The 144,179-nt window shown below is 43.7% G+C and overlaps 2 protein-coding genes across 2 annotated transcripts; both read left to right on the forward strand.

The window, feature by feature from the left end:
* Positions 1 to 13,040: 13,040 nt before the first annotated feature.
* Positions 13,041 to 75,875, forward strand: LOC311136776 (splicing factor 3B subunit 3-like). Its single transcript, XM_084171048.1, has 27 exons — positions 13,041 to 13,141; positions 13,713 to 13,839; positions 16,887 to 17,042; positions 17,233 to 17,403; positions 17,568 to 17,740; positions 18,064 to 18,205; positions 20,320 to 20,432; positions 20,591 to 20,728; positions 20,933 to 21,036; positions 21,161 to 21,326; positions 43,702 to 43,797; positions 44,131 to 44,203; positions 56,745 to 56,896; positions 57,181 to 57,336; positions 57,541 to 57,696; positions 58,019 to 58,162; positions 58,430 to 58,552; positions 59,563 to 59,717; positions 61,713 to 61,887; positions 62,715 to 62,920; positions 63,286 to 63,442; positions 71,698 to 71,823; positions 72,383 to 72,595; positions 72,745 to 72,843; positions 73,287 to 73,430; positions 74,425 to 74,529; positions 74,901 to 75,875. The coding sequence occupies exons 2-27, from the start codon at positions 13,770 to 13,772 to the stop codon at positions 75,039 to 75,041; spliced, it is 3,654 nt and encodes a 1,217-aa protein (XP_084027174.1). The 5' UTR covers positions 13,041 to 13,141; positions 13,713 to 13,769; the 3' UTR covers positions 75,042 to 75,875.
* Positions 75,876 to 82,633: 6,758 nt separating this feature from the next.
* LOC311136765 (interleukin-34-like) lies at positions 82,634 to 97,006 on the forward strand. Its single transcript, XM_084171037.1, has 7 exons — positions 82,634 to 82,691; positions 84,137 to 84,261; positions 94,138 to 94,241; positions 94,442 to 94,519; positions 94,756 to 94,938; positions 95,041 to 95,203; positions 95,922 to 97,006. The coding sequence occupies exons 2-7, from the start codon at positions 84,222 to 84,224 to the stop codon at positions 95,975 to 95,977; spliced, it is 624 nt and encodes a 207-aa protein (XP_084027163.1). The 5' UTR covers positions 82,634 to 82,691; positions 84,137 to 84,221; the 3' UTR covers positions 95,978 to 97,006.
* The last annotated feature ends 47,173 nt before the right edge of the window (positions 97,007 to 144,179 follow it).

Genomic DNA, 144,179 nt, shown 5'->3' on the forward strand with positions numbered 1-144,179 from the left:
GGAAATTATAAATTAAGCACCTGCAGCACCTGCAGCAAAGTAACCGAGCTGGAGTCTCCATGCTTGACTTGAAACATTGTAGCCTAGCAGTGAATCAGGAACCTGTTATACAATCCTTCATCTGAGCACTTGCCCTCCATACATGGCACTGCTGTATCATAGCAACACAGGCAAATCAATAGGGGTTGGGTTCAGAATGAAACAAGACCCTGTTTAAAACAGAGCTCCCAGCTGGAAAATTGTGGGAACGTATGTTTTTGGTTTCACATTGGTTGTGGGAATGAAGCCATACGTTTCCTGACAGGTAAAACAGAACGTTTTTTTATAAACATTCTGAGCACAGCAGTGAATGTTTAGCCTGTTCTGGGAATGTTTATTTGTAGGTTGTAGGGAGGTTCTGAGAACGTTTTACTCTGGTTCTGAGAACTTTTTCCCTAGGAGGTTATCGTAAAGCTCTGAGAATGGAATTAAAGGTTATTTCGAGGTTTTTTAATAACTTCCTAACAACATTCAGTTAATATTTTTGGGTTAACTCCAAGCACAGATAGGACACATAGAAATTAATTTACTTAGGCATTAATCATGCAAACACATTTTTTTTTTTTATTGTGACATGGCATCAGTGAGATTCGAACCTACAGTGCATTCGGAAAGTATTCACACCCCTTGACTTTTTCCACATTCTGTTACGTTACAGCCTTATTCTAAAATTGATTCAATTGCTTTTTTCCCTCATCAATCCCCACAATACCCCATAATGACAAAGCAAAAACAGGATTTTAGATTTTTTTGCAAATGTATTAAAAATAAAAAAAACATACCTTATTTACATAAGTATTCAGACCCTTTGCTATGAGACTCGAAATTGAGCTCAGGTGAATCCTGTTTCCATTGATCATCCTTGAGATGTTTCTACAACTTGATTGGAGTCCACCTGTGGTAAATTCAATTGATTGGACATGATTTGGAAAGGCAAACACACCTGTCTATATAAGGTCCCACAGTTGACAGTGTACACTACCGTTCAAAAGTTTGGAGTCACTTAGAAATGTCCTTGTTTTCGAAAGAAAAGCAATTTCTTTGTCCATTAAAATAACATCAAATTGATCAGAAATACAGTGTAGACATTGTTAATGTTGTAAATGGCTATTGTAGCTGGAAACGGCTGATTTTTAATGGAATATCTACATAGGCGTACAGAGGCCCATTATCAGCAACCATCAGTCCTGTGTTCCAATGGCACGATGTGTTTGCTAATCCAAGTTTATCATTTTAAAAGGCTAATTGATCATTAGAAAACCTGTTTGCAATTATGTTAGCACAGCTGAAAACTGTTGTGCTGATTAAAGAAGCAATAAAACTGGCCTTCTTGAGACTAGTTGAGTATCTGGAGCATCAGCAATTGTGGGTTCGATTACAGGCTCAAAATGGCCAGAAACAAAGAACTTTCTTCTGAAACTCGTCAGTCTATTCTTGTTCTGAGAAATGATGGCTATTCCATGCGAGAAATTGCCAAGAAACTGAAGATCTCGTACAACGCTGTGTACTCCTCCCTTCACAGAACAGCACAAACTGGCTCTAACCAGAATAGAAAGAGGAGTGGGAGGCCACAGTGCACAACTGAGCAAGAGGACAAATACATTAGAGTGTCTAGTTTGAGAAACAGATGCCTCACAGGTCCTCAAATGGCAGCTTCATTAAATAGTACCCGCAAAACACCAGTCTCAATGTCAACAGTGAAGAGGCACTCCGGGATGCTGACCTTCTAGGCAGAGTTGCAAAGAAAAAGTCATTTCTCAGACTGGCCAATAAAAAGAAAAGATTAAGATGGGCAAAAGAACACAGACACTGGACAGAGGAAGATTGGAAAAAAGTGTTATGGACAGACGAATCGTAGTTTGAGGTGTTCGGATCACAAAGAAGAACATTTGTGAGACGCAGACCAAATGAAAAGATGCTGGAGGAGTGCTTGATGCCATCTGTCAACCATGGTGGAGGCAATGTGATGGTCTGGGGGTGCTTTGGTGGTGGTAAAGTGGGAGATTTGTACAAGGTAAAAGGGATCTTGAAGAAGGAAGGTTATCACTCCATTTTGCAACGCCATGCCATACCCTGTGGACGGCCCTTGATTGGAGCCAAATTCCCCCTACAACAGGACAATGACCCAAAACACAGCTCCAAATTATGCAAGAACTATTTAGGGAAGAAGCAGTCACCTGGTATTCTGTCTATAATGGAGTGGCCAGCACAGTCACCGGATCTCAACCCTATTGAGCTGTTGTGGGAGCAGCTTGACTGTATGGTACGTAAGAAGTGCCCATCAAGCCAATCCAACTTGTGGGAGGTGCTTCAGGAAGCATGGGGTGAAATCTCTTCAGATTACCTCAACAAATTGACAACTAGAATGCCAAAGGTCTGCAAGGCTGTAACTGCTGCAAATGGAGGATTCTTTGATGAAAGCAAAGTTTGACGAACACAATTATTATTTCAATTAAAAATCATTATTTCTAACCTTCTCAATGACTACATTTCCTATTCATTTTGCTATATGTCCTATTCAAACTCATTTCATGTATGTTTTCATGGAAAACAAGGACATTTCTAAGTGACCCCAAACTTTTGAACGGTAGTGTACATCTAGTACTACATCCATGTCATATACAAACTCCTTTTTTTTTTGTTCACCTTTATTTAACCAGGTAGGCCAGTTGAGAACAAGTTCTCATTTACAACTGTGACCTGGCCAAGATAAAGCAAAGCAAAGCAGTGCGATAAAAACAACAACACAGAGTTACATATGGGGTAAACAAAACATAAAGTCAAAAATATAACAGAAAATCTATATACAGTGTGTGCGAATGTAGTAAATTATTTTAGTAAATTTGTCGACGAATATGTAGTGAGGGCCAGCCAACAAGAGCGTACAGGTCACAATGGTGGGTAGTATATGGGGCTTTGGTGACAAAACAGATGGCACTGTGATAGACTACATCCAATTTGCTGAGTAGAGTGTTGGAGGCTATTTTGTAAATGACATCGCCGAAGTCAAGGATTGGTAGGATAGTCAGTTTTACGAGGGCATGTTTGGCAGCATGAGTGAAGGAGGCTTTGTTTGCGAAATAGGAAGCCGATTCTAGATCTAACTTTTGATTGGAGATGCTTAATGTGAGTCTGGAAGGAGAGTTTACAGTCTAACCAGGCACCTAGGTATTTGTAGTTGTCCACGTACTCTAGGTCAGACCCGCCGAGAGTAGTGATTCTAGTCGGGTGGGCGGGTGCAAGCAGCGTTTGGTTGAAGAGCATGCATTTAGTTTTACTAGTGTTTAAGAGCAGTTGGAGGCTATGGAAGGAGTTGATTGTATGGCGTTGAAGCTCGTTTGGAGGTTTGTTAACACAGTGTCCAATGAAGGGCCAGATGTATACAAAATGGTGTCGTCCGCATAGAGGTGGATCCGAGCATCACCAGCAGCAAGAGCAACATCATTGATATACACAGAGAATAGTCGGCCCGAGAATTGAACCCTGTGGCACCCCCATAGAGACTGCCAGAGGTCCAGACAACAGGCTCTCCGAATTGACACATTGAACTCTATCTGAGAAGTAGTTGGTGAACCAGGCAAGGCAGTCATTTGAGAAACCAAGGCTATTTAGTCTGCCAATAAGAATGCGGTGGTTGACAGAGTCGAAAGCCTTGGCCAGGTCCATGAAGACGGCTGCGCAGTACTGTCTTTTATCGATCGCGGTTATAATATCGTTTAGGACCTTGAGCGTGGCTGAGGTGCACCCATGACCAGCTCGGAAACCGGATTGCATAGCGGAGAAGGTACGGTGGGATTCGAAATGGTCGGTGATCTGTTTGTTAACTTGGCTTTCAAAAACTTTCGAAAGGCAGGGCAGGATGGATATAGGTCTGTAACAGTTTGGATCTAGAGTGTCACCCCCTTTGAAGAGGGGGATGACCGCGGCAGCTTTCCAATCTCTGGGGATCTCAGACGTTACGAAAGAGAGGTTGAACAGGCTAGTAATAGGGGTTGCAACAATTTCGGCGGCTAATTTTAGAAAGAAAGGGTCCAGATTGTCAAGCCCAGCTGATTTGTAGGGGTCCAAATTGTTCAGCTCTTTCAGAACATCAGCTGTCTGAATTTGTGTAAAGGAGAAGCGGGGGGGCATGGGCAAGTTGCAGCGGAGGGTGCAGAGCTGGTGGCCGGGGTAGTGGTAGCCAGGTGGAAAGCATGGCCAGCCGTAGCAAAATGCTTGTTGAAATTCTCGATTATTGTAGATTTATCGGTGGTGATAGTGTTTCCTAGCCTCAGTGCAGTGGGCAGCTGGGAGGAGGTGCTCTTATTCTCCATGGACTTTACAGTGTCCCAAAACTTTTTGGAGTTAGTGCTACAGGATGCAAATTTCTGTTTGAAAAAGCTAGCCTTTGCTTTCCTAACCGATTGTGTGTATTGGTTCCTGACTTCCCTGAAAAGTTGCATATCGCGGGGGCTGTTCGATGCTAATACAGTACGCCACAGGATGTTTTAGTGCTGGTCAAGGGCAGTCAAGTCTGAGGAGAACCAGGGGCTATATCTGTTCTTAGTTCTGAATTTTTTGAATGGGGCATACTTATTTAAGATGGAGAGGAAAGCACTTTTAAAGAACAACCAGGCATCCTCTACTGACGGAATGAGGTCAATATCCATCCAGGATACCCGGGCCAGGTCAATTAGAAAGGCCTGCTCGCTAAAGTGTTTTAGGGAGCATTTGACAGTGATGAGGGGTGGTCGTTTGACCGCGGACCCATTACGGACACAGGCAATAAGGCAGTGATCGCTGAGATCCTGGTTGAAGACAGCGGAGGTGTATTTAGAGGGTACATTTGTCAGGATGATATCTATGAGGGTGCCCATGTTTACAGATTTTGGGTTGTACCTGGTAGGTTCGTTGATAATTTGTGTGAGATTGAGGGCATCTAGTTTAGATTGTAGGACGGCCGGGGTGATAATCATATCCCAGTTTAGGTAACCAAGCAGTACGAACTCTGAGGATAGATGGGGGGCGATTAGTTCACATATGGTGGCCAGGGCACAGCTCGGGGCTGAGGGGGGTCTGTAGCAAGCGGCAACAGTGAGAGACTTATTTTTTAGAAGTAGAAGCTCAAACTGTTTGGGCACAGACCTGGAAAGTATGATAGAGCTCTGCAGGCTCTCTCTACAGTAGATTGCAACTCCACCCCCTTTGGCAGTTCTATCTAGACGGAAAATGTTGTCGTTGGGGATGGAAATTTCTGAATTTTTGGTGGCCTTCCTAAGCCAGAATTCAGACACTGCTAGAACATCAGGGTTGGCGGAGTGTGCTAACGCAGTGAATAACTCAAATTTAGGGAGGCTTCGGATGTTAACGTGCAAGATACCAAGGCTTTTACGGTTACAGAAGTCAACAAATGATAACGCCTGGGGAGTAGGAGTGATACTAGGGGCTACAGGGCTTGGGTTAACCTCTACATCACCAGAGGAACAGAGGAGGAGTAGAATAAGGATACGGCTAAAGGCTTTAAGAACTGGTCTTCTAGTGCGTTGGGTACAGAGAAAACTCCTGCCTGTTAGCTATTAAGCTTCTAGCATTCCATTGAAGGACCTAAATAGGTTGTTCCAACCCATCACCTCTTGGCTGATTCAACATCTCATGCATCATTACTCCAGTTGATTCTGTAATTCCCAGGAAATCTTTGGCCACGCATACCACTTCTATGCGTGCAGACTTTTTCTTAACCTGATCACTCATATTCATCACACTACACATGAACGGCAAGAAGTCAACCCTGTTCACAACCAATGATTATTTTTTGCTTCTGTGCTATACATCCACAGAACGCAGCACTATGTTCCCCCCGCAGCTACAGCATCTTGCCTTGGCCTCCACCCCACACCTGCCATAATCATGTGGTCCCCCACACTTCGCACAACGTCTCTGCCCCTTACAGACACTAGCTACATGTCCCATGTGCTGACACTTAAAGCACCGAAGCGGCGCTGGCACAAACTCCCTAACATAAAAGCTGATGAATCCTAGATGTACTCGTCTCGGAAGATTCCTTTCAAACTCTAACAGCGCCATAGTGCTTTCTACTCCACCATCCCTTTTCTTACTGCTCATTCGCCTCGCCTCAACCACTTTCCTCCCGGTCACCTCCCTTAAACTCCTCCATTGACACCTCCATCAGTACTCCCGCAATCACCCCTCTCACTTTCGCCCTACTGCCAGGGATATGGCATTTCACCCTACCTCCATTTAGTGCCTCCATTTTCAATATCTTGTCCCTCTGAACTATATTAACCACAAATATAATTCCCTTTCCTTTCCCTACGCACCTTGTATCTTTTACATGTCCTATATCTGATTTGATGGCCTTTGACAACGTTATCGGATGTAATATTTTACTTGTTGTTCTCCTGTACCTAATCTCCCTGCCTGTTTGCTCTCCTAGATTCCCCCTTCCATCTATGTCCCCATCTGTGGTAAATCCACCCTCATCCCCTTTTCTGAACCTTTTCCTATTTATTTTTTTCCGTACCATCATGTAGGTAGACTCATCACTGATCCTACTAACTTCATCCATCTCAGACTTACTCCCATCTAAGTTGTGGTCCTCTGTAGCTCAATTGGTAGAGCATGACGCTTGTAACGCCAGGGTAGTGGGTTCGATCCCCGGGACCACCCATACGTAAAAAAATGTATGCACACATGACTGTAAGTCGCTTTGGATAAAAGCGTCTGCTAAATGGCATATTATTATTATTACCTGCCATGCCTACCTCAGTCTCAGTACAGTCCCAAACGCACCACTGCCTTCACTTCTGAAACCGATTGTTATGATTGAACACAACAACAACAAAAACAATCAGTTTCCAAAGTCAAATTCCGCGCTTATTTGGTATGTCATGATTCAAACCGTGGTCCTGCTGATCCGCACACAATGCTTCCCTGACCACCTCCTGAAGTGGTCAGACAGATCATTCTGAACACAATCAGACCTCAAAGCGACTTCTGTGCGTCTAGACCCGTCTTTTCAATGCAAGCTTCGAATTCTGACAGCAGAAGTCGCATGTAAGTGTCAAGTGTAGACACAACAGTACATAGTACCTCAACCAAGTGCGCACCGATTTTACATGTGGAATCTCGTGAAAAATGTCGGCAGTTAGATGTCTACAGCGGGTGGTCCCTAAAACACAGCACGTTAGATTGTGTGCCAGCCTTAAGAAACATGGTTCTCAGAACCTTATGTGCTAGCTGTGCTGAGAAAAGATACAAAGAGGCGATATCCCCTCCTGCATGGGGGACCAGAGACGGTGAGGGGACCACCAAACAGGAGCAGGGGTATACAACAGATGCATTCAATAGAAATAGACTAGCCTATATCCCCAACATCTCGTCATTATTTCACAAATGTAGGCGATTCATCCCCAACACAGCCTAGTGAATAGTCTAATGAAATTTTAATTTAAGCAATATTCTTGAGTCTTACCTTGTAAATCTTCTGATTTCGCCAGTTTATAAAAGTCGAAAGCGATCCCTTTATGTGTGCTGCGTCTCCCCAACAAAAAAAATATTATGATTGAAATGATCTTATGCATCTACCGGTAACGTTAGCCTATGTGTCTGCCTCTGTGCACTTAGGTTGTCGGAATCTAACTGCATTTCCACTTTACGCAACAATGTGTCTGAGTGAGACATCATATGCGGTGATCAGCCTGTGCGGTGACGAATCCAGATGTGAGGCTATATTGTGATATGTAGCCTAGGCAAAATAAAACAGATTTGGAGGCGGTTTCCAGGCCTTAAATTAGACAGGTCGGGCAGTTTCAGCGAGGAATGACCCTGTAGCTCAGCTCAAACCGGTCATGGCTAGAAACCCCGATGGCTGTGGTAGCCCCAGAAAAATAGAGCCTACCCCGCATTCCTCAAACGCGCTAAAGGGGCGTTGGGATTTGTAGTCCTCCTGGTCATATAAATTCATTTCAACACCACAGCCACAGCTGTGTGAATTCGGCAAATCCATGGTAAGTGGTGTGCTTCAAGGGAACTGTAGTTTCATCATGATCATCAAGACGCGGGCACCGTTTCGGGAAAATACAGGCACGTTTATATGCCAGATGAATGATGATGATGATGAAATACATGCGCACGGTCTATATACCACCCTATGCATAATTATCTCTACCACAATGTGCGTTATTGTATACAGTACCCACTGGGCACAGATGTCAGTTCAATGTCTATTCCACGTTGGTTCAACGTAATTTCATTGAAATGAGTGGAAACAAAGTTGATGAACGAGTGTGAGCCTAGTGGGTAGGTCATAGTGCAGGGGGGGGGGGGGGGGGCAGGACCGAGTTTGAGAAACCCTGCTTATAGGGGGCTCTTTATTATGCACATGAACTTTTTCCCAAAAACATTATATGCTGCTATACATATTCCATTTCAGAATCTTTACATCATTTCGTTTTTGTGAGCTACAGTGATTTTATCTAACACAATGTGGAGTTTTATGGGTGGGAAATCCAGTGGCGGCTGGCCGATAGAGGGCGCTAGGGCGCCGCCCCCTTAAATAAAATTATTTAAAAAAATAAAATAAAAAATAAATAAAAATAATAATAATAATAATAAAAACATCAGTATGTCAATATTTGTGTGTTTGAAATATGGAATGCACACAGTAATATGTGTAAGATATGATAGAAAATCATATTCGCAACCTTTCCTCTGCCTGTCAAACGCCTCGTCAGCTCTGGGCGATACAGAAAGTGCCCCGAGGAGGCGGGTCTACGTAGCAGTTAAGCCAATTGCTAATTTAAGATATGAATGTATGACATAAAATGTAGCCAATCAGCGATCTTAAATCGAATCCAAGGAGGGCGATTATTTTATCGCCCCAAGCTCGCCCCTGATAAAATAAGGACCGGGCTCCAGTGGCGCCATTTTTACTAGACGACAATGGCGAGCGCAAACGTTACTCCTCCAAGACCCAACCCTAACTCGGTGAAATCTCTCCTCCAAGATCCGTTTGAGAGGAGAACTTTGTCAGAGAAAGTTCGGGTGAAAGAGCTGGGCCCAGATCAACCTGACCTCTCAATCAGACAGCAGGCTAGCGAGAAAGGGAAGCAGTATATGCGCGGCTTCTCCCGTAGCTGGTACACCAGGAAGGCTTGGCTAGCTGGGTGCACTGATGCTAATGCTTTATTTTGCTTTCCGTGCTTGCTTTTTATAACGACGGGGTCAGATTCAGCATGGACAGGTACCGGAGTGAGGGATATGAAGCACCTGTCAGAGAAGGTAAAGAAACATGAGAACACCAGGGCACACATGGACAACTCTGTAAAGCTAGCTGTATTAGGAAGGGTGAACATTGCTACGCAGCTGGATGACGGCCACAGGATTGCGGTGAGGAAACACAATGAGGAGGTGGATAAAAACAGGCACATTCTATCCAAAATTATCGATTGTGTGAAGTTCTGTGGGGCTTTTGAGTTGGCCTTGCGTGGGCACGAGGAGACTGACTCCTCGGACAACCCCGGCATTTTCCGGGGCTTAGTGGATTTTGTTGCCTCCCTCGACAGTGTGCTGGAGGAGCACCTGAAGACAGCTACCGTTTTTAAGGGCACGTCAAAGACGATACAGAACGAGCTGTTGGACTGTATGCTGTCAGTGCTTAAGGATTACATCCTGGAGGAAGTAAAGAGTGCTGATTTTATCGCCATTCAAGCTGACGAGACGACTGACGTTTCCACCCACTGCCAGTTGGTGCTTGTGATACGCTACATCGATGCTAAAAGTAACGTCCAAGAGCGTTTTTTCGAGTTCATTTTGATCGAGAACGCAACCGCCGACACCATCGCTACAGCGCTGCTGGAGAGGCTCAGCACCATACTCTCACATGGACAAAAGGCCAAACTTATTGCCCAGGCTTACGACGGAGCAAGTGTGATGAGGGGAGCCACCGGCGGAGTGCAGCGTAAAATAGTGGATGTGTACGAAAATGCGCACTACGTCCACTGCTATGCACATCAGCTGAACCTCATCATGCAGCAGGCTACTTCACGCATCCCCAGGATCGGCACTTTCTTTTCCGACCTTGCAGGATTTTCTGCTTTCTTCTCCAGGTCTCCCAAGCGAACCACCGTGCTTGACGAAGTGGTTGCGCATAGACTCCCCAGAGCCTCTACAACACGGTGGAACTTCCACAGTCGCGCTGTAAACACTGTGTACGAGTACAGGGATGACCTCCTAACGTGTTTCCAGACCATCAGAGACTCTGGGAACTTTGATGCCCCGACTGTCAGAGAGGCGGGGGGCTTTGTGAGGATGCTCGAAGACGAGGCTTTCTGTTTTTTCCTGGCACTGTTCCACAAGATCATGCCAAATGTGGACATGCTTTTCAGCCAGCTGCAGAAGAGGAACATCGACCCTGTCTTCATTAAAGCACTTGTCCAGAGGTTCACAGACAGCATGCTAACAATCAGGTAAATAACTATATTTACTATTGGCTGATAAAGATGTTGTTAGAAAGATGAATAGTTCACTTACAACAGTTTAAAAGCCTAAATGTGTCTGGTCATCAAAGTGAGTGATTATCATAGAGCCGTCACAATTATATTTGTTTTAGTATTTTAAAAGGAAAGAGAAGACACAATCAGACGTTGATAATAATGCAGGAAAGTACTACACAGTTTGTAATAATTATTCAGGTGTCCACCAGGTCAATTTCTAGAAGAGGCCTAGTTGTTATTGAAGATTAACTTTATTGCTAAGTGCACAGCAGAACAAAATGATGTTGCATCCCTCTCACAAATGTAATAGAAAAAGGCTTTAAAACGTAATAACATCAGTTAATTATGTACATCACAGGTTAAAAGCAGTTACTAGACATAGTTTGTGTGTATATACACACTATCTGTCTGTCTGTCTGTCTGTCTATATATATATATATATATATATATATATAAAAGTCACTGGTTGTGTGTTGAGGGGGAATTACAGTGAGTTAAGAAGTCTGATTGCAAGTTATCAAATTAAACTTAATTTTTTGGACCCAGGGCCTCAATTCCCTCTTTGTGTGGGGACAGCGCATCTGACGAGCAGCAACAGCCCATCAAGCGACGGAGGATGCTGGGACCAGGAGAACAACAGAGGTTGGCTATAGAGGTAAGTTGTGATGTAATTGTCAGTGTTTCCCCCTAGAACTTTTTTCAGGCCTGGTAGTATGTAGCCAAAACCCTGAACAATCAGCACCTTGGTAATCATATACTTGAGTTGGACATAGGCATGTGTCAGTCAGGATCACTTGCATCAAAATAGCTTAATTGCAAATTAAAGCTGATGATGTATCTTTTACAGGTATGTGATACCATCCTGAGTCATGCCAAAGAGAGGTTCTCCTTCACCCAGCACCTCATCAGCGCAACACTATTGCACGGAGAGTTGTTCCCACAACACAGTGTGAAGTTCCCCAATACAGCGCTTGAAACAACCGTGGAGGCGTACCCCATGTTGAACAAGGCCAAGCTCAAAACCGAACTGTCCCTCATCTATGAGAACAGTGAGTTCAAGGCTTGTAGTGGTACAGTGCCCCTGTACCAGTTCTTCATGGAGAACAACCTTCAGAGCACTTTCACAGAGACTGCCAGCCTCCTCAAGATCCTCATCACCACACCCATGACAACTGCTGAGTCAGAAAGGTGCTTCTCTACACTGAAAAGGATCAAGACCTTCCTGAGAAACAGCATGACACAGGATCGCCTGAACGCTCTGGCCATGCTCTCCATGGAGAAGAAACTTGTCAGGGACATTCCTGACTTTAATCAAAGGGTCATTGAGAGGTTTGCCACTCAGAAGGACAGACGGGCAAAATTCCTGTACAAATAAGATGACAGACACACACACACAGAGCAGCTCTGGCCGCATGTTTCTTTGTATATAGTTGACCGTAGCATAAAAAATCCAGTTATATATGGTACTCTAGAAAGTCTTAATAGTGTCTTTGCTAATATTACTGTATATATGTTGTTTTGTATCAATTAATTGTTGCAGTTCTGGAGCACATTAACAATTAGTCACATTTAGTATGATCATAAAATACTGTATGCTATTCTTCCAGTCAAAGGTTTGAGTTCATCCACTTGATATCCATTTCTATATTATACATCCTTTTATACAGTGTAAGATTTCCTATAAACTTTATAATAATTTCATGTTATTGTCCACTTTCCACTCTGTTCTGACAGCATGCCTGTTGCGTTGCCTGTTTACTACCAATGGTGAAAAGTTCACTTTAAATGCAAATGAAAGGCTTGGGTTTGTGTAATATGTTTTTGTGTAAGAATGCCTCAACTTTTTAATATTGGCATTAAATAATTACTGAATGTTTCACTGAGCACTGCTGTCCTGCAGTTTGTGTTAAAATATATCGCGATGGTTACAGGAAAAAAAAAGTATGGCACAGCCCCACCGAGAATATTTTTCACCAGCCGCCACTGGGGAAATCTCTTTCTGAGTCAGCACAGACTACCTGCATCACAGAGTTTCTGAACCTGTATTTGCTTAGCGGTTAAGAGCGTTGTGCCAGTAAACGAAAGGTCGCTGGTTCTAATCCCCGAGCCGACTAGGTGAAAAATCTGTCGATGTGCCCTTGAGCAAGGCACTTAACCCTAATTGCTCCTGTAAATCGCTCTGGATAAGAGCGTCTGCTAAAAGAAATATATATATATTTCATCCCACTGAGAAACCTCAGCTTCTAATCAAAGCATATGCATTGTCGCCCCCTAGTGGAATAGCTCGTCAACTGTAATTCAATGCGTTGGCGCATTTTCATTATATGTTTTTGATAATTTAAACACAATTGATAGTATATTTTCCATTTTAGATAGATACATCAAATAAAACTTATATGGCGTAACATATTTGAGCTTCATGTTAGGTCCTTATAATTGTGTAGTAGGTCACAGGCACATTGTGGACAGATTTTTTTTTTATGACGTTGCAGATCACGAAGGACCCACGATCGACAGAAAGCGTTTACCCGCAAAAGTATCAATACATTCACGGTGTGAATGAAATTCGTCATCCAGTTAATATCAGCTTCATCCGAGCTGCTACACCGGTAAAACGTTTGCATACAGTTTTCGCACAATACAATATTGAAAACAAAATATATATCAATAGAAAAATGGTTACGTGTTTGGGTAGACTACTGAATTAACGAAAGCCTAGCACCACAGCTGTTGTCTTAGGCTAGCAAGCAAGCCAAGTATTGGAAAGTTGCGTTGTCTTTCATGAAATATTTTTGTAATGGTAGGCTCCTGTTATGCTTGTTGTTTTTGTGTACAATCAACTTTACAAAGTTGGCTAGCTAACATTAGCTAGCTAGGCTCTGTATTGTAACGTTAGCTAACTACAGTAGTTAACTTAGTTACGGTTTTATTTGTAATCAATGTTGACAAGCCAACTATGGTCAACAGATGACAAAATGCTTTTGCTTGCGAATTTGTGTGCAGTTTCCACGACGATCATTACTTTATTTTGCATTATAGTAGCCGAGGTCTCTAGCTAATAGATACCGGTTCATATAAAAGGTACTGTAGCTAGCTACATTACTAATTATGTTACAAACACTTGCAACAATGCAAACCATTTTTTTGTATGCAACAATTTACTAATCCTTTCTTCCACAGCACCTGGTGTTGCTGTGGCCTCTTTGACCTGCACCTGAAGGTTGAGAAACAGCCACTATGTTTCTGTATAACCTGACCCTGCAGCGTGCCACTGGCATCACCCACGCCATCCATGGCAACTTCTCAGGTACATACACTATATATACAAAAGTATGTGGACACCCTTTTGGCTATTTTAGCCACACCCGTTGCTGACAGGTTAATAAAATCGAGCACACAGCCATGCAATCTCTATAGACAAACATTGTCAGTAGAATGGTCTTACTTACATTTACATTTTAGTCATTTAGCAGACACTCTTATCCAGAGCGACTTACAGGAGCAATTAGGGTTAAGTGCCTTGCTCAAGGGCACATTTACGTCATTTAGCAGACGCTCTTATCCAGAGCGACTACAAATTGGTGCATTCACCCTATAGCCAGTGGGATAACCACTTTACAATTATACTTTTTTTTTTTTTTGGGGGGGGGTAGAAGGATTACTTTATCCTATCCCAGGTGTTCCTAAAAGAGGTGGGGTTTCAAATGTCTCCGGAAGGTGGTGAGTGACTCCGCTGTCCTGGCGTCGTGAGGGAGCTTGTTCCACCATTGGGGTGCCAGAGCAGCGAACAGCTTTGACTGGGCTGAGCGGGAACTATGCTTCCGCAGAGGAAGGGGAGCCAGCAGGCCAGAGGTGGATGAACGCAATGCCCTCGCCTGGGTGTAGGGACTGATCAGAGCCTGAAGGTACGAAGGTGCCGTTCCCCTCACTGCTCCATAGGCAAGCACCATGGTCTTGTAACGGATGCGAGCTTCAACTGGAAGCCAGTGGAGTGTGCGGAGGAGGGGGGTGACGTGAGAGAACTTGGGAAGGTTGAACACCAGACGGGCTGCGGCATTCTGGATGAGTTGTAGGGGTTTAATGGCACAGGCAGGGAGCCCAGCCAACAGCGAGTTGCAGTAATCCAGACGGGAGATGACAAGTGCCTGGATTAGGACCTGTGCCGCTTCCTGTGTAAGGCAGGGTCGTACTCTCCGAATGTTGTAGAGCATGAACCTGCAGGATCGGGTCACCGCCTTGATGTTGGCGGAGAACGACAGGGTGTTGTCCAGGGTCACGCCAAGGCTCTTCGCACTCTGGGAGGAGGACACAACGGAGTTGTCAACCGTGATGGCGAGATCATGGAACGGGCAGTCCTTCCCCGGGAGGAAGAGCAGCTCCGTCTTGCCAGGGTTCAGCTTGAGGTGGTGATCCGTCATCCATACTGATATGTCGGCCAGACATGCAGAGATGCGATTCGCCACCTGGTTATCAGAAGGGGGAAAGGAGAAGATTAGTTGTGTATCGTCAGCGTAGCAATGATAGGAGAGGCCATGTGAGGATATGACAGAGCCAAGTGACTTGGTGTATAGGGAGAAAAGGAGAGGGCCTAGAACTGAGCCCTGGGGGACACCAGTGGTGAGAGCACGTGGTGCGGAGACAGCTTCTCGCCACGCCACTTGGTAGGAGCGACCGGTCAGGTAGGACGCAATCCAGGAGTGAGCCGCGCCGGAGATGCCCAGCTCGGAGAGGGTGGAGAGGAGGATCTGATGGTTCACTGTAGGTTGGTTACTGAAGCGCTCAGTGACTTTCAACGTGGCACCGTCATAGGATGCCACCTTTCCAGTGCTGTTATTGTGAAGTGGAAACGTCTATGAGCAACAACGGCTCAGCCGCAAAGTGGTAGGTCCCGTGTAGCTCAGTTGGTAGAGTATGGCGCTTGCAACGCCAGGGTTGTGGGTTCGATTCCCACGGGGGGGCTAGTATGAAAAATGTATGCACTCACTAACTGTAAGTCGCTCTGGATAAGAGTGTCTGCTAAATGACTAAAATGTCAAATGTAGGCCACAGAAGCTCACAGAATGGGACTGCCGAGTGCTGAAGCGCATAGCGCGTAAAAATTATCTGTCCTCAGTTGCAACACTCACTACCAAGTTCTAAACTGCCTCTGGAAGCAACATCAGCACAATAACTGTTCGTCGGGAGCTTCATGAAATGGGTTTCCATGGCCGAGCAGCCGCAACACAAGCCCAAGATCACCATGCGCAGTTTGGGGAAGGCCCTTTCCTATTTCAGCATGACAATGCCCCCGTGCACAAAGCAAGGTCCATACAGAAATGGTTTGTCGAGATCGGTGTGGAAGAACTTGACTGGCCTGCACAGAGCCCTGACCTCAACCCCATCGAACTCTTGGGATGAATTGGAACGCCGACTGCGAGCCAGGCCTAATCACCCAACATCAGTGCCTGACCTCACTAATGCTCTTGTGGCTGAATGGAAGCAAGTCCCCGCAGCAATGTTCCAACATCTTATGGAACGCTTTCCCAGATGAGTTGCTGTTATAGCAGCAAAGGGAGGGACCAACTCAATATTAATGCCCATGATTTTGGAATGTTCGACGGTCAGGTGTCCACATACTTTTGGTAATGTAGTGTAATATCCCCTCTCTTGGGCTCGCTCATCCCTGAGTGTATATAAGGGGTGAAAGTAAGCCGATACAGAGTAATGGCTAAATAAATAGTGGAGCTACACCATACCGGTTGAACAATAATTAAATCAAAGATGCCAAGAAAACTGTAGGCTATTACACTATTTGTCATTACTGCATGTCAGTCGCATGGAAAATGAGCGAATGGACTTGAATGTGGACTGCGTTCCGGACAGCAGTTGATGAATCAATTCAGGTTTCAAGTGTATGCCTAATGAATGACACTGAATGTCATTCATGAAACTTTTTGTTGTTTTGTAAGAGATGTCTTTACATTTCTCAAATGTGGGGTGCACTGTATGGATGCTGGAATTATTTTAGTGTACAAACGTGGGAAGGTAGCCAGGCTTACAGGAGACTTTTGAAATGATTTTTTGACAATCAGATGAGAACATAACTGGTTTGTTTAATGCCACATTAAAAGATAATACATGTTTTAATTAAATGACTAATCTTTTACTATTATGCCCACAGTGATCCTATTTAATTAATAGGGATTCTATATGTAATTCTGTGTTAAGAATTAAACATAGAAAAGCGCAAGCGTCTGCACACTGAAGATGTCCCGTACCAGGAAGAAATCTACTTTCACCCCTGAGTATATACTGTATAACATGGATGATGTCACCTATCATCAGTTTGGGAATAATTATTGACTTGCCTTGCAGGAACCAAGATGCAGGAGATAGTTGTTTCCAGGGGGAAGATCATTGAGCTGCTGCGTCCAGATGCCAACACAGGGAAGGTTCACACCCTGCTCACCATGGAGGTGTTTGGCATAATCCGCTCCCTTATGGCCTTCAGGCTGACTGGAGGAACTAAAGGTGTGTGTTATGTTTGTGTGCATTTGTCTGCCTGTACACCTGAGATTGCATTTTGTATATAGATATGAATCAATCTTGGAGCCAAAAGAGTAGTTGCTGTGTGTAATGTAGATGCATATTTTCTATGTATGTGGTTGAAAAGCTCTCATTTTGAAATCTGTTTGGAGACATTTGTGCTTTTCATCCCCAGACTACATCGTGGTGGGCAGTGACTCAGGCCGCATCGTAATCCTGGAGTACCACCCCTCCAAGAACATGTTTGAGAAGATCCACCAGGAGACCTTTGGCAAGAGTGGTTGTCGTCGCATCGTCCCTGGACAGTTCCTTGCCGTCGACCCCAAGGGCAGGGCAGTCATGATAGGTAAAGAAGCTCAGGGAACAGATAACTGCGAGAGAGATTGTTTTGGAAATAGTTGTTAACAGTATTTTTGGGGGGACAAATCTATGACTTTATTGGATAATCCCCTATTGCAATGGACTGTTCATCTCCGAGTTGTAGTTTACTGATTACCTCTGTGTTTCCAGGTGCCATTGAGAAGCAGAAGCTGGTGTACATCCTGAACAGAGATGCAGCAGCACGTCTCACCATCTCCTCTCCCCTGGAGGCTCACAAGGCCAACACGCTGGTGTACCACGTGGTAGGAGTGGACGTGGGCTTTGAGAACCCAATGTTCGCCTGTCTAGAGATGGACTATGAGGTGAGAGCCCAGCACTGACCCCTATGATATGTGAATTGGCTCATGCACTCTTGTTACGTTCTACATAACTGGACCTCTTTACACAGGCTCAGATGTGCTGCTACTTTATTCTCTCTCTACACACCCAAGTGTTGTTGAAATGATGAGTCTTCATGTCTCTTCTCTGACAAACCACTGGAGAGAGCTTAAACACCTCTGATCCCAACACACAATCCCACTGTTGCAGCTGCTCTGCTACTACAGATGTCCTGTAAATCCTCATCCCGTCCTCTTTGTTTCCACTGACTCACAGTATGTGACCTATGACCTCTCCCTCCTTCCAGGAAGCTGATAATGACCCCACTGGAGAGGCTGCATCCAACACCCAGCAGACCCTGACCTTCTATGAGCTGGACCTCGGTCTGAACCACGTGGTGCGCAAGTACAGCGAGGCCCTGGAGGAGCATGGCAACTTCCTCATCACAGGTAGCTACATTATTATTTCCAGTAGAGGGCGGTCAGAGCCAGGTTATGAGTTGTTTGCAGCCTTCCCTCTTGTGTTGGGTGGTTTCCAGATTTTCATATCTTCATATTGTCCTTCTCTCAATATGGGATTTACGGGATTACCAGTTTAGCACAAGTAATAGCGAATTCCATGGAGGCTGCTAGCTAAATATGCTAATGAGCGCAAACGAAAATAAACAAATTGCAAAGACAGGCAATCCATCTTATCAAGTTATACAGTGCATTCGGAAAGTATTCAGAGCCCTTGACTTTTTCCACATTTTGTTACGTTACAGCCTTGTTTTTCTTCATCAATCTACACACAATATCCCATAATTTTTGTTGCACATTTGATTAAAAATAAAAAAGAGCAATACCTTATTTACATAAGTATTCAGAACCTTTGCTATGAGACTCAAAATTGAGCTCAGGTGCACCCTGTTTCCATTGATCATCCTTGAGATGTTTCTACAACTTCCTAGAGCTGGCCGCCCGGCCAAACTGAGCAATTGGGGGAGAAGGGCCTTGGTCAGGGAGGTGACCAAGAACCCAATGGTCACTTTGACAGAGCTCCAGAGTTCCTCTGTGGAGATGGGAGAACTTTCCAGAAGGACATCCATCTCTGCAGCACTCTACCAATCAGGCCTTTATGGTAGAGTGGCCAGACGGAAGCCACTCCTCAGTAAAAGGCACATGACAGCCCACTTGGAGTTTGCCAAAAGGCATCTAAAGGACTCAGACCATGAGAAACAATATTCTCTGGGCTGATAAAACCAAGATTGAACTCTGGCCTGAATACCAAGCGTCATGTCTGGAGGAAACCTGGCACCATCCCGACGTTGAAGCGTGGTGGCAGCATGCTGTGGGGATGTTTTACAGCAGCAGGGACTGGGAGACTAGTCAGGATAGAGCGAAACATGAACAGAGCAAACTACAGAGAGATCCTTGATGAAAACTGCTCCAGAGTGCTCAGGACCTCAGACTGGGGCCAAGACAACGCAGGAGTGGCTTCGGGACAAGTCTCTGAATGTCCTTGAATGGCCCAGCCAGAGCCCGGACTTGAACCTGATCAAACATCTCTGGAGAGACCTGAAAATAGCTGTGTAGCAACGCTCCCCATCCAACCTGACAGAGCTTAAGAGGATCTGCAGAATGAAACTCCCCAAATACAGGTGTGCCAAGCTTGTAGCATCATACCCAAGAAGACTCGGCTGTAATCGCTGCCAAAGGTGCTTAAACAAAGTACTGAGTAAAGGGTCTGAATACTTATGTAAATGTAATATTTCAGTTTTTGTATTTTTATGAATTTGCAAAAGAATTTACAAACCGGCTTTTGCTTTGTCATTATGGGGTGTTGTGTGTAGATTAGGGGGGGGGGGGAAACTAATCAATTTTAGAATAAGGCTGTAACGTAACAAAATGTGGAAAAAGTCAAGGGGTCTGAATACTTTCCAACTGCACTGTTTACCGCCCAAGCCTAGTAGCAACCCATCCTAGTTGTTACTCTTAGATTCCCCTCTTTCTAAATTTCTAACTGAGATTTTCATATGTCACATATGGAACCGCTCGCATTAGGTGCGCTGTTTAGAACTCTGTTTTCCAACTAATTGCATTTTGGCAAATGTTTCTGAAAATGACATTTTAGTAGCTCCTTCATTACAGGAGTTGCATGTTCAATAATAGGCTATAGCCTTTTGACTGTAAGACTATAGGCTTGCTATTGTTGCATGTTTCCATTACGCGCTTAATGAAAAATGTCCGGTCCTTGTATGTGTGCATGCATAGTATCAGAGAGGAAGAGGCGAAGCGAGAGGTTTCACTCGCAACATAATCTGTCCAAAATAATCCCAATGCGTTTCTGTGGTCTTATTTTGGGCCTAAACTTGTCTCCTTCCTTCCCTCCTTGGGATAACTCCCATTGTTAGGGTGGAGACATAAGCATCTCATCATTATGTACAGGTCTCTGATAGTATTTTACTGTTTGAAAAGATATATACGTTTGTTGACTGGTTAATGAGGGTCAGTTAGTTGGCAACAAAATTGACTTACATTTGCGTCCCTAGTGTAAACCTATTATGTGATCATCTTTTGTCCAGTTCCTGGAGGCTCTGATGGTCCCAGTGGAGTTCTCATCTGTTCAGAGAACTACATCACCTACAAAAACTTTGGAGATCAGCCTGACATTCGCTGTCCCATCCCACGCAGAAGGGTGAGTTTCTGTAACGTTTTGTAAAACATTGACTAACGAAGGACTTGGCTAACCAGACTAGTCATGTTGAATTTGTGACTGTTTGAATGGATCAGTTTTAAGTGATTGGTACTATCTACACACTGCCCTCATTCTTTGTTATTATGCCCTGAACACAGAATGACCTGGATGATCCTGAGAGAGGCATGATCTTCGTCTGCTCAGCCACCCACAGGACCAAGTCCATGTTCTTCTTCCTGGCCCAGACGGAGCAGGGGGACATCTTCAAGGTCACTCTGGAGACGGATGAGGAGATGGTGAGGGCAGCAGGGTGCAGTCTGAGACGGAAACTGGGGGAGGGCAGGAAAGAGTGCTGTTGAAGTGATGAGTCTTCATGTCTCTTCTCTGACAAAAACATGGAGAGCATAAACACCTGATCTCAGCACACACACAGGTCAGTGTTCACATGATGGGATATTCTGGGATTCCTTCTCATTCAAATAAACGTTTGTATTCCCCAGGTTACAGAGATCAGGATGAAGTACTTTGACACCATCCCTGTAGCCACAGCCATGTGTGTGCTGAAGACTGGCTTCTTATTTGTCTCTTCAGAGTTCGGCAACCAGTAAGTTATTCATTTCACTGGAATCCCCGGGAATACCACACATTACTGAGACATCCATCTTCATCATCTTGCTCTCCTGTGTGTATTGGTGTGTTCATCGTGTCCTCTCTTCTCTCTCTGCTAGTTACCTTTACCAGATAGCCCATCTTGGAGATGACGATGAAGAGCCAGAGTTCTCCTCTGCCATGCCCCTGGAGGAGGGAGATACCTTCTTCTTCCAGCCACGCCCCCTCAAGAACCTGGTGCTGGTGGACGAGCAGGAGAACCTCTCCCCCATTATGTCCTGCCAGGTGTGTGTATTTGTATTTATTTATTAGCTACTCTTCCTGGGGTCCAGCAAAATTAAGGCAGTTATATATCTTTTTTAAACATTACAGTACATTCACAACAGAATGCCCTCAGGCCCCTACTCTACTACCACATATCTATAACACAAAATCCATGTGTACGTGTGTGTATAGTGCGTATGTTATCGTGTATGCATGTTTCTGTGCGTATGTTTGTGTTCCTTCACAGTCCCCACTGTTCCATAAGGTGTGTTTTTATCAGTTTAAAAAATATATAATTCGCATAAGTTACTTGATGTGGAATAGTTGTGTGCCAGTAGTTCAAACAGACAGCTCAGCGCATTCAACATGTCAATACCTCTCACAAATACAAGTAGTGATGAAGTCAATCTCTCCTCCACTTTGAGCCAGGAGAGATTTCCATGCATATTATTAATGTTATTTCTCTGTGTACATCCAAGGGCCAGCTGTGCTGCCCTGTTCTGAACCAATTGCAATTTTCCTAAGTCCCTCTTTGTGGCACCTGACCACACGACTGAACAGTAGTCCAGGTGCGACAAAACTAGGGCCTGTAGGACCTGCCTTGTTGATAGCGCTGTTAAGAAAACAGAGCAGCGCTTTATTATGGACAGATTTCTCCCCATTTTAGCTACTGTTTTGACCATGACAGTTTACAATCCAAGGTTAATCCAAGCAGTTTAGTCACCTCAACTTGCTCAATTTCCACATTATTTATTACAAGATTTAGTTAAGGTTTAGGGTTTAGTGAATGATTTGTCCCAAATAATGCTTTTAGTTTTAGAAATATTTAGGACTAACTTATTCCTTGCCACCCATTCTGAAACTAACTGTAGCTCTTTAAGTGTTACAGTCAGTTCAGTCACTGTAGTAGCTGACGTGTATAGTGTTGAGTCATCCGCATACATAGACACACTGGCTTTACGCAAAGCTAGTGGCATGTCGTTAATAAAGATTGAAAAAAAGTAAGGGTCTAGACAGCTGCCCTGGGGAATTCCTGATTCTACCTGGATTATGTTGGAGAGGCTTCCATTAAAGAACACCCTCTGTGTTCTGTTAGACAGGTAACAGGCAGAAGAGTGGAAACTGGAGCAGCAGCACGACATCGAGTCATCAGGCCAGGTAGTCCTAAGGCATGGTCCTAGGGCTCAGGTCCTCCGGGATGGGAGGGTGAGAGAGAGAATTAGAGGGAGCATACTTAAATTCACACAGGACACCGGATAAGACAGAAGAATAACACTAGATATAACAGACTGACCCTAGCCCCCCGGCACATAGACTATTGCAGCATAGATGCTGGAGGCTGAGACAGGGGGGGTCGGGAGACACTGTGGCCCCGTCCGACGATACCCCCGGACAGGGCCAACCAGGCAGGATATAACCCCACCCACTTTGCCAAAGTGCAGCCCCCACACCACCAGAGGGATATCAACAGACCACCAACCTACTAACCTGAGACAAGGCTGAATATAGCCCACGAAGATCTCCTCCACTGCACGAGCCCGAGGACGCGACAAACCGGATAGGAGGATCACGTTAGTGACTCAACCCACTCAAGTGATGCACCCCTCCTAGGGACGGCATGGAAAGCACCAGTAAGCCAGTGACTCAGCCCCCGTAATAGGGTCAGAGGCAGAGAATCCCAATGGAGAGACAGGAACCGGCCAGGCAGAGATAGCAAGGGCGGTTTGTCGCTCCAGTGCCTTTCCGTTCACCTTCGCACTGCTGGGCCAGACTACACTCAATCATAGGACCTACTTCATGTCTCTTCTATGACTAAATTGTTTTCAATAAAACGTCACAAGGTGTACAGTTGTGGTCAAGTATTGGTCTTCACAAAGTTTGCGGCTTCAGTGTTTTTAGATATTTTTGTCAGATGTTACTATGGTATACTGAAGTATAATTACAAGCATTCCATAAGTGTCTAAGGCTTTTATTGACAATTACAATTACATTTATGCAAAGAGTCAATATTTGCAGTGTTGACCCTTCTTTTTCAAGACCTCTGCAATCCACCCTGGCATGCTGTCAATTAACTTCTGGGCCACATCCTGACTGATGGCAGCCCATTCTTGCATAATCAATGCTCGGAATTTGTCAGAATTTGTGGGTTTTTGTTTGTCCACCCGCCTCTTGAGGATTGACCACAAGTTCTCAATGGGATTAAGGTCTGGGGAGTTTCCTGGCCATGGACCCACAATGTCGATGTTTTGTTCCCTGAGCCACTTAGTTATCACTTTTGCATTATGGCAAGGTGCTCCATCATGCTGGAAAAGGCATTGTTCGTCACCAAACTGTTCTTGGATGGTTGGGAGAAGTTGCTCTCGGAGGATATGTTGGTACTATTCTTTATTCATGGCTGTGTTCTTAGGCATAATTGTGAGTGCGCCCGCTCCCTTGGCTGAGAAGCAACCCCACACATGAATGGTCTCAGGATGCTTTACTGTTGGCATGACACAGGACTGATGGTAGCGCTCACCTTGTCTTCTCCGTATAAGGTGTTTTCCGGATGCCCCAAACAATCGGAAAGGGGATTCATCAGAGAAAATAACTTTACCCCAGTCCTCAGCAGTCCAATCCCTGTACCTTTTGCAGAATATCAGTCTGTCCCTGATGTTTTTCCTGGAGAGAAGTGGCTTCCTCGCTGCCCTTCTTGACACCAGGCCATCCTCCAAAAGTCTTCGCCTCACTGTGCGTACAGATGCACTCACACCTGCCTGCTGCCATTCCTGAGCAAGCTCTGCCCTGGTGGTGCCCCGATCCCGCAGCTGAATCAACTTTAGGAGACGGTCCTGGCGCTTGCTGGACTTTCTTGGGCGCCCTGAAGCCTTCTTCACAACAATTGAACCTCTCTCCTTGAAGTTCTTGATCATCCGATAAATTGTTGATTTTAGGTGCAATCTTACTAGCAGCAATATCCTTGCCTGTGAAGCCCTTTTTGTGCAAAGCAATGATGACGGCACGTGTTTCCTTGCAGGTAACCATGGCTAACAGAGGAAGAACAATGATTTCAAGCACCACCCTCCTTTTAAAGCTCCAGTCTGTTATTCTAACTCAATCAGCATGACAGAGTGATCTCCAGCCTTGTCCTCGTCAACACTCTCACCTGTGTTAACGAGAGAATCACTGACATGGTCAGCTTGTCCTTTTGTGGCAGGGCTGAAATGCAGTGGAAATGTTTTTTGGGGATTAAGTTAATTTTCATGGCAAAGAGGGACTTTGAAATTAATTGCAATTAATCTGATCACTCTAAAAAAACATTCTGGAGTATATGCAAATTGCCATCATAAAAACTGAGGCAGCAGACTTTGTGAAAAATAAATAAGATTTGTGTCATTCTCAACTTTTGACCACGACTGTTCGATTTGCCTGCTGGGGGGCAAGGAGACCAACAGCTCTGCTAAAACCATTGACAACTGCGTGCTGTTTAAGGGATTGTTAATTATTTGGTCTTGAAGAGCATAGTCAGACCTACATATTTCAGATTATTCCATGCAAAACAATTGTGCACATTTAGCTCTATCAGTTATACAGCAAGTAACTGCATGCTTTTCATGATCAGTAAACATCAATTGATCATGTAATTTCAGATACGTAGGGTAGCCTCACGATATCTCTCAATATTGGGAGCCATTTTATATTTGAGTGATATAAAATAAAAGTGAACAATGCCTGACAAGGATGAGTGGTTTAGATTAATTTCCCATCTTTTGTGGGCTCTGCCTGTCACGCAGCAGAAGGGCGCATTTGCTGTGGTACTGTTGGCTGATGTTTACTTTGCAAGCTACCGGTATAAACGTTGTACAGTTGGCTGAACATATAGTGAGTGGGAAGTAGATCTAATGTACTTTTTTCTCCAACCAATGTAGGCCTACCTAGCGAAGTCAGCTAACATGATCCCCTTTTTTAAATGTATGCACGCATGACTGGAAGTCGCTTTGGATAAAAGTGTCTGCTAAATGGCATATATATATATATATATATACTGCTCAAAAAAATAAAGGGAACACTTAAACAACACAATGTAACTCCAAGTCAATCACACTTCTGTGAAATCAAACTGTCCACTTAGGAAGCAACACTGATTGACAATACATTTCACATGCTGTTGTGCAAATGGAATAGACAACAGGTGGAAATTATAGGCAATTAGCAAGACATCCCCAATAAAGGACTGGTTTTGCAGGTGGTGACCACAGACCACTTCTCAGTTCCTATGCTTCCTGGCTGATGTTTTGGTCACTTTTGAATGCTGGCGGTGCTTTCACTCTAGTGGTAGCATGAGACGGAGTCTACAACCCACACATGTGGCTCAGGTAGTGCAGCTCATCCAGGATGGCACATCAATGCGAGCTGTGGCAAGAAGGTTTGCTGTGTCTGTCAGCGTAGTGTCCAGAGCATGGAGGCGCTACCAGGAGACAGGCCAGTACATCAGGAGACGTGGAGGAGGCCGTAGGAGGGCAACAACCCAGCAGCAGGACCGCTACCTCCGCCTTTGTGCAAGGAGGAGCAGGAGGAGCACTGCCAGAGCCCTGCAAAATGACCTCCAGCAGGCCACAAATGTGCATGTGTCTGCTGAAACGGTCAGAAACAGACTCCATGAGGGTGGTATGAGGGCCCGACGTCCACAGGTGGGGGTTGTGCTTACAGCCCAACACCGTGCAGGACGTTTGGCATTTGCCAGAGAACACCAAGATTGGCAAATTCGCCACTGTGCTCTTCACAGATGAAAGCAGGTTCACACTGAGCACATGTGACAGAGTCTGGAGACGCCGTGGAGAACGTTCTGCTCCCTGCAACATCCTCCAGCATGACCGGTTTGGCGGTGGGTCAGTCATGGTGTGGGGTGGCATTTATTTGGGGGGCCGCACAGCTCTCCATGTGCTCGCCAGAGGTAGCCTGACTGCCTTTAGGTACCGAGATGAGATCCTCAGACCCCTTGTGAGACCATATGCTGGTGCGGTTGGCCCTGGGTTCCTCCTAATGCAAGACAATGCTAGACCTCATGTGGCTGGAGTGTGTCAGCAGTTCCTGCAAGAGGAAGGCATTGATGCTATGGACTGGCCCGCCCGTTCCCCAGACCTGAATCCAATTGAGCACATCTGGGACATCATGTCTCGCTCCATCCACCAACGCCACGTTGCACCACAGACTGTCCAGGAGTTGGCGGATGCTTTAGTCCAGGTCTGGGAGGAGATCCCTCAGGAGACCATCCGCCACCTCATCAGGAGCATGCCCAGGCATTGTAGGGAGGTCATACAGGCACGTGGAGGCCACACACACTACTGAGCCTCATTTTGACTTGTTTTAAGGACATTACATCAAAGTTGGATCAGCCTGTAGTGTGGTTTTCCACTTTAATTTTGAGGGTGACTCCAAATCCAGACCTCCATGGGTTGATAAATTTGATTTCCATTGATCATTTTTGTGTGATTTTGTTGTCAGCACATTCAACTATGTAAAGACAAAAGTATTTAATAAGATTATTTCATTCATTCAGATCTAGGATGTGTTATTTTAGTGTTCCCTTTATCTTTTTGAGCAGTATATATATATATATACATACAGTGGGGAAAAAAAGTATTTAGTCAGCCACCAATTGTGCAAGTTCTCCCACTTAAAAAGATGAGAGAGGCCTGTAATTTTCATCATAGGTACACGTCAACTATGACAGACAAAATGAGAAAAAAAATCCAGAAAATCACATTTGTAGGATTTTTAATGAATTTATTTGCAAATTATGGTGGAAAATAAGTATTTGGTCAATAACAAAAGTTTCTCAATACTTTGTTATATACCCTTTGTTGGCAATGACACAGGTCAAACGTTTTCTGTAAGTCTTCACAAGGTTTTCACACACTGTTGCTGGTATTTTGGCCTATTCCTCCATGCAGATCTCCTCTAGAGCAGTGATGTTTTGGGGCTGTCGCTGGGCAACACAGACTTTCAACTCCCTCCAAAGATTTTCTATGGGGTTGAGATCTGGAGACTGGCTAGGCCACTCCAGGACCTTGAAATGCTTCTTACGAAGCCACTCCTTCGTTGCCCGGGCGGTGTGTTTGGGATCTTTGTCATGCTGAAAGACCCAGCCACGTTTCATCTTCAATGCCCTTGCTGATGGAAGGAGGTTTTCACTCAAAATCTCACGATACATGGCCCCATTCATTCTTTCCTTTACACGGATCAGTCGTCCTGGTCCCTTTGCAGAAAAACAGCCCCAAAGCATGATGTTTCCACCCCCATGCTTCACAGTAGGTATGGTGTTCTTTGGATGCAACTCAGCATTCTTTGTCCTCCAAACACAACGAGTTGAGTTTTTACCAAAAAGTAATATTTTGGTTTCATCTGACCATATGACATTCTCCCAATCCTCTTCTGGATCATCCAAATGCACTCTAGCAAACTTCAGACGGGCCTGGACATGTACTGGGGGACACGTCTGGCACTGAAGGATTTCAGTCCCTGGCGGTGTAGTGTGTTACTGATGGTAGCCTTTGTTACTTTGGTCCCAGCTCTCTGCAGGTCATTCACTAGGTCCCCCCGTGTGGTTCTGGGATTTTTGCTCACCGTTCTTGTGATAATTTTGACCCCACAGGGTGAGATCTTGCGTGGAGCCCCAGATCGAGGGAGATTATCAGTGGTCTTGTATGTCTTCCATTTCCTAATAATTGCTCCCACAGTTGATTTCTTCAAACCAAGCTGCTTACCTATTGCAGATTCAGTCTTCCCAGCCTGGTGCAGGTCTACAATTTTGTTTCTGGTGTCCTTTGACAGCTCTTTGGTCTTGGACATAGTGGAGTTTGGAGTGTGACTGTTTGAGGTTGTGGACAGGTGTCTTTTATACTGATAACAAGTTCAAACAGGTGCCATTAATACAGGTAACGAGTGGAGGACAGAGGAGCCTCTTAAAGAAGAAGTTACAGGTCTGTGAGAGCCAGAAATCTTGCTTGCTTGTAGGTGACCAAATACTTATTTTCCACCATAATTTGCAAATAAATTCATAAAAAATCCTACAATGTGACTTACTGGATTTTTTTTCCTAAATTTGTCTGTCATAGTTGACGTGTACCTATGATGAAAATTACAGGCCTCTCTCATCTTTTTAAGTGGGAGAACATGCACAATTGGTGGCTGACTAAATACTTTTTTTCCCCACTGTATACATATTATTTTTTTTTCAACATTGTTTTTAATTACCATTGCTGTTGACAGACATGATATTGGCTACATTGATTTATGGACCACGTCAAATTGGCTAGCTTGCTAATAACAGATCTCGTCAATATGGCTAGTTAACAAGTGAACTTTCGGGGATAAACTAGATGATTTGCTTGCCATCTATAGTGGTGATGACAGTAGTCCAACTGACAACTTTACCAGGACGAGGTCTTGCCGATGTCAAGCTCTTTCCAAAAGCCTAATCTCTGATGAAGCAAGCCAAATTATGCTTTTTGCTTAGCTAGCTAAATGCCAAATGGATAGGTACCTTCACGTATCTGAAATTACATAATCGTTGATGTTTACTGATCATGAAAAGCATACAGTTACTTGCTGTATAACTCTGATGGAGCTCAATGTGTGCAATTGTTTTGCATGGAATAATCAGAAATGTGTAGTTCTGACTATGCTCAATAAGTGATGATATTAAAGCCAAATAGTTGACTTCCGGCAATGGCGAAGCTCTAACAAGTTGCGTCTGCGTAGCGTCCTCTAACTTTATATATTTTTAATGGCATTTTGACACTTTACCTGTTCGTTAATAGTTAGTTGGAAGTTAAAACATCTATTTTATCGCCAAAACAAAAGATGCCTAATCTTGCAAAGCCTCAGACGAGGCATGGAAAAGTGCCCCCCTCTGACAGCCCTTCTTCGGCCTCGGCAGATGCTAGCTCGGAAGAAGCACCAGCATGGTTCAGAATGGAGATGGACAAGGGTATAACAAAAATTCAAGAGGCACTTTCTGAACGCCTCATCAAAATTGATATGCTGGTCGATAAACTCCACGAAGACCAGAATGTCACAAAGGGACGAGTGACAAAGTTAGAAAAAGACCATGCTGACCACCAGGCTGCCATCCTGGACGTCCCCGAGGACGTGGATCAAAAGTACAAGAAGTTGGAAGACACCATCTCTAAACTCGAGGAGAAATTTGATTGTTATGAACATTTCCAGAAGCGCTCGAATTTGAGATTAAGGTTTCCCGGAGGAAGAGACGCCATCTCCTGTCTAAAGGAATGGATTCCCAAAATTCTGGATCTACCCCCCTTTCCGCGCACCCATTGGAAATCAAGAGGGCCCATCACACGCTACGGAGGCGGCTGCCTGGCCAGGTTGCACCCAGGGCATTTGTCATTACATTCTTACAGTATTGTGTCCGCATCCTCTCTGCTGCCTGAGCAAAAGGAGAGCTCAAGTACGAAGATGCCAGAATCCGGATCTTCCTCCCATACTACACGAGGAGGATGGCTTTCTCCCCACTGAAGAGGCTTCTGCGGCAGGCTGGCTTGGCATACGGCCTGCGCTACCTGTCGACTTTGTGGATCGAAACCAAGAATGGTGAGCGCACATTTGACTCTGTGAAGACAGCTGAAACATACATGAGGAAAGAACTCCCTAACTTGTTCGCCTACTACATCATGAGGAACTGTATTTTGAACTTAGATACTGTGGATAGTGAACTGTTAGAACATGAGGATACAACGAAATGACTCGTAAAATCGACTGGCTGGCACGGCTGGCTGGCTAGATGGCCATAGCTATTGTTGGCTGCGCTATTTAGCCAGCTCGCTAAGTTTACAAGGGTGTGACTATAGCTATAGCCACACTATGCCAGGTAGTTACATTTATTTTCGGAGTATATATTTATTTTACGCATAGAGATCCAGTCGGGTTTGGTTAAATAGTTATGTGGCTTTAGACTGGATTTCAAGCCTAACTGTTGTTTATATTACTTCAGGGAATTTATTTGCTATTACTTTTTCTGGCTTGTTTATTGTTAGATGTATGCTAGCGTTAGTGATACCGAGGCAGGGATAAGCTACACACTGGCTGGCCGCCTAATTGCCAGCTAGCTGATAGCTTTACAGTTGTGTGTGTGTATATATACAGTTGAAGTCGGAAGTTTACATACACTTAGGTTGGAGTCATTAAAACTAGTTTTTCAACCACTCCACAAATTTCTTGTTAACAAACTATAGTTTGGTAAGTCGGTTAGGACTTCTACTTTGTGCAGGACACAAGTAATTTTTCCAACAATTGTTTACAGACAGATTATTTTACTTATAATTCACTGTATCACAATTCCAGTGGGTCAGAAGTTTACATACACTAAGTTGACTGTGCCTTTAAACAGCTTGGAAAATTCCAGAAAATTATGTGATGGCTTTAGAAGCTTCTGATTGGCTAATTGACACCATTTGAGTCAATTGGAGGTGTACCTGTGGGTGTATTTCAAGGCCTACCTTCAAACTCAGTGCCTCTTTGCTTGACATCATGGGAAAATCAAAAGAAATCGTCCAAATTGTAGACCTCCACAAGTCTGGTTCATCCTTGGGAGCAATTTCCAAACGCCTGAAGGTACCACGTTCATCTGTACAAACAATAGTACGCAAGTATGTACACCATGGGACCACGCAGCCGTCATACTGCTCAGGAAGGAGACGCGTTCTGTCTGCTAGAGATTAACGTACTTGGGTGCGAAAAGTGCAAATCAATCCCAGAACAACAGCAAAGGACCTTGTGAAGATGCTGGAGGAAACGGGTACAAAAGTAACTATGTCCACAGTAAAACGAGTCCTATATCGACATAACCTGAAAGGCCGCTCAGCAAGAAAGCCACTGCTCTAAAACGGCCATAAAAAAGGCAGACTACGGTTTGCAACTGCACATGGGGACAAAGATCGTACTTTTTGGAGAAATGTCCTCTGGTCTGAAGAAACAAAAATAGAACTGTTTGGCCATAATGACCATCGTTATATTTGGAGGAAAAAGGGGAATGCTTGCAAGCCGAAGAACACCATCCCAACCGTGAAGCACGGGGTGGCAGCATCATGCTGTGGGGGTGCTTTGCTGCAGGAGGGGCTGGTGCACTTCACAAAATAGATGGCATCAGTCAAGACATCAGTCAGGAAGTTAAAGCTTGGTCGCAAATGGGTCTTCCAAATGGACAATGACCCCAAGCATACTTCCAAAGTTGTGGCAAAATGGCTTAAGGACAACAAAGTCAAGGTATTGGAGTGGCCATCACAAAGCCCTGACCTCAATCCTATAGAAAATGTGTGGGCAGAACTGAAAAAGCGTGTGCGAGCAAGGAGGCCTACAAACCTGACTCAGCTACACCAGCTCTGTCAGGAGGAATGGGCCAACATTCACCCAACTTATTGTGGGAAGCTTGTGGAAGGCTACCCGAAATGCTACCAAATACTAATTGAGTGTATGTAAACTTCTGACTCACTGGGAATGTGATGACGAAATAAAAGCAGAAATAAATCATTCTCTCTACTATTTATTCTGACATTTCACATTCTTAAACTAAAGTGGTGATCCTAACTGACCTAAAACAGGGCATTTCTACTAGGACTAAATGTCAGGAATTGTGAAAAACTTAGTGTAAATGTATTTGGCTAAGGTGTATGTGAATTTCTGACTTCAACTGTGTGTGTGTGTATATATGTATGTGTACATATTGTGTGTGTGTACTGTACCAGTAAAAAGTTTGGACACCTACTAATTCAAGGGTTTTTATTTATTTGTACTATATTCTACATTGTAGAATAATAGTGAAGACATCAAAACTATGAAATAACACATGGACTCATGTAGTAACCAAAGAAGTGTTAAACAAATCAAAATATATTTGAGATTCTTCAAATAGCCACCCTTTGCCTTGACGACAGCTTTGCACACTCTTGGCATAACTATACATTTGTGACACTTAACGTTAGGGGTACTAAATGCCCAGTCAAGCGCAAACGCATTCTGAATTATCTAAAGCAGCATAAGGTTGATATAGCTCTTCTTCAGGAGACACACCTGACTGACTCTGAGCATTATAAACTGAAGAGCGAGTAGGTGGGTCAAGTGTACTTATTCATCTTTCACCTCTCGGGCAAGAGGGGTGGCCATTCTCATTAATAAGCATTGCCCCTTTCCGCTACAATCTCAGATTTAAAGACAAAGGGGATAGGTTTGTGATCATTTAAGGTTTCATTAACACTGAGCCCATTACCATTGTGAATGTGTATGGGCCTAACCATGATGATCCTACATTTTACCAAGACATCATTTTGAAGTTAATGTGCATCAGATATAATAATGGCAGGGGATTTTAACTTGTTACTGGACCCTTCCAGTGATAGACCTTCCTCATTGTACTGGCGCCGACGAAGATGGCGGCCTCGCGACTAGCTCTTTTCAGTATTTTGTTTTTTTATGTATAATTTTTTACATTATTAGCTCAGAAAGTGTTTTGTATCATTACATACAGCCGGGGAAAACTATTGGATATCAGAGCGGGATAACTCACCAGCATTACGACCAGGAATACGACTTTCCCGAAGCAGATCCGTTGTTTGCTCTCCCCAGGGCAATTTAACTGAATCCAGCGGCTGACCCAAAACATCGCCGGCGGAGGAGAGGCACTCGGAGCAGCCTGCTGGTTCGACTTAGGAGGCGCACACACCACCCACCGCTTCCAAGTATACTACTTGCTAATGTTCAGTCTTTGGTTAACAAGATCGACTAACTCCGGGCAAGGATTTCTTTCCAGAGAGACATCAAGGCCTGTAACATACTTTGTTTCACGGAAACATAGCTCTCTTGGGATATTCTGTCGAAATCGGTCCAGCCAGAGGGGTTCTCAGTTCATCGCGCAGACAGGAATAAATATATCCGGGAAGCAGAAGGGCGGAGGTGTGTGTTTCATGATTAACGACTCATGGTGTAATTGTAGTAACATACAGGAACTCAAGTCATTTTGTTCACCCGACCTAGAATATCTCACAATCAAATGCCGACCGTATTATCTCCCAAGATAATTTTCTTCGGTTATAGTCACGGCCGTGTATATCCCCCCCCTGAAGCCGATACCATGACGGCCCTCAAAGAACTTCACTGGACTTTATGCAAACTGGAAACCACATATCCTGAGGCTGCATTTATTGTAGCCGGGGATTTTAACAAAGCAAATTTGAGGACTAGGCTGCCGAAGTTCTATCAACATATCGACTGTTGTACTCGTGCTGCCAAAACCCTCGACCATTGCTATTCGAACTTCCGGGATGGTTATTTGGCCCTCCGCCGCCCTCCTTTCTGCAAATCTGACCACGACTCCATTTTGCTCCTCCCTTCCTATAGGCAGAAACTCAAACAGGAAATACCAATCGGAGTCCACGCTTCAAGATTGTTTTGATCACGCGGACTGGGATATGTTCCGGGTAGCTTCCGAAAATAATTTCGACGAATACACTGAAACAGTGACTGAGTTTATCAGGAAGTGTATTGGTGATGTTGTGCCCACTGTGACTATTAAAACCTATCCTAACCAGAAACCGTGGATAGATGGCAGCATTCGTGCCAATCTGAAAGCGTGAACCACTGCATTCAACCATTGCAAGGTGACTGGGAATATGGCAGAATACAAACAGTGTAGCTACTCACTCCGCAAGGCAATTAAACTGGCAAAACATCAGTATAGAGACAAAGTGGAGTCGCAATTCAACGGCTCAGACACGAGACGTATGTGGCAGGGTCTACAGATAATCACGGACTACAAAAGGAAAACCAGCCACGTCGCCGACACGACGTCTCGCTTCCAGACAAGCTAAACACCTTCTTCGCCCGCTTTGAGGATAACACAGTGCCACTGACGAGGCCCACTATCAAGGACTGTGGCCTCTCCTTCTCCGTGGCCGACGTGATTAAGACATTTAAGCATGTTAACCCCCGCAAGGCTGCCGGCCCAGACGGCATCCCTAGCCACATCCTCAGAGCATGCGCAGACCAGCTGGCTGGTGTGTTTATGGACATATTCAATCTCTCCCTTTCCCAGTCTGCTGTTCCCACATGCTTCAAGATGGCCACTATTGTTCCTGTACCCAAGAAAGCAAAGGTAACTGAGCTAAATGACTATCGCCCTATAGCACTCACCTCTGTCATCATGAAGTGCTTTGAGAGTCAAGGATCATATCACCTCTACCTTACCTGTCGCCCTAGACCAACTTCAATTTGCTTACCTCCCCAATAGATCCACAGATGAAGCAATTGCCATCACACTGCACACTGCCCTATCCCATCTGGACAAGAGGAATACCTACAGTGAGGGAAAAAAGTATTTGATCCCCTGCTGATTTTGTACGTTTGCCCACTGACAAAGACATGATCAGTCTATAATTTTAATGGTAGGTTTATTTGAACAGTGAGAGACAGAATAACATCAAAAAAATCCAGAAAAACGCATGTCAAAAATGTTATAAATTGATTTGCATTTTAATGAGGGAAATAAGTATTTGACCCCTCTGCAAAACATGACTTAGTACTTGGTGGCAAAACCCTTGTTGGCAATCACAGAAGTCAGACGTTTCTTGTAGTTGGCCACCAGGTTTGCATACATCTCAGGAGGGATTATGTCCCACTCCTCTTTGCAGATCTTCTCCAAGTCATTAAGGTTTCGAGGCTGACGTTTGGCAACTCGAACCTTCAGCTCCCTCCACAGATTTTCTATGGGATTAAGGTCTGGAGACTGGCTAGGTCACTCCAGGACCTTAATGTGCTTCTTCTTGAGCCACTCCTCTGTAGCCTTGGCCGTGTGTTTTGGGTCATTGTCATGCTGGAATATCTTTCCACGACCCATTTTCAATGCCCTGACTGAGGGAAGGAGGTTCTCACCCTAAATGTGATGGTACATGGCCCCATCCATTGTCCCTTTGATGCGGTGAAGTTGTCCTGTCCCCTTAGCAGAAAAACACCCCCAAAGCATAATGTTTCCACCTCCATGTTTGACGGTGGGGATGGTGTTCTTGGGGTCATAGGCAGCATTCCTCCTCCTCCAAACACAGCGAGTTGAGTTGATGCCAAAGAGCTCCATTTTGGTCTCATCTGACGACAACACTTTCACCCAGTTCTCCTCTGAATCATTCAGATGTTCATTGGCAAACTTCAGACGGGCATGTATATGTGCTTTCTTGAGCAGGGGGACCTTGCGGGTGCTGCAGGATTTCAGTCCTTCACAGCGTAGTGTGTCACCAATTGTTTTTTTGGTGACTATGGTCCCAGCTGCCTTGAGATCATTGACAAGATCCTCCTGTGTAGTTCTGGGCTGATTCCTCACCGTTCTCATGATCATTGCAACTCCAGGCCGAGGGAGATTGACAGTTCTTTTGTGTTTCTTCCATTTGCGAATAATCGCACCAACTGTTGTCACCTTCTCACCAAGCTGCTTGGCGATGGTCTTGTAGCCCATTCCAGCCTTGTGTAGGTCTACAATCTTGTCCCTGACATCCTTGGAGAGCTCTTTGGTCTTGGCCATGGTGGAAAGTTTGGAATCTGATTGATTGCTTCTGTGGACAGGTGTCTTTTATACAGGTAACAAGCTGAGATTAGGAGCACTCCCTTTAAGAGTGTGCTCCTAATCTCAGCTCGTTACCTGTATAAAAGACACCTGGGAGCCAGAAATCTTTCTGATTGAGAGGGGGTCAAATACTTATTTCCCTCATTAAAATGCAAATCAATTTATAATATTTTTGACATGCGTTTTTCTGGATTTTTTTGTTGTTATTCTGTCTCTCACTGTTCAAATAAACCTACCATTAAAATGATAGACTGATCATTTCTTTGTCAGTGGGCAAACGTACAAAATCAGCAGGGGATCAAATACTTTTTTCCCTCACTGTATGTAAGAATGCTGTTCATTGACTATAGCTCAGCATTCAACACCAGTGTACCCTCCAAGCTCATCATCAAGCTTAAGGCCCTGGGTCTGAACCCCGCCCTGTGCAACTGGGTCCTGGGCTTCCTGACGGGCCGCCCCCAGGTGGTGAAGGTAGGAAACAACATCTCCACTTCCCTGATCCTCAACACTGGGGCCCCACAAGGGTGCGTGCTCAGCCCCCTCCTGTACTCCCTGTTCACCCATGACCGCGTGGCCAAGCACGCCTCCAACTCAATCATCAAGTTTGCAGACGACAACAGTAGTAGGCTTGATTACTAACAATGACGAGACCGCCTACAGGTAGGAGGTAAGGGCTCTGGGAGTGAGGTGCCAGGAAAATAACCTCTCATTCAACGTCACCAAAACAAAGGAGATGATCGTGGACTTCAGGAAACAGCAGAGGGTGCACCCCCCTATCCACATCGACGGGACCGCAGTGGAGGTGGAAAGCTTCAAGTTCCTTGGCGTACACATCACCGACAAACTGAAATGGTCCACCCACGCAGACAGTATGGTGAAGAAGGCACAACAGAGCCTCTTCAACCTCAGGAGGCTGAAGAAATTCGGCTTGGCACCTAATACCCTCACAAACTTTTACAGCTGCACAATTGAGAGCATCCTGTCGGGCTGTATCACCACCTGGTACGGCAACTGCACCGCCCGCAACCGCAGGGCTCTCCAGAGGGTGGTGCGGTCTGCCGAACGCATTATCGGGGGAAAACTACCCGCCCTCCAAGACACATACAGCACCCGATGTCACAGGAAGGCCAAAAAGATCATCAAGGACAACCACCCGTGCCACTGCCTGTTCACCCCACTATCATCCAGAAGGCGAGGTCAGTACATGTGCATCAAAGCTGGGACCGAGAGAATGAAAAGCAGCTTCTATCTCAAGGCCATCAGACTGTTAAATAGCCATCACTAGCACATTAGACGCTGCTGCTGCCTATTGAAATCACTGGCCACTTTAAGAAATGGAACACTAGTCGCTTTAATTATGTTTACAGTCACTTTAATAATGTTTACATATCTTGCACTACTCATCTCATATGCATATGTCTCCTGAGTGGCGCAGTGGTCTAAGGCTGAGCTATAGCTAGCTGTGCCACTAGAGATCCTGGTTCGAATCCAGGCTCTGTCGCAGCCGGCCGCGACCGGGAGACTCATGGGCAGCGCACAATTGGCCTAGCGTTGTCCAGGGTAGGGGAGGGAATGGCCGGCAGGGATGTAGCTCAGTTGATAGAGCATGGCGTTTGCAACGCCAGGGTTGTGGGTTCAATTCCCACGGGGGACCAGTATGAAAAAAATATATATATGTATTCACTAACTGTAAGTCGCTCTGGATAAGAGCGTCTGCTAAATGACTAAAATGTAAATGTAATGTATATACTGCATTCTATTCTATAATATTCTACTGTATCTTAGTCCGTGCCGCTCTGTCATTGCTTGTCCATATATGAATATTTTCTTAAATTCCATTCCTTACTAGTTTTTTGTGTATTAGGTATATGTTGTGAAATTGTTAGATATTACTTGTTAGATATTACTGCACTGTCGGAGCTGATTGATAATAGGATCAACCTCACACAGGCAGCTAAAATGTTAAAAGCAGAAATGAAAGATTTTGGATTTTGGACAAAAGGTTAAAGAATACTCATTTTACTCCACTGTCCATAACAGTTACTCTAGAATCGACTCTTATTCCTGCAGGCAAGGGAAGTTTAACTACTGTGTGTAAGTATATACCAAGATGTATATCAGATCATTCTGCTCTGCTGGCTTCATTACCAGTCAGTAAAACACAACCACCCTCAAGAAGGTGGAGGTTTGGCACATACTTACTAAATAATCCTACATTTGTAAAATTTCTGAAAACTCATATCGACATATTTCTTAGCACCAATAACAACTCTGCCTCCCCCCTAATTTTATGGGAAGCTCTCCTTGCATATCTGAGGGGGCAAATCATTTTGTTTAGTTCAGGTGCTCGTAAAATGTATAAGGCTCCAAGTAGATTCTTTGGAGAAAGACATTTGAGATCAGGAAAATTAACATAGTATAACATTTGACTACTCAACTACAAAAATTTGACTAAAAGCGATTGGAATATAACACCCTGACGACCCACAAAGCAGAAAACGCACTTAGGAGAACAAAACTACTATGAAGATGGAGATGAAGCAGGAAAGTTGCTTGCTTGGCAGATAAGGAGAGAGAAAGCTAGTAGAGTTATTAGCTCTATAAAGCTGCCCATTAACAGTTGTTCAGGGTCCTGAGGAAATTAATCTGGTCTTTAGGAAGTTTTATGAAACATTGTACAAGTCTGAAGGGGATGCCCCTGCCACAATGCATAAGTTTTTGAACAAACTCAATTTACAAGCTTTAACTGATGAGGATAGAGAGTACTTGGAGAAAGAGATTACATCTGAGGAAATTAGGGAATCCATTTTCAACACTGCTTGGGGAAAATCACCAGGGTTAGATGGATTCCCTATTGAATTCTATAGTTCCTTTTTACCCAAACTGATTGAGCCTCTATGCAATACAGTGGGGGAAAAAAGTATTTAGTCAGCCACCAATTGTGCAAGTTCTCCCACTTAAAAAGATGAGAGAGGCCTGTAATTTTCATAATAGGTACACGTCAACTATGACAGACAAAATGATAATTTTTTTTCCAGAAAATCACATTGTATTTTTAATGAATTTATTTGCAAATTATGGTGGAAAATAAGTATTTGGTCAATAACAAAAGTTTCTCAATACTTTGTTATATACCCTTTGTTGGCAATGACACAGGTCAAACGTTTTCTGTAAGTCTTCACAAGGTTTTCACACACTTGCTGGTATTTTGGCCCATTCCTCCATGCAGATCTCCTCTAGAGCAGTGATGTTTTGGGGCTGTCGCTGGGCAACACGGACTTTCAACTCCCTCCAAAGATTTTCTATGGGATTGAGATCTGGAGACTGGCTAGGCCACTCCAGGACCTTGAAATGCTTCTTACGAAGCCACTCCTTCGTTGCCCGGGCGGTGTGTTTGGGATCATTGTCATGCTGAAAGACCCAGCCACGTTTCATCTTCAATGCCCTTGCCGATGGAAGGAGGTTTTCACTCAAAATCTCACGATACATGGCCCCATTCATTCTTTCCTTTACACGGATCAGTCGTCCTGGTCCCTTTGCAGAAAAACAGCCCCAAAGCATGATGTTTCCACCCCCATGCTTCACAGTAGGTATGGTGTTCTTTGGATGCAACTCAGCATTCTTTGTCCTCCAAACACGACGAGTTGAGTTTTTACCAAAAAGTTATATTTTGGTTTCATCTGACCATATGACATATGACAACTATGACAGAAAATTGAGAGAGAAACAAATCCAGAAAATCACATTGTAGGATTTTTAATGAATTTATTTGCAAATTATGGTGGAAAATAAGTATTTGGTCACCTACAAACAAGCAAGATTTCTGGCTCTCACAGACCTGTAACTTCTTCTTTAAGAGGCTCCTCTGTCCTCCACTCGTTACCTGTATTAATGGCACCTGTTTGAACTTGTTATCAGTATAAAAGACACCTGTCCACAACCTCAAACAGTCACACTCCAAACTCCACTATGGCCAAGACCAAAGAGCTGTCAAAGAACACCAGAAACAAAATTGTAGACCTGCACCAGGCTGGGAAGACTGAATCTGCAATAGGTAAGCAGCTTGGTTTGAAGAAATCAACTGTGGGAGCAATTATTAGGAAATGGAAGACATACAAGACCACTGATAATCTCCCTCGATCTGGGGCTCCACACAAGATCTCACCCTGTGGGGTCAAAATTATCACAAGAACGGTGAGCAAAAATCCCAGAACCACACGGGGGGACCTAGTGAATGACCTGCAGAGAGCTGGGACCAAAGTAACAAAGCCTACCATCAGTAACACACTACGCCGCAAGGGACTCAAATCCTGCAGTGCCAGACGTGTCCCCCTGCTTAAGCCAGTACATGTCCAGGCCCGTCTGAAGTTTGCTAGAGTGCATTTGGATAATCCAGAAGAGGATTGGGAGAATGTCATATGGTCAGATGAAACCAAAATAGAACTTTTTGGTAAAAACTCAACGCGTCGTGTTTGGAGGACAAAGACTGCTGAGTTGCATCCAAAGAACACCATACCTACTGTGAAGCATGGGGGTGGAAACATCATGCTTTGGGGCTGTTTTTCTGCAAAGGGACCAGGACGACTGATCCGTGTAAAGGAAAGAATGAATGGGGCCATGTATCGTGAGATTTTGAGTGAAAACCTCCTTCCATCAGCAAGGGCATTGAAGATGAAACGTGGCTGGGTCTTTCAGCATGACAATGATCCCAAACACACCGCCCGGGCAACGAAGGAGTGGCTTCGTAAGAAGCATTTCATGGTCCTGGAGTGGCCTAGCCAGTCTCCAGATCTCAACCCCATAGAAAATCTTTGGAGGGAGTTGAAAGTCTGTGTTGCCCAGCGACAGCCCCAAAACATCACTGCTCTAGAGGAGATCTGCATGGAGGAATGGGCCAAAATACCAGCAACAGTGTGTGAAGACTTACAGAAAACGTTTGACCTGTGTCATTGCCAACAAAGGCTATATAACAATGTATTGAGAAACTTTTGTTATTAACCAAATACTTATTTTCCACCATAATTTGCAAATAAATTCATTAAAAGTCCTACAATGTGATTTTCTGGATTTTTTTTCTTCTCATTTTGTCTGTCATAGTTGACGTGTACCTATGATGAAAATTACAGGCCTCTGTCATCTTTTTAAGTGGGAGAACTTGCACAATTGGTGGCTGACTAAATACTTTTTTTCCCCACTGTATGTTTAATTATGCTATAGAGACAGAAAAGCTCCCAGACACACTTGAACAAGCACTGATCACAGTTTTGTTGAAACCTGGGAAAGATCCTCTGCTTTGTGGGTCGTATAGACCAATATCTTTATTGAACACTTCATATACGATTCTTGCAAAACTCATTGCTCTTAGACTAGATAAGGTTCTCCCTGACTTGGTTGATATGGACCAAACAGGCTTAGTAAGAAACCGCTCATCTCCTGATAATATCAGAAGTTTATTTAATATTATGCATTATGTAGAGAATGACCAAGAACCTGTAGTGGCGGCTTCATTAGATGCGGAAAAAGCTTTTGACCGCATAGAATGGAACTACCTGTTTTGAAGTTTTACAGAGGATGAATATGGGTTGCCCCGCTAGTCCTCTCCTTTTTTCTTTGGCTATAGAGCCACTGGCAGGAGCTTTTAGATCTTAACCATCCATCTATGGTGTTCGTATAGGTGGGCGCGAACATTTGGTCTCGTTATATGCTGATGAAATGTTGCTTTACCTCACTAAATCAGAAATTTCACTCCGAGCATTAGTTGACCTCCTGAAAGAATATGGGACCTTTTCAGGATTTAAAATAAACCTATCGAAGAGTATAATCATGACTTTTAACAGGGCAGCTATGCAGAATCCAGTCTTAGACCAGCCGTTTTCTTGGAGACCTCAGAAAATGACATATCTAGGATTGCAAATTCCTTCTGAAATTATTAAGACCTATCAACTGAACTATACTCCACTTCTCAAAAAGGTTGGGGAAGAATTGGATAGATGGCGGGATTGACCCATTTCTCTTATTGGGCAGGTCAATTGTGTAAAGATGAATATATTACTGAAATTCTTGTACCATTTTTCTAACCTTGCCCTTTCCTATTCCCAATGTTTTTTTCAAACAACTTAATAGGAAGGTCTCTTAATTTCTGTGGAAAGGGAAACCCCCCAGAGTGAAACTCACAACTTAATGCAAACCATACTCAGGAGGGCTTACTTTACCTGACTTCCAGTTGTATTACTAGGCATCTCAGTTAAAGGCTGTGTGAGTATGGCAAAATACAACAAGTTCACCCTCACCTTTTCTATAATAACCCCATCTTACCCAAAGCCCTGAGAGATGGTATTACATTTTCTTGGTTCAACAAAGGAATTAAAACATTTGGTCATCTGTATAGAGAAGGTGAACAACTGTCCTTTCAACAACTGGCATCTCATTTTCAGTTACCTCAAACTCATTTCTTCAAGTACCTACAGGTTAGGCATTGTATTGCCACTCAGCAGGGAGGTAGGATTCAGCCCATGAGTAAACCTATAACTGATAAACTGGGGCTGGAGAGGAAAGGGATAAAAGGTTTCATTTCTTACAGGTACTCTAGTCTTCAAGCTCTGTTGGGGAACGATGAAGCTCTGAAGGCTTGCATGAAGTGGCATGATGACCTTGGCCTCATTTTTGAGGATGAGAAATGGGGAAAGCTCTTTTTAGATGCTCAGCGTCTTTCATTTAACACAAGTTGATCCAATTCAATATTTTACATAGGGTCTACTTTACACCAAAGAGACTGTATAAGATCAATTCTAAATATTTAAAATGTTGCCCACGGTGTAAAACGGGGGTGGGCACACTTATGCATATGTTTTTGTCCTGCCCTGAACTAGGCAATTATTGGGAAGACCTTATTAAGATCTTATCACAGGTCACTAATATGACTGTACCACTAGATCCTTCTGTTATTCTTCTTGGAGATTACTCTATTCTACCAGTTAATATTGGTAGCAAAACCAGATTCATTAAATTGGCATTCATTACAGCCAATAAATGCACAGCTATTATATGGAAGAGTGACACTCGGCCAAGCAAGCAGATGTTGCTAAAATAACTAACTTCCTATATTCCATCTGAAAAAATTACGTACAATTTACATAATAGACTCTTTGAATTTACTACTGTCTGGGGGGACTTTCAGCAGTGTCTAGAGTTGTCACCTTAGCTGCCTCATTATTATTTTCTTCATTAATGTATTATTATTTGTTTTTGCGTTTTAATTATTATTTTCTAGCATTGGATGTGAAGGGCAGTCTGTTTAGTTTTTTTGTTAATCATTGAAGCTATTACTGGGAGGGGGGTGTTCATGTGTTGGGGAGGGAAGGGTTTTACACGGTGCTCCCATGTAGCCTGCTGTTATGTGTAGGTCGAAGGAATAACGGGGCATTATCTGTGTCATATTTTGCTGATTTTTAAATTGTAAGAAACGCCAATAAATATATTGTAAAAAAACAAACAACAAAAAAAACACGTATTTAATAAGCCCTTAAACAGCACGTGGTTGTCAATGGTTTTAGCGGAGCTGGGGGTCTCCTTGCCCCCCAGCAGCCAAATCGAATGTATTGTGACGTTTTATTGAAAACGACCTATAATAATGGAGAGAGTTTAAGAACCTCTGATCTCCACATTATACACAGACCCCATATGTGAGACTGTGCCTGTTTACTTGATATTCTAACTCCGTTAGAATACTGATCTCGTCACTGGCTCTTTCTCCTACTCACCTCTATTTCTATTTTACTCTTTGTCCCTCTCTAGATTGCTGACCTGGCTAATGAGGACACTCCCCAGCTGTATGTGGCCTGTGGCAGGGGACCCAAATCCACGCTCAGAGTCCTCAGACATGGACTGGAGGTATGTGTACTGCTATTTCACTTCCCATCACACATTCACATCCCAGAAAGTGACATGGCAAAGTAGTATTTGGGCAATGACTACATTTGAACACACTCCTGCAGATACTCACTCACATGCACACCAGAAACCAGAGTTTGGCTGAGTTTGGTTTCTAGGTTTTCATTAGTAGCTGTAAATGTCATGATATTCATGTCTCTTCTCTGACAAAGCACTGGAGAGAATGTGTATACCTCCGATCCCAGCAGATCTTAAAATGTTAATGCACAGGCTGGTAAATGCTTAGGTTAGAAGACAATGAGGATCTATCTGATCAGTGCTTGTTCCCTCCAGGTGTCAGAGATGGCTGTATCTGAGCTGCCCGGTAACCCCAATGCTGTGTGGACTGTGCGCCGACACATTGAAGGTACTTGTTTAAGGTCCAATGCAGCCGTTTTGGTCTCAATATCAAATCATTTCTGGGTAACAAAATACCTTACTGTGATTGTTTTAAATTAAAATGGTCAAAAAGAAAGAAGGAAAAATGCACTACATGACCAAAAGTATGTGAACATCTCATTCCAAATCATGGGCATTTAATATGGAGTTGGTCCCCTCTTTGCTGCTATAACAGCCCCCACTCTTCTTGGAAGGCTTTCCACTAGATGTTGGAACATTGCTGCGGGAACTTGCTTCCATTCAGCCACGAGCATTAGTGAGGTCGGGCACTGATGTCGGGCGATTAGGCCTGGCTCGCGTCTGCTTTCCAATTCATCCCAAAGGTGTTCGATGGGGTTGAGGTCAGGGCTCTGTGCATGCCAGTCAAGTTCTTTCACACCGATCTCAACAAACCATTTCTGTATGGACCTCGCTTTGTGCACGGGGGCATTGTCATGCTGAAACAGGAAAAGGCCTTCCCCAAACTGTTGCCACAAAGTTGGAAGCACAGAATCGTCTAGAATGTCATTGTGTGCTGAAGCGTTAAGATTACCCTTCACTGGAACTAAGGGGCCTAGCCCGAACCATAAAAAACAGCCCCAGGCCGTTATTCCTCCTCCACTAAACTTTACAGTTGGCACTGCATTGGGGCAGGAGGCGTTCTCCTGGCATTCGCCAAACCCAGATTTGACCGTCGGACTGCCAGATGGTGAAGCGCGATTCATCACTCCAGAGAACGCGTTTCCACTGCTCCAGAGTCCAATGGCGGCATGGTGATCTTAGGCTTGTGTGCGGCTGCTTGGCCATGGAAACCATTTCATGAAGCTCCCGACAAACAGTTATTGTGCTGATGTTGCTTCCAGAAGCAGTTTAGAACTATGTAGTGAGTGTTGCAACAGAGGACAGACGATTTTTACGAGCTTCAGAACTCGGCGGTCCCATTCTGTGAGCTTGTGTAGCCTACCACTTCGCGGCTGAGCTGTTGCTGCTCCTAGACGTTTCCACTTCACAATAACAGCACTTATAGTTGACCGGGGCAGCTCTAGCAGGGCAGAAATTTGACGAACTGACTTGTTGGAAAGGTGGTATCCTATGAAGGTGCCACGTTGAAAGTCACTTAGCTCTTCAGTAAGGCTATTCTGCTGCCAATGTTTGTCTATGGAGATTGCATGGCTGTGTGCTCGATTTTTATACACCTGTCAGCAACGGGTATGGCTGAAATAGCCGAATCCACTAATTTGAAGGGGTGTCCACATACTTATACAGTGCATTCGGAAAGTATTCAGACCCCTTGACTTTTTCCACATTTTGTTACGTTACAGCCGTATTCTAAAATTGAATAAATTATTTTTCTCCTCAATCTACACACAATACCCCATAATGACAAAGCAAAAACATTTTTTTAATTTATTTCTTCCAAATATATAAAAAATAAACTGATACCATTTGGAAAACTCCATGTGCCTTTTACTGAGGAGTGGCTTCCGTCTGGCCACACTACCATAAAGGCCTGAGTGCCGCAGAGATGGTTGTCCTTCTGGAAGGTTCTCCCATCTCCACAGAGGAAATCTGGAGCTCTGAAAGAGTGACCATCGGTTTCTTGGTCACCTCCTTGACCAAGGCTCTTCTCCCCCGATTGCTGAGTTTGGCCAGGCGGCCAGCTCTAGGAAGAGTCTTGGAGGCCACTGTGTTGTTGTTGGACCTTCAATGATGCAGAAATGTTTTGGTACCCTTCCCCAGATCTGTGCTTTGACACAATCCTGTCTCGGAGCTCTATGGATAATTCATTCGATCTCATGGCTTGGTTTTTGCTCTGACATACACTGTCAACTGTGGGACCTTTATATAGACATGTGTGCCTTTCCAAATCATGTCCAATCAATTGAATTTATCAAGTTGTGGAAACATATCAATGGAAACAGGATGCACCTGAGCTAATTTTCGAGTCTCATAGCAAAAGGTCTGAATACTTATGTAAATAAGGTATTTCTGTTTTTTATTTTTAATAAATTAGCAACATTTCTAAACCTGTTTTCGCTTTGCCATTATGGGGTATTGTGTGTAGATTGAGGATTTTTATTTATTTAATCAATTTTAGAATAAGGTTGTAACGTAACAAAATGTGGAAAAAGTCAGGGGGTCTGAATACTTTCCGAATGCAGTGTATATAGTGTAGCTTAGCAGAGAAGTTTCTCAAGCAAGCATTTTGCTAGGACTGTCTGGGAGTGGTTACATTTTTTATTTTTTATACTGGCCCCCCGTGGGAATTGAACCCACAACCATACTTCATTGTTTGAATCCTGAATGTTTTACTTCATGAGGCATGTCTTACCTTGCTTCAAAGTAGCCTATAGGCAAATAACAACCATGGTAACGTGGAGGCATTTCTTCTATAAAGACTTCATAGGCGGCGAGTACGTTTGAGGTTTAGGGAGGCTTACAATTCATCCTGACATTTCTACCGATCTGCGTGCCAGTTATGATTTTTTTTGGAACAGTTTCATTTCAATAGTGTTTTAGTTTCTCAAAATCATTAGTCTAAGGCGGCGGGTGGGGGGGGGGTGTTCTACTAAGCTATATGGAATTGTTTTAAGAAGGTCATAACAAGGATAATTTTGCTATTTGATTTGGAAATGTAAGATCCCTTGAAGTATAAAAAAATTATAAAAATCCTAACATTATTTGTTAACATTTTTATTTGGCCTTACTGCTATTAGCCCATACAAACGCATTGAATAACAAATTCACTACATGGAACAACAGATATTCCCTCAAATAAATCTAAAGGAAGTTTGTTCTGAAGTGTATATCTGAGAGGTATAAGAAAGATCAGGAAACCTTTTAATTTTATTTGTTACCCCTTATTTTTGGCACTAAAGTGCCTTCGGAAAGTATTCAGACCCCTTGACTTTTTCCACATTTTGTTACGCTACAGCCTTATTCTAAAATGGATTAAATAAATAAAAATCACACACAATACCACATAATGACAAAGCAAAAACAGGTTTAGAAATTTTTGCAAATTTATTAAAAATAAAAACACAACTTATTTACATAAGTATTCAGACCCTTTGCTATGAGACTCGAAATGGAGCTCAGGTGCATCCTGTTTCCATTGATCTCTTCCTAGAGGGCAATCGGGGGAGAAGGGCCTTGGTCAGGGAGGTGACCAGGAACCCGATGGTCACTCTGACAGAGCTCTAGAGTTTCTCTGTGGAGATAGGAGAACCTTCCAGAAGGACAACCATCTCTGCAGCACTCTACCAATCAGGCCTTTATGGTAGAGTGGCCATTAAAAGGCACATGACAGCCCGCTTGGAGTTTACCAAGACTCTGTACCGGTACCCCCTGTATATAGCCTCCCTACTGTTATTTTATTTTACTGCTGCTCTTTAATTCTTTATTTTTTACTTTCAATTTTTTATTTAACACTTACTTTTCTTAACTGCATTGTTGGTTAAGGGCTTGTAAGTAAGCATTTCACTGTAAGGTCTACACCTGTTGTATTTGGCGCATGTGGCAAATAAAATTTGATTTGAAAAGGCACATAAAGACTCTCAGACCATGAGAAACAAGATTCTCTGTTCTGATAAAACCGAGATCGAACTCTTAGGCCTGAATGCCAAGCGTCACGTCTGGAGGAAACATGGCTATTTGAAGAATCTCAAATATAAAATATATTTTGATTTGTTTAACACTTTTTTTGGTTACTACATGATTCCATATGTGTTATTTCATAGTTTTGATGTCTTCACTATTATTCTACAAGAAAAACCCTTGAATGAGTAGGTGTCCAAACTTTTGACTGGTACTGTATGTAAATGTATGTATGTAAATATTTTTATTTTTTATAAATTAGCAAACATTTGTAAACCAGTTTTTGCTTTGTCATTATGGGGTATTGTGTGCAGATTGAAACGGGAAAAAACGATTTAATTAATTTAAGAATAATGCTGTAACGTGAAAAAGTCAAGGGGTCTGAATACTTTCCGAATGCACTGTATACTTCCTTACATTTTTTCAACTGGTACCAGGTGGCTTCAGACTTCTCTTGTGAGGCCTGTGGGTGTGTAGGCCAAACCGTTGGTACGCTACAGACAGAAGTTGGCAGATAGACTGTACAGACTTCAGATCAGTCCCAAGATGCTTGTGGGGGTCGTAGAGCAAAACTGAACACCATCGTATTCGTGAGTCTCATCGTTCCATAGATGGGTCATAATAGTTTGTAGGCCGACCCATTCGGCTGCTACAGATGATTTTGTGTGATGTCCGATTTTCGGGTTGTCTCATGCTCTGACAAACACTGCTCTAGCTCTGTCACCTTTCACCGCAGATGCGGAAGTGTGACATCGGCGGCTGCGGTGGAATGAGACGCATCCAATGCAAAAAAAAAAAAAAAAAACGGTATCTCTAGCTTAAACTGATGTATTCTTATGGGGATTTTTTAGTTATGCTAATTAGATTTCCACGTGGGCGCAGACATCGACTCTAGGGGGTTAATCATAAAAATCTCTATTAAAATCTAAAAGTTAAAATTGAACTAATGCGAGAGCACCGGCCTCTGCCATATGGACACATTGATACACCGAGATCCATTGGTGGCTAAACAAATGAGCGCATGGAACTCATAGCCTATAGGCCAATGCAGCAGTAGGCCTATAACTTCCATTGTCAACTAAGTTAAAAAGACATAATGACAAATATAAACAGTAGAAAATATAAATTCAGGTTATTTCAGTCGCATTTATCTCGCTACTCTCCTGTCTGCCTCCCGTTCTATGTCTTGACTTGAGTTACTCTTTGTATCAATTCCCCATTACAAATGTTTACTACTGGTGACATATGTAATGGGGAATTGATAAAAATAAACAATCAAATGGGGAAACAATTCACACAATGAAACAATGAATGCGTAAGAATTGGTGGGAGACAGCTGAGCCATTCTGGAGAGATCTTCACCACACAACCCTCCCCTTGTCTAAATGTCTTAAATTATACTCAAGACACATTATCTTCACACATATTTTAGATACTTTTCACTGACAGCCGCAACTCAATAATCAGCTAGGCCTATTGGCACGCGCTCTGCCCAAATTGCGGGCTTCCCAAATAGATATAGGCCTAAAATCTTATGATTTGAAAGAACCCACAGCCTACAGTGCCTTCAACAAGTATTCATACCCCACATTTTGTTGTATTACAGCCTGAATTAAAAATGGCTAAAAAAAAAAAAATGCTCACCCATCTACACACAATACCCCAAATGACAAAGGGAAAACATGTTTTTAGACATTTTTGCAGATTTATTAAAAATGAAATACATTATCTCATTTACATAAGTATTCACACCCCTGAGTCAATACTTTGTGGAAGCACCTTTGGCAGTGATTACAGCTTGTAAGCCTTTAAGAGCTTTATACACCTGGATTCTGCAACATCTGCCCATTTTGACTATTTTCAAAATTCTTCAAGCTCTGTCAAATTGGTTGTTGATCATTAAACTGTAACTTGGCCACATTCACTGTCTTCTTGGTAACCAACTCCAGTGTAGATTTGGCCTTGTTTTTTAGGTTAATGTCCTGCTGAAAGGTGAATTCATCTCCCAGTGTCTGGTGGAAAGCAGATTGAACCAGGTTTTCATATAGGATTTTGCCTTATTTCTAATCCTGAAAAACTCCCCGGTCCTTAACAATTACAAGCATACCCATAACATGATACAGCCACCACTATGCTTGAAAATATGGAGTGCACTACTCAGTAATGTTGTATTGGATTTGCCCCAAACATAACACTTTGTTTTCAGGACAAAAAGTTAATTGCTTTGCCAGAATTTTTGCAGTATTACTTTAGTGCCTTGTTGCAAACAGGATGCATGTTTTAAAATATTTTTTATTCTGTACAGACTTCCTCCTTTTCACTCTGTCATTTAGGTTAGTATTGTGGAGTAACTACAATGTTGATCCATCCTCAGTTTTCTCCTATCATTGCTATTAAACAGCAGTGCATTCGGGAAGGATTCAGACCCCTTGACTTTTTCCACATTTTGTTATGTTACAGCATTATTCTAAAATGGATTAAATAGTTTTTTTCCCCTCGTCAATCTACACACAATACCCCATAATGATAAACCAAAAACAGGGTTTTAGACATTTTTCCAAATATGTGTATATATTAAAAATCAAAATAAACATTTACATAAGTATTCAGACCCAGCCTTGAGTCTTCTTGGGTATGACAATACAAGCTTAACACACCTGTATTTGGGGAGTTTCTCCCATTCTTCTCTGCAGATCCTCTCAAGCTCTGTCAGGTTGCATGGGGAGCGTTGCTGCACAGCTATTTTCAGGTCTCTCCAGAGCTCAAGTCCGGGCTCTGGCTGGGCCACTCAAGGACATTCAGAGACTTGTCCCGAAGCCACTCCTGTGATGTATTGGCTGTGTGCTTAGGGTCGTTGTCCTGTTGGAAGATGAACCTTCACCCCAGTCTGAGGTCCTGAGCACTCTGGAGCAGGATTTCATCAAGGATCTCTCTGTACTTTGCTCTGTTCATCTTACCCTTGATTCTGGCTAGTCTCCCAGTCCCTGCCACTGAAAAACATCTCCACAGCATGATGCTGCCACCACCATGCTTCACCGTAGGTTTGGTGCCAGGTTTCCTCTAGATGTGACGGTTGGCATTCAGGCCAAAGAGTTCCATCTTGATTTCATCAGACCAGAGAATCTTGTTTCTCATGTTCAGAGTCCTTTTAGGTGTCTTTTGGCAAACTCCAAGTGGGCTGTCGTGCCTTTTACTGAGTGGCTTCCGTCTGGCCACTCTACCATAAAGGCCTTATTGGTGGAGTGCTGCAGAGATGGTTGTCCTTCTGGAAGGTTCTACCATCTCCACAGAGGAACTCTGGAGCTCTGTCAGAGTGATCATCGGGTTCTTGGTCACCTCCCTGACCAAGGCCTTTCTCCCCCGATTGCTCAGTTTGGCCGGGCGGCCAGCTGTAGAAAGTCACATTTTATGTTACAGCCTTATTCTAAAATTGATTTATTTGTTTCCCTCATCAATCTAAACACAATACCCCATAATGACAAAGCAAAAACTGTTTTTTTAGAATGTTTGCAAATTCATAAAAAATAAAAAGTTAACTTATTTACAGAAGTATTCGGACCCTTTGCTATGAGACTTGAAATTGAGCTCAGGTGCATCCTGTTTCCATTGATCATCCTGGAGATGTTTCTACAACTTGATTGGTGTCCACCTGTGGTAAATCCAATTGATTGGCCATGATTTGGAAAGGCACACAAATAAAATCAAATTGTATTGGTCACATGCGCCAAATACAACAGGTGCAGACATTACAGTGAAATGCTTACTTACAGCCCTTAACCAACAGTGCATTTATTTTTAACAAAAAAAGTAAAAATAAAACAACAACAAAAAAAGTGTTGAGAAAAAAAAGAGCAGAAGTAAAATAAAGTGACAGTAGGGAGGCTATATATACAGGGGGGTACCGTTGCAGAGTCAATGTGCGGGGGCACCGGCTAGTTGAGGTAGTTGAGGTAATATGTACATGTGGGTAGAGTTAAAGTGACTATGCATAAATAATTAACAGAGTAGCAGCAGCGTAAAAAGGATGGGGTGGGGGGGCAGTGCAAATAGTCCGGGTAGCCATGATTAGCTGTTCAGGAGTCTTATGGCTTGGGGGTAGAAGCTGTTGAGAAGTCTTTTGGACCTAGACTTGGCACTCCGGTACCGCTTGCCGTGCGGTAGCAGAGAGAACAGTCTATGACTAGGGTGGCTGGAGTCTTTGACAATTTTGAGGGCCTTCCTCTGACACCGCCTGGTATAGAGGTCCTGGATGGCAGGAAGCTTGTCCCCAGTGATGTACTGGGCCGTACGCACTACCCTCTGTAGTGCCTTGCGGTCGGAGGCCAAGCAGTTGCCATACCAGGCGGTGATGCAACCAGTCAGGATGCTCTCGATGGTGCAGCTGTATAATTTTTTGAGGATCTGAGGACCCATGCCATATCTTTTCAGTCTCCTGAGGGGGAATATTTTTTTTCCTGTAGTCCACAATCATCTCCTTTGTCTTGGTCACGTTGAGGGAGAGGTTGTTGTCCTGGCACCACACGGCCAGGTCTCTGACCTCCTCCCTATAGGCTGTCTCATCGTTGTCGGTGATCAGGCCTACCACTGTTGTGTCGTCGGCAAACTTAATGATGGTGTTGGAGTCGTGCCTGGCCATGCAGTAATGGGTGAACAGAGAGTACAGGAGGGGACTGAGCACGCACCCCTGAGGGGCCCCCGTGTTGAGGATCAGTGTGGCAGATGTGTTGTTACCTACCCTTACCACCTGGGGGCGGCCCGTCAGGAAGTCCAGGATCCAGTTGCAGAGGGAGGTGTTTAGTCCCAGGATCCTTAGCTTAGTGATGAGCTTAGAGGGCACTATGGTGTTGAATGCTGAGCTGTAGTCAATGAATAGCATTCTCACGTAGGTGTTCCTCTTGTCCAGGTGGGAAAGGGCAGTGTGGAGTGCAATAGAGATTGCATCATCTGTGGATCTGTTGGGGCGGTATGCAAATTGGAGTGGGTCTAGGGTTTCTGGGATAATGCTGTTGATGTGAGCCATGACCAGCCTTTCAAAGCACTTCATGGCTACAGACGTCAGTGCTACGGGTCGGTAGTCATTTAGGCAGGTTATCTTAGAGTCCTTGGGCACGGGGACTATGGTGGTCTGCTTGAAACATGTTGGTATTACAGACTCAGTCAGGGACATGTTGAAAATGTCAGTGAAGACACTTGCCAGTTGGTCAGCACATGCTCGGAGTACACGTCCTGGTAATCTGTCTGGCCCTGCGGCCTTGTGAATGTTGACCTGCTTAAATGTCTTACTCACATCGGCTACGGAGAGCGTGATCACATAGTCATCCGGAACAGCTGGTGCTCTCATGCATGCTTCAGTGTTGCTTGCCTCGAAGCGAGCATAGAAGTGGTTTAGCTCATCTGGTAGGCTTGTGTCACTGGGCAGCTCGCGGCTGTGCTTCCCTTTGTAGTCTGTAATAGTTTTCAAGCCCTGCCACATCCGACGAGCGTCAGAGCAATCTCATTCAGTGCAATCTTAATGCCAGCATTGGTTTGTGGTGGTAAATAGACAGCTATGAAAAATATAGATGAAAACTCTCTTGGTAAATAGTGTGGTCTACAGCTTATCATAAGATACTCTACCTCAGGCGAGCAAAACCTCGAGACTTCCTTAGTATTTGATTTTGTGCACCAGCTGTTGTTTACAAATATACACAGACCGCCACCCCTTGTCTTACCGGAGTCAGCCGTTCTATCCTGCCGATGTAGCGTATAGCCCGCTAGCTGTATGATATCCATGTCGTCGTTCAGCCACGACTCGGTGAAACATAAGATATTACAGTTTTTAATGTCCCGTTGGTAGGATAACCGTAATCTTAAATCATCCAATTCACACCTGTCTATATGAAGTCCCACAGTTGACAGTGCATGTCAGAGCAAAAACCAAGCCATGAGGTTGAAGGAATTGTCCGTAGAGCTCCGAGACAGGATTGTGTCGCGGTACAGATCTGGGGAAGGGTACCCAAAATGTCTGCTACATTGAAGGTCCCCAAGAACACAGTGGCCTCCATCATTCTTAAATGGAAGAAGTTTGGAACCACAAAGACTTCCTAGAGCTGGCTGCCCGGCCAAACTGAGCAATCGGGGGAGAAGGGCCTTGGTCAGGGAAGTTACCAAGAACCCAATGGTCAGTGGAGATGGGAGAACCTTCCAGAAGAACAAGATTCTTTGGTCTGATGAAGCCACGATTGAACTCTTTGGCCAGAATGCTAAGCGTCACATCTGGAGGGAACCAGGCACCGCTCATCACCTGGCCATTACCATCCCTATGATGAAGCATGGTGGTGGAAGCATCATGCTGTGGGGATGTTTTTCTGCAGCAGGGACTTGGACAATAGTCAGGATCGAGGGAAAGATGAATGGTGCAATGTACAGATAGATCCTTGACTGAACCTCGGACTGGGGCAAAGGTTCACCTTCAAACAGGACAACGACCCTAAGCACAGAGCCAAGAGAACGCAGGAGTGGCTTCGGGACAAGTCACAATGTCAGTGAGGGGCCCAGCCAGAGCCCGGACTTGAACCCGATCGAACATCTCTGGAGAGACCTGAAAATAGCTGTGCAGCGACACATCCCATACAACCTGAGATGATCTGCAGAGAAGAATGGGAGAAATTCCCCAAATACAGGTGTGCAAAGCTTTTAGCGTCATACCCAAGAAGACTCCAGGCTGTAATTACTGCCAAAGGTGCCTCAGCAAAGCACTGAGTAAAGGGTCTGAATACTTATGTAAATGCAATGTTTTTAATTTTTAATACATTTGCAAACATTTCTAAAAACCTGTTTTTGCTTTGTCATTATGGGGTATTGTGTGAATACTTTCCGAATGCACTGTAGATGCGGAGGAAAGTTTGCGGGGGTAAGATTTATCAGGCCATCAATGGAAGAGCACTCTCAAATTATTATGATTTATTATTGATCAAGTTAGAAAAATGAGCCTGTCTGGCATTTCTAATTGCCTTGTTATATATCAAATCAAAATGTCAAAGTTGCTCTCAGAATATCATAATGGACATGCAACTTTGAATTTCTCCACTTCCGCTCTGCCTTTCTGCAATTTCTCTTTAATTGATTTGTTTCCTCACTCATCCAAGGAGCTCTTCGTTTGGATTTGGCCTTTTTCAACATTACTGGAGCTGTAGCATCAATGGTTGCTGTTAAAGTTATCAACTAAATCATCACAAGAGGAAGGCAGAATAGGTGATGGTGTATTGTTCATACACGCAATACAATCTGTAGCAACTTCAGAGTTGTCACAAAAGGAGACATTCCTGTCGTTGCAAAGGTTCTTCAGGTACTCGTTTAGGGCAACTAGTCGGCTGAAACGTTCCAAACCCCTTTGATAGCACTAGTGGGGGCCAGAGATAATTATTATATTCCCTGTGCTAGTGAGGGTGTTAAACATTTTTTTTATATTCCTCCCTCAGTTCCTCAGATCGCCTAAAGCGAAGGTTGTTAACCTACATGAGTGACGATGGTGTCAATATTGGAGTAGTTGGCCAGAACGTGGGCAAATTGTTTGAAAATGACATTTAATGTGTTACGCACCCAATGCAAATGATCCCAGTACATTTTAAAAATGGTCAGTAAATTCAAATCTGTTCTGCCAGACTATTCCCAGAAATCATGTGATTTCAGAGCTTTGTCCTGTCATAGTGTAGTTCAGTGGCCTGGTTCACTTTCACTCTGACTTTCATTACATTTACATTTTACATTTGAGTCATTTAGCAGATGCTCTTACCCAGAGCGACTTACATGAGCAATTAGGGTTAAGTGCCTTGCTCAAGGGCACATCGACAGATTTTTCACCTAGTCGGCTCGGGGATTAGAACCAGCGACCTTTCGGTTACTGGCACAACGCTCTTAACCACTAAGCTACCTGCCGCATCCTCGACTTGGCTCATACAGCTGGTTAGCCTGCACAAGTCAGTTACCTTCTACGCACTGGTTTACAGAAGTAGATTTCAATATTGTTATGCAATGCACTGGGTTAGTGAAGAATACAAATAAAGCTATGTGATTGATAGTAATTGCTTCATGTACCAGATAGGAGAGATTCTGCCGAAGTCTCAGAGCACAGTTTGAGAGGGGAATTTCTCATGTCTCTTCTCTTACAAGTGACATCAATAAGGGATCATAGCTTTCACCTGGTCAGTCCATGTCTAATGTTTTGTACACTGCATATTAAATATCAATTGAGAGAGTTTAATACACCTCTGATCTCCGCATACACTGAGTGTACAAAACATTAGACGTGGACTGACCAGGTGAAGGCTATAATCCCTTATTGATGTCACTTGTTAAATCCACTTCAATTTGTGTAGATGAAGGGGTGGAGACTTGTTAAAGAAGGACTTTTTAAGCCTTGAGACATGGATTGTGTGTGTATGCCATTGAGGGTGAATGGGCAAGATTAGATTTGAACGGGGTAGGGTAGTAACTGCCAGGCGCACCGGTTTGAGTGTCAACAACTGCAACGCTGCTGGGTTTTTCACACTCAACAGTTTCCCGTGTGTATCAAGATTGGTCCACCACCCAAAGAACATTCAGCCAACTTGACACAACTGTGGGAAGCATTGGAGTCAACATGGGCCAGCATCCCTGTGGAACACTTTCGACACCTTATAGAGTCCATGCCCTGACGAATTGAGGTTGTTTTGAGGGCAAAAGGGGGTGCAACTCAATATTAGGAAGTTGTTCTTAATGTTTTGTACACTATGTACATACATAGACACACTTTATGAATAAATAAAAACATGTAGTTGATGATATTATGCTTAATGTATCAGATTAATATTGAACAACAGTATCATCAAGTGAATAATTTTGAATAACACTAACTGTCCAGATATCCCCTTGGTGTGAAACTCTTGCTCATTTAAACACCTCTCCTCCTCCAGATGAGTTTGACGCCTACATCATTGTGTCCTTCGTCAACGCCACACTGGTTCTGTCTATTGGAGAGACCGTAGAGGAAGTGACAGACTCCGGTTTCCTGGGGACCACCCCCACCCTCTCCTGCTCTCTGCTGGGGGAGGATGCTCTGGTGCAGGTCAGTATAACACCCACACTACACGCCTCTCCAGGGGCCTGAACATGCACCTTATGTTTTGGAGGGAATAAAATGCTGATGGTAAAAGTGATATAAAGCTGAAGGGAGATTAAGTGTATGGGAGATGTAATATTGCTGTTGAAATGATGAGTCTTCATGTCTCTTCTCTGACATAATAATGGAGAGAGCTTAAACACATCTGATATCAGCATTATACACAGACATAGACACCCTGGCCAGGCCCCTTCCCCAGCCCTGTGTAAACTGTGAATTGTCTTGTGCAGGTGTATCCTGATGGGATCCGTCACATCCGTGCTGATAAGCGTGTGAATGAGTGGAAGACTCCAGGGAAGAAGACCATTGTGCGCTGTGCAGTCAACCAGAGGCAGGTGGTCATTGCTCTGACCGGAGGAGAGCTGGTCTACTTTGAGATGGACCCGGTGAGTAGTGAACCTTCATGCCCTGGGTGTTTTTTTATTTCATCAGCCAAGTACTGTCTTCTCTTAGTTTGACCCTATTTTGATCTGCTTTTTCAGGATATCCTGAGTCCTGCTCAGTGAAAAGTTAATATTTCTTTGGACCGTAGATATTTATGATAACCTTCTCCCTTTCTCTCGCCTCTCACACTCTCTCCCCCTCACAAGTCTGGCCAGCTGAATGAGTACACAGAGAGGAAGGAGATGTCAGCTGATGTGGTGTGTATGAGCTTGGCCAACGTCCCGCCTGGCGAGCAGCGCTCCCGTTTCCTGGCTGTGGGGTTGGTCGACAACACCGTCCGCATCATCTCTCTGGATCCCTCGGTATGACTCTTATCAGGCTACAGTATTTCATTCCCTCTCTCTTTGAAAGCCTTGCAGACAGTCTGCCCATCTGTTTGGAATGGATTTCATTAATAGCGACTGCTCTCTGGGTCGTTAACCAGCACTAGATGTTCTTGAACCACGACAAGCGAACTCATCCAAAGCTCAGTTGCTCTGCTGCGTTTTCCAATCACAATTTAAGTCGAGTGGGGGGAATATTTTTCCAAAAGCCACATTGTTGATTTTGCCCTCTTTAGTACGTGTTTGTACCACCTCTCTAAACTGTATATAGCCCTAACCCTGCTGTGTTTGTCTGGTGCAGGACTGTCTCCAGCCCCTCAGTATGCAGGCTCTGCCAGCCCAGCCTGAGTCTCTGTGTATAGTGGAGATGGGAGGAGTGGAGAAGGAAGATGAGCTAGGAGTGAAGGGCACTGTCGGTTTCCTCTACCTCAACATCGGACTACAGGTAAGCTATCTGTCCTGTGATGTCTTGAGGCAGGGTTTGAAGAGAGGGATGTTATGCTGTAGCTGTTGAAGTGATGAGTTTCTCTTGTCTCTTCACTGACTAAATAATAATGGAGAGAGTTTCAAACGCCTCTGTCAGCATATATACATACATACACTATCTGTGTGACTGCCTCCTTACTTCTGGCACTGTATTACTTGATATTCTGTGCTCTGTTAGAACACATTCTAGAGCTTCTAGAGGTAACATCAACATGTATTTTCTCAGAACGGTGTGTTGCTCAGGACTGTGCTGGACCCAGTGACTGGAGACTTGTCTGATACTCGTACTCGGTACCTGGGGTCGCGACCTGTGAAGCTCTTCCGGGTCAGGATGCAGGGACAGGAAGCTGTAAGTGGAATGAGATTTTCAGGGGTTGGGAGCTGAAACGTAACATTGTATTAATATCCTCTCTGATAGGGGTATAACAGTTCACCAAACCCACGGTTTGGTACGTATTGCGGTTTTAGGGTCACGTTTCGGTACAGTGGGAAAATGTAAATGCCATTCACAATGTTCAGCATTCACCATGTTCCTTGCATTTCTGTTGTAACCAGATTGTTATGTTGGGCCTCATGTTTCCACTCTGATGCTGCGTTTGTAACCATGTGGGAATTTACTAGTTGTGAAGTCGTAAATACCAGTTGGATGCATATATGTGATTTTGAACTTGCTGAGAAACACCGATTGGCTAATTGGCAACAAGCTGTCAACCATAAACTAAAAGTACAGCTATCAAGCTTGTAAACAAATTATAGAGTTAAAAAATCAAAATTTTTATAAATAGTTTTGTTGCATTTAACTGGCCGAAAAATGCTTTTATCAAGGCCATTTCCTTAGTAGGTGACGTCAAAGGTCACCATGTGGGAGAAGTGGGTGCTCAGGATGATGGATGAGTTTCCCACTAGTAATTACCAGTTTGATGGCCATTCAAGTGGATTCTTTCCAGTTGAGCGTGATGAGATACTGTTAACGTTTTATCCACAACTCTCTGTCCATCGTCGTTGTAATCTGCTGGGAGCCAAACTGTTCCCAAACTGGAGATTTAAACGATGATGGTGGATCCTCCAATTCTGGTTTATCGACCCCACCACTGCGCCTCACAAAAGGACAGTTTGAAATGCGCCGATTTGAATTTTGATTACAACGTGCGCATAGGCTCTAGTTTTTTTTTTACGGAATCAACAGAATTTTTTTTTTTTCCCATGCTCATATTTACTCGAGGCATAGGCTTACAAAAGTGTTTTTTTAAATGTATTCATTTGGGTTCACAGTGCGGACCGAACCGAGGTCCCCATACACGAATACGTGTACAGTTACACCCTTACACTCTGACCATTGAACCTCTCTATCTCCTCTAGGTGTTGGCCATGTCTAGCCGCTCCTGGCTGAGTTACTCTTACCAGTCCCGCTTCCACCTGACACCCCTGTCCTATGAGACACTGGAGTACGCCTCAGGTTTCGCCTCTGAACAGTGTCCTGAGGGCATTGTGGCCATCTCCACCAACACCCTGAGGTAGACACACACACACACACACACACACACACACACACACACACACACACCCTTACACTCATACTCATCAAAAACCTAAATTCCATATGCATTCATTGGCAAGATTTGAAGACTGGGGAGTTATGCTGTTGAAATGAGTCTTCATGTCCCTTCTCTGACAAACCATTGGAGAGCGCTTAAACATCTCTGATCTCAGCATTTACAGAGATCCCATCTCGTTTTCTGTCATTCCCCCTCAAGCATAGTAATTCTCAATTAAAGCACTGATATTTAACTTATGAGGGATACAGTGAGAGAAAAAAGTATTTGATCCCCTGCTGATTTTGTACGTTTGCCCACTGACAAAGACATGATCAGTCTATAATTTTAATGGTAGGTTTATTTGAACAGTGAGAGACAGAATTACAACAAAAAAATCCAGAAAAACACATTATAAATTGATTTGCATTTTAATGAGGGAAATAAGTATTTGACCCCTCTGCAAAACATGACTTAGTACTTGGTGGCAAAACCCTTGTTGGCAATCAGAGGTCAGACGTTTCTTGTAGTTGGCCACCAGGTTTGCACACATCTCAGGAGGGATTTTGTCCCACTCCTCTTTGCAGATCTTCTCCAAGTCATTAAGGTTTCGAGCCTGACGTTTGGCAACTCGAACCTTCAGCTCCCTCCACAGATTTTCTATAGGATTAAGGTCTGGAGACTGGCTAGGCCACTCCAGGACCTTAATGTGCTTCTCCTTGAGCTACTCCTTTGTTGCCTTGGCCGTGTGTTTTGGGTCATTGTCATGCTGGAATACTCATCCACAACCCATTTTCAATGCCCTGGCTGAGGGAAGGAGGTTCTCACCCAAGATTTGACGGTACATGATGCGGTGAAGTTGTCCTGTCCCCTTAGCAGAAAAACACCCCCAAAGCATAATGTTTCCACCTCCATGTTTGACGGTGGAGATGGTGTTCTTGGGGTCATAGGCAGCATTCCTCCTCCTCCAAACACGTTGAGTTGATGCCAAAGAGCTCGGTTTTGGTCTCATCTGACCACAACACTTTCACCCAGTTCTCCTCTGAATCATTCAGATGTTAATTGGCAAACTTCAAACGGGCCTGTATATGTGCTTTCTTGAGCAGGGGGACCTTGCGGGCGCTGCAGGATTTCAGTCCTTCACAGCGTAGTGTGTTACCAATTGTTTTCTTGGTGACTATGGTCCCAGCTGCCTTGAGATCATTGACAAGATCCTCCCGTGTAGTTCTGGGCTGATTCCTCACCGTTCTCATGATCATTGCAACTCCACAAGGTGAGATCTTGCATGGAGCTCCAGGCCGAGGGAGATTGACAGTTATTTTATGTTTCTTCCATTTGCGAATAATCGCACCAACTGTTGTCACCTTCTCACCAAGCTGCTTGGCGATGGTCTTGTAGCCCATTCCAGACTTGTGTAGGTCTACAATCTTGTCCCTGACATCCTTGGATAGCTCTTTGGTCTTGGCCATGGTGGAGAGTTTGGAATCTGATTGATTGCTTCTGCGGACAGGTGTCTTTTATACAGGTAGCAAGCTGAGATTAGGAGCACTCCCTTTAAGAGTGTGCTCCTAATCTCAGCTCGTTACCTGTATAAAAGACACCTAGGAGCCAGAAATCTTTCTGATTGAGAGGGGGTCAAATACTTATTTCCCTCATTAAAATGCAAATCAATTTATAACATTTTTGACATGCGTTATTCTGGATTTTTTTGTTGTTATTCTGTCTCTCACTGTTCAAATAAATCTACCATTAAAATTATAGACTGATCATTTCTTTGTCAGTGGGCAAATGTACCAAATCAGCAGGGGATCAAATACTTTTTTCCTTCACTGTATGTCCCATTTACTTTTTCTCAAGTTATTCCCCATTACTTTTTCTCAAGTTATTCCTGTTCCCACTATGCCATTATGGCTGTTATGCCATTAACACCTGTTATGTGGTACACATGTTGTGACACTGCCTTTGTCTCCCTCTTAGGATTCTGGCCTTGGAGAAGCTGGGTGCCGTTTTCAACCAGGTGGCCTTCCCCCTGCAGTACACACCTCGCAAGTTTGTCATCCACCCAGAGACCAACAACCTGATCCTCATAGAGACTGATCACAATGCCTACACAGAGGCCACCAAGGCCCAGCGCAAGCAGCAAATGGCAGAGGTAGGGTTCTGACCAACGGGTCGATGGACTGAGAGGGTGGGAACAGGGTGACTGACTGAGGCTACATGTTGTACACCCAGGCTTTGTAGCTTGTGTAGGCTGATATTATGAAAGTGGAGTTATAATATACATAGGGCTGGCACAATTACTATATAACTGTGTACCCGACGGTTATGGATGAAGACTGTAAAATAACCGTTTTTGTGGGGTTGTCCGTTTCTGCTGTAACATGGACAACAGTAACGTGGACTCTACAACGGGATTAAACTTTGTTGCTCCTTGCTGAAACAAGCAAGGTCTTGTAGCAAACAAGTCTTCGGTTGCCTAGACAACTCCACCCTCCCTGCAGCATATACAGTCAGGAGAGGAGAAAATGTGCATATTTTTAAAAAATATATATAGATCTATATTTTTTATTTATTCGGTTATTACGGCGACTGTGGTCATTTGGCTGACCAGTAACAGTCATTCAAAATTCCATGGCTGCCACAGCCGTAAAATACGCAGAACTTCAATAGAAATAATCTATTTTTATAGCGCTTTTCTAAAACCCAAAGCTTCATTCAGGGCAGGGTTTGAGGAGAGGGATGTTCTGCTGTTGAAGTGATGAGTCTTCATGTCTCTTCTCTGACATAATAATGATGGAGAGTTTAATGACACCTCTGATCACAGCATATATACTGAGATTACACACAATGTAGATATTGACATGGGGAATTAGACTTTCAAATACTTTGCTTACACTTATGTGGCTCTCTCACCCCCTCCTCCCTACATTTTCTCTGTTTGTAACTGACACAACTTCTGTGTTGTGATCCCCTCTCCAGGAGATGGTTGAGGCAGCAGGTGAGGATGAGAGGGAGCTGGCAGCAGAGATGGCCGCTGCCTTCCTCAATGAGAACCTGCCAGAGGCCATCTTTGGGGCACCCAAGGCTGGGTCAGGCCAGTGGGCCTCTCTGGTGCGTCTGGTCAACCCCATCCTGGGCACCACTCTGGACCTGGTCCAACTGGAGCAGAACGAGGCTGCCTTCAGGTGAGGACCGAGGAGAGGATAGATGGAAAAGGGCCACTAGGGCAATGTTATTAATGGCTTAAGCTATTCTCAACGTAATTGCAGTGTATTCGTACGAGAGATGGTGAAACGAGGCATTTGAACTGTCATTCAGGGCAGGGTTTGAGGAGAGGGATGTCATGCTGTTGAAGTAATGAGTCCTCATGTCTCTTCTCAGACGTAATAATAATGGAGATAGTTTAAAACATCTCTGATCACTGCATTATACACAGAGGCCACAGAAATTGACATAGGGAATCAGACTGATGGGAAATACTTTGGTTACACATGCTGATCTATCATACCCCCCTCCTTCCTTTTCCTCTCTCTCTGTTCTGTCCCTGCAGTGTGGCTGTGTGTCGGTTCGCCAGTGGAGGTGATGACTGGTATGTGCTGGTGGGGGTGGCCCGGGACATGATCCTTAACCCCCGCTCTGTGGGAGGCGGTTTCATCTACACCTATCGGCTGGGAGGGGGAGGGGACAAACTGGAGTTTATGCACAAGGTGAGTGACAGAGGATATGACTAATCAAGTGGTTTCTGGCTCTGGCTGGTTGACCACAGCTGTGTGCACAGGAATTCCCCAACTGTTATTTCTGAACGGTCATAACTGGGCTGAGAGTCAGAGTACTATCATACTTGCCGCCACCCCCTCCCCTTTACCCAACTCCCAGAGGGACAATGGTTACTTTTTTCCAGTCTCAGCAAGTCTTCAGTATTCTACACTTTATTAATAGTCAGAAACTGAAACTTGAAGCTTTCACATGACCCTTTTTTTTTTTTTTTTTTAAGATGACGTTTAATTCACATATGTTAATGACTAATAAAAGCCGTGAATAGGGATGTACGTCTTTCCCTTTCAAGACTATTCGATATGTATCTAGATACATGGGCTCCGATACAATATAGGAACGATACGTTTTAGTTTGAAATGATTCGGTGTGATTCGGTTCAATGCGATACGAGAGAAGATTTGTTGCATAAACACATTTATTTTCAATTCTAAATTAAAATCTGCTGCTGATGGAGTGTGTGTGTGTGTAAATGATGTCTATGGTGTATGTTCTATGTAGGCACCGTAGCTGAGCCATGAAGGAGACTAGGCATCTACCGCCACATTATCAGATTAGGGGGCAATGTAGCCTGTTTTAGTTTTTTTTGCCCCCCACTTCGGTTCTGAAATCACCATCATCCACTTAATAACTTGTCATTTTTGCAGATTGTGTTAGTAATGTATCGATATTTATTGTTTACAAATTAGCTATGGCATAAGCCCTATTCGCACAGGACTAGTACTACTAGAGAACGTTGGTTATGTAATTATTACCCCAGAATGTCTGTTATTCCAGAGGACTATTCGGACAGGATTAGTTTTTTTTCTTCCTCAAACTGCCACCTGTAATTATTTAGTTTTTCAATAAATTGACCGATATGACGGAAGCCTGGAGGTTTTTATTCTAGGGGTGAAGATATTTCAACATGTGCAGGTGATAACAGGCTACACTGATAACTCAAGCTTGGTTCCCAAGTTTCTAAACCATACCGAACCATCTTTGGTATAGTGTCGTTATAATATTTGAATTGAGGACGTGCGATCATAATCATTATTTTAGCGATCCGCAGTAGAAGACGCCTGCAGATGTGAGCTAAACGGTGCACTTGAGATGAGTTTTTAGGTTATAGATGAGAAAGTGGACTTGCCATTTCCAAAAGTTTAGCTCAGTTGGAATGCTGCTTTGCGGTCTATTAACAGCAAGGGTTGGATTAAATAGGCGCAATATTTTTTTGCTGACTCATTTGATGATGATGAATTCATTGGCACCAAACATATAAACATTTATATACAGTTGAAGTCGGAAGTTTACATACACTTAGGTTGGAGTCATAAACTCGTTTTTCAACCACTCCACAAATGTCTTGTTAACAAACTATAGTTTTGGCAAGTCGGTTAGGACATCTACTTTGTGCATGACACAAGTCATTTTTCCAACAATTGTTTACAGACAGATTATTTCACTTATAATTCACTGTATCACAATTCCAGTGGGTCAGAAGTTTACATACACTAAGTTGACTGTGCCTTTAAACAGCTTGGAAAATTCCAGAAAATGATGTCATGGCTTTAGAAGCTTCTGATAGGCTAATTGAGATCATTTGAGTCAATTGGAGGTGTACATTTAATTTTTTTTACATTTACATCATTTAGCAGACGTTCTTATCCAGAGCGACTTACAAGTTGGTGCATTCAACTTATGATAGCAAGTGGGACAACCACTTTTTTTTCTTCTTTTTTTTATGGGGGGGTGGTGGAGGGGCGACGCATTTCAAGGTCTACCTTCAAACTCAGTGCCTCTGCTTGACATCATGGGAAAATCAAAAGAAATCAGGCAAGACCTCAGAAAATAATTGTAGACCTCCACAAGTCTGGTTCATCTTGGGAGCAATTTCCAAACGCCTGAAGGTACCACATTCATCTGTACAAACAATAGTATGCAAGTATAAACACCATGGGACCACGCAGCCATCATACCGCTCAGGAAGGAGACATGTTCTGTCTCCTAGAGATGAACGTACTTCGGTGCGAAAAGCGCAAATCAATACCAGAACAACAGCAAAGGACCTTGTGAAGATATTGGAGGAAACAGGTACAAAAGTATCTATATCCACAGTAAAACGAGTCCTATATCGACATAACCTGAAAGGCCGCTCAGTAAGGAAGAAGCCACTGCTCCAAAACCGCCATAAAAAAAGCCAGACTACGGTTTGCAACTGCACATGGGGGCAAAGATCGTACTTTTTGGAGAAATGTCCTCTGGTCTGATGAAACAAAAATAGAACTGTTTGGCCATAATGACCATCGTTATGTTTGGAGGAAAAAGGTGGATGCTTGCAAGCCGAAAAACACCATCCCAACCGTGAAGCATGGGGGTGGCAGCATCATGCTGTGGGGGTGCTTTGCTGCAGGAGGGACTGGCGCATTTCACAAAATAAATGGCATCATGAGGAAGTAAAATTATATGGATATATTGAAGCAACATCTCAAGACATCAGTCAGGAAGTTAAAGCTTGGTCGCAAATGGGTCTTCCAAATGGACAATGACCCCAAGCATACTTCCAAAGTTGTGGCAAAATGGCTTAAGGACAACAAAGTCAAGGTATTGGAGTGGCCATCACAAAGCCCTGACCTCAATCCTATAGAAAATGTGTGGGCAGAACTGAAAAGGTGTGTGCAAGCAAGGAGGCCTACAAACCTGACTCAGTTACACCAGCTCTGTCAGGAGGAATGGGCCAAAATTCACCCAACTTAATGTGGGAAGCTTGTGTAAGGTTACCCAAAACGTTTGACCCAAGTTAAATAATTTAAAGGCAATGCTACCAAATACTAATTGAGTGTATGTAAACTTCTGACTCACTGGGAATGTGATGAAAGAAATAAAAGCTGAAATAAATCATTCTCTCTTATTCTGACATTTCACATTCTTAAAATAAAGTGGTGATCCTAACTGACCTAAAACAGGGAATTTTTACTTGGATTAAATGTCAAGAATTGTGAAAAACTGAGCTTAAATGTATTTGGCTAAGGTGTATGTAAACTTCCGACTTCAACTGTATATAGGCTAAGCGCACCACTTCATTTTAAGCAGCAATTTATTGAATCAGTTGGGTTTTTTCTTGTTAAAACTGCAAGCAACACCCGTCAAACTCAGAAATGTTGCTCAAAACAGAGGAATGTCGATTCTCATGGGACTAGTATTATCAGAGGACCTTGGAGTTAGTTGAAAAACAGGCGTTTTTCCGACTGGAATTATTACGTTCGTACTATTTAAAAATTATCGACTTGGCAGATTCTGACGGGACTTAAATTGCGGATGTGGTGATTTGTGCTTGTGCTCATAATTACATAACCCTATCTCCCCCAGTAAAACGAATCCTGTGTGAATAGGGCTATATACACTGCTCAAAAAAATAAAGGGAACACTAAAATAACACATCCTAGATCTGAATGAATGAAATAATCTTATTAAATACTTTTTTTCTTTACATAGTTGAATGTGCTGACAACAAAATCACACAAAAATGATCAATGGAAATCAAATTTATCAACCCATGGAGGTCTGGATTTGGAGTCACCCTCAAAATTAAAGTGGAAAACCACACTACAGGCTGATCCAACTTTGATGTAATGTCCTTAAAACAAGTCAAAATGAGGCTCAGTAGTGTGTGTGGCCTCCACGTGCCTGTATGACCTCCCTACAACGCCTGGGCATGCTCCTGATGAGGTGGCAGATGGTCTCCTGAGGGATCTCCTCCCAGACCTGGACTAAAGCATCCGCCAACTCCTGGACAGTCTGTGGTGCAACGTGGCGTTGGTGGATGGAGCGAGACATGATGTCCCAGATGTGCTCAATTGGATTCAGGTCTGGGGAACGGGCGGGCCAGTCCATAGCATCAATGCCTTCCTCTTGCAGGAACTGCTGACACACTCCAGCCACATGAGGTCTAGCATTGTCTTGCATTAGGAGGAACCCAGGGCCAACCGCACCAGCATATGGTCTCACAAGGGGTCTGAGGATCTCATCTCGGTACCTAATAGCAGTCAGGCTATCTCTGGCGAGCACATGGAGGGCTGTGCGGCCCCCCAAAGAAATGCCACCCCACACCATGACTGACCCACCGCCAAACCAGTCATGCTGGAGGATGTTGCAGGCAGCAGAACGTTCTCCACGGCGTCTCCAGACTCTGTCACGTCTGTCACGTGCTCAGTGTGAACCTGCTTTCATCTGTGAAGAGCACAGGGCGATCTTGCCAATCTTGGTGTTCTATGGCAAATGCCAAACGTCCTGCACGGTGTTGGGCTGTAAGCACAACCCCCACCTGTGGACGTCGGGCCCTCATACCACCCTCATGGAGTCTGTTTCTGACCGTTTGAGCAGACACATGCACATTTGTGGCCTGCTGGAGATCATTTTGCAGGGCTCTGGCAGTGCTCCTCCTGCTCCTCCTTGCACAAAGGCGGAGGTAGCAGTCCTGCTGCTGGGTTGTTGCCCTCCTACGGCCTCCTCCATGTCTCCTGATGTACTGGCCTGTCTCCTGGTAGCGCCTCCATGCTCTGGACACTACGCTGACAGACACAGCAAACCTTCTTGCCACAGCTTTCATTGATGTGCCATCCTGGATGAGCTGCACTACCTGAGCCACTTGTGTGGGTTGTAGACTCCGTCTCATGCTACCACTAGAGTGAAAGCACTGGCAGCATTCAAAAGTGACCAAAACATCAGCCAGGAAGCATAGGAACTGAGAAGTGGTCTGTGGTCACCACCTGCAAAACCAGTCCTTTATTGGGGGTGTCTTGCTAATTGCCTATAATTTCCACCTGTTGTCTATTCCATTTGCACAACAGCATGTGAAATGTATTGTCAATCAGTGTTGCTTCCTAAGTGGACAGTTTGATTTCACAGAAGTGTGATTGACTTGGAGTTACATTGTGTTGTTTAAGTGTTCCCTTAATTTTTTTGAGCAGTGTATATATCTGTCTCTATCTCGTATGTATGTGTGTGTGTGTGTGTGTGTGTATGTATATATGTATGTATGTATGTATGTATGTATGTATGTATGTATGTATGTATGTGTGTAGAGAGATAAATATATATAGAGATAGATGTGTATATACACACACACACACGCAGTACCTGTCAGGTTTGGACACACCTACTCATTCAAGGGTTTTTCTTCATTTTTACTATTTTCTACATTGTAGAATAATAGTAAAGACATCAAAACTATGAAAGAACGCATATGAGAATGATTTCCAAGAGTGTGCAAAGCTTTCATCAAGGCAAATGGTGGCTACTTTGAAGAATCTAAAATCTAAAATATATTTTGATTTGTTTAACACTTTTTTTGGTTAATACATGATTCCACATATGTTAATTCATAGTTGTGATGTCTTCACTATTATTCTCTCATATACTAAGCAAAAAAAGAAACGTCAACTGCGTTTATTTTCAGCAAACTTAACATGTGTAAATATTTGTATGAACATAACAAGATTCAACAACTGAAACATAAACTGAACAAGTTCCACAGACATGTGGACAAACTAAATAATAATGTGTCCCTGAACAAAGGGGGGGTCAAAATCAAAAGTTACAGTCAGTATCTGGTGTGGCCACCAGCTGCATTAAGTACTGCAGTGCATCTCCTCCTCATGGACTGCACCAGATTTGCCAGTTCTTGCTGTGAGATGTTACCTCACTCTTCCACCAAGGCACCTGCAAGTTCCCGGACATTTCTGGGGGGGAATAGCCCTAGCCCTCACCCTCCGATTCAACAGGTCCCAGATGTGCTCAATGGGATTGAGATCCGTGCTCTTGGCAGAACACTGACATTCCTTTCTTGCAGGAAATCACGCACAGAACGAGCAGTATGGCTGGTGGCATTGTCATGCTGGAGGGTCATGTCAGGATGAGCCTGCAGGAAGGTTACCACATGAGGGAGGAGGATGTCTTCCCTGTAACGCACAGCGTTGAGATTGCCTGCAATGACAACAAGCTCAGTCCGATAATGCTGTGACACTCCGCCCCAGACCAAATCGATCCCGCTCCAGAGTACATTTTACATTTACATTTACGTCATTTAGCAGACGCTCTTATCCAGAGCGACTTACATTATTTTATTTTTTACCCCCGTGGGAATCGAACCCACAATCCTGGCGTTGCAAACGCCATGCTCTACCAACTGAGCTACATCCCTGCCGGCCATTCCCTCCCCTACCCTAGACGACGCTGGGCCAATTGTGCGCCGCCCCATTGGTGTCACGGCCGGCTACGACAGAGCCTGGATTCGAACCAGGATCTCTAGTGGCACAGCTAGCACTGCGATGCAGTGCCTTAGACCACTGCGCCACTCGTGAGAGTACAGGCCTCGGTGTAACGCTCATTCCTTCGACGATAAACGCAAATCCGACCATCACCCCTGGTGAGACAAAACCGCGACTCTTCAGCGAAGAGCACTTTTTGCAAAACGGTGGGTTTGTGCCCATAGGCGACGTTGCTGCCGGTGATGTCTGGTGAGGATCTGCGTTACAGTAGGCCTACAAGCCCTCAGCCCAGCCTCTCTCAGCCTATTGCGGACAGTCTGAGCACTGATGGAGGGATTGTGCGTTCCTGGTGTAACTTGGGCAGTTGTGTACCATCCTGTACCTGTCCCGCAGGTGTGATGTTCGGATATACCAATCCTGTGCAGGTGTTGTTACACGTGGTCTGCCACTGCGAGGACAATCAGCTGTCCGTCCTGTCTCTCTGTAGCTCTGTCTTAGGCGTCTCACAGTACGGACATTGCAATTTATTTCCCTGGCCACATCTGCAGTCCTCATACCTCCTATGCAGCATACCTTTGCATATGAATGCAGAAGGTGCCGTGCAGATGTTCCAGATCAGGAACAGGTCGCCTACCTCGCGTTGGTCAGTGCGCTAAGCCGGGCACAGTGCGCAGTTTGATTAGGCTAATAATATTGCCTGGGGTTGTTCGGCATGCAAAATGACTTGTAGATCAATGACAAAATGAGGTATTTTCGGAAGTTAGAAATAATGTAATATGAGCAAAAACAAACTTGTGAACCAGCAATTCGTAACGTTTGAATACATTTTCTGACCGACGCATGCTACGCTATGCTTTGGATTGGTTTGGGGTCTGTGGACCGACACACATGTACTCTAGTATGTGGACACCCCTTCAAATTAGTGGATTTGGCTATTTCAGCCACACCCGCATAAAATCGAGCACCCAGCCATGCAATCTCCATAGACAAACATTGGCAGTAGAATGGCCCGTACTGAAGAGCTCAGTGACTTTCAAAGTGGCACCGTCATAAGATGCCACCTTTCCAACAAGTCAGTTTGTCAAATTTCTGCCCTGTTAGAGCTGCCCCGGTCAGGTGTAAGTGCTGTTATTGTGAAGTGGAAACATCTAGGAGCAACAACGGCTGTGCCACGAAGTGGTAGGCCACACAAGTTCACAGAACGGGATCGCAGAGTGCTGTAGCGTGTAAAAATGGTCTGTCCTCGGTTACAACACTCACTACCGAGTTCCAAACTGCCTCTGGAAGCAACGTCAGCACAAGAACTGTTCGTCGGAGCATGATGAAATGGGTTTCCATGGCCGAGCAGCCGCACAAGCCTAAGATCACCATGCGCAATGCCAACCGTCGGCTGGAGTGGTGTAAAGCTTGCTGCCACGCTTCACCATCTGGCAGTCCGATGGACGAATCTGGGTTTGGCGGATGCCAGGAGAACGCTACCTGCCCGACTGCATAGTGCCAAATGTAAAGTTTGGTGGAGGAGGAATAATGGTCTGGGGCTGTTTTTCATGGTTCGGGCTAGGCCCCTTACTTCCAGTGAAGGGAAATCTTAACGGTAACGCATACAATTACCTTCTCGAGGATTCTGTGCTTCCACCTTTTGTGGCAACAGTTTGGGGAAGGCCCGACCTCACTAATGCCCTTGTGGCTGAATGGAAGCAAGTCCCCGCAGCAATGTTCCAACATCTAGTGGAAAGCCTTTCCAGAAGAGTGGAGGCTGTTATAGCAGAAAAGGGGGGACCAACTCCATATTAATGCCCATAATTTTGGAATGAGGTGATCGACAAGCAGGTGTCCACATACTTTTGGCTATGTCGTGTATCTTGAACATTTGAAACAGGGACTGATGCGTATCGGTGGATTGTTACATCCCTATAAATAAATGTTGTTTTGATTGTCAGACTCCAGTGGAGGACGTTCCTCTGGCCATCGCTCCGTTCCAGGGCCGTGTGCTGGTGGGCGTTGGCAAACTGCTGCGCATCTACGACCTGGGCAAGAAGAAGCTGCTGCGCAAGTGTGAGAACAAGGTGAGACTGGGAGCCTGACGTGTCTCTCACACACAAACACACACACCTACCTCAGTCCTGAGTTCTTTACATCCAGTGTTGGCTCAGTTAAAAGGTAGATAAGATGTAAAAAAAAAGATTGACTACTGTGTAATGATTTATGATTTATCGCTGGTATGTTTTTGATTTCACTCAATTACCAAGGGATCCTTGTGTGAAGTTTGCTATTCTTAATTGAACTTTAAATGTTACAATGTTGACACAGAGGAAGTGTCTGGTTGAGGACTAACCTAAATAGTAACTTCAGGTTAAGGTCTCAAAGGAATCAAGGTAACCACTTGAATTATTAGTGATTGGGGAGATGATTGATTTGTAAGAATCTCCTTTCAAAAGCAAAGAGGGCAAGGATAAAAGGCCACCGCATCGTGCAGCCATCATCCATTGTCCCAGAGGACATTTTACCATGGTCGACCTCTTGTTTAGGTTCCAGACCTTTCAAATAAAATCCATATGGCAGTAGTAGGTCAGTTGATGACCAAGATATTTAGTTGTTTAATGATGTCATCTGTCTCATTTCCAGCATGTCCCCAACCTGGTAACAGGCATCCACACCATCGGTCAGCGGGTCATAGTGACTGACGTACAGGAGAGTCTGTTCTGGGTGCGCTACAAGCGCAGCGAGAATCAGCTGATCATCTTTGCCGACGACACCCACCCTCGCTGGGTCACCACCGCCTGTCTGCTGGACTACGACACCATGGCTTCAGCCGACAAGTTTGGCAACATCAGCATTGTACGTGGTCACTCTTTATTGTTCCTTTCTGACAAAGGTGTTGGGTGTTGTATCGCTTTGTACCTTTTCTCTAGACGCCTCACATTAACCGTTTGATCCAATTTATGATCTGTCAATGATGTTAGCACTTACACTTTGTACCTCCTAAGGTGCGCCTGCCCCCCAACACCAGTGATGACGTGGATGAGGACCCAACTGGGAACAAGGCGTTGTGGGATAGAGGTCTGCTGAACGGAGCCTCTCAGAAGGTACAGACTTTCTGCTCCCCTGTCACAGCATCACAGCTCTGTAGAGACCGGAGCCCAGGAGAACGCTACTTCTGTCTAATTAAGGAATCTGTCTTTTTGTCTCTCTATGGATCACATTTTTTGTCTTAGTGGTGTTGTGGTTTGCCTCATCCCAGACCCAGCTTATAACAGACCTGCTCTCCAAACCTTGGCAGCTGTCCAGGCCAAAATCGCTGTTTAACATGCTGTTTTCCATTTAGCTGTTTATTGGAAGCTTTTAGGAGCTACATTTTTTTTGTAGGTAGTCAGTGGGAAATTTCCTCAATTTTGACTTATTGTGGGCAATTGGTAAAAAGGGTGCATGTAAGCAATGTTTTCTGGGTGGGGAGTGTGACGTGAGTGAGAATTTTTCTGTAATGACCATGTCTGTCTGACCCTGTACCATGTCTCTTCTCCTGTGTCAGGCTGAAGTGATCATGAACTACCACATCGGGGAGACTGTGCTGTCTCTGCAGAAGACCACACTGATACCCGGTGGCTCCGAGTCTCTGGTCTACACAACACTGTCTGGAGGCATCGGCATCCTGGTGCCCTTCACCTCCCACGAGGTACCTGACACACACATTCAGTAAAGACCTAAAGTACACAACCATCCATATTGAACTGTCTTCATTGGCAGGACTTGAAAACAGGGAAGTTATGTTCATAGAATAAGGAATTAGAATACTAGAATGTACATTAACCTTCTTATGATGGGATCAAGGTCAGCCAATTTGGTCAGGGAGTTGGTCAACCATGGTTTACCAGTTCTGTGATAAGATATTGTGTAAAATAATTAATTTGAAGAATTTATCTGCACTGTATGTTTGTTAGCTAGCTAGCCAGCTAGTTTTAGAGGAATGTTTCCATAAATCTTTCAAATTAACTTTCAAACAATGCAGTCAATCCACAGCCATACACTGGCTGAAATCAGTTGATGATAGGACTTAGACAAGTTGTAAATGCAACAAGTACTGATATTGTATCATATAATGGTACTCACAGCTTTCCAAGAAAACTAAAAATAACATTTGTAGTTTGTTTACATATATTTTAGAGGCTATTTATATAGACAATTTGTATAAAACCTTTATAAACTGTATTTATAATTATGACAATATTTTAGGTTGACAATTCTATTACACAATGTCTGATCTCACATGCCTTTTATTTTCCTTTAAGTAAAATCAGGATTATGCCTCCACTGCCTTTAATTCCTATTAGAGTGGTTTGGATTTCTCCCTGACCAATATGGCTGCCATTTTCACACCATTCTGGAACTTTGAAGGTTTATGACATAGCCCCTCTAGTAATTTAATAGGATCTCTATGGTTATGTTGTTGAAGTGATGTCATGTCTCTTCTCTGACAAACCAATGGAGAGAGCTTAAACATCTCTGATCTCAGCATATACACAGATCATCTCTCACATTTCTCTAATTTCCTCAACCATCCACAATTATACATAATGAATGATTGTTTTTGACTTAATATAGTGTATGTGAATGTTTTGATATATTTATGGCACTTATTAATCTATGGTGTGCCTCTTATCTGTCCTCAGGACCATGACTTCTTTCAGCACTTAGAGATGCACATGCGCTCAGAGTTCCCCCCTCTTTGTGGGAGGGACCACCTCAGCTTCCGCTCCTACTACTTCCCTGTAAAGGTGGGTACTAACTAATTTAAGTTGACTTACTATTCCCATAGGATGGTTGGACAAAGAAAGCCACACTTTATACTCCCTGCTACTAATTCCTCATTATGTAGATGGAATGTGTACAGAGGACACCACTATGTTTACAAATGTAGTCTGGTACCAAATCCACTGGGTGAAAAGTTATGCCAAGAACCAACTAGTGTGTGTGGGCTCTTTCCAAGTCCAGTACATTTAGCTGGATCATACACGCTGTGAATTATTAAGTCTGTGTCGAACATGATGGCAGAAATAAATTAGAAGCCTTGTTCTTTGGCCACCCAGACAGTCTGCCTACTGTATCTGACCTTCTTCATCTGTTCTGTCTATCTGTGTGTCTGCAGAATGTGATAGACGGAGATCTGTGTGAGCAGTTCAACTCCATGGACCCCCACAAGCAGAAGAGTGTTGCTGAGGAGCTGGACCGTACACCACCTGAAGTCTCAAAGAAACTGGAGGACATCCGCACACGTTATGCCTTCTAGAACCCTCATGTTCTGTACATACACAAATACACTCACACATACAAACTGTCATTTACAACAACTTACATGTTGACTGTGCTGCGCGGTGGAAATCAGCAGCACACCTGTTCCCCTGTTTTAACATGAAGAGGAGGTGAGAGCTTTCATGGTTTCCTGCCGAGAAGTCGGCAGAACATATTTTTCCTAAGTCTTCATCTATGGATGCTCAGAATTGACCTTTAGGCCCTGATTTGTTTGTTTGGCCTATAAATACTTAACATTCTATGGTGAATATTTACCACGTGGTTTTCACTCATAGGATGCCATTTAAACCTAGCCGGATTTAGAATTTATCATGTGTATTTCACCAGTGCTATAGACGCATACAGGAGAATTCATTAGGTTTTAATGCGTGTGATGCATGGCCTAATAAACCCTTTGATATAATTAGCTCAACTGTTTTTGCATTGTGTGTATTTGTTGAAACAATCCTTTTTGAGTATTTTTGCTGTAATTGAGTGCCACAAATGAAAAATACTTTGTTTTCTTTTCAATGTCAATTTTGATCCTAAAAAGATTTTGGATACTCCAACAGCTGTTTTTTTTTATGTGCTTAAAAAGTGTATTCCTTTGATGGACAAATTGTCCACATCTATTATACAAGATGACAGGATTGTGTACAATAGCAAAGGAATACAGCTGGATTGTGGACCTCAAATGTTTTTTTTTGCCCTTAATAGTCCTGTAAACTCCAAACACCAGCCACAATCCCCACACTGTAGATGAGACACCATTCCATATTAGTCATGGGGGAAAATAAAGTTTGTAAATAAAGTTTTTTTTAAATCTCTTATACTTCCTTGTCTGTCACTATAGCTATGTTCCCATTAATTTGCTAGGGTGTGTTTCCATTTAACTATCTTGTGTCCATAATAACAGCTGGAGGTAAAGTCACACACACACAAAAAATACTTAAACAACCTGCAGTAGCTAGGTTTCCATCCAATTGGCAAGATTTTCATGCGAATATTCTTAAAATCCTCATAAAAACAATGCATTTTCCCACCAGAGATGTTTCCATCAAATTGGCTTGTTGAAGATAAAAGGCTGTGCATGCTGCACAAAAAAATACATTTTGCAGTTAAATTCCCATGTACCAAATAAAACATTTGTTTAATGGGTTTCCATCGCATTTTCAACTCTACTGATGGTTTTCTAACAATTTGTTTTTGCCATTATATAGCGAGTGTGCCCACTCTGGTCTTGGCACCTGAGCTCTATCCATCCCATGGTTTCCCAAACTCGGTCTTTTTTTTAAAACTATCCCCTGTAATTATTAATATGTAAATAAATTGACAGTTATGACGGAAGCCTGGAGTTTTTTTTTCTTCTAGGTGTTAAAATATTCCAACAAATCAGGACGATAACAGGCTACAATGATAACTCGATCTTGGTTCCCAAGTTTCTAATCCATATTAAACCATATTTTGTATAGTGTCGCCATAATATTTCATTTGTGGACGTGTGATCATAATCATTAGGATATTTTAGGGATCCGCAGTAAAAAACGTCCTTAATGCCACCCAGCCTTCAGATGTGAGCTAAACAGCGCACTTGCACTTGATATGCGTTTTTAGCCTATGAATGAGAAAGTGAACTTGTCATTTCCAAACGTTTAGCTCAGTTGTATGCCGCTTTGCGATCTATTAACAGCAAGGGTTGCATTAAATAGGCGCAAAAAAATGTTATGATGCATTTGGCGATGTTCAATTAATTCGTAAACAATAATTCACTGAAAGTTGATAAATGTAGGCTCTTCATAGGCTATATAGGCTATGCGCAGCACATCAGTTATTGTTTTCTTGCTAAAATCATTAGCAACACCTGTCAAACTCAGACATTTCTCTCAAAGGACTGGGATGTCGATTCGCACAGGACTAGTATTATCAGAGGACTTTGGAGTTTGCAAAAAACAGTTGGTTATTCTGGCTGGAATTGTTAGTCTCCTGCCTTGTAAAAATGCAATATGATGGTTACTCTATAAATATTTGCGCATAAAAGCGTCTCCACCGACATTTCTCGCATAATTCATTTTACCAACAGACTTATTCTTGGCCTTGTCATGAGGTCAGATAAAATGTAAATGTGAGAGCATGTGACTAAAATTTAATTTTTAACTTGATTATCGATGTGGGTGTTACTAAGGCAATTAGTCAATGTTGTGACATGGGTATTATTAGGACATTCAAATATCATCTTTATATTTCAAGATAAGGCACTGATGCCCAACAACTATACTGACATGGACTAAGCAGTGGGTTATGCTGAGTCATTTCCTCTACTTTTCATTTCAACATGTCATTCAACAGCTGAACATTATACTATTATACCATTCTTGAGGATGGTGAGATTGCCACCAACATACAGTGCATTCGGAAAGTATTCAGACCCCTTGACTTTTTCCACATTTTGTTAGGTTACAGCCTTATTGTAAAATTGATTAAATATTTTTTTCCCTTAATCTACACACAATACCCATAATGACAAAGCAAAAACAGGTTTTTAGAAATGTTTGCACATTTACAAAAAATAAAAAACGGAAATGTAACATTTACATAAGTATTCAGAACCTTCACTCAGTACTTTGTTGAAGCACCTTTGGCATCGATTACAGCCTCGAGTCTCCTTGGGTATGATGCTACAAGCTTAGCAGACCTGTATTTGGGGAGTTTCTCCCATTCTTTTCTGCACAGCTATTTTCAGGTCTCTCCAGAGATGTTAGATCGGGTTCAAGTCCGGGCTCTGGCTGGGCCACTTAAGGACATTCAGAGACTTGTCCCGAAGCCACTCCTGCGTTGTCTTGGCTGTGTGCTTAGGGTCGTTGTCCTGTTGGAAGGTGAACCTTCGCCCCAGTCTGAGGTCCTGAGCGCTCTGGAGCAGGTTTTCATCAAGGATCTCTGGACTTTGCTACGTTCAACTTTCCCTCGATCCTGACTAGTCTCCCTGCCGCTGAAAAACAGCCCCACAGTATGATGCTGCCACCACCATGCTTCACTGTAGGGATAGTGCCAGGTTTCCTCCAGACGTGACGCTTGGCATTCAGGCCAAATAGTTCAATCTTGGTTTCATCAGACCAGAGAATCTTGTTTCTTATGGTCTGAGAGTCCTTTAGATGCCTTTTGGCAAACTCCAAGCGGGCTGTCATGTGCCTTTTACTGAGGAGTGGCTTCAGTCTGGCCACTCTACCTGATTGGTGGAGTGCTGCAGAGATGGTTGTCCTTCTGGAAGGTTCTCCCATCTCCACAGAGGAACTCTGGAGCTCTGTCAGGGTGACCATCAGGTTCTTGGTCACCTCCCTGACCTTATGTAGACAGGTGTGTGCCTTTACAAATCATGTCCAATCAATTGAATTTACCACAGGTGGACGCCAATCGAGTTGCAGAAACATCTCAAGGATGATCAATGGAAACAGGATGCACCTATGCTCAAGTTCGAGTCTCATAGCAAAGGGTCTGAATAATTATGTAAATAAGGTATTTCAATTTTTTTATATATAAATTAGCGACACAAAAAAGAAACGTGTTTCTGCTTTGTCATTATGGGGTATTGTGTGTAGATTGATAAAAAATATATTTTATCAATTTTAGAATAAGGCTGTAACGTAACAAAATGTGGAAAAAGGGAAGGGGTCTCAATACTTTCCGAATGCACTGTATTTAGGCATAGTTAAGGGAAGTGTTTGGAAAGTTGCAGTGTAGTATCTTTCACTGAGGTTATTTGTGCATATTTGTGTGATCATTGTTATCCCAGTGGATGTTGGTTATTAATTGGAATTCTGAATTTGGTTGTCATTCACCACAGTTTGACTCAAGACTTAACCCGTTGCCATGTCAAATCAAATCAAATCAAATCAAATCAAATTTTATTGGTCACATGCGCCGAATACAACAGGTGCAGACATTACAGTGAAATGCTTACTTACAGCCCTTAACCAACAATGTGGACTCTCAAGATTAGGGTAAACATAATTTCTGCTGGCCAGAGAAAGATGTCCCAATTATGCACAAATGCATGCATTTCTTTAGTTCAATATGTTATAATTTGTGTTCTTATTTACTTCAATGTGTTCTAAAGTAACTTCATTTTATTCAAACTTCCTGATGGTGTAACTGCAAGCAAGAATTCAAACATTAGAAGACTAACTACACTTGTGAGCACCAGGGTCGTTCCACTTAGACCCTGCCCCTTGGTTGAGGGTGTAAGGATGCTGAAGATGGAAATTTCCATCACTGGAGAGTCATTGTTCTCCATCTTCTGGGATTTCCCCCCTGATGTCACTTAGTCTGGACTAGCAGATGGTGTTATGATCGAGGTTTGGTTTGCAATGTTGGGGTCTGCATGGAATGCCCCTGCCCTTCTCTCTAAAATTCTTAAGTGTCTATCTGGCTCTTGGCCCACCGCCTGAAATCTCAAATGAGGGTGCAAACACAACTTCTTGATGTGAAAACATACAATAAAACAATATTGTGTATCAGAGGTGTTTGCTTTCACCACCATGTTTTCACACAGAGTAGATGAACGGAAGGAAACAAGGGTGTGAATGAATCAGAGGTGTTTGCTTTCACCAGCATGTTTTCACACAGAGCAGATGAAGGGAAGGAACAAGGGGGCGAGAATGCCACTTTAATACTGTTAGCTACCCACTCCTACTAGTGTGATGATGACATTTATTAAATTCTAATTATGCCTAGATTTTGATCTGACAGCTAACTAACGGATGATAATAATGAATGGACTTGGGTCAGAGTGCAAATTAATGTCAACCAATACCTGTATATTCCTTAAACTGCAACATTCAGCTTTAGAAATTTGACCAAAACCAACTAACCACTCCTGAAGCCATTGAGGTATTAGTTGCCAGATCTTGTCATTCCTGCCCACCTCACTACCACGGGATAAAGGCCAAAGAATCCATAATGATCCACATGGGCGTTTGAGGTGGGACAATTTGGTACCCTAGCTGTACCCTTTATTTCTGTATAGTTGTATAATGTTAGTGGGGCATATTACTTTGTTTTAATGTTACTCCTTAATCACTATGATAAATATAATAGTTTTCTTGAGTATACTTTTAACAAATCTGAGATTTACTTTGAAGCGCAAAGTGTAGCAATACAGGTGAAATCAGTTATTGACACAGACCTGATGGCGTAGCAGGAAGATTGGAATGCTGTGAACCAAGACGTAGTGAGTTCAAATCCCAGGTGAGGACATGATGAATATGAATATCTGTTTAAATGAACATGCATTTGGATAGTATTCAGACTTTTTCCACATTCTGTTAGGTTACGGCCTTATTCTAAAATTGATTAAATAAATACAAATCCTCATCAATCTACACACAATACCCCATAATGACAAAACGAAAATACCTTATTTACATATGTATTCAGACCCTTTCCTATGAGACTCGAAATTGAGCTCAGGTGCATCCTGTTTCCATTGATCATCCTTGAGATGTTTCTACAACTTGATTGGAGTCCACCTGTGGTAAATTCAATTGATTGGACATTATTTGGAAAGGCACACAACTGTCTATATAAGGTCCCACAGTTGATGGTGCATGTCAGAGCAAAAACCAAGCCATGAGGTCGAAGGAATTATCCGTAGAGCTCCGAGACAGGATTGTGTCAAGGCACAGATCTGGGGAAGGGTACCAAAACATTTCTGCAGCATTGAAGGTCCCCAAGAACACAGTGGCCTCCATCATTATTAAATGGAAGAAGTTTGGAACCACCAAGACTGTTCCTAGAGCTGGCTGCCTGGCCAAACTGAGCAATCGGGAGAGAAGGGCCTTGGTCAGGGAGGTGACCAAGAACCCGATGGTCACTCTGACAGAGCACCAGAGTTCCTCTGTTGTCGAAGTGGGAGAACCTTCAAGAAGGACAACCATCTCTGCAGCACTCCACCAATCAGGCCTTTATGGTATGGCCAGATGGAAGCCACTCCTCAGTAAAAGGCACATGACAGCCCGCTTGGAGTTTGCCAAAAGGCACCTAAAGGACTCAGACCATGAGAAACAAGATTCTCTGGTCTGATGAAACCAAGATTGAACTCTTTGTCCTGAATGCCAAGCGTCACATCTGGAGGAAACCTGGCACCATCCAGCATGGTGGTGGCAGCATCATGCTGTGGGGATGTTTTTCAGCGGCAGGGACTGGGAGACTAGTCAGGATTGAGGGAAAGATGAACGGAGCAAAGTACAGAGAGATCCTTGATGAAAACCTGCTCCAGAGCACTCAGAACCTCAGACTGGGGCGAAGGTTCACCTTCCAACAGGACAACAACCCTAAGCACACAGCCAAGACAATGCAGGAGTGGCTTCGGGACAAGTCTCTGAATGTCCTTGAGTGGCCCAGCCAGAGCCCGGACTTGAACCTGATTAAACATCACTGGAGAGACCTGAAAAAAGCTGTGCAGTGACGCTCCCCATCCAACCGACAGAGCTTGAGAGGCTCTGCAGAGAAGAATGGGAGAAACTCCCCAAATCCAAGTGTGTCAAGCTTGTAGCATCATACCCAAGAAGACTCAAGGCTGTAATCGCTGCCAAAGGTGCTTCAACAAAGTACTGAGTAAAGGCTCTGAATACAAATATGTAAATTGGAAAATTGAAAACATTGTATGTTAAAAGCACTGCGAGTGTGTAACTAGTTCCACAGCTTTTCTTAGATGCCAAAATTATAATTTGTAGTTGAATGAACATATGAGACAAATTGAGCAAACACATCATTTTAAGTTGACTGAATTTTTGACTACGTTTTTGCCTACATTTCCTCATGTTGGAGCTAAGTTTGGCATGCTAGTAGATACCCATAGACTTCCATTCATTGCGCCAATGCTAGTTAGCATTGACTTGCGAGACAACCTCTAACTTCCTTCATACTGGACACAGAGACATAAAAATGGTATCATCTGACTCTGAGGAAGTAGAGAAAGGGCATCATTGCCAGAATCGCGAAGTATCCCTTTAAGTTCCGAGAATACTTTGACTGAAAAGTTGAGTAAAAAAAAAAAAGGGTTTAGTTGAAACAACTAGATATATATATATTTTTTAACAGTGTATGCTGGCCACATGGATGACCTAGAGTAGTCTTGCTGTGTTCACAACAGACTCTGTGCCCTTTGCAGAGGATAAGTCAATCAATCAAATGTATTTATAAAGCCCTTTTTACATCAGAAGTTGTCACAAAGTGCTTACACAGAAACCCAGCCGAATACCCCAAAGAGCAAGCAATGCAGATGTAGAAGCTCTGTCGCTAGGAAAAACTCCCTAGAAAGGCTGAAACCTAGAAAGGAACTAGGCTCTGAGGGGTGGCCAGAGAGAGCGAGATGGGAGACAGTGATGTGTGAATGTCATGCGATGATGTGATTGTGAATAGATTGCATACATGCCTGGACCGGTGACCCTAATGTGGAGTCCTATCCTCACCTACCATTATTAAACGCAAAGAATGTGTTTCAGAGGGCAGTCCAATCAGGGATGAGATAGCATTATTTCGGTGAGAGGTAGGGCATTGGATGGAAAGTGAAAGTAAAAACCCGTGACATGTAGAAGCATGTTTTTTTAACAGGCTCTGCACCTCATGTGGATCTGCTGCTGGAGACGACCAGGTTCGCAATTCATATTTGCACATTTTGGAGAGCTGGGGGCCAAAGAGGGCAAAGAAAGGGAGGCTTCCGTTAGTTTCCAAAATTCGCTTTGGTCTGAGACGGGGGTTTTGTCACTGACAGGTTTAACGCACGCGTTGTTTCCCAGATTTAAGTCATTTGTGTGGAGCATGTATGCTTTTGATCGCTGCTGCTGCTGGTTATTCTGAAGATACTGGAGTGCTGAAGTGACGAGTTTCAGTGGAATTACAGGTGCGATCGTGCAGGTTTGAAAATGGAATTGCGATTTGTAACGCGTTGCGCAAATATTGGATCTGCTGCGCTGCATAGGCTACTACTGCGCTGCCCACTTTTGTTATATGGTCTTACATATTGTTATTAAAAGATAATAAGTAAGACTAACAGGCTATTACTGAATATTGGAAACCCGAAGGTGCTCTTTTGATATTGTAGGCTATATGGCTAAATAATGAAGACCCCTGGGATCCATCCATCCATTGGATAGATAATGTAACCTTCCCCCTCATTATTTAGAGGCATGTTGCGTTGTTATTTGTCAGTGTATGCCGACCATATTATGCTATGCATTTTATTTTTATATACAGTACCATGTGTGTCCAGACATGTGTAATTTATTTTGGCACTGCCCTCCACTTTTCTACAAGTTACATCTATGATGTGTGATACATTTTCTTGATATCAATTTTATAATAATTATCCGTAATTTTTTTTTTTTTACTGATCATGGAAATTCACGTGAATGAATAATCACATCATTCACATTTGGGGTGTACTCAGACCCAAATCTAGATTGCAAATTAATTATTAATAGATTGTATCACTGATATATTAATCTTACTTAACACCATGTATTTATAAGTCTGTAATAACCGTATTACATTGGCTTTACTGCAAGTGAATATGCGTTATAGATTCATTATTCGAATTATTATTTAATTGAGAAAGATGGCAGAGCATTTACAGCCATTTATTGAAATAATTGCTGGTTAAGTGAGGGAAAGTCATTCCTAGAGTGGAGTTCTTTATGCACTGGTTTTGGCAATGCAGTACTTCAAACTTCAAACTCAGCTAATGACCCATGTCTCCTTTTACATTTACATCATTTAGCAGACTTTTTGACATAAAGTGGTTGGTGGCCCTAAATGTACACACAGGTGTGTCTGCCATCAAATATCAGCTTAAACTGTACATTGCTTATTTCCTGTCCTTTCAACCTCAAATGCTCTGACAAGGCCGATATATAAAGCTTAATAAAGAGCAGTGATACTAGCAAGAGCACTATGCGGGTTTCTTCTTTTTTCTCTGTTCTTTCAACCTGACAAGAGTACTGTTTGTTTGTAGCTATTCAGGAAAAAAAACGAATTAATACCAGTGAAGAAAGTGAATGTTGAAATGTCTAAAAATACCTGTCTGTGTTGCTGTTACAGGCTAACAAGAAGCGAAAAGGGTCTGGAGGTGCTCTCGAACAGTCTGAGGCTTCCAGCGTGTTTAGACAGGGACCTCAGTTGGAGCATGGTCCGGCCAACAGCCTGGCTCCTGGGTGGGCTATTGGGTAAGAGAAGTGCTGTGGTGCATGTGCATGTGTGAAGAATTGGGGGGCTTGCGGATATCACGCTGATCTACAGCAACTGCCCTGGGAACTACGTATCAGGCCAAAGGCTAGAGTCTTCTTGACATATTGTTGGGAAAGAATCAAGCTTCCAAATGTAGTGGGAACAGAACTGAGATGATGTGTAGTGGTAGTTTAGTTTGACATCATCAAGGTTATTCCTGGTTTCATTAATAAGTTATGCTTTTGTTGCAATGGGCACGGTGAGACTACATCACATCAACCACTTATACGTTTATAAGTTTAAAAGCTAAGATGCCCTTAATAGTGTGAGGAAGCACATCTGTCAGTTGATTTAAGAGATAATAGTCGTCTCTGTAAACTGAAGAACTATTACCATAAATCATCACAGACAAACAATGTATATTTCAAAGAGCTCAAGCTAGAAAGTGCAAAGGAGAGAGACAGTAGAAAATGTCTATGGGTTTAATTACTTCCTATCTCAGATAGAGAGACCACAAACAATAGGTATTGCGTAGGTCCGGTTTCTGTTGCAAAAAAAAAGATAGTGGTTAAACCTTGTTGTCTTTGTATCTAACCACCTCCTGTAACAGAGAGAGAGAGAGACACATACAGGAGTAAAAGAAAGATACGAAGAACGTATAATTATTGAAAGCAAGAGAGGGGGGTGGGGTGAGTGAGGTACAGTGGGGAAAAAAAGTATTTAGTCAGCCACCAATTGTGCAAGTTCTCCCACTTAAAAAGATGAGAGAGGCCTGTAATTTTCATCATAGGTACACGTCAACTATGACAGAAAAATTGAGGAAAAAAAATCCAGAAAATCACATTGTAGGATTTTTAATGAATTTATTTGCAAATTATGGTGGAAAATAAGTATTTGGTCACCTACAAACAAGCAAGATTTCTGGCTCTCACAGACCTGTAACTTCTTCTTTAAGAGAATCCTCTGTCCTCCACTCGTTACTGTCAAAAGAACCGATGTGGATGTGGTGGAGGAGTCAGGCGCAGGACACAGAGGATTCGTCCAAAAGACTTTACTAGTCCAAAGTGCAACAAAACAATACACGACCTCGAAAACAAACGGAGGCGAGGGAATTACGCAACATGCGTAAAACAATAAACAAAACTAACAGAGCGCAAACACGCAGCTCCGCACGACAGGCAAACAACAACACACAATCTAACTAATACAAAACAGGGAACTTATAGGACACGTAATCAGAACACAAACAGACACAGGTGTACAAGACAGACTAAAGCAATCACACCACGAAACATACAACGGTGGCAGCTAGTACTCCGGGGACGGCGAACGCCGAAGCCTGCCCGAACCAGGAGGAGGAGCAGTCTCGGCCGAAACCGTGACAGTACCCCCCCCTTGACGCGCGGCTCCAGCCGTGTGCCGACCCCGGCCTCGGGGACGGCCAGGAGGACGCGGACCCGGGTGCGTGGGATGCCCACGGTGGAACTCAGTCAGGAGGGATGGATCGAGGATGTACCTCCTAGGCACCCAGCACCGTTCCTCCGGACCGTACCCCTCCCACTCCACGAGATACTGGAGACCACTCATCCGGCGCCTCGAGTCCAAGATGGTCCGGACCCTGTACGCCGGGGCCCCCTCGATGTCCAAAGGGGGCGGAGGGGTCTCTCCTATCTCATCTTCTTGGAGTGGGCCAGCTACCACCGGCCTGAGAAGAGACACATGGAACGAGGGGTTAATATTTTTGTATTCAATAGGCAGTTGTAACCTGTAACACACCTCGTTCAATCTTCTCAGGACTTTGAAGGGCCCCACAAACCGCCGACCCAGCTTCCGGCAGGGCAGGCGGAGGGGCAGGTTTCGAGTCGAGAGCCAGACTCGATCTCCCGGTGCGTACACCGGTCCCTCACTGCGGTGGCGATCGGCGCTCGCCTTTTGTTGACGGATGGCCCGCTGCAGATGGACATGGGCAGCGTCCCACGTCTCCTCCGAGCGCCGAATCCACTCGTCCACCGCAGGGGCCTCGATCTGGCTCTCGTGCCACGGTGCCAGGACCGGCTGATACCCTAAAACACACTGGAAAGGTGTTAAACCGGTGGAGGAGTGGCGGAGAGAGTTCTGGGCCATCTCGGCCCAGGGGATATACCTGGACCACTCCTCCGGCCGGTCCCGCCAATAGGACCTCAAAAACCTACCCACATCCTGGTTGACTCGTTCAACCTGCCCATTGCTCTCTGGGTGGTACCCCGAGGTAAGGCTCACCGAGACCCCCAAGCGTTCCATGAACGCCCCCCAGACTCTGGAGGTAAACTGGGGAACTCGGTCAGACACAATATCCTCGGGGACCCCATAGTGCCGGAACACGTGGGTAAATAGGGCCTCGGCGGTCTGTAGGGCAGTAGGGAGACCCGGCATTGGGAGGAGACGACAGGCCTTGGAAAACCGATCCACAACGACCAAAATGGTGGTATTCCCCTGGGAAGGGGGTAGGTCGGTCACAAAATCCACCGAGAGGTGGGACCATGGTCGTTGTGGAACGGGCAGGGGATGTAACTTACCCCTGGGCAAATGTCTAGGCGCCTTACACTGGGCGCACACCGAGCAGGAGGAGACATAAACCCTCACATCCTTAGCTAACGTTGGCCACCAGTATTTCACGCTAAGGCAGTGCACTGTCCGGCCAATACCTGGATGTCCAGAGGAGGGTGATGTATGAGCCCAATAAATAAGACGATCACGAACCTCGAGCGGAACGTACTTCCGCCCCACAGGACACTCGGGGGGAGTAGGGTCGGCACGCAGTGCCCGCTCGATTTCCGCATCGACCTCCCATACCACCGGAGCCACCAGACAAGACTCCGGCAGTATGGAAGTGGGCTCAATGGACCTCTCCTCTGTGTCATACCGCCGGGACAGGGCGTCTGCCTTACCGTTCTGGGACCCTGGGATGTATGTGATCTTAAAAACAAACCGGGTCAGGAACATGTTCCACCTAGCCTGACGAGGGTTCAATCTCCTAGCTGCCCGGATGTACTCCAGGTTACGGTGATCGGTCAGAATGAGGAAAGGGTGTTGAGCCCCCTCAAGCCAATGCCTCCACACCTTTAGGGCCTGGACTACAGCTAACAGCTCCCTGTCCCCAACGTCATAATTGCGCTCCGCCGAGCTGAGTTTCTTAGAGTAGAACGCACAGGGGCGGAGCTTAGGTGGCGTGCCGGACCGTTGTGACAGGACTGCCCCAATACCGGTCTCGGACGCGTCTACCTCTACTTGGAATGGTAAAGAGGGATCCGGATGCGCCAGCACCGGGGCCGAGGTGAACAGGTTCTTCAGTTTGACAAATGCCCTGTCCGCCTCAGCTGACCACTGCAGACGAACCGGACCCCCCTTTAACAGGGACGTAATGGGCGCTGCAACCTGTCCAAAGCCCCGAATAAACCTCCGGTAGTAATTAGCAAAACCCAAGAACTGCTGCACCTCTTTTACAGTGGTTGGAGTTTGCCAATTACGCACGGCCGACACACGGTCTACCTCTATCTCCACACCAGACGCGGACAACCGATAACCCAAAAAGGAGACGGACTCCTGGAAGAACAGGCATTTCTCTGCCTTGACATACAAGTCATGCTTCAACAGTCTTCTCAACACTCGGCGCACCAGGGCTACATGCTCGGCTCGTGTAGAAGAGTACACTAGGATGTCGTCGATGTACACTACCACACCCTGCCCATGCATGTCCCGGAAAATCTCGTCAACAAAGGATTGGAAGACTGAAGGAGCATTCATTAGCCCGTATGGCATGACGAGATACTCGTAATGACCCGAGGTGGTGCTAAATGCCGTTTTCTATTCATCCCCCTCCCTAATGCGCACCAGATTGTACGCGCTCCTGAGATCCAACTTTGTGAAGAACTGCGCTCCGCGTAATGACTCCGTCATAGTCGCAATCAGTGGAAGAGGGTAACTGTACTTAACCGTGATCTGATTGAGACTACGGTAATCAATACACGGGCGCAAACCCCCGTCCTTCTTCTTCACAAAGAAGAAACTCGAGGAAACCGGGGAAGTGGAGGACCGTATGTATCCCTGTGCCAAGGACTCGGCTATGTAAGTCTCCATAGCCGCTGTCTCCTCTTGAGACAGGGGATACACACGGCTCCGCGGAAGAGCCGCTCCTGTTTGGAGATTTATCGCACAGTCCCCCTGTCTATGAGGTGGTAGCCGTGTTGCCCTCGTCTTGCTGAACACGAGTGCTAAGTCCTCATACTCAGGGGGAATGCGCATTGCGGGCACTTGGTTCGGACTCTCAACCGAGGTCGCCCCTAAGGAAACACCTAGACATCTCCCTACACACTGGGCAGACCACTCCATAAGAGCCCTCTGTTGCCACGCAATGGTAGGATCATGGGTGCTTAACCAGGGAAGCCCCAACACCACGGGGTACGCAGGAGAGTCAATCAGATAAAACTGAATGATCTCCTCATGACCCCCCTGCGTCGTCATAGTAAGTGGTGCTGTGACTTCTCTGATCAGCCCCGACCCCAACGGCCGGCTGTCTAAGGCGTGGACAGGAAAGGGGGCTTCTACCGGCCGAAGGGGAATTCCAAACCTATAACAAAATGCCCGATCAATAAAATTCCCAGCTGCGCCTGAATCTACTAGCGCCTTATGCTGGGAATGAGGTGCCACCTGTGGAAATCTCACAGGAATACTCATGTGACCAACAGAAAGCTCTGGGTAAGTGGGGCGCCTACTCACCTGAAATGACTCCCCAGTGCGTGACCTGTTGTCCCCTCTCCCAGGAGACCCTCCCCAGCACCTGACCGCGGTGTGTCCTCCACGGCCACAGTTGGTGCAGGGGGTGGCCCCCCTCGGGTTCTCTCTCCTCCTCTCTCTAGCGCCAGCACCCCCGAGCTCCATGGGAATCGGCTCGGAGGTGCTGGAGGGTGGAATGGTCGGCCCCCACTCGGGACGTCCGCGGGTAGCCAGCAGGGTGTCGAGACGTATGGAGATGTCCACCAACTGGTCGAATGATAGGTTGGTGTCCCTGCAGGCCAGCTCACGACGAACGTCCTCTCGTAGGCTGCACCGGTAATGGTCGATGAGGGCCCTCTCATTCCACCCCGCATCCGCCGCTAGCGTCCGGAACTCCAGTGCGAACTCCTGTGCGCTCCTCTTCCCCTGTCGGAGGTGGAACAGGCGCTCCCCCGCCGCTTTCCCTTCAGGTGGGTGATCGAAGACAGCCCTGAAGCGGCGGGAGAACTCCGCGTAGGTGATGGTAGCGGCGTCTATTCCCCTCCATTCGGCGTTGGCCCACTCCAACGCCTTGCCGGATAGACAGGAGATGAGGGCGGAGACGCTCTCGTATCCCGAGGGCGCTGGGTGTATGGTAGCCAGGTAGAGTTCCACCTGCAGGAGGAACCCCTGACACCCGGCTGCAGAACCGTCATATGCCCTCGGGAGCGAGAGCCGAATGCCACTGGGTTCCGGTGCTGAGAGAGGAGGACTGGCCGTTGGTGATGGGATGGAGTAAGAAGGCGTAGGCACCTCTCCAGTCACCAACCGGCGCAGAGTGTTGGACACCTCGTCCATGGCGGCCCCAAGTTGCCGGATCATGGTGTCTTGATGGCTGATCCGCTCTTCCAGCGACTTGGGTGCCGCCGCTACTCCTGCTGACTCCATAGTAGGTGTGTTGTTCTGTCAAAAGAACCGATGTGGATGTGGTGGAGGAGTCAGGCGCAGGACACAGAGGATTCGTCCAAAATACTTTACTAGTCCAAAGTGCAACAAAACAATACACGACCTCGAAAACAAACGGAGGCGAGGGAATTACGCAACATGCGTAAAACAATAAACAAAACTAACAGAGCGCAAACACGCAGCTCCGCACGACAGGCAAACAACAACACACAATCTAACTAATACAAAACAGGGAACTTATAGGACACGTAATCAGAACACAAACAGACACAGGTGTACAAGACAGACTAAAGCAATCACACCACGAAACATACAACGGTGGCAGCTAGTACTCCGGGGACGGCGAACGCCGAAGCCTGCCCGAACCAGGAGGAGGAGCAGTCTCGGCCGAAACCGTGACAGTACCCCCCCCTTGACGCGCGGCTCCAGCCGTGTGCCGACCCCGGCCTCGGGGACGGCCAGGAGGACGCGGACCCGGGCGCGTGGGATGCCCACGGTGGAACTCAGTCAGGAGGGATGGATCGAGGATGTACCTCCTAGGCACCCAGCACCGTTCCTCCGGACCGTACCCCTCCCACTCCACGAGATACTGGAGACCACTCATCCGGCGCCTCGAGTCCAAGATGGTCCGGACCCTGTACGCCGGGGCCCCCTCGATGTCCAAAGGGGGCGGAGGGGTCTCTCCTATCTCATCTTCTTGGAGTGGGCCAGCTACCACCGGCCTGAGAAGAGACACATGGAACGAGGGGTTAATATTTTTGTATTCAATAGGCAGTTGTAACCTGTAACACACCTCGTTCAATCTTCTCAGGACTTTGAAGGGCCCCACAAACCGCCGACCCAGCTTCCGGCAGGGCAGGCGGAGGGGCAGGTTTCGAGTCGAGAGCCAGACTCGATCTCCCGGTGCGTACACCGGTCCCTCACTGCGGTGGCGATCGGCGCTCGCCTTTTGTTGACGGATGGCCCGCTGCAGATGGACATGGGCAGCGTCCCACGTCTCCTCCGAGCGCCGAATCCACTCGTCCACCGCAGGGGCCTCGATCTGACAGGACGACAGGCAAACAACAACACACAATCTAACTAATACAAAACAGGGAACTTATAGGACACGTAATCAGAACACAAACAGACACAGGTGTACAAGACAGACTAAAGCAATCACACCACGAAACATACAACGGTGGCAGCTAGTACTCCGGGGACGGCGAACGCCGAAGCCTGCCCGAACCAGGAGAAGCAGTCTCGGCCGAAACCGTGACAGTTACCTGTATTAATGGCACCTGTTTGAACTTGTTATCAGTATAAAAGACACTTGTCCACAACCTCAAACAGTCACACTCCAAACTCCACTATGGCCAAGACCAAAGAGCTGTCAAAGGACACCAGAAACAAAATTGTAGACCTGCACCAGGCTGGGAAGACTGAATCTGCAATAGGTAAGCAGCTTGGTTTGAAGAAATCAACTGTGGGAGCAATTATTAGGAAATGGAAGACATACAAGACCACTGATAATCTCCCTCGATCTGGGGCTCCACGCAAGATCTCACCCCGTGGGGTCAAAATGATCACAAGAACGGTGAGCAAAAATCCCAGAACCCCACGGGGGGACCTAGTGAATGACCTGCAGAGAGCTGGGACCAAAGTAACAAAGCCTACCATCAGAAACACACTGCGCCGCCAGGGACTCAAATCCCGCAGTGCCAGACGTGTCCCCCTGCTTAAGCCAGTACATGTCCAGGCCCGTCTGAAGTTTGCTAGAGTGCATTTGGATGATCCAGAAGAGGATTGGGAGAATGTCATATGGTCAGATGAAACCAAAATATAACTTTTTGGTAAAAACTAAACTCGTCGTGTTTGGAGGACAAAGAATGCTGAGTTGCATCCAAAGAACACCATACCTACTGTGAAGCATGGGGGTGGAAACATCATGCTTTGGGGCTGTTTTTCTGCAAAGGGACCAGGATGACTGATCTGTGTAAAGGAAAGAATGAATGGGGCCATGTATCGTGAGATTTTGAGTGAAAACCTCCTTCCATCAGCAAGGGCATTGAAGATGAAACGTGGCTGGGTCTTTCAGCATGACAATGATCCCAAACACACCGCCCGGGCAACGAAGGAGTGGCTTCATAAGAAGCATTTCAAGGTCCTGGAGTGGCCTAGCCAGTCTCCAGATCTCAACCCCATAGAAAATCTTTGGAGGGAGTTGAAAGTCCGTGTTGCCCAGCGACAGCCCCAAAACATCACTGCTCTAGAGGAGATCTGCATGGAGGAATGGGCCAAAATACCAGCAACAGTGTGTGAAAACCTTGTGAAGACTTACAGAAAACGTTTGACCTGTGTCATTGCCAACAAAGGGTATATAACAAAGTATTGAGAAACTTTTGTTATTGACCAAATACTTATTTTCCACCACAATTTGCAAATAAATTCATTAAAAATCCTACAATGTGATTTTCTGGATTTTTTTTCCTCATTTTGTCTGTCATAGTTGACGTGTACCTATGATGAAAATTACAGGCCTCTCACATCTTTTTAAGTGGGAGAACTTGCACAATTGGTGGCTGACTAAATACTTTTTCCCCCACTGTATATGGATAACTGATGTTTGAGCTCCTGACTGTATATACAGATTGTGCGGTGAGGCATATTCCTAGTCCTTTGTGAAGTGTGTTGTGAGGTCTTGGAGACTTTGCTGACTCTGAGTCTCTATACAGCCATCTGCATCCAAGCCCTGGACCACAGTATCTAACCACACAGTGATCAACAACAGACAGGCTCTGGACTGCATGTCACCACTCATTCTGCCCCCGGCTATGTACAGTCAGAGCTAGTTACTCCTGAGAAAAAATACCCTTTTGTCTAAATAGGCACTACTGTCTCAATCTGAGTTTAGACCACAGGACCAAACCAAACAATCCTGTGTTCCCAAACATAATAGCAAAAATGTTCCGCTGACCATGACTGTGTATTGGATGTCTCCTGCCCTTGACCATATGACCACATGCAGATTATGGTCAGTGGTGTAATGGAGTTCACCCACTTTATTTTTTTTGCCCAACAGTTTACCCACCTGCATTGAAAGTATAGGGAGCGCAACTTTTTTTTCCACTGCGACAGGCAATTTTTTTACATTTACATTTTAGTCATTTAGCAGACGCTCTTATCCAGAGCGACTTACAGTTAGTGAGTGCATACATTATTTATTTTTTATACTGGCCCCGCGTGGGAAACGAACCCACAACCCTGGCGTTGCAAACGCCATGCTCTACCAACTGAGCTACATCCCTGCCGGCCATTCCCTCCCCTACCCTGGACGACACTGGGCCAATTGCGCGCCGCCCCATGGGTCTCCCGGTCGCGGCCGGCTACGACAGAGCCTGGATTCGAAACCAGGATCTCTAGTGGTACAGCTAGCACTGCGATGCAGTGCCTTAGACCACTGCGCCACTCAGGAAACTTACCTGAGTGGCGCAGTGGTTTTTACCACTACAAAAGCTGCTATCTAGAACCTAAAAGGGTTCTTTGGCTGTCCCCATAGGATAACCCTTTTTGGTACTAGGTAGAACCCTTTTTGGGTTTCATGTAGAACCCTTTCTACATGGAACCCAAAAGGACTAAACCTTGAACCCAAAAGGGTTCTACCTGGAACCAAAAAGGGTTCTGCTATGGGGTCAGCCGAATAACCCTTTTTGAACCCTTTTTTCTAAGAGTGTACATCACTGATTGTGGTGAAGCGCTTTAGAGGAGATTACTGTTGTGTGAAAATAAAGGTGTTTACTCAGTATTGTAATCTGGCTCAGCTGAGGCTCTCTCTTAGATTGGTGTATTCTCATTGAGATAATGAGTCTGATGGAAAGAAGAGGTCATATTTCAGCATAATTAATTTTAGCACAGCAGCCAGCCAGCCAAAGAGGTCTAGCTAGGAGCTATGGTCTGTCTTTGCACTGTGACAGATGTCTCAACGTCTTTACTCATCTGAGTTCAGTTCACACACCATTATACCACTTCAATGGTGGTAAAAAAAGTAACAAATAATAATTCCCCCATCAAATTAGTGCACTAGGCCTTTATTACTCCGGTATGAGCAGAGAAAAATAATTGTCTACAGGAGGGTAGCTATCCAGGAACAGGGTTGGAGAGCCCTGTATTATATTATATTTATGTTGTGCCCCCTGTAGGTTTGATGTGGGTAATACCTGTTTTGATGACACCCACAACAATTGCCCAGTGCACGTCGTTGAAGACATTGGAAACAAAACTCACCGACAGAAGACGTAATATGGTAAGAAGGGTACAGGATATTAAGACAGTGACTTGCAAGTTTGGAATATGAATGAAATTAGACACACATTAGGGAATACTAGTGTGTGGATTACTGCACAGAAGAATTACATTGAAAGTTGATGTATGTGGAAAAGAGATTAAAGGTGGTATTTTTGTACAAACAATCTGACACCAAAGTCTTTCCTGTCTTTTTAACAGAGGCACAATTTCCCCATTAATTACACCATCAGAGTTCACTTTGAGGAAGTCTTCAAACTTAGCAATATCAGCAGACTAGTGAGTTCCTCCCTTTGTTTCCTAACCTTTATCATTATCACTCATCTAACTTGTTCAGTCAAATGAAAAATTTACATGTCAAACCATCCACTCACTCACCCTTCGTCTACTTTGCTTCCTTATTCTCCTTCCTTTATCTTCACTCTTCATTCTTATCACCCCATACATCTCTATCTGTTCCTCCTATCCCACTCCCCACTATGTCACTTCTTTATCTATTTTCTGTGTCCCTCCAGAGGGTGAGGGTAGTGGATCTGGAGGAGGGGGACCTACAGGATGTGTGGCTGTTGGTCAACCAGGAGGTGTTGAAGAGGATCTTGAGGGTCCTGCCAGAGAGACATCCCTCCTACAAGTACACCGCCGATCTGGAAGACCTCTTCAGGAAGGTCCAGCAGGTGTTCCCACCACAGAGTGATGAGGTGTGTAAGACCGGCTATAGTGTCACTGTCACTGCCCTGCCCATCTCTCTGTGTGGACAAACTTAACTCATAATGGTCATGTACTGTATGTAAATCTCTCAGAAAGAGCCACCAGAGCGAATAGAGGATATCTACAATAGAGTGAAGGAGCCCGACTCAAAAGGGTGGAGGTTCGTGACCCCCAAATCCCTGTTGGATAACTGCTATAGGACAATGCACTGTCTCTTCAAAAACTGCTTTCCCAGTGAAGATGGAGAGCAAGACTGTGAGTTCACTTCATTCCCTTACTATACTTCCTGTCTTCATTTACCTCTTACATCTGCCCTAACCTCTCTATGTTGGCATTTTCCCCAGGAACACAAACCTACTCAACTGGTTTGGCATGTTTTGTTAATTGTGTCTCTTTAGTGTCTGTAGACACTATGTTGTTCTTATTCAACACTGTTTGAAGAGAGACTGTTGTCAATGCCACAGGTAACCATGAGGTCTCTGCCTTAAAAGGAGAGGGATTGGACAGGCCTGTCAATATCTACTGTTAGCCTGTTTATGAATCATTTACACATCCTATATAGGTTAACACATGACTGTATAATTCGCTTTTAACTACACAGGTTAATTGCATCAGCACCTCTTAAGGTTTATCTGTTCCTTGTTTTACAGAGAGATCAGTAGAGTTGTTGAGGCTAGAGCACATCTGTTAACAATTTAATAGAAGGCCTTACATATGGAAAACGTAAGGCATGAAGGAGTAAAAAGCACTCGTGCAGAACATATATTAGAAGAAAAAATAGCAACAACGTTGTAACACAAATATTGGATTGGTTTAGTGCTTACATCATGGCTAGGACGTTCAAAGCAGGCCCAAAAAAGTTTAATGAAGTGTCATTGATCATTCAAAATAGTTGGTATGCTTTTATCAGAAATATTTAGACATGATTTTAAGATGATTGATCTCAGTCACTTGAACTATTTTCTTCCCTCAGATTGTAGCACTCCTCACTGGCGGAAGGGCAGAAAGAGACAACTACAGGAAACCTGAGGAGGACGCTATTTCTAAACACTGCTAATATACACTGAGTGTAAAAAACATTAAGTACACCTTCTTAATATTGAGTTGCACCACACCCCTTTTTGCCTTCAGAACAACCTCAATTCGTCGGGGCATGGACTCTGCAAGGCGTCGAAAGCGTTCCACAGGGATGCTGGCCCATGTTGACACCAATGTTTCCCACAGTTGTGTCAAGTTGGCTGGATGTCCTTTGGGTGGTGGACCATTCTTGATACACACGGGAAACTGTTGAGCGTGAAAAACCCAGCAGCATTGTAGTTCTTGAGACAAACCGGTGCGCCTGGCACCTACTACCATATCCTGTTCAAAGGCACTTAAATATTTTGTATTGTCCATTCACCCTCTGAATGGCACACATACACAATCCATGTCTCAATTGTCTCAAGGCTTAAAAATCCTTCTTTAACCTGTCTCCTCCCCTTTATCTACACTGATTGAAGTGGATTTAGCTAACACGTGACATCAATAAGGGATCATAGCTTTCACCTGGATTCACCTGTTCAGTCTATGTCATGGAAAGAGCAGGTGTTCATAATGGTTTGTATACTCAGTGGCTTGCGGAAGTATTCACCCCCTTGGCATTTTTCCTATTTTGTTGCTTTACAACCTGGAATTAAAATGGATTTTAGGGGGTTTGTATCATTTGATTTACACAACATGCCTACCACTTTGAAGATGCATTTTTTTGTGTGTGTGAAACAAACAAGAAATAAGACAAAAAAACAGAAAACTTGAGTGTGCATAACTATTCACCCCCCAAGGTCAATACTTTGTGGAGCCACCTTTTGCAGAAATTACAGCTGCAAGTCTCTTGGGGTATGTCTCTATAAGCTTGGCACATCTAGCCACTGGGATTTTGGCCATTCTTCAAGGCAAAACTGCTCCAGCTCCTTCAAGTTGGATGGGTTCCGCTGGTGTACAGCAATTTTTAAGTCATACCACAGATTCTCAATTGGATTGAGGTCTGGGCTTTGACTAGGCCATTCCAAGATATTTAAATGTTTCCCCTTAAACTACTCAAGTTTTGCTTTAGCAGTATGCTTAGGGTCATTGTCCTGCTGGAAGGTGAACCTCCGTCCCAGTCTCAAATCTCTGGAAGACTGAAACAGGTTTCCCTCAAGAATTTTCCTGTGTTTAGCACCATCCATCATTTCTTAAATTCTGACCAGTTTCCCAGTCCCTGCAGATGAAAAATATCTCCACAGCATGATGCTGCCACCACCATGCTTCACTGTGGGGATGGTGTTCTCGGGGTGATGAGAGGTGTTGGGTTTGCGCCAGACATAGCGATTTCCTTGATGGCCAAAAAGCTCAATTTTAGTCTCATCTGACCAGAGTACCTTCTTCCATATGTTTGGGGAGTCTCCCACATGCCTTTTGGCGAACACAAAATGTGTTTGCTTATTTTTTTCTTTAAGCAATGGCTTTTTTCTGGCCACTCTTCTGTAAAGCCCAGCTCTGTGGAGTGTACGGCTTAAAGTGGTCCTATGGACAGATACTCCAATCTCCGCTGTGGAGCTTTGCAGCTCATTCAGGGTTATCTTTGGTCTCTTTGTTGCCTCTCTGATTAATGCACTCCTTGCCTTGTCCGTGAGTTTTGGTGGGCGGCCCTCTCTTGGCAGGTTTGTTGTGGTGCCATATTCTTTAAATATTTTAATAATGGATTTAATGGTGCTCCGTGGGATGTTCAAAGTTTCTGATATTTTTTTATAACCCAACCCTGATCTGTACTTCTCCACAACTTTGTCCCTGACCTGTTTGGAGAGCTCCTTGGTCTCCATGGTGCCGCTTGCTTGGTGGTGCCCCTTGCTTAGTAGTGTTGCAGACTCTGGGGCCTTTCAGAACAGGTGTATATATACTGAGATCATGTGACAGATCATGTGACACTTGATTGCACACAGGTGGACTTTATTTAACTAATTACTTCTGAAGGTAATTGGTTGCACCAGATCTTATTTAGGGGCTTCATAGCAAAGGGGGTGAATACATATGCACGCACCACTTTTCCGTTATTTATTTTGTGAAGTTCTTTTTTTCATTTCACTTCACCAATTTGAACTATTTTGTGAATGTCCATTACATGAAATCCAAATAGAAATCCATTTAAATTACAGGTTGTAATGCAACAAAATAGGAAAAACGCCAAGGGGGATGAATACTTTTGCAAGGCACTGTATGTCCAACGTTGCAGTTGATCTGTATGTCATACCCCTCCCTGTGAAGTTCTGATGTAGTTGCACCAACAGTATACCCTGAAAACTATTACCAACGGTATGCAACCCAAACTTCATCTGTCGCTATGGACGCCACAGTAAATAGAGTTGAAGTCGGAAGTTTACATACACTTAGGTTGGAGTCATTAAAACTTGTTTTTCAACCACTCCACACATTTCTTGTTAACAAACTATAGTTTTGGCAAGTCGGTTAGGACATCTACTTTGTGCATGACACAAGTCATTTTTCCAACAATTGTTTACAGACAGATTATTTCACTTATAATTCACTGTATCACAATTCCAGTGGGTCAGAAGTTTACATACACTAAGTTGACTGTGCCTTTAATGGCTTTAGAAGCTTCTAATAGGCTAATTGACATAATTTGAGTCAATTGGAGGTGTACCTGGGGATGTATTTCAAGGCCTACCTTCAAACTCAGTGCCTCTTTGCATGACATCATGGGAAAATCAAAATAAATCAGCCAAGACCTCAGAAAAAAGATTGTAGACCTCCACAAGTCTGGTTCATCCTTGGGAGCAATTTCCAAACGCCTGAAGGTACCATGTTAATCTGTACAAACAATAGTATGCAAGTATAAACACCATGGGACCACGCAGCCGTCATACCGCTCAGGAAGGAGACGCGTTCTGTCTCCTAGAGATGAACGTACTTTGGTGCGAAAAGTGCAAATCAATCCCAGAACAACAGCAAAGAACCTTGTGAAGATGCTGGAGGAAACAGGTACAAAAGTATCTATATCCACAGTAAAACGAGTCCTATATCGACGTAACCTGAAAGGCCGCTCAGCAAGGAAGAAGCCAATGCTCCAAAACCGCCATAAAAAAGCCAGACTACGGTTTGCAACTGCACATGGGGACAAAGATCGTACTTTTTGGAGAAATGTCCTCTGGTCTGATGAAACAAAAATATAACTGTTTGGCCATAATGACCATCGTTATGTTTGGAGGAAAAAGGGGGAGCTTGCAAGCCAAAGAACACCATCCCAACCGTGAAGCACGGGGGTGGCAGCATCATACTGTGGGGGTGCTTTGCTGCAGGAGGGACTGGTGCACTTCACAAAATAGATGGCATCATGAGGAAGGAAAATTAAGTGGATATATTGAAGCAACATCTCAAGACATCAGTCAGGAAGTTAAAGCTTGGTCGCAAATGGGTCTTCCAAATGGACAAGCATACTTCCAAAGTTGTGACAAAATGGCTTAAGGACAACAAAGTCAAGGTATTGGAGTGGCCATCACAAAACCCTGACCTCAATCCTATTGAAAATATGTGGATAGAACTGAAAAAGCATGTGCGAGCAAGGATGCCTACAAACCTGACTCAGTTACACCAGCTCTGTCAGGAGGAATGGGCCAAAATTTACCCAACTTAATGTGGGAAGCTTGTGGAAGGCTACCCGAAACTTTTGACCCAAGTTAAACAATTTAAAGGCAATGCTATCAAATACTGATTGAGTGTATGTAAACTTCTGACCCACTGGGAATGTGATGAAAGAAATAAAAGCTGAAATAAATAATTCTCTCTACTATTATTTTGACATTTCACATTCTTAAAATAAAGTGGTGATCCTAACTGACCTAAGACAGGGAATTCTTCCTAGGATTAAATGTCAGGAATTGTGAAAAACTGAGTTTAAATGTATTTGACTAAGGTGTATGTAAACCTCCGACTTCAACTGTACATTCCCTGTGGACTTTGCAGCTTTATCCACTCGCTGTTATTATCTCAGCTTGCCTACAGTTTTTTTTAAACTTATCATTCTTTGCCTCCTATGTTGTATACTACTTTGAAAGAGATATTTGATAGTTTTCATATGTGTACTTATAATATATTGTCTGCTGATGTTTATGTTCTGTGTTTTGATTGTGGGTTCTACATGTGTTTAGCCAGTTGTATGGTATAGCGCAGGTGGCTATGCTCAAGCAGAGAGCTACACAGTATGCCATTTCTATTTCTATACTTTTCTATTTTTTGCAATCTGGTAAAACTTGTTGGTGACAGGTATTAGCAACTGTTGCCAATATATACAAGAATAAGAACAGAACACAAACATAGCTACTTTCAGGACTGTTGTCGTCCTCTGTTGCTCAGTTTTTAGAGCATGGCGCTTGCTATGACAGGATAGTGGGTTTAATTACCGGGACCACCCATACTTAAAATGTATGCACACATGACTGTAAGTCACTTTGGATAAAAGCGTCTGCTAAATGGCATATACTGAACAAATATATAAACGCAACATGCAAGAACAGGGACATTTTCAGCTTCCAGGAATTTACAGATCCTTGCGACATGGGGCAGTGCATTATCATGCTGAAACATGAGATGATGGCGGCGGGTGAATAGCACGACAATGGGTCTCAGGATCTCATCACGGTATCTCTGTGCATTCAAATTGCCATCGATAAAATGCAATTGTGTTCATTGTCCGTAGTTTATGCCTGCCCACACCATAATCCCACCACCACCATGGGGCACTCTGTTCACAACTTTGACATCAGCAACCGCTCGCCCACACAACGCCATAAACGTGGTCTGCGGTTGTGAGGCCAAATTGTGTAGAGAAATTAACATAAAATTCTCTGGTAACAGCTCTGGTGCACATTCTTGCAGTCAGTATGCCAATTGCACGCTCGCCTTTTATTGTCCCCAGCACAAGGTGCACCTGTGTAATGATCATGCTGTTTAATCAGCTTCTTGATATGCTACACCTGTCAGGTGGATGGACTATCAGGGAAAATGAGAAATGCTCACTAACAGGGATGTAAACAAATGTGTGCACAAAATTTGAGAGAAATAAGCTTTATGTACGTATGGAAAATGTCTGGTATCTTTTAATTCAGCTCATGAAACATGGGACCAACACTTGTGTTCGACGTTTAAAGCAATTATGATATTTCTTTGTTCTATGTTTTTATAAATTGTTTTAAGATACTTTGCTGACTTGCAGGCTTAGTCAGTGTTGTGAGTTGGGACATGCTGCATTTCTTGTATGGTCACATTAAATGAACACAAGACAGTGTCAAGTTATTTATTTGGAAAGCTATTAATATAATATGTGACAGCCATTGTGAAAAATAAAAGCCATTGACAATCTGTACATTGTGTTCTCGTTTTCATGTTTAAAAATACGTTTAGTTTCATGTCTCCTACTACATAACTATAAAAACACTGGATCAATTTTAGTTAATTAGAAACATTGCAAAACTCCACTGCATAAAGTTATTCCCACGTTTACATGCCCACCAATATCCTGTTATTGTTCGGGATACTCAAGTATTCTGTTTTTGAGTTGACATATAAACATCATATCCCGTTTACAATAACCCGAAAAAGCTTGTATCCCGTTATGAGAAACTCTGATAAGATGCCTGGGATATGTTGATCTTAGACGGGATACTGTGGCATGTAAACATCTTATCCCGTTTACTGCTGTTTTTAGCGGTCTGTACAGGCTCAGTTTCGAATATCATGGGTGTTGTGTGATGTTTTCATCTGATTGTCAGACAAATCACTTCAAAAGTAGGCTACCTACGCAGTTCAATCCACCATAATTCCATAATAATTTATTTTGCTGATACTCCAAACTGGACCTTATATCAAAAGTTTGGACACACCTACTCATTCAAGGGTTTTTCTTTATTTTTACTATTTTCTACAGTCTAGAATAATAATGAAGACATCAAAACTATGAAATAACACATATGGAATCATGTAGTAACCAAAAAAGTGTTAAACAAATCAAAATATATTTTATATTTGAGATTCTTCAAATAGCCACCCTTTGCCTTGATGACAGCATTACACACTCTTGGAATTCTCTCAACCAGCTTCACCTGGAATGCTTTTCCAACAGTCTTGAAGGAGTTCCCACATATGCTGAGCATTTGTTGGCTGCTTTTCCTTCACTCTGCCGTCCGACTCATCTCAAACCATCTCAATTGGTTTGAGGTCGGGGGATTGTGGAGGCCAGATCATCTAATGCAGCATTCCGTCACTCTCCTTCTTGGTAAAATAGCCCTTACACAGCCTGGAGGTGTGTTGGGTCATTGTCCTGTTGAAAAACAAATGATAGTCCCACTAAGCCCAAACCAGATGGGATGGCGTATCGCTGCAGAATGCTGTGGTAGCCATGCTGGTTAAGTGTGCCTTGAATTCTAAATAAATCACAGACAGTGTCACCAGCAAAGCACCCCCACACCATAACACCTCCTCCTCCATGCTTTACGGTGGGAACTACACATGAAGAGATCATCCGTTCACCCACACCGCGTCTCACAAAGACACGGCGGTTTGAACCAAAAATCACCAATTTGGACTCCAGACCAAAATACACATTTCCACCTGTCTAATGTCCATTGCTCATGTTTTTTTGGCCCAAGCAGGTCTCTTCTTCTTATTGGTGTCCTTTAGTAGTGATTTATTTGCAGCAATTCGACCGTGAAGGCCTGATTCACATAGTCCCCTCTGAACAGTTGATGTTGAGATGTGTCTGTTACTTGAACTCTGTGAAGCATTTATTTGGGCTGCAATTTCTGAGGCTGGTAACTCTAATGAACTTATCCTCTGCAGCAGAGGTAACTCTGGGTCTTCCATTCCTGTGGCGGTCCTTATGAGAGCCAGTTTCATCATACCACTTGATGGTTTTTGCGACTGCACTTCAAGAAACGTTCAAAGTTCTTGACATTTTCCGTATTGACTGACCATGTCTTAAAGTAATGATGGACTGTTGTTTCTCTTTGCGTATTTGAGCTGTTCTTGCCATAATATGGATTTGGTCTTTTACCAAATAGGGCTATCTTCTGTATACCCCTCTACCTTGTCACAACACAACTGATTGACTCAAACACATTAAGAAATTCCACAAATTAACTTTTAAGAAGGCACACCTGTTAATTGAAATGCATTCCAGGTGACTACCTCATGAAGCTGGTTGAGAGAATGCCAAGAGTGTGCAAAGCTGTCATCAAGGCAAAGGGTGGCTATTTGAAGAATCTCAAATATAAAATATATCTTGATTTGTTTAACACTTTCTTGGTTACTACATGTTTCCATATTATTTCATAGTTTTGATGTCTTCACTATTATTCTACAATGTTAAAAATTGTAAAAAATTAAGAAAAACCCTTGAATGAGTAGGTGTGTCCAAACTTTTGACTGGTACTGTAGATTCAATGGTTTTAAAGATGGGGAGAGGTAAGCCCATAATAAAGGAATGCTCTGCTTTCTTGGCACCACACTCCAAAAAAGCAAGTTCTGCAGGCTCTAGTTTTGTCTTATCTTGATTACTGTCCAGCCATGTGGTCAAGTGTTGCAAAGAAATACCTAGTTAAGCTGCAGCTGGCCCAGAACAGAGCGGTACATCTTGCTCTTCATTGTAATCAGAGGGCTAATATACTGTATACTGAACAATAATATAAACGCAACATGCTAAAATGTCAATGATTTTACTGAGTTACAGTTCATATAAGGAAATCAGTAAATTGAAATAAATTCATAAGGCCCTAATCTATGGATTTCACATGACTGGGCAAGGGTGCAGCCAAGGGTAGGCCCACACACTTGGGCGCCAGGCCCACCCACTGGGGAGCCAGACCCAGCCAATCAGAATGAGTTTTTCCCCAGGAAAGGGCTTTATTACGGACAGAAATACTCTCCAGTTTCATCAACTGTCCGGGTGGCTGGTCTCAGACAATCCCGCAGGTGAAGAAGCCAAATGTGGAGGTCCTGGGCTGGCATGGTTACACGTGGTCTGCGGTTGTTAGGACAGTTGGACGTACTGCCAAATTCTCTAAAACGACAGTGGTAAAGAAATTAACATTCAATTCTCTGGCAACAGCGCTGGTGGACATTCCTGCAGTCAGCATGCCAATTGCACGCTCGCTCAAAACTTGAGACATCTGTGGCATTGTGTTGTGTGACAAAACTGCACATTTTAGAGAGGCCTTTTATTGTCCCCAGCACAAGGTGCACCTGTGTAATGGTCATACTGTTTAATCAGCTTCTTGATATGCCACACCTGTCAGGTGTAACCGAAAGGTCGCTGGTTCTAATCCCCGAGCCGACTAGGTTGAAAAAATCTGTCGATGTGCCCTTAAGCAAGGCACTTAACCCTAATTGCTCATGTAAGTCGCTCTGGATAAGAGCGTCTGCTAAATGACAAAAAAAAATAACAATAAAAATAAAAAAAATTATCAGGGCAAAGTAGAAATGCTCTCTAAGGGATGCAAACAAATGTGTGAAAAAAAGCATTTTGTGGTATGAAACATTTCTGGGATCTTTTATTTCAGCTCATGAAACATGGGACCAACACTTTACATGTTGTGTTTATATTTTTGTTCAGTATAAATACTATGCATGCCAGTCTCTCTTGGCTAAGAGTTGAGGAGAGACTGACTGCATCACTTCTTCTTTTTATAAGAAACATGAATGTGTTGAAAATTCCTAATTGTTTGCATAGTCAACTTACACATAGCTCTGACACACACACTTACCCCATCCAGAACAAATTCAAGAAAGCATACAGTATTATATAGAGCCATTGTTGCATGGAACTCCCTTCCATCTCATATTGCTCAAATGAACAGTAGACCTGGTTTAAAAAAACAGATAAAGCAAGTTCTCACGGCACAGCGCCTATCCTCTTTTTGACCTAGATATTTTGTGTGTATGTATTGATATGTAGGCTATGTGTGCCATTTTTAAATGTATGTAGTTCTGTCCTTGAGCTGTTCTTGTTTATTCATGTTCTGTATTATGTCATGTATGTGTGGACCCCAGGAAGAGTAGCTGCTTCTTTCGCAACAGCTAATGTTGCCCCTCTGAATCAGAGAGGTGCGGAGGAGGAGCAGCAGGTAGCCTGGCGGGTAGGAGAGTTGGGCCAGTTTTTGTATTTTTATTTCACCTATATTTAACCAGGTAGGCTAGTTGAGAACAAGTTCTCATTTACAACTGCGACCTGGCCAAGATAAAGCAAAGCAGTGTGATAAAAACAACAACAACACAGAGTTACACATGGGATAAACAAAACATACAGTCAAAAACACAATAGAAAATCTATATACAGTGTGTGCAAATGTAGTAAGTTATGGAGGTAAGGCAATAAATAGGCCATAGTGCAAAATAATTACAATTTAGTATTAACACTGGAGTGATAGATGTGCAGAAGATGATGTGCAAATAGAGATACTGGAGTGCAAATGAGCAAAATAAATAACAAAATGGGGATGAGGTAGTTGGGTGGGCTAATTACAGATGGGCTGTGTACAGGTGCAGTGATCGGTAAGCTGCTCTGACAACTGATGCTTAAAGTTAGTGAGGGAGATAAGAGTCTCCAGCTTCAGAGATTTTTGCAGTTTGTTCCAGTCATTAGCAGCAGAGAACTGGAAGGAATGGCAGCCAAAGGAGGCGTTGGCTTTGGGGATGACCAGTGAGATATACCTGCTGGAGCGCATACTACGTGTGGGTGTTGCTATGGTGACCAATGAGCTAAGATAAGGCAGGGATTTGCCTAGCAGAGATTTACAGATGACCTGGAGCCAGTGGGATTGGCAACGAATATGTAGTGAGGGCCAGCCAACGAGAGCGTACAGGTCACAATGGTTGGTAGTATATGGGGCTTTGGTGACAAAACGGATGGCACTGTGATAGACTACATCCAATTTGCTGAGTAGAGTGTTGGAGGCTATTTTGTAAATGACATCGCCGAAGTCAAGGATCGGTAGGATAGTCAGTTTTACGAGGGCATGTTTGGCAGCATGTGAAGGAGGCTGTGTTGCGAAATAGGAAGCCGATTCTAGATTTAACTTTGAATTGGAGATGCTTAATGTGAGTCTGGAAGGAGAGTTTACGGTCTAACCAGACACCTAGGTATTTGTAGTTGTCCACATATTCAAAGTCAGACCCGCCGAGAGTCGGGCGGCCGGGTGCAAGCAGCGTTCGATTGAAGGGCATGCATTTAGTTTTACTAGCGTTTAAGAGCAGTTGGAGGCTACGGAAGGAGTGTTGTATGGCATTGAAGCTCGTTTGGAGGTGTCCAATGAAGGGCCAGATGTATACAAAATGGTGTCGTCTGCGTAGAGGTGGATCTGAGAGTCACCAGTAGCAAGAGCGACATCATTGATATACACAGAGAATAGAGTCGGCCCGAGAATTGAACCCTGTGGCACCCCCATAGAGACTGCCAGAGGTCCAGACAACAGGCCCTCCGATTTGACACATTGAACTCTATCTGAGAAGTAGTTGGTGAACCAGGCGAGGCAGTCATTTGAGAAACCAAGGCTATTTAGTCTGCCAATAAGAATGCGGAGATTGACAGAGTCGAAAGCCTTGGCCAGGTCGATGAAGACGGCTGCACAGTACTGTCAGTACTGATCGTGGTTATAATATCGTTTAGGACCTTGAGCGTGGCTGAGGTTCACCCATGACCAGCTCGGAAACCAGATTGCATAGCGGAGAAGGTACGGTGGGATTCGAAATGGTCGGTGATCTGTTTGTTAACTTGGCTTTCAAATACTTTCGAAAGGCAGGGCAGGATGGATATAGATCTGTAACAGTTTGGATCTAGAGTGTCACCCCCTTTGAAGAGGGGGATGACCGCGGCAGCTTTCCAATCTCTGGGGATCTCAGATGATACGAAAGAGAGGTTGAACAGGCTAGTAACAGGGGTTGCTACAATTTTGGCGGCTAATTTTAGAAAGAAAGGGTCCAGATTGTCTAGCCCAGCTGATTTGTAGGGGTCCAGATTTTGCAGCTCTTTCAGAACATCAGCTATCTGAATTTGGGTGAAGGAGAAGTGGGGGGGGGGGGGGGGGGGGGGGGGGGGTATGGGCAAGTTGCAGCGGAGGGTGCAGAGCTGGTGGCCAGGGTAGGGGTAGCCAGGTAGAAAGCGTGGCCAGCCGTAGCAAAATGCTTATTGAAATTCTCGATTATCGTAGATTTATCGGTGGTAACAGTGTTTCCTAGCCTCAGTGCAGTGGGAAGCTGGGAGGAGGTGCTCTTATTCTCCATGGACTTTACAGTCCCAAAACTTTTTGGAGTTAGTGCTACAGGATGCAAATTTCTGTTTGAAAAAGCTAGCCTTTGCTTTCCTAACTGATTGTGTATATTTGTTCCTGACTTCCCTGAAAAGTTGCATATCGCGGGGGCTGTTCGATGCTAATGCAGTACGCCACAGGATGTTTTTGTGCTGGTCAAGGGCAGTCAAGTCTGGGGTGAACCAGGGGCTGTATCTGTTCTTAGTTCTGAATTTTTTGAATGGGGCATGATTATTTAAGATGGAGAGGAAAGCACTTTTAAAGAACAACCAGGCATCCTCTACTGACGGAATGAGGTCAATATCCATCCAGGATACCCGGGCCAGGTCAATTAGAAAGGACTGCTCGCTGAAGTGTTTTAGGGAGCGTTTGACAGTGATGAGGGGTGGTCGTTTGACTGCGGACCCATTACGGACGCAGGCAATGAGGCAGTGATCGCTGAGATCCTGGTTGAAGACAGAGGAGGTGTATTTAGAGGGTAAATTAGTCAGGATGATATCTATGAGGGTGCCCATGTTTACGGATTTAGGGTTGTACCTGGTAGGTTACTTGATAATTTGTGTGAGATTGAGGGCATCTAGTTTAGATTGTAGGACGGCCGGGGTGTTAAGCATATCCCAGTTTAGGTCACCAAGCAGTACAAACTCTGAGGATAGATGGGGGGCGATCAGTTCACATATTGTGTCCAGGGCACAGCTCGGGGCTGAGGGGGGTCTGTAGCAAGCGGCAACAGTGAGAGACTTATTTCTGGAAAGGTGGATTTTTAGAAGTAGAAGCTCAAACTGTTTGGGCACAGACCTGGATAGTATGATAGTATCTCTACAGTAGATTGCAACTCCTCCCCCTTTGGCAGTTCTATCTAGACGGAACATTTTGTAGTTGGGGATGGAAATGTCAGAGATTTTGGTGGCCTTCCTAAGCCAGGATTCAGACACTGCTAGAACATCAGGGTTGGCGGAGTGTGCTAACGCAGTGAATAACTCAAACTTAGGGAGGAGGCTTCTGATGTTAACATGCAAGAAACCAAGGCTTTTACGGTTACAGAAGTCAACAAATGATAGCGCCTGGGGAGTAGGAGTGATACTGGGGGCTACAGGGTTAACCTCTACATCACCAGAGGAACAGAGGAGGAGTAGAATAAGGATTTGGCTAAAGGATTTAAGAACTGGTCTTCTAGTGCGTTGGGTACAGAGAATAAAAGGAGCAGATTTCCGGGCGTTGTAGAATAGATTCAGGGCATTATGTAGAGAATGGATATGGAAGGATATGAGTACAGTGGAGGTAAACCTAAGCGTTGGGTAACCGAATCCCCGAGCAGACAAAGTAAAAATCTGTCGTTCTGCCCCTGAGCTAGGCAGTTAACCCACTGTTCCCCTGGCGCCGTAAATGTTGATTAGGCCTTATGTAAGTCAGGGTATGTTTACGTAGACAGCTTTACTGCCTGGTGAACACAGAGACCTTGATCCCTTATCTCTCCACGCCCCCTGTGTACCGTTTCTTCACTATGTTGTCCTTCCTTTCTGTGTTAGCTGGTAGGCATGTTGGACATGTCTGTTCTCCTATGGTGGCAAAGCTGAAAAAGCTTATGGACCATCTCCCCTGATGTCCTGGCTTCTATGATTTTCTCCTCTAACAAAGAGAAGCTCCAGGTAGAGCTCTGTATGTCTGTGTCTGTGGTTGCTCATTCATGTACCATAGCCTGTACTCTAGTAGTTTTTAGGAATGTTAAATATTTTGTTGTGTTACAGCTTGAATTACATATTTTGGCCTACACACAATACCCCATAATGTCAAAGTGGAATTATGTTTTTAGAAATGTTTACAAATTAATTAAAAATGAAAAGCTGAAATGTCTTGAGTCAATAAGTATTCAACCCCTTTGTTATGGCAAACCTAAATAAGTAAAAATTGGCTTAACATGTCACATAATAAATAGCATGGACTCACTCTGTGTGCAATAATAGTGTTTATAAAACTGGTTGTTTGGATCCTGGATGCTGATGGGACAAGCAGTGTTCCATCCATTCAGTATTGGCGGTCACAGACACCTATGCCTGCTAGCAGTTCCATCTGAAAATGATCACTGCGCCTCCATAAGAATATCATGTTCATGTTGCTGTCCGAATCATCTCTTGTATTTATCTCAACTCGCACATGATTTCCTCTTGCTTCCAGCCTAGCATTTAGTTTGGTACTGCGGGGTAAATATAAGCCTTGCTGTCTGCCTGTCCTACCTTGGAAACAATGTTTAACTTTTGAATTTCGATATATTTAGTAGTCCAGTGGAGGCTCCTCAGAGGAGGAAGGGGAGGACCATTCTCCTCAGTGAATTTCATAAAAATAAAAATAGTGAAACATAAAAACAGTTATCCTTTTTAGATAAAACTATTACTAATTATATTCACATAACCAAATAATTGATTAAAACACACTGTTTTGTAATGGTCTACAGTAGCCTCCGCAGCACTCTATAGGGTAGCGTCATGGTGTAGCCGGAGGACAGCTAGCTTCCATCCTCCTCTGAGTATATTGATTTCAATACAAAACAAAGGAGGCTCATGGTTCTCACCCCCTTCCATAGACTTACACAGTAATTATGACGCCCTCCAACCTATCAGAGCTCTTGCAGCATGAACTGACATGTTGTCCACCCAATCAAAGGATCATATAATTAATCTAGCACTGAATCAAATCAAATCAAATCAAATTTTATTGGTCACATGCGCCGAATACAACAGGTGCAGACATTACAGTGAAATGCTTACTTACAGCCCTTAACCAACAGTGCATTTATTTTTAACAAAAAAAGTAAAAATAAAACAACAACAAAAAAAGTGTTGAGAAAAAAAAGAGCAGAAGTAAAATAAAATAACAGTAGGGAGGCTATATATATACAGGGGGGTACCGTTGCAGAGTCAATGTGCGGGGGCACCGGCTAGTTGAGGTAGTTGAGGTAATATGTACATGTGGGTAGAGTTAAAGTGACAATGCATAAATAATTAACAGAGTGGCAGCAGCGTAAAAAGGATGGGGTGGGGGGGCAGTGCAAATAGTCCGGGTAGCCATGATTAGCTGTTCAGGAGTCTTATGGCTTGGGGGTAGAAGCTGTTGAGAAGTCTTTTGGACCTAGACTTGGCACTCCGGTACCGCTTGCCGTGCGGTAGCAGAGAGAACAGTCTATGACTAGGGTGGCTGGAGTCTTTGACAATTTTGAGGGCCTTCCTCTGACACCGCCTGGTATAGAGGTCCTGGATGGCAGGAAGCTTGGCCCCAGTGATGTACTGGGCCGCACGCACTACCCTCTGTAGTGCCTTGCGGTCAGAGGCCAAGCAGTTGCCATACCAGGCTGTGATGCAACCAGTCAGGATGCTCTCGATGGTGCAGCTGTAGAATTTTTTGAGGATCTGAGGACCCATGCCAAATCTTTTCAGTCTCCTGAGGGGGAATAGGCTTTGTCGTGCCCTCTTCACGACTGTCTTGGTGTGTTTGGACCATGATAGTTCGTTGGTGATGTGGACACCAAGGAACTTGAAGCTCTCAACCTGTTCCACTACAGCCCCATCGATGAGAATGGGGGCGTGCTCAGTCCTCTTTTTTTTCCTGTAGTCCACAATGATCTCCTTTGTCTTGGTCACGTTGAGGGAGAGGTTGTTGTCCTGGCACCACACGGCCAGGTCTCTGACCTCCTCCCTATAGGCTGTCTCATCGTTGTCGGCGATCAGGCCTACCACTGTTGTGTCGTCGGCAAACTTAATGATGGTGTTGGAGTCGTGCCTGGCCATGCAGTCATGGGTGAACAGAGAGTACAGGAGGGGACTGAGCACGCACCCCTGAGGGGCCCCCGTGTTGAGGATCAGTGTGGCAGATGTGTTGTTACCTACCCTTACCACATGGGGGCGGCCCGTCAGGAAGTCCAGGATCCAGTTGCAGAGGGAGGTGTTTAGTCCCAGGATCCTTATCTTAGTGATGAGCTTAGAGGGCACTATGGTGTTGAATGCTGAGCTGTAGTCAATGAATAGCATTCTCACGTAGGTGTTCCTCTTGTCCAGGTGGGAAAGGGCAGTGTGGAGTGCAATAGAGATTGCATCATCTGTGGATCTGTTGGGGCGGTATGCAAATTGGAGTGGGTCTAGGGTTTCTGGGATAATGCTGTTGATGTGAGCCATGACCAGCCTTTCAAAGCACTTCATGGCTACAGACGTCAGTGCTACGGGTCGGTAGTCATTTAGGCAGGTTCCTTGAAAGTCCCGTTCCTTGAAAGCGGCAGCTCTACCCTTTAGCTCAGTGCGGATGTTTCCTGTAATCCATGGCTTCTGGTTGGGGTATGTACTGTGGGGACGACATCATCAATGCACTTATTGATGAAGCCAGTGACTGATGTGGTGTACTCCTCAATGCTGTCTGAAGAATCCCGGAACATGTTCCAGTCTGTGCTAGCAAAACAGTCCTGTAGCTTAGCATCTGCGTCATCTGACCACTTTTTTATTAACCGAGTCACTGGTGCTTCCTGCTTTAGTTTTTGCTTATAAGCAGGAATCAGGAGGAAAGCATAATATACAGCTAGCTAGCACTGCAGTAGATAAAATGTGGTGAGTAGTTGACTCAAAGAGAGAGAAAGACAATAGTTGAACAATTTTGAACAAATACATTTCTTCCTAAATTAAGGGCAAGAGAGATGGAGAGAGAGATATTTCATAGTATACAGTGCATTCGGAAAGTATTCAGACCCCTTGACTTTTTCCATATTTTGTTACGTTACAGCCTTATTTTTAAATGGATTAATTTGTTTTTTTCCACTCATCAATCTATACACAATACCCCATAATGTCAAAGCAAAAACAGGTTTTTAGAAACTTTAGCAAATTTATAAAAAATAAACAACGGAAATATCACATTTACATAAGTATTCAGACCCTTTACTCAGAACTTTGTGGAAGCACCTTTGACAGCGATTACAGCCTCGAGTCTTCTTGGGTATCATGCTACAAGCTTGGCACATATTTGGGGAGTTTCTCCCATTCTTCTCTGCAGATCCTCTCAAGCTCTGTCAGGTTGGATGGGGAACATCGCTGCTCAGCTATTTTCAGATCTCTCCAGAGATGTTCGATCGGGTTCAAGTCCGGGCTCTGGCTGGGCCACTCAAGGACATTCAGAGACTTGTCCCAAAGCCACTCCTGCGTTGTCTTGGCTGTGTGCTTAGGGATGTTGTCCTGTTGGAAGGTGAACCTTCGCCCCAGTCTGAGGTCCTGAGCGCTCTGGAGCAGGTTTTCATCAAGGATCTCTCTGTACTTTGCTCTGTTCATCTTTCCCTCGATCCTGACTAGTCTCCCAGTCTCTGCCGCTGAAAAACATCCCCACAGCATGATGCTGCCACCATCTTGCTTCACCGTAGGTATGGTGCCAGGTTTCCTCCAGACGTGAGTTCAATGTGGGTTTCATCAGACCTGAGAATACTTTAGGTGCCTTTTGGCAAACACCAAGTGGGCTGTCATGTGCCTTTTACTGAGGAGTGGCTTCCGTCTGGCCACTCCACTCTGGAGCTCTGTCAGAGTGACCGGGTTCTTGGTCACCTCCCTGACCAAGGCCCTTGTCGTGTATTAGGATTATGCCTTTGTTAAATGTTTTAAGTGGAACCGGAGAGGACGTTAATTTTAGTATCAAGAGGGAATGTTTTAGTGTAACGCCACATACAACAGACAGGAAGTGTGTTGTAGACAGGGGAGACTGGTGATTGGCCAGAAGAGGGAGCACCCATCTTTTTGCATTGTTTATAAGTAGGGGCTAAACGAAGAAGAAGTCAGAGCGGCCATTGCAATCTGAGGCGTCGCTCTCCGGGTGGGCATGTCACCTGTAACTTATGCTGAAAGCTTGTGATCTGAATAAACCTTATGATCAAAGTTCAGTATGAGCGGACTCCTTTGTTTATCAGCAATAATTGCCAGCACTTACGCGATACGACAAATGGCGCCCAACGTGGGGCTGGTCTGCGTCTCTCCTTTGCTTCATTTGTAGCCGCCAAGCTAACTCAAGCTAACTCGGTCTGAAGTCATGACCAGACAAGGGTGAGTGTTCCTCACAGCTAAGTTGTTAGTTTTGATACTGCTTGTGTACACTGGAGAGGTGTACCATACGACCGAAATGTGCCTCGTGTGGCGTTATTGCTGTTGACTAGGAGTCTGGTAATAATTATTCTAAAATTGTACAGCAATTGAAGGCAGATATTAACGGCAGATATTGGCAGAATAAAGTCAGGAATACGTATGCAATAAGGGCATTGTGAATCTGTTAAAGACCTCGAAACGAGGCGACTCCTTAGGAGTGGGCCATAAATCCGGGCAACGCGCTAGGTGTGGTCAGGTTGGTTCTAGGAACTATAAGGTGGACGGTTATATTGTAAGCTATTCTCATCTTATAGTCGACGGGGTATTTGCATGGGGTAGCTGCTCATATGATATCCATAACTTACGGCAGCATAAAGTTAGCAGGGGATAAATGGACAATGATTTAGGCACAATGCAGGGTTACTTAGGGTGTGGTAGGCCACAGTTAGCTAAAGGCTAAGGCTAATGTTAATGCTAAATGCTGGATTGGGTTTCATGCTACATTATACATAGCGGCTAATGCTAAATGCTAATTGTGTTGCGTGCTACATGCTAACGGGTGTCCTTAGAGGTCCATTGCGATGGACTAAGCCTCTTAAAATATGTCTGTGTGTGTAGAATTCAGAGTTCTACGCAAATGTGAGCTCTGTTATGTGTAATTGTGTGAGTATAAGGTATAAAATAGTGAAGCTGTAGCGTAATGCTATCGTTCTATTGTCTGGGAATCGTATCATTGAATGCATTTGCGCATGCGTTTAATTTTGCGACACTACACTACAGAAAGGGGGAGTTTATGGCACGAGATTAGGACACGTTTTGTTTTACGGCACTAAACTACAACACGAGGGTATAGTAAAACTACAACACGGGATTGTGGGTAACGCGTCATATTTCTGTGGGGCCTGCGTGTCGCAGGGGGAGACAGAGAAACACAGACGAGAGAACAAAGAGGAAAGATTTGAAAATGAATTAGATCTTCTAGTTGTTACATCGGCGGATGGTTAAAGATGAAACTTGTTTTGTGACCTATTGAATTTATAAATTAGATATATGAGGACGAATTATAATAAATTAAATGACGATTAAAATAAATAAAAATTAAATAAAAATGTTATTGATCTATTTAGTCCTGAGTTGATTCTTAGAGCGAATGTGAACGAAGGAATGTTGAATATGGTTGAGATAACTCAGTGATTGCAGTAACTACTAAAATCTTTTTCTGTGTCTCTGTTTTTGTCATATGAGAGGCGATAGGACGAGACGACAGGAGAGAGAGAGAGAAGGAGAGGGGGTGCTGACGTAGCGTCACGTGACGCGACAGAGGATCGAGTCAAGGGTTTGAGACTGGTCTGATTACAAAATCTTCCCCTACAGGATATTTGATATTATGACAATTTCACATAGGCTTGGCAAATACTATTTCATTAAAAATTGCATTTTGGAGGCTATGTGCATCACTGGGGTTGATTGGAGTTGTGTTGGGAATCAAGGACTGACATTATTCTGTAAATTTAAGATAATTAGGTGCGTATAGAGCAAGGGGGTTTATGGGAATTGTAGTAATGGTAGGGTTACAGGCTTTGTTTATGGGTATTGTAGTCTGAAGTTGACTATTTGCATTTGATGGGTTGTGGTAAGATAGCCACCACTAATTGATACATTGGTGACATAGGATGTAGAAATAAAAAAATGGTTTTAATTATTCATAATTTTTAATTGATTTTTTAATTGATTTTTTATTTTAATTAGAAATGGTTTTTGAATAGAAATATTAATTGAATTATTTCATAGTCATATTTCTATTGATTTATTTAATAATTAAAGGGGGGAAGCCATAGGCTATATAGTCTAAAATAAAATAATTCACGATAAAGGAATATAAAAGGGTTGTTACAATGGGGAGAAAGGACAGCAAGGCTATGAAGGTGATTACACCGTTTGATATGGAAAAAATAGTAATCCTTTAACTAAAGTAGTGCTAGGTTATCCGGCAAATGAAACAAAAGTTGCCCTTCATTCTCAAACAAAAACTGATAAAAGATTCCAGCGATAAGATAAACAACGGTATAGAGAAGGCGACGGGAAAACTAATGGCAGAAGTTAGTACACCTTTCTCACATACGGATTCAGCAAAAAGACACCCACCTTATGAGAAGGAAGTAGAGCTTAGGGATGCTTATCCTCAGCTTCCGGTGATCATCCAGCAGGGTGATTGTTGCATTGGAGAGGAAGATGAACGAATAATAGATAGAGGACAAGCAGAAACGACAATGAAGATGAATCCAAAACTCCAGAAGTAAGAAAAACCGAGATGTCTGGAAACTAAGAGAAGAATGAGGTTCGAGTTCAGATGAAGACAGCGATAAAGAGGAGACTAAAGGTGTTGTGTATTCAAAAGGAGTTTATCCTACAAGGACTGGCACAGAAGAAAAGTAAGAAGATGATATTTCGAGGACAGAACTTAGAATATAAGCTTTTGAAGAATCCTGATATGTCAACAGCAAGAAAGAACAGGATCAAGAAACTCTCAGAAAACTCAATCATACAACTGGTGGAGAAGAGAAGCTTTGGTTAGGAAGAACCAAATCAACAATCACTGTTACAGCTTCAACTGAACAATATCAAATGCAATTGTACCAGCCAAGGGGGGTACCAGGTGTTTCATATCCACAGACAGTTTCTGGACAGACACAGAATTGGAGAGGAAGAGGACGAGAAGGCTTAGAAGGAGGAGGAAGATTTCAGCTACACTTCCAGCAACTTTCAGAAGACTGTTATAATTATGGACAGGTTGGTCACTTTACCTGTGAGTGCAACAAGTCAGGAGGAAACAACAGAGAACATTTTTAAGGAAGATACAGGGGCCAGTCAAGATCACCTGTTCTCCAGGTGAACCCTAAAGCTGATAGCACCGATTAGAGAAGAAGAGAAAATATCCAACAATTGAAGTAAAACCAGAGGACTATGAGAAATAATGGTGAATAGTGGAAAAACTTATCTGTGTTGAGCCTAAAGAGGTTAAACATCAAGAATGATAATCTATTAGACTGCCTATTAGACAATCTGTCTGGGAAATAAAGTTAAAAGGGGTGACTGTTATTCTGGGTTACATTCTTACACCAAGAGATTTCAGGCTAGGCTAAAAGGTGTTCAGTCGTTTGCCAAGTCTGTGTGTAAAGAAGTCAGAAGCAGGTGGGGACTTTCCCGATCACATATTCTAAAAATTTGGTGGTAAAGGGATTTTGTGAATAAATCAGTGGAAAAGGTTTTTAAAGGTTAGGAGAAAAGATTAGATTAAAATAAGTTAGGAGAACTAGGTTGAAGGAACTCTAAGACAGTAAGCTAAGTTTCAAAGTTAGTAGTAAGAGAGAGAACAATGGTGAAGGACACTTTAGAGTAGGAAGATCAAGGTAATTGTAGGTGTATTTTTTATAATCAAAAGTTTGAAAGTTAGGGTTTAGAGTAGGAAGAGAGAGTGAATGTAAGTTACATTTACGTCATTTGACACTAGTGGTGATAGATGGAAGTACAAGCAAAGAGTTCAAAGCTTTGGGGAAAATGGATGAAGTAACTAAGGACATTAACACTTCAGTCTATTAAAACAACAGTGAGAAGCAATTTAACTCTTTCAACATTGATAGTTATTAAAGCCATAAATATATCGCATTTGATTATAAGGGAGCCAATGGCTTCAGCACCAATTTTAGAGGAAAAATACTTATTAGGGTTAGGATGGGGACGTTCCTCCCACATGGAGAGATAATTATGGAGAAGAAGTATTGTTATCAGGACCAGATGTAGAAGCGGTGTCCCCTAGTCAAAGGAGGGATAGTTTGTACAACAATATGAAGTGGAAGAGGGTTATGAGTGATTGTTCATTCATTTTGCGTAATGTTACAGAGAAAGATCAGGGAGAATATATGTGTAGTTATCTAGTGCAAGCATTAAAATTTGTTCCGGTTAAGAATTATTGGTTAAAAGGCTATGTAATTCGTAAAGTGACGCTTATAATGGAAAATGTGAAATCTGTTGAAGCTTCCACAGTCACCGAAGGAGTTCAGGAGGAGTAGATTACAGTAGTCACTCCAACAGTAAATAATACACATAGGATATCGGTAGCTTTCGCACTAGAAGTAGTTAAGAGTGTTAATACATCAACTAAATCAACTACTTTAATGGTAACTTTGGAAGGGATTAATGATACGATGGCAATAGCAAATGTAGGAAGTATGACACCGACAACAACTTTTCTGAAATTAAAGGGGGTAGCAAGAAGGACTCAGGGGTTTATGATACGGATAGAGAGTGCTGTCAATATAGATTCATCTGAAATAGTGAAGGATACTATCATGGAGGACAGGATGAGGTCTTTGATTTTAATGACAGACAAGGAGAGGTATCTGATCAGTACCGCTCGTTAGGGAAGAGAGAAACTAAATGGATGGGTTTGATTCTTCTGTTGTGAAAAATTAGAGATAGAGGGGCAGCTCATTCTGTAAGATCAGTGAGGAATCTTGAGGGTCCATGTCTGTTGAGAATTCCAGACAAACATGTTAGAGACGGTCGCTCTACCTCTATCAAGTATGTGTCAGTCTTATGCGTTGTCATGACTGTGGTATCAGCAACAATCAGTAACCGATAAAATAATGTCGTTGTCAAAACATTTGTTTAAGCCTAGGGTTAGGTGGTATTGGGTTAAGTGAATTAACTTGTGTGCATTTGTTAGATGGGAAGGAAACTCAGGTAACAGCAAACCCTGAAGCATTTGAGGTGAAAGCAGTGAGGGCTAAAAGTTGTTTTTGTTCTAATAAAACATATGATGGAAAGGGTATGTTTATGGGAATATCAGATTGTGATGATTATATGATGACTTTGGATAAGCACGAACATAAGTGTCACGATCGCCAATGAAGTAGGACCAAAGCGCAGCGTTGGGAGTGAACATGATGACTTTAATGTTGAATACACGACAAAACAAAACACGATCCGTAAAGTCCTCAGTACACCGACTGAACATAGAACAAAAACCCACAACCACAAGGTGAACACAGACATTTAAATATGGCTCCCAATCAGAGATAACGAGCCGACAGCTGACACTCGTTACCTCCGATTGGGAGTCACTGACCAAACATAGAACGCGAACACCTAGACACTACCCACAGTACACAACACACGGAAATCTACACACCCTGACTAAACACAAAAAGTCCTAGAACCAGAGTGTGACAGTACCCCCCCCCAAAGGCGCGGACTGCGACCGCGCCTAACTACAAGCAAACAGGGGAGGGCTGGGTGGGCATTCCTCCTCGGCGGCGGCTCCGGCTCTGGCGGATCCCGGCTGGACGGCTCTGGCGGATCCTGGCTGGACGGCTCTGGCGGATCCCGGCTGGACGGCTCTGGCGGATCCCGGCTGGACGGCTCTGGCGGATCCCGGCTGGACGGCTCTGGCGGATCCCGGCTGGACAGCTCTGGCGGATCCTGGCTGGACGGCTCTGGCGGATCCTGGCTGGAAGGCTCTGGCGGATCCCGGCTGGAAGGCTCTGGCGGATCCCGGCTGGACGGCTCTGGCGGATCCCGGCTGGACGGCTCTGGCGGATCCCGGCTGGACGGCTCTGGCGGATCCTGGCTGGACGGCTCTGGCGGATCCTGGCTGGACGGCTCTGGCGGATCCTGGCTGGACGGCTCATGGCTGGCTGACGGATCTGGCTGCTCATGGCTGGCTGACGGATCTGGCTGCTCATGGATGGCTGACGGATCTGGCTGCTCATGGCTGGCTGACGGATCTGGCTGCTCATGGATGGCTGACGGATCTGGCTGCTCATGGCTGGCTGACGGATCTGGCTGCTCATGGATGGCTGACGGATCTGGCTGCTCATGGCTGGCTGACGGATCTGGCTGCTCATGGATGGCTGACGGATCTGGCTGCTCATGGCTGGCTGACGGATCTGGCTGCTCATGGCTGGCGGAAGGATCTGGCTGCTCATGGCTGGCGGAAGGCTCTGGCTGATCCTGTCTGGCGGAAGGCTCTGGCTGATCCTGTCTGGCGGACGGCTCTGGCTGGACAGGGCTGACGACGCACCCCGTAGGCTCGGTGCGTTGAGCAGGGACAGGCCGGGCTGGGCTGGCGAAACGCACCACAGACTTGGTGCGGGGCGCAGGAACAGGCCGAGCTGGGCTGGCGACGCACCCCGTAGGCTTGGTGCGTTGAGCAGGGACAGACAGAACCGCACTGGGGACACACACCCCTGGCCCTACACGGGGATCAGGAACGGGCCGGACCGGACTGGAAACACCCCCCAGTACCTCTCGCCGTGCCTCCACACTTTCCATCCCCTTCGTAACCAGTGGCCCCCTTAAACTGGCGGCCATATCTGCCAACCTCTTGCACTCCTCCGGGCCGTACACCTTCTGCCCCGACGTCGTGAGCCCCCCCCTAAAAATTTTCTGGGGGTCTCTCCTCTCGGTGGACCAGGCCTCCATAGTCCTCTCCCAACCTTCGCTCTTCTGGCTCCACCACTCGTTATCCAACTGCTGCTTGGTCTCGTTGTGGTGGGTTTTTCTGTCACGATCGCCAATGAAGTAGGACCAAAGCGCAGCGTTGGGAGTGAACATGATGACTTTAATGTTGAATACACGACAAAACAAAACACGATCCGTAAAGTCCTCAGTACACCGACTGAACATAGAACAAAAACCCACAACCACAAGGTGAACACAGACATTTAAATATGGCTCCCAATCAGAGATAACGAGCCGACAGCTGACACTCGTTACCTCCGATTGGGAGTCACTGACCAAACATAGAACGCGAACACCTAGACACTACCCACAGTACACAACACACGGAAATCTACACACCCTGACTAAACACAAAAAGTCCTAGAACCAGAGTGTGACAATAAGGTTAGAGAGGACAAATATAATGTAACTTTTTATGTACCAGGTAGTAGGAACAGCAGGACTTTGATGGTTAATGTGACTATTGGGAATGTTAAAGATATTTAGAGGGTTTGTGGTGATAAAGCATATATATTCTTACCCTATGGATGGATAGGATGTTGTTACATGTCGACGTTGAAGCTTCCATATGAGGTTTTTACCATTAAAAGAGGGGTAGCACCGGACACAGATAAATCTGAAGCTAGGTTTGAAATAGGGTGAAAAAGACATGGTGGCATGTCATAGTCTTCAAGCCTATCATTGAAGGATAAATCTAAGGGAGAAGGGGGGACTTTTTCCATGGTATGGTGTAACATTTGGGAAGATCCTATTGATAATGTTAGTTATACTTTGAGTCCAGATAGTTCAGATATTATCACTAGGGTTATATATGCATTGAAGAATATAAGGGATGCATTTGGTAGATCTGAAGGAGCGGAAGTCAGCGAAGACTTGGTTGCAAGATCAGGTAGGCCCAGTAGGGGCAGTGATGGTTCAGATTTTAGTTGCAGCTTTGATAACACTGTGTGTGATGTTTGTAATTTGTTACTGACCTTTGAGAAAGCTATGATATTGAGATAGGTTGGAGAGTGATGCCTGGAGACAACACTCAGATGCCGGTGTTGACTGTTCCTGATCTGGATGAAGATGGACAAGTGGAACTGAATGGATAAATATCATTTTTGATGTTTTGATCATTTTTCATTTTTTTTTTTCAATATTAGTGTGATTTTAGTATGATTTTATGAATCAAAGGGGGGAAGTGGGTTAATGTGATTCATACATCATTTATATATAATTTCTATATTCTTAGTTGATATTGATGTTCAATTTGAAAGTGTTGTTTTGCAAAATATACTGTTTGGTCTTTTCTTTTCTTCCAGAAGCATTTGGGGGAACATGTGGAGATTGAAATACTCAAACAAGGACAATATGAAAGGACAATGACTGGAGGAGATGAAACAAGAAAGGTGTGGAAAGATTCCGATTCCATCATCAACAATCCATTGGAAGTCGAGACTACGGGGAGATGAAGTGTAGTGGACTACATTCCAGTGTCTGCAATGAAATATAGACATATTTGCATGTGTAATACATAATTGTGTCATATTCTTAGGTATTAATTTTTGTAGAATGATGTTTGATGTTATTGAATACATGTGGGGAACTTAGATGTTTTTGTTTATTTCGTGAATGCTTAGGGACAGGGAGTCTAGGCAGGGAGAGGTCCACTGTAGGGTCCAATGGGTTGACCAGCCTTAGAGTGGATATTTTTTGGATAGGATTTTGTTTGCAGGGGCTTACATGTGTATTTAATTGCATCATAGTTTCAAATGCATTTACATTGTTTATGAGTTTATCTGGAGTACCGAGGTGGTTGCCTGGGGCAGAGGGACCGTGAGAGAATTTTACTGTCTTGATTGATGGATGGATGGATTTGGAACGAAGGTTGCCGGACAGTTTTTCGCTCTTACACTCCATAAAGATTTGTTCATATTTCATAGTAATGTATTCACACTTCATAAACAGTTATTCATATTTCATAGAAAGGTATATACACTCTAGAGGAGAATGTTTTTGGTTTAATGTTAAAGATACTCAATAAGATAAATTGTTACTTGTCATAATCCTATTCTGTTTGTTTTCGAGACTTTTAGTTCGTCTCGAAGGGGGGAAATGTCGTGTATTAGGATTATGCCTTTGTTAAATGTTTTAAGTGGAACCGGAGAGGACGTTAATTTTAGTATCAAGAGGGAATGTTTTAGTGTAACGCCACATACAACAGACAGGAAGTGTGTTGTAGACAGGGGAGACTGGTGATTGGCCAGAAGAGGGAGCACCCATCTTTTTGCATTGTTTATAAGTAGGGGCTAAACGAAGAAGAAGTCAGAGCGGCCATTGCAATCTGAGGCGTCGCTCTCCGGGTGGGCATGTCACCTGTAACTTATGCTGAAAGCTTGTGATCTGAATAAACCTTATGATCAAAGTTCAGTATGAGCGGACTCCTTTGTTTATCAGCAATAATTGCCAGCACTTACGCGATACGACACCCTTCTCCCCCGATTGCTCAGTTTGGCCTGGGAGCCAGCTCTAGGAAGAGTCTTGGTGGTTCCAAACTTTTTCCATTTAAGAATGATGGGGGCCACTGTGTTCCTGGGGACCTTCAATGCTGCAGAAATGTTTTGGTACCCTTCCCCAGATCTGTGCCTCGACACAATCCTGTCTCAGAGCTCTACGGACAATCCCTTTGACCTCATGGCTTGGTTTTTGCTCTGACATGCACTGTCAACTGTGGGACCTTATATGGACAGGTGTCTGCCTTTCCAAATCATGTCCAATGAATTTAATTTACCACAGGTGGTCTCCAATAAAGTTGTTTTCAACGCCAGGGTTGTGGGTTCGATTCCCACGGGGGGCCAGTATGAATTAAAAATAATAATGTATGCACTCACTAACTGTAAGTCGCTCTGGATAAGAGCGTCTGCTAAATGACTAAAATGTAATGTTGATATGGTGAAAACAATGTAGGCTGTGTGTAGTGGTTAGCTGTTATGGTATGAAAGTTTGGCTTGGAAAGGTTTTTTGGTCACAGGCAGCTGTTGTATTGTGCACAGAAGTCCACAAGTGTAAGGGAAAAGGTGAGAGGACAAGAGAGCATAGATGCGAGAAGGAATTATATTTACAATGAGCAAAGTGATCATGCGGTTTATATGTGGCTGCTAGTTCTGTGTTTGCATGTGATCAGGGGTGTATTCATTCCGCCGATTCTGTTGAAAAACATTTCTTAAACGGAAGCGAACGGAACCAAACTGGGATAAACATACCTGAATGAGCTAGTGAGTGGCTGTTTCAGAATCGGTGTACAGTCTGAGCTTCCCGTAAATGGGGTTGCTCTAATCATGGGTAACGATCTAGCAGGAGGCAAAGTTGTGCCTGTGTTAGAAGTGCTGGACAAGCCTGATGCTCAGTCAAGTGCTGATGTTTTGGCCACTACGTTTCCCGAAGCATTTCCAGCGTGTGCCATTACGCGTGCGCAGTCGCGTCGCTTAGGTACCATGGAAGACTTGGCTGACTCTGTGCTTGCATCTCTGTTGAAGGGGGAAGATAGGTAATCAATTCTTGTTAACAATAATGTGCACTGCTACAAGGTACCCAGAGGCGATTCCTATGCGTAAAATCACAAGTAAGGCAATTGTGAAGGCGCTGATTAAGTATTTCTCTACCAGGTGCAGACATTACAGTGAAATGCTTACTTACAGCCCTTAACCAACAGTGCATTTATTTTTAATAAAAAAGTAAAATAAAACAACAACAAAAAAGTGTTGAGAAAAAAAGAGCAGAAGTAAAATAAAATAACAGTAGGGAGGCTATATATACAGGGGGGTACCGGTGCAGAGTCAATGTGCGGGGGCACCGGCTAGTTGAGGTAGTTGAAGTAATATGTACATGTGGGTAGAGTTAAAGTGACTATGCATAAATAATTAACAGAGTAGCAGCAGCGTAAAAAGATGGGGTGGGGGGGCAGTGCAAATAGTCCGGGTAGCCATGATTAGCTGTTCAGGAGTCTTATGGCTTGGGGGTAGAAGCTGTTGAGAAGTCTTTTGGACCTAGACTTGGCACTCCGGTACTGCTTGCCGTGCAGTAGCAGAGAGAACAGTCTATGACTAGGGTGGCTGGAGTCTTTGACAATTTTGAGGACCTTCCTCTGACACCGCCTGGTATAGAGGTCCTGGATAGCAGGAAGCTTGGCCCCAGTGATGTACTGGGCCGTACGCACTACCCTCTGTAGTGCCTTGCGGTCGGAGGCCAAGCAGTTGCCATGCCAGGCGGTGATGCAACCAGTCAAGATGCTCTCGATGGTGCAGCTGTAGAATTTTTTGAAGATCTGAGGACCCATGCCAAATCTTTTCAGTCTCCTGAGGGGGAATAGGCTTTGTCGTGCCCTCTTCACAACTGTCTTGGTGTGTTTGGACCATGATAGTTCGTTGGTGATGTGGACACCAAGGAACTTGAAGCTCTCAACCTGTTCCACTACAGCCCGTCAATGAGAATGGGGGCGTGCTCAGTCCTCTTTTTTTTCCTGTAGTCCACAATCATCTCCTTTGTCTTGACCCTTAACTTAGCCAAATGTGAGTTTGGAAAGGCTACTGTTACCTATTTGGGTAAAGAGGTGGGTCGGGGTCAGGTGCGTACCGTAACAGCTAAGGTGGACGCTTTCACCTGGTTTCCTGCCCCTGCCACTAGACGGGAGTTACGCAGATTCTTAGGCATGACGGGTTATTATCGTACATTTTGTAGGAATTTCTCAACAGTCCTTTGAGTGGACTGCTGAGTGTCAGTCTGCTTTTGACTCTGTAAAAGCACTATTGTGTACTTCTCCTGTTCTTTCTGCCCCTGATTTCCAGAAACCCTTTAAGTTGGAGGTGGATGCCAGTTCAGTGGGTGCAGGTGCTGTACTATTACAGGAACACGATGGTCTAGATCACCCAGTTTGTTACTTCTCTCGCAAATTCAACAGCTGTCAGTCACGTTATTCCACTATCGAACAGCAGACTCTGGCGCTGTTGTTTGCCCTACAATTTTTTGAGGTTTATGTTGGCTCCAGTGTGTTGCCTGTTGTGGTATACACAGACCACAACCCTTTAACTTTTTTGAGCCGCATGTATAACCACAACCAACGTCTTATGCGTTGGGCTTTGGTTATACAGGGTTATAATTCAGAAATTCAGCATATAAAGGGTGCAGAAAACGTGGTTGAGGATGCTCTGTCCCGTGCCTAGTTCAGAAAATAATAAAACGAGGCGTTGACAACTAGGGGGGGGATGTGTTGTAAGTATTTGGTATTATAAATAAAATATATATGTATGTGTAAGGTTCTGAGAGTGTAACAGGTGCCATATTCTTTCCATTTTTTAATAATGGATTTAATGGTGCTCCGTGGGATGTTCAAAGTTTCAGATTTTTTTATAACCCAACCCTGATCTGTACTTCTCCACAACTTTGTCCCTGACCTGTTTGGAGAGCTCCTTGGTCTTCATGGTGCCGCTTGCTTGGAGGTGCCCCTTGCTTAGTGGTGTTGCAGACTCTGGGGGCTTTCAGAACAGGTGTATATATATATATATACTGAGATCATGTGACACTTAGATTGCACACAGGTATACTTTATTTAACTAATTATGTAACTTCTGAAGGTAATTGGTTGCACCAGATCTTATGTAGGGGCTTCATATCAAAGGGGGTGAATACATATGCACGCACCACTTTTCCGTTATTAATTTTTTTGAAACAAGTAATTTTTTCATTTCACTTCACCAATATTGACTATTTTTTGTATGTCCATTACATGAAATCCAAATAAAAATCCATTTAAATTACAGGTTGTAATGCAACAATATAGGAAAAACGCCAAGGGGGATGAATACTTTTGCAAGGCACTGTATCGATGTTACATTGAGCTGAGTGAATGGAATATGAATGACAGTCAACCAATATGCTGTAATAGAAATAAGGTCATTCTCATTTTTTTTTTATCGTCCTCCATCATCTTAAATGTTAACCAGCCTGCATAGCAACTATCGTATCTGAAGATTATGCCTTTGTTAAATGTTTTTCATGACGAAATGGAATGTTGGTTGTTCAGGCCAAAGGGGGGATGTTTTATGATGTTATTTGAAATGTGCCGCTTGGAGGGTGACGCCCGAGGGGAGACTGGTGATTGGCCAGAAGAGGGAGTAGTCCCTCCCTTTGCATTGTTTATAAATAGGAGTTAAACGATGAGACGACAGAACGACCATATCAATCTGGGGAGTCGTTCTCCAGGCAACGCGTGTCTGTAATTTATGCTGTAACCTCGTGGTATGAATAAAAACTTCTGACACGATGCAGCATAACGGACTTTTTGTTGACAGCGATAATGGCCACCATTCATCATATACAACATAATGGCGCCCAACGTGGGGCCTGGGTTTGCGTCTCCTCCTTGTTTCAGTCAACCGCCGGCCTAACTCTCTCTGAAGCATGGCCGAAAAAGGGTGAGTGTCCTTATCGCTTCGGAGTTTGTTAGATTGGATATGACTTGTGTACATTGAGGAGATGTTCCATTATGACCCGGCCTCGGTGGCGTTTTTGCTGGTCGACTGGAGTCTGCTAAAATGTTATGTCATTGGTAACTATAGACAATGATAATTTAGAGTGATAAGTTTATATTTCATTGGTAACGGAAGGCAATGAGGATTTAGAGCATAAATTTATATTTCATTGGTAACTATGGGCAATGACAAATTTAGAGCAAAAGGAACGGTATAATTGAGATTATTTCATTGGTAACGGGTGACAATGATTGGTAAATTATTTCATTGGTAACTATGGTCAATGGTTGGTAAATTCAGATATGCGCATTCTTTAGGGCACTGTACCATTTAAGACCTCCAGGGGGGGCCATTTTAGATGTCGGGCCGACAAATCCGTTTACGCGATAGAATGGGTGGACGGTGGGTTTCTTTTCTTAAAGAGAGCTCGGATTCATGGGGTTTATCTGATTGTAATTATGATTTGACTCTCGTCCGACGGGGTGTTTGATTGGGTCTGATTTCTCGGTGTAATGGTCATTAGTCCCGGTAGCAAAAACGGTAGGATAAATATGTTAAAATTGATAGGGCAGTGCAGGGTTTGTTACATGTTGTAGGCTGTAGTTAGCTAGAGGCTAATGCTACGAGGCTAAATGGGAGTGGGTTTCAGGCCACGTGGTACATCGTTGCTCAGGCTAATTTTTGTAAGGCTAAAGTGTGAATCATGCTACATCATGGTGGCTGAGGTGGATGCTAGTGCTAATTGTGTTTTGTGCCACGGTGTACCTTAGGCTATGCTACAGGCTAATTGTGTTGCGTGCTACATGCTAACGTATCCTTAGAGATTCCGTTGCGACGGGTGAAAGTCTCTTAAACTTGTTTATGTGTTTGTAAGTCAGGTTATATGTTTTGTGAGCGCTGGTAAATGTTGTTTGATTATAAGGGGGAAATGGGGAATTACAGCTGGACTGTTATTATGTTTGGGGAGAGAGAGTAGAGAATCTTCCTTCCACGGTGAAATTGTATTGAGGAATGGGTATGCGCATGCGTTTAATTTTGCGACACTACACTACAGAAAGGGGGAGTTTATGACACGAGATTAGGACACGTGTTGATTTTACGGGGCTAAAAACTACGAAATGAGGTTGGGCTAAGCCTACAAAACAAAATGGTGGCTTAAGGTCATAGGTCCCATTTGGCGTTACCCTGCAAGAGAAGACAGACAGAGGATGAATTTTAACACGATGATTCTAGTTTAAACTGCGATTGGTTAAAGATGAAACTTGTTTTGTAGCCTATTGAATTTATAAATTAGATATATGGTAGCGGATTATAATACATTTAATTAAATAATTAAATAACGGATTAAAATAAAAAAAAAGGTTTTTGAGCGATCTATTTAATTCTGAGTTTAGTCTTAGAGTGAAGAATGTAGAACGAACGAATATTGGATGGTTGGAAATACTCAGTGATTGCATTAACTGCTGAAATCGTGTGGGTGTCTATGTTTTTGTGAAATATGAGAGGAACATGGAACGGCGAGACGAGAGAGAGAGAAGGGGCTGACGTGTGCGTCACGTGACAAGGTGTGACGAGGCAGACGAGAGGATCAGATCAGGCTAGTATACAAAATCATCCTAACAAGATATGTGATGTTATGACCATTTCGCATAGGCGTGGCAAACTGATTCATTAAAAATTGCATTTTGGAAGCTGTGTATCACTGGGGTTTAATTACAGATGTGTTGGGAATCCAGGATGGATTGAGGATTCTTCTGTAAATTTATGATAATTAGAGCTAATAGAGCAAGGGTTTATGGGGATTGTAGTATTGAAGGGTTAGAGGCTTTGTTTTTGGGATTGCTTTGAAGTTGACTAATTTACTTGCATTTGATGGGTTGTGGTAATATACTCAACACTAATGGATAAGTTGGTGACATAGGATATAGGAATAAAAATTGGGTTTAATTATTCAGGATTTATTTGGAGTTGTTAGGGTTATATTAATAATTACAGGGGGGAAGTCTATATAACCTATACAGTCTAGAATAAGATAGTTCACAATAAAGGAATATAAAAGGGTGTTACAATGGGAAAAAATATCAGGACTAGGAAAGTCAGTACACCGGTTGATATAGTGCATAGTGGTAATCCTTTAACTAAAGTGTTGCTAGGGTATCCGGCAAGTGAAACAAAAGTTGCCCTTCATTCTCAAACAGAAATTGATAAAATAGGTTTAGAAAGTAGAGCTTAGGGATGTTTATTCTCAGCTTACAATGATTATCCAGGAGTGATTATTGCATCAGAAATATAGAGTAATAATAGATAGGGTACCAGCAGAAACAACGATGAAGATGAATTCAAAACTCCAGAAGTAAGAAGAACCGACATGTCTGGAAACGAAGAGAAGGAGGTTCGGAAAGATGAAGATAACACGACTGGATGAAGACCTCAAGAATTGAAGGAGAAGAATAATACAGTGAGGCCAAAGGAAAGGCCACTGGTAAGAAGATGATATTTCAAGAACAGAACTTAGAAGATAACCTTTTGAAGAATACTGATAGGTCCACAACGAGAAGAACCGGACGAAGAAAACTCTATCAAATACAACTTATAACTGGTGGTGGAGAAGAAGAAAAGAAGTGTTGGTTATGAAGAATCAGAGTGAATCAAATCAACAATCACTGTTACAGCTTTAACTGAACAATATCAAAGGCAATTGTACCAGCCAAGGGGGGACCAGATGTTCCATATCGACTGTCAGTTTCTGGACAGACACAGAATTGGAGAAGAAGAAACAGAGGAAGATCAACGAGCAAGTGAAGATCACCTGTGCTTCAGGTGAACACTAAATATTCTAGAGTGCCGAGAATATCCGGAAGGGGTGCATTGCTGAGAGCATCGATTAGAGAAGAAGAGAAAATAGCTAACAGTTGAAACAACCGACCATTAGAAGGGATAGTGAATAGGGGAAAACTTATCTGGGTTTAGGCCTAAAGAGGTTAAACATATCACTAATTGATAACGAATTAGGATAGGGATTTGAGGTAGTACTTACTCTTAAAGTACTAATATTAGAAGATACTGTTATTGTAGTGTTGGGAAGAGAATTGAATTGTACAATAAGATGTACACTAGATTGCCTGTTAGACAATCTGTCTGGGAAAAAACTTAATAGGGGTGACTGTTATTTTGGGTTACATTCTTACACTAAGAGATTTGAGGTTAGGCTAAAAGGTGTTTTGCCAAGTATGTGTGTAATGAGTCAGAAGCAGGTGGGGAACTTTCCCAATCACATATTCTAAAAATTTGGTGGTAAGAGATTTTGTCAATAAATCAGGGGAAAAGGTTTTAAATGTTATGAGAGAAAAGATTAGATTAAAATAGGTTAGGAGAACTAGGGGTGAAGGAACTCTGAGACAGTAAGCTAAGTTTTAAAGTTAGTAGTGAGAGAGAACAGTAATGAATGACACTGTACAGTAGGGAGATCAAAGTCATTATAGGTGTATTTTGTGTAATCAAAAGTTTAAAGTTTAGAGGTAGAACTGAAAGGGGAAAAAGTGACACTAGTGGGGATGGATGGAAGTACAAGGAAGGAGTTCAAAGTCTTGGGGGAAAACTAGGAGTAAATAAGGACATTAACACTTCAGTCTATTAGAACAACAGGGAGAAGCAATTTAACTCTTTCAACATTGATAGGTATTAAAGTCATAAACATATTGCATTTGATTATAAGGGAACCAATACAGCACCAATTTTAGGGGGAAAAATACTTATTAGGGTTTAAGATGGGGACGTTTCTCTCATATGGAGAGATAATTATGGAGAATAAGTATTGTTATCAGGACCAGGAGTAGAAGGAGGTATAGTTTGGAATAGGGTTAGGAGTGACTGTTCACTTATGTTGCGTAATATTATAGAGAAAGGTTAGGGAGAATATATGTGTACTTATTTAGGGCAAGCATTAGAATTTGTTTCGGTTAGGAATTATTGGTTAAAGGGCAATGTAATTCATAAAGTAACGCTTATAATGGAAGATTTGAAGTCTGTAGAAGTTTTCACAGTCATTGAGGGAGTTCAGGAGGAGTAGAACTGAATGGACAGTAGTCACTCCAACAGTAGATAATACACAGAGGATAATGGGAAATTTTGCACTAGAAGTAATTAGGGTTGATACAGCAGCTAAATCAACTACTTTAAGGGTAACTTTGGAAGGGATTAATGATACTATGGCAATAGCAAATATAGGAGTATGATACTGACAACAATTGTTCTGAAATTAAAGAGGTAGCAAGAGGGACTCAGGAGGTTATGGTACGAATGGGGTTAAAATAGAGCAGATAGAAACAATATAGATTAATCTGAAATGGAGAATAGAGATTCATCATGGAAGCTGCAGTATGGGGTCTTTTGATTTTGATGACAGAGGGGGGGGGCATCTGATCAGTGCTGCTCGTTCCTCTGTTGTGAAAATTAGAGATAGATTAACTCATTCTGTAGGGTCAGTGAGGAATCTTGAGGGTTGATGTCTGTTGGGGATGCCAGCCCAAGACGTGTTAGACGGTCGCGCGGCCTCTGGCAGGTGTGGGTAAATGTTATGCTTTGTCATGACTGTGGTATCGGCAACAGTCATTGACCGATAAAATAATGTAGTTGTCAGACCAGTAGGGTTTAAGTGTTCTTGGGTGAAGGGATTACCCTATGAGCATTGGTTAGAGGGAAAGTAAAATCAGGTAATTGCAAACTCTGAAGTATTCAGGTGAAATATTGAGGGCTAAAAGTTGTGTTTGTTCTAATAAAACATATGAGGTAAGGGGTATGTTTATGGAAAGATCAGATTGGGATGTTAGATGATAACTTTGGATAAGTATGACCTTAAGGGTAGTAATGACAAATAATAGGTTACTTTTTATATATCAGGTAGTAAGAAGAGCAGGACTTTGATGGTTAAAAGATTAGCTTTTGACTGACAATGTGACTATGTGAATTTTAGAGGATAAGGGGAAATTATGATAGAGTATATTCTTACCCTATGGGGGATAGGATGTTGTTACAGGTCAACGTTGAAGCTTCCATATGAGGTTTTACCATTATAAGAGGGATAGCATTGGACACAGCTAAATCTAGGGTTAAAAGGGTGACATTACATTTACATTTCAGTCATTTAGCAGACACATGGCGACATGTCATAGACTTCAAGTCTATCATTGAAGAATAAGTTTAAGGGAAAAGGGGGGACTTCATTCATGGTATGGTGTAACATTTGGGAAGATAATATTGATAAATATTAGTGTATTACTGTGAGTCCAGATAGTTCAGATAATATCACTGGGGTTATAGAGGCATTATAAGGGATGCATTTGAAAGGATTTGGTTGCAAGATCAATTAGGCCAGTAGGGGCAGTGATGGGTCAGATTCTAGTTTAAGCTTTGATAACACTGTGTGATGTTTGTACTGACTTTTGAGAAAGTTATGAGATTGAGATAGGTTGGAGAAGTGGTGCCTGGAGACAACACTCAGATGCCGGTGTGGACTGTTCCTGATCTGGATAAAGATGGACAAGTGGAACTGAGGGATAAATATCATTTTGGATTATTTTATGATTTTTCAAATTGGTTTTTCAATATTAGTATGATTTTTAGTGTGATTTATGAATCAAAGGGGGGAATGGATAATGTGATTCATGCATCATTTATGTATCATTTTTTAAATTCTTAGGTGAAATGGAGGTTTAATTTGAAAGTGGTTGTTTTGCAAAGGATACTGTTTGGTCGTTTATTTTCTTGTCATTCCAGAAGCATGTGGGAGAACATGTGGAGATTGGAATACTCAAACAAAGACAATATGACTGGAGGAGATGAAACAAGGAGGGTGTGGCTGATTCCATCATCAACAAGTCCATTGGAAGAGGACACTACAGGAAGAGGAAGTGTAGTGGACTACATTCCAGTGTCTGCAATGAAATATAGACATATTTGATGTGTAATACATAATTGTGTCATATTCTTAGGTATTGATTTTAGTAGAATGATGTTTGATGTTATTGAATGCAGATGAGGATCGTAGATGCTTTTGTTTATTTCGATGGGGTTAGGGACAGAAGGTTTAAGCAGGGAGAGATTCCCTTTCAGGTCCTATGGGTTGACCAGCCTGAGAGTGGATATTTATGGATAGGATTTTGTTTACATGTGTATTTAATGGCATCATAGTTTCAAATGCATTTACATGAGTTATGAGGTTATCTGGAGTACCGACGGTGGTTGCCGGGGGCAGAGGGACCGTGAGAGAATTTTACTGTCTTGATTGATATGGATGGATGGCTGCTGGACAGTTTTTCGCTCTCACACTCCATAGAGATTTATTCATAATTCATAGTAATGTGTTCATACTTCATAAACAGTTGTTCATATGTCATAGTAATGTATTTACACTCCATAGAGATTTCTTCATAGGTCATAGTAATGTATTCACACTTCATAAACAGGTATTTCATAGAAAGGTATTTACACTCTAGAGGAGAATGTTTTTGGGTTTAAGGTTAAGAATATTCAATGAGATAAATGGTTAATAGTCATAATCTTATTCTGTTTGTTTTCGAGACGTTTATTTCGTCTCGAAAGGGGGGAATATCGTATCTGAAGATTATGCCTTTGTTAAATGTTTTTCATGACGAAATGGAATGTTGGTTGTTCAGGCCAAAGGGGGGATGTTTTATGATGTTATTTGAAATGTGCCGCTTGGAGGGTGACGCCCGAGGGGAGACTGGTGATTGGCCAGAAGAGGGAGTAGTCCCTCCCTTTGCATTGTTTATAAATAGGAGTTAAACGATGAGACGACAGAACGACCATATCAATCTGGGGAGTCGTTCTCCAGGCAACGCGTGTCTGTAATTTATGCTGTAACCTCGTGGTATGAATAAAAACTTCTGACACGATGCAGCATAACGGACTTTTTGTTGACAGCGATAATGGCCACCATTCATCATATACAACACAACCATTTTGTTTAGAACGGATGACCACCTTTTGCATGTGAGTGACAACCAAATAAAATAGACAAACAAGGAATGTTCAATGACCAAAACATACACTATACTTAATTCAAAGAATCAACACTTTATTTCATATCATACAAAGAACGCCTATGTAAATGGTTAGTGGGTATAGACATTCATCTTACTCCAAAACAAGAGATGATTGAATAGGTTTTGCGCCCCCTCGAGCTCGTGGGGTGGAGGAAATCTTTGTGGGCTATACTCAGACTTGTCTCAGGGTAGTAAGTTGGTGGTCTGTTGATATCCCTCTAGTGGTGTGGGGGTTCTGCTTTGGAAAAGTGGGTGGTGTTATATCCTGCGTAGTTGGCCCTGTCCGGGGGCATCGTCGGACGGGGCCACAGTGTCCCCCGATCCCACCCCTGTCTCAGCCTCCAGTATCTACAGTGGGGGGAAAAAGTATTTAGTCAGCCACCAATTGTGCAAGTTCTACCACTTAAAAAGATGAGTGAGGCCTGTAATTTTCATCATAGGTACACGTCAACTATGACAGACAAAATGAGAAAAAAAATCCAGAAAATCACATTGTAGGATTTTTTATGAATTTATTTGCAAATTATGTTGGAAAATAAGTATTTGGTCAATAACAAAAGTTTCTCAATACTTTGTTATATACCCTTTGTTGGCAATGACACAGGTCACACGTTTTTTGTAAGTCTTCACAAGGTTTTCACACACTTTTGCTGGTATTTTGGCCCATTCCTCCATGCAGATCTCTAGAGCAGTGATGTTTTGGGGCTGTTGCTGGGCAACACGGACTTTCAACTCCCTCCAAAGATTTTCTATGGGGTTGAGATCTGGAGACTGGCTAGGCCACTCCAGGACCTTGAAATGCTTCTTATGAAGCCACTCCTTCGTTGCCCGGGCGGTGTGTTTGGGATCATTGTCATGCTGAAAGACCCAGCCACGTTTCATCTTCAATGCCCTTGCTGATGGAAGGAGGTTTTCACTCAAAATCTCACGATACATGGCCCCATTCATTCTTTCCTTTACACAGATCAGTCGTCCTGGTCCCTTTGCAGAAAAACAGCCCCAAAGCATGATGTTTCCACCCCCATGCTTCACAGTAGGTATGGTGTTCTTTGGATGCAACTCAGCATTCTTTGTCCTCCAAACACGACGAGTTGAGTTTTTACCAAAAAGTTATATTTTGGTTTCATCTGACCATATGACATTCTCCCAATCCTCTTCTGGATCATCCAAATGCACTCTAGCAAACTTCAGACGGGCCTGGACATGTACTGGCTTAAGCAGGAGGACACGTCTGGCACTGCAGGATTTGAGTCCCTGGCGGCGCAGTGTGTTTCTGATGGTAGGCTTTGTTACTTTGGTCCCAGCTCTCTGCAGGTCATTCACTAGGTCCCCCCGTGTGGTTCTGGGATTTTTGCTCACCGTTCTTGTGATCATTTTGACCCCACGGGGTGAGGTCTTGCGTGGAGCCCCAGATCGAGGGAGATTATCAGTGGTCTTGTATGTCTTCCATTTCCTAATAATTGCTCCCACAGTTGATTTCTTCAATCCAAGCTGCTTACCTATTGCAGATTCAGTCTACCCAGCCTGGTGCAGGTCTACAATTTTGTTTCTGGTGTCCTTTGACAGCTCTTTGGTCTTGGCCATAGTGGAGTTTGGAGTGTGACTGTTTGAGGTTGTGGACAGGTGTCTTTTATACTGATAACAAGTTCAAACAGGTGCCATTAATACAGGTAACGAGTGGAGGACAGAGGAGCCTCTTAAAGAAGAAGTTACAGGTCTGTGAGAGCCAGAAATCTTGCTTGTTTGTAGGTGACCAAATACTTATTTTCCACCATAATTTGCAAATAAATTCATTAAAAATCCTACAATGTGATTTTCTGGATTTTTTTTCTTCTCAATTTGTCTGTCATAGTTGACGTGTACCTATGATGAAAATTACAGGCCTCTCTCATCTTTTTAAGTGGGAGAACTTGCACAATTGGTGGCTGACTAAATACTTTTTTCCCCCACTGTATGCTGCAATAGTCTATGTGCCGGGAGGCTAGAGTCAGTCTGTTATATCTGGTGTAATTCTTCTGTCTTATGTTCTAATTCTTATGTCTTAAAAAAATGTAAATGTCTTATCTGGTGTCCTGTGTGAATTTAAGTATGCTCCCTCTAATTATCTCTCTCTCCCTCCCCTCCAGGAGAACCTGAGCCCTAGGACCATGCCTCAAGACTACCTGGCCTGATGACTCCTGGCTGTCCCCAGTCCACCTGGTCGTGCTGCTGCTCCAGTTTCAACCGTTCTGCCTGCGGTTATGGAACCCTAACCTGTTCACCAGACGGGCACCCTTTACAACCACTGTGATTATTATTTGACCCTGCTGGTCACCTATGAACGTTTGAACATCTTGAAGAACAATCTGGCCTTAATGGCCATGTACTCTTATAATCTCCACCCGGCACAGCCAGAAGAGGACTGGCCACCCCTCAGAGCCTGGTTCCTCTCTAGGTTTCTTCCTAGGTTCCTGCCTTTCTAGGGAGTTTTTCCTAGACACTGTACTTCTACATCTGCATTGCTTGCTGTTTGGGGTTTTAGGCTGTGTTTCTGTATAGCACTTTGTGACATATGCTGATGTAAAAAGGGCTTTATAAATACATTTGATTGATTGATTAAATGAATAGTGTCTAATACAAATAATAAGCAGAATGTCAGGGCTGGGCTGGAACAGAAACCTGCACACCCAGTAGCTATATCTCTAGGAGCAAGGTTCGCCATGGATGTTCTAGGTTTATGCATTGTTACTTTTAACAGTATTTTTGTAGTCCTACAACCAATTCTAACAGTAAACCAGTAGCATATATAACCCATTGGCGATATACCCTTCAGTCTCTCCAGGACTTCAGACTTTCTTTGGGACCTTCATCCGCAGACAAGGTTTATCAGCTTTCACAGGTCTCTGTATCTGAGGTTAGGAAACATAGACCAGGACATGCTTCATTATGTTCAAGTGATATAACGTTTGATATTTCGTTGCAATTGTGTTATAGTATTGTAATAGTTCTCTCTTTGGGACTGGAAATCTGTTCATTAGCTAGTTAGCTTAGCTACTAGCTAGGTAGCTAACTTGTCGTTTTCAGCAGATCAAGTTTGTGCCATTAAAAAACAATACACCCAGTCACTACAAAGATACAGGCGTCCTCCTAACTCAGTTGCCAGAGACAAAGGAAAATCGCTCAGGGATTTCACCATGAGGCCAATAGTGACTTAAAAAAAGTTACAGAGTTGCATGGCTGTGATAGGAGAAAGAAGCCTGTAAAGAATATAAATATTCCAAACATGCATCCTGTTTGCAATAATTGACTAACATAAAACGGCAAAACATTTGGCAAAGAAATGAACTTTATGTCCTGAATACAAAGCATTATGTTTGGGGCAAATCCAACACAACACATCACTGAGTACCACTCTTCATATTTTCAAGCATGGTGGTGGCTGCATCATGTTATGGGTATGCTTGTCATCGGCAAGGACTAGGGATTTAAAAAAATATATAAATAGAAACGAGGCAAAATCCTAGAGGGAAACATGGTTCAGTCTGCTTTCCAACATACACTGGGAGACAAATTCACCTTTCTGCAGGACAATAACCTAAAACACAAGGCCAAATATAGACTGGAGTTGTTTACCAAGACAACATTGAATGTTCCTGAGTGGCCTAGTTACAGTTTTGATTAAATCGGCTTGAAAATGGCTGTCTAGCAATGATCAACAACCAACTTGACAGAGCTTGAATAATCTTTTAAAGAATAATGTGAAAATATTGTACAATCCAGGTGTGCAAAGCTCTTAGACACTTACCCATAAAGACTCATAGCTGTAATCACTGCCAAAGGTGATACTAACATGTATTGACTCAGGGGTGTGAATACTTATGTAAATGAGATATTTATGTATTTCATTTTCAATAATTGTGCTAACATTTCAACAACAAAAAAATAATTATGGGGTATTGTGTGTAGATGGGTGAGAATGATTTTTTAAATCAATTTTGAATTCAGGCTGTAACACAACAAAATGTGGAATAAGTCAAGGGGTATGAATACTTTCTGAAGGCACTGTATGTGCATGTCTTTCTGGTTTCTGTTATCACTGTAAGTGTAAGTGTATACGTAAATGAAGGTTCTGGATGCAGTGAGTCTGGAGGAACTTTTAAAGAAGACTTCACTCCCTGCTGACCTGACAGACTGAGGGTCTCAAGCTGCTGCAGAAGACCAGAAAACCCAGACTAGACGATGACAAGAAGGTAAGGCCAAAGACAATACATACATTACCCAAACAGTCTACTGTTAGCTTTTTTATAGGAAAAGGTGTCATGCTTGTAGGCATGCTAACAGATCAGAGGGGGTGCCTATCTACAATTGACAAGCAGAGATTATCTCTCTCTCTCCTCTCACTCTCACTCTCACTCAATTCATATGCACGTTTCAGGTTATACCTTAAAAATTCTCTGTAATGGGATATTGTATTTTCTGGGGCTAGGGGTAGCCAAAGTGACATTTAATGATTTATTATGTACCACAAGAGGGAGTCCATCACCACAGTTCTCTATTGAACTCTACTCAAAATGGAACAGAAGGCTTCTACCGCTGGCGATAGCTCAATATCATATTTCTCCACTGGTTGCTTGGTCTTCTCTACTAAGCAGAACCAGCAGAGGGAGCTAGTAATTAGACACTGGAAATGTGCTTATATAATACAGTCTTGCCACATGGGGGAGTCCATAACTGTACATCTGCTTATTCATGTACATAAGACCTAACCCCTCTGTTAGTCAATTACTTTATTTCCATCTTGGCTAAAACTGTTCTTAATTAAATAGTTTAAAAAAGTGATTAATTGAATCACTTGATTTACATTAGATCAAGTTACCATGTTTATGGTGTGAGAATTAAGCCATTCTCCTGTCTTTGCAGACTGTCTTGATATCCTCACTGCTCGGGTGAGGTTGAACAATGACCACTATCCCATGGAGAAGCTGAAGAGGGTGCTGGAGAACCTGGCTGTGAGGCAGCTGAAGAGCACCCTCAAGGGACCCATCCTGTGCTTCGTGGGTCCACTCGGGGTGGGCAAGACCAGTGTGGGCCATTCCATCGCCCGGACCCTGGGCAGGGCGTTCCACCGCATTGCTCTAGGAGGGGTGTGTGACCATTCCGCATCCGCGGGCACAGGCACACTGGAGAGGGCAGAGGACAGAGGTGGGTATTAATGGGTGGGCAGGCAGGAAGCTGTGTCTGTAAATTGTATTCTGCACAGGAAATGAAAGCCCTATAGACATACATTTTATTCTGACTTAAGAGAGTGGGGAGGATAAGTCCACCTACAGTGAGCTCCAAAAATATTGGGACAGTGACACATTTTTTGTTGTTTTGGCTCTGTACTCCAGCACTTTGCATACTGTCAACTTTAATTTGAGGGCATTTTCATCCATATCGGGGGAACTGTTTAGAAATCACAGCACCTTTTGTACATAGTCCCCCCATTTTAGGGGACCAAAAGTATTTGGACAAATTCACTTATATGTGTTTTAAAGTATACAGTTAAAAGTTTGGTATTTGGTCCCATATTCCTATCAGGCAATGATTACATCAAGCTTGTGACTCTACAAACTTGTTGGATGCATTTGCTGTTTGTTCTGATTATTTTGTGCCCAATAGAAATGGATGATAAATAATGTATTGTGTAATTTTGCAGTCACTTTTATTGTAAATAAGAATATAATATGTTTATAAACACTTCTACATTCATGTGGATGCTACCATGATTACAAATAGTTCTGAATGAATCGTGAATAATGATGAGTGAGAAAGTTACAGACGCACAAATATCATACCCCCAAGACATGCTAACCTCTCACCATTACAATAACAGGGGGGGGGGGGGGGGGGTTAGCTGCAAGTCTCTTGGGGTACGTCTCTATAAGCTTGGCACATCTAGCCACTGGGATTGTTGCCCATTCTTCAAGGCAAAACTGCTCCAGCTCCTTCAAATTGGATGGGTTCCGCTGGTGTACAGCAATCTTTAAGTCATACCACAGATTCTCAATTGGATTGAGGTCTGGGCTTTGACTAGGCCATTCCAAGACATTGAAATGTTTCCCTTAAAATGTTCCCCTTAAACCACTCAAGTGTTGCTTTAGCAGTATGCTTAGGGTCATTGTCCTGCTGGAAGGTGAACCTCCGTCCCAGTCTCAAATCTCTGGAAGACTGAAACAGGTTTCCCTCAAGAATTTCCCTGTATTTAGCGCCATCCGCCATCCATTCCCAGTCGATGAAAAACATCCCCACAGCATGATGCTGCCACCACCATGCTTCAATGTGGGGATGGTGTTCTCGGGGTGATGAGAGGTGTTGGGTTTGCGCCAGACATAGCATTTTCCTTGATGGCCAAAAAGCTCAATTTTAGTCTCATCTGACCAGAGTAGCTTCTTCCATATGTTTGGGGAGTCTCCCACATGCCTTTTGGCGAACACCAAACGTGTTTGCTTATTTTTTTCTTTAAACAATGGCTTTTTTCAGGCCAATCTTCCATAAAGCCCAGCTCTGTGGAGTGTACGGCTTAAAGTGGTCCTATGGACAGATACTCCAATCTCCGCTGTGGGGCTTTGCAGCTCCTTTAGGGTTATCTTTGATCTCTTTGTTGCCTATCTGATTAATGCCCTCCTTGCCTGGTCCGTGAGTTTTGGTGGGCAGCCCTCTCTTGGCAGGTTTGTTGTGGTGCCATATTCTTTCAATTTTTTTATAATGGATTTAATGGTGCTCCGTGGGATGTTCAAAGTTTCAGATATTTTTTTATAACCCAACCCTGATCTGTACTTCTCCACAACTTTGTCCCTGACCTGTTTGGAGAGCTCCTTGGTCTTCATGGTGCCACTTGCTTGGTGGTGCCCCTTGCTTAGTGGTGTTGCAGACTCTGGGGCCTTTCAGAACAGGTGTATATATACTGACAGATCATGTGACAGATCATGTGACACTTAGATTGCACACAGGTGGACTTTATTTAACTAATTACTTCTGAAGGTAATTGGTTGCACCATATCTTATTTAGGGGCTTCATAGCAAAGGGGGTGAATACATATGCATGCACCACTTTTCCGTTATTAATTTTTTGGAATTTTTTGAAAAGTTATTTTTTTAATTTCACTTCACCAATTTGGACTATTTTTTGTATGTCCATTACATGAAATTCAAATAAAAATCCATTTAAATTACATGTTGTAATGCAACAATATAGGAACAACGCCAAGGGGGATGAATACTTTTGCAAGGCACTGTACAAGTAGTTCAACATGTGTGAGGCCTTGACTGTAACTCACCAGTGGTCATTGTTGATAGGTGGAGACAGATGTGGGTCAACAGCAGCAGATAAAATGTTCAGGTAGAATAGTGCTATCTGTCTGTCTAGACGTTACATACCGCCCTCTGCAAGGTGAGTAAACCTGAGAGGGAACCTAGGAGTAGGAGCATGATGTCATCTTTAATGTTCCTTTGATCTCCTGTCACTATGGAGACTCGGTGGGGTGATGACATCACGGCCTGCAGGCCCGGGCAGGTCCTTCCTGTGTCTCTCAGCCAGTCTCTGAGTTCATCCATAGCCCCTAGCCTCCAGTCTCATACATTAACCATGACACCACACAACACCACCCACCACTGTAGTTTAGGAAGCTGCCTGTTGTGTGTTTTGATGTGGTTTCAGGTGTACTTAGTGTGTGTGTATACCCTAATAAGTGTGTAAGGGAGGGACCAGGACTTGAGTGGGGTTCATGCTGGTTCAGGCTCGACTAGTAGGGTTTGTGTGCTGTAGTGTAGAGTTAGTGTCTGAGTGAAGTCTAATGATATCCGTGTTGTGTTTCCCCCTCGTGTCTCTAATTAGCTTTAATCTGCTTCCTGTCTTTCTCCATCCTGTCTTTGGAGCCCCAGGGCCAGACATGTGTGGGAGGAGACCTCTGTGTTAGTCTTCCTCCTGTGGTTTCTCTCCCAAATATACCTTACTGTCTGTGTCTGTAGGAACTATTCTAGGTGGTGCCGATGTGACACTTCAGAACAAGTGTTATTAACTTAACGATGAAGAATGAGCTTTTCCACATCCTGTTTTGGCTTTTACCTTCCTTGTTTTTAATCTTTCCACATTATTTTATTCTTCCCCTTCCATTGATTCTCTCCTTCCTATCATTACCTATCTCACTGCACACCTTTCTCTCTCGTTTTGCTTCCTTTCCCTTATCTACCTCTCTATTTTCTCCCTCCTTTCGCCTCTTTTCCTCTTTGCCCTCCTTTCCTTTCTGCGCCCTATTTTCTTTCCACTCTGCACTGTTTTCTATGTCTGACGTGCCCTGACTCCCTCTGGCTGCAGGAGGACCTACGTGGGCAGCATGCCCGGCGACATCATCAACGGGCTGAAGACGGTGGGAGTCAACAACCCTGTCTTCTTGCTGGACGAGGTAGACAAGCTGGGCAAGAGTCTGCAGGGAGACCCTGCCTCTGGCCTGCTGGAGGTGAGACACCTGGGACTAGTCACCAGACCAGGGGGCAGCCTAGAGGTCTCTCTGATACAAAACATATGGAGAGGACAGGGAGGGGGAGGTTGACTGCTGCTAGGAAAAGAGAGAGGGATTGAGTGATACAGGGAGAGACAGGAGACACAGCCAGACAGGCAGACAGAGAGAGATAATATGATTAAAGAGGAGAATGGAGTAAACAAACAGTTTGCACATAAGAACTCAACATCTGTCTGATCTCTAGAAAGACCCATTAGTCCCCTGGAGGTAGGTATGTGACCTGGTCTGATTCAACTGGACCTGCTCCACTTCCTGCTGGCGTTTACAGGTCCCATGGTGCATCACTGTTCCACTTTACTTCCTGGAAACACAATGGGAGAGGGGGGATTAACAATCCCCGTCGCAGTGATGGACAGAGAACAAATGAGCACTGTAGTCTCCACACGGGCGGCAGATAGCCTAGCGGTTAAGAGAGTTGGGCCAGTAACCGAAAGGTCGCTGGTTTGAGTCCCCGAGCCGGCAAGGTGGAAAAATCTGCCCTTGAACAAGGCAGTTAACCCCCAACAACTGGTGCTGTGGACGTCGATTAAGGCATCCTCCGGCACCTCTCTGATTCAGAGGGTTTGGGTTAAATGCGGTAGACGCATTTCAGTAGAATGCATTCAGTTGTGCAACTGACTAGGTTTCCCCTTTCCCTTCCCACACACATGCTTTAGTGTCCACATATACACACCACACCACTGAGTGCCTTCAGAAAGTATTCATACCCCTTGACTTATTCCACATTTTGTTGCGTTACAGCCTACATTTTTCTCTTTCACTAATCTACATACAATACCCCATAAATACAAAGTGAAAACATGTTTTTAGAAATTTTAGCACATTTATTGAAGATGAAATAAAGAAATATCTCATTTACATAAGTATTCACACCCCTGAGTCAATACATGTTCGAATCACCTTTGGCAGCGATTACAGCTGTGAGTCTTTCTGGGTAAGTCTCTAAGAGATTTGCACACCTGGATTGTATAATATTTGCACATTATTTATTTTTTTATTCTTCAAACTCAAGTCAAGTTGGTTGATGACCATTGCTAGACAGCCATTTTCAAGTTTTGCTATAGATTTTCAAGCTAATTTAAGTTAACATTCAATGTTGTCTTGGTAAGCAACTCCAGTGTATATTTGGCCTTGTGTTTCAGGTTATTGTCCTGCTGAAAGGTACATTTGTTTCCCAGTGTCTGTTGGAAAGCAGACTTAACCAGGATTTCCTCTAGGATTTTGCCTGTGCTTAGCTCTATTCCGTTTCTTTTTATCAAAAATATTAAAACTCCCTAGTCCTTGCCGATGACAAGCATACCCATAACATGATGCAGCTACCACCATGCTTGAAAATGTGAAGAGTGGTACTCAGTGATGTGTTGTGTTTTCCCCAAACATAACGCTTTGTATTCAGGACATGAAGTTAATTTCTTTACAGTTTTACTTCAGTGCCTTGTTGCAAACAGGATGCATGATTTGCAATATTTTTTATTCTGTACAGGTTTCCTCCTTTTCACTCTGTCATTTTGGTTATTATTGTGGAGTAACTACAATGTTGTCCTCCTATCACAGCCATTAAACTCTGTAACTGTTTTAAAGTCACCATTGGCCTCATGGTGAAATGAGTGGTTTCCTTCCTCTCCGGCAACTAAGTTAGGAAGGGCGCCTGTATCTTTGTAGTGACTGGGTGTATTGGAACACCATCCAAAGTGTAATTAATAACTTCACCATACTCAAAGGGATATTCAATGTCTGCTTTTTTATTTTTTACCTATTTACCAATAGGTGCCCTTTGTGAGGCATTGGAAAACCTCCCTGGTCTCTGTGTTTGAACATTTCAAAAAATATAATTCCACTTTGACATTATGGGGTATTCTATGTAAAAAATCTATTTATTTCCATTTTAAATTCAGGCTGTAACACAACAAAATGTGGAAAAAGTCAAGGGATGTGAATACTTTCTGAAGGCACTCTATGTGTTGAGTCTCAGATGGCCTGAAGACGCTGTATTTAGGTGAGAGGGATACCTACCTACCTACCAGCAGTGTGATAGAAGACTAATCTCAGTAAGAATGCTTTACAGCTAGCTAAGATAACAGCCCCACTAGCCACAAGCCCAAGCTTGACCCCCCAGTAGAAATGGTGCTCACTACTCAGACATGTCACACACACTCTGTCTCT

Source organism: Coregonus lavaretus, assembly GCF_964263955.1.
Source record: "Coregonus lavaretus genome assembly, chromosome: 11".
Taxonomy (NCBI): Eukaryota; Metazoa; Chordata; class Actinopteri; order Salmoniformes; family Salmonidae; genus Coregonus; species Coregonus lavaretus.

Coding starts and splice junctions, on each gene's coding strand:
- LOC311136776 (XM_084171048.1), top strand. CDS start 13,770: ATGTTTCTGTATAACCTGACCCTGCAGCGTGCCACTGGCATCACCCAC. Junction 62,921..63,285: donor CAGAACGAGGCTGCCTTCAG/GTGAGGACCGAG, acceptor CTGTCCCTGCAG/TGTGGCTGTGTGTCGGTTCG. Junction 74,530..74,900: donor CCTACTACTTCCCTGTAAAG/GTGGGTACTAAC, acceptor GTGTGTCTGCAG/AATGTGATAGACGGAGATCT.
- LOC311136765 (XM_084171037.1), top strand. CDS start 84,222: ATGGTCCGGCCAACAGCCTGGCTCCTGGGTGGGCTATTGG. Junction 94,242..94,441: donor CCGACAGAAGACGTAATATG/GTAAGAAGGGTA, acceptor TCTTTTTAACAG/AGGCACAATTTCCCCATTAA. Junction 94,520..94,755: donor TTAGCAATATCAGCAGACTA/GTGAGTTCCTCC, acceptor GTGTCCCTCCAG/AGGGTGAGGGTAGTGGATCT.